A 144,179-nucleotide genomic window follows, 5' to 3' on the forward strand; every position below is an offset into this window, starting at 1 on the left:
TCCCGGGACTCAAAAAATCACACAGTTAAATCCTGATAGCAATATCACAATTTGACTCACTGTGGAAATTATCTCCTACTTATCAATTGATGAGCTTAAGGGGCTTTCTAATGAATGGTTCATAAGGCACAACACTTGGTGAAGGTTTTGCAAATGGGGTTGCAAGCTTTGGGTTTAACCATGGAGGAAACTCTGTAGTTAAGCGCACTCAGGTTGGAGTAGTACTGGGATAGGTGACCTCCCGGTGCTTCACCCTTGTGAGCATCACCTAGATCCAATGAGTGCTAAGTGTTCTATTTATTCTCATGAGAGATGGATTCATGTTGAATCACTACTTATGAAACATGGGTCAATGAGTTTGACTCAAAAAATCACACAGTTAAATCCTGATAGCAATATCACCATCAAAAACTCATTTGAGAGCAGTTTCAAAGCCATATTATGTCCCCAGTTTCGATCAATCCAAGCCCATATTTTTGTTACAGCAGACCAAAACCCCAACCATTTCATAAAGAAAGATAAAATTTTAAATCTATTTACTGATTCCTCCCATGCATGATTATTAATAAAAGGTGTAGTGCCTCTTTGAATGTCTCTATGGTTTGACACATTACATACCTTTTCCGCTAAAGCGTTACTCTCGTCTCTATGTGTGAATCTCGCCTGCTTATTCTTTCTCCAGATTTTTGTTCAATATTTTTTAATTTAAAATTATTTGGGCACTGGATAGATGTAACAACTTTGATTCTTGACATACCCACCAAGTTTCTCATCCCTTCCATTCCACCCAAACCATGTACAACCAAAGAATCTATTATTTGGAACATTTTTGCATGCCCTTCCTTGTAATCTAGAGCCAATTTCAAAAGTCCCCACTCTTTTCTTTCTGTAAAATCTTGCATCACTTCCATTAGATTTTTTCTTTGCATCATATTGATCATTTGACTTCTTAAAAAACTTCTTCGAGACTAAAAATAAGGATTCTCCCATGACACTTGAGATCTACTTGGATTTATCCTAAAATTCCCTGAGTTTTTCTCTGTCTCGGTGCTAATCTTTGTAACCATTTCTCCACATGAAATTCTAATTGCCAGGATTGCCATTCCCACCCACCATTTCTCAAGAGTCCATATTCCCTCATTATGTAGATCAATTTTTGATCTTGGAACAATACGATATATTTTTTTTATGATAATAAAAATATTGAAAAAAATATATTTTTGATTTTTGATAAAAAATAATCTTAATTTTAGTATACTAAGTTTTTTTAAAATTAATTAAATAGATGGTAGTTATTTTTTTATAAGAATAAAAATTTAGAGAAAGTATTTATTTAATTCTTAATAATTTTAAATTTACTGTTTAAAGTTTTGGAGATATTATTAAAATTTATTTTCTTTAAATGTTATCATTGAATTTATATATTTTTATTTTATTCACTCAAGAATATTATTATTTTTAATTGATTAAAAAGAAAATTTGTAATAATTCTAATTAATTAAAACAAATAAATTAATTTTTAATTTTTTTTGCTTAAAGAACAATTAAATTAAAGGGGATATAAACTTATTATACTATAATTAATAAAAACAACATACATGTATACATATATTTTTAAACCTAAAATACATAATTTTTAGGTTTTACACAATTAATTTTATTCAATGTTATTGCTTATTTTAATTTTCAAATTGATTAATAAAAAGATAATTAGTAATATTTATTTTACTCATTAAAAAATAGATAAGAAGATTTTTTTCAAATAAAATTAAAAATATATAATGTTGGACATCGTTTTCTTCACGTGAACAATTTTTTAAGGTTGTTTTGCGGCTTTTAAAGTAGTTTCATGAAGATAACTTTTCTAAGAAAAAAAATACAAGGGCAATCCCACATTAAAAGTCTATTGGGTAATTATTGCATTAATATTTTAAAACTATCATTAGAATGAAAGATATAAATAAAAGTGAGGATACCAAAAAAATAAAAATAAAAAAAATCAAATCTAAATAACTTGAAATAAAAATAGGATTTAAACATCAATGTCAAAGAAATTTTAAAATATAAAATTAAATATATTAAGATTTTAATAAAAAAATAAAATAAATATATTATGATATGATTTTATTTTTTCTTATAATTTCTCTTCATTTGGTGTTGGTTTTTTTTTTTTTTGGGTTCTTGTACTATTTACTCTTTTTCATTCATACATATTTCAATTTGCATTTAGCAAATACAAAAAGTCTTTTATCTATATGCAAGAGCCCACAACATAACGCATTTGGGAAGTCTTGGGTTCGAGCCTACTTCCCTAATTTCTCCATAACTAAAACTTTTATTTCTTTATTATTTATGAAATACATATTGAAATGGATATTCCACTTACTCATCTACTTGATAAAGACCATTTTAGATCATCTATATACACTTATTAAAAATTCTTCTAAGATAGCTAATTAAACAAACCATAGTAATATTTATATTAAATATAAGGAGATTAGAGAAACAACATAAACCACCGAGTATCAGAGTATTAGAGGACAAGCCTCACACAACAAAAAAGCCGAATATTACATATAACCTGAGACAAAAAGATAAGGATGGAAAAGAGAATAACAACTACTGTAACACATCATCAAAGGTGTCCACCCACGCAGTCCAACCCATAACACCTTCAATCTAGACCAAGTTCTTTGGATCCTAGATTTGTTTAAGCATGTGGATCATCTCGCCAGTAGTGTTCCGAGGGTTTGTTTTAATCTCCTTGCTAATGTAGTTGATAGTTTGGTTGAGAGTGTGTATATTATCCAAGTTCAACCTCCAGATATAACCATTCTTCACTTCATTAGTGAAGAACGTGGCATGACCATCTTTAAGCACCCTTTTGAACTTAGATTTGTTGATTTTCATAGTGATTTGGATCTATGAGAAAATTTGGAAATATGTGAGACTTCGTAAAGACTCAGTAAGCAATCTGAGAATATTTTGAAATCTTTCTTCATTTCTGCACTTCCAAATTTGCCACAATGTTAAACGAGAGAATATCCCAAAACATGTTAACATCTTGTTTAACATTAAAAATAAAACCAGTAATAACTTCAAAAATATTGCAAGTAGCAGGGATGGATATGCCAAACATCAACCAAACCTCTTTCTAGCAAAACTGCACTCAAAGAAAATATGTCTTCCCATTTCCAAGGTTCTGCAAATGCTGCAATAGTTAGTATCAGAGAAAGTGTTCCTAATAGGAAGCTTGTTGAGAATAAGTAACCATTTAAAACATTTAATTTTAGGATCAATAGAACTTTTCCAAAGATTATCAAAAAGTTTATTCCAGGAAGGAACATCTAAATTAGTATACCAAGTATTATTAATATGACTAATAATTTCATCATTGCAATTTATAATAGTGTAAATGTTCTTAGCTTTAAGATTGGAAATGATAATGCCACCAGGCCATTTAATTTTCAGATAACTATTAGAATCAACATGGCATAAAGTAGGAATATTTTTACTAGCCTCGACAATCATATTATAAGTCTTCTTATGAGAATCAGGAAGGTTAAATTTCCTCTTTAAATCATCCCATTGGATAATTCTGTCATTTTCAAAGATGTCAATAAGTTGCTTGATCCGATGATTGGTCGAATTCTTGGCGGAGCACCCTTATGTAAGAGCAAGGGGCTTATTACCAAGCTTAAGGTTCCACCAAATGGACCTCTCACCATGGAGGGTCTTATCATCATAGAAGTCTTTGTTCTTGATATATTGCCTAACATGGTTCCAGGCTTTCTAGATGGATTTAAAAACTGTTGAGCCCTGAACAATGATAGGAAAATCACCACAAATAAGATCAGTGAGAGGAAGATTTTTCCATAATTTGGCATTTTTAAGATATCCTCTTTCAATATTGTTACGAATAAGAACTTTCCATGGATCATCTCCCTCCAAGGCATGAAAGATCCATTTGAAGACTAAAGCAAGACCACTAAGTTTTAGATCTTTAAGCCCCAAGCCCCCAAAGAGCTTATCAACATGACACCAGCTCCATTTGAGAGAGTGAGTCTTGTAATATTTAAGAGCTTATCAACATGACACCAGCTCCATTTGAGAGAGTGAGTCTTGTAATATTTAAGATTAATAGGAGCTTGAAATGAAACAAATTAGGAGATATTCTACACTTTAGATAACCATTACACCTGCTAGTTTAATAATTACATTAGCCGTTGCCCGGTGCCCTCCACGACAGATTCAATACTAGAGATTCGAGAAATATGATACCATGAACTCATTTCAGTAATTTCATCGGTTAACCCAAACTGTTACTGTGGATTCTGGTTTGGAATCTGTCCTGAGCAGAAAGATTTTAGAATGGTAATGTTGCCGACTGGCAGAAACAACGCTTGCAATGCAACGGTATGCCCATCTTCACAAAAACATTAGTTTTGTACTAAGGAGGGTATTGTGTGTTACTCTGCATTCTATGGCTGCTCCCGTCGACTTTACTCCTACCGTCCCCAAATACACCAAGCTCTTCATCAATGGAGACTTTGTGGATTCAGTTTCAGGTGTCTTAAATTTCCTTGTGTCTCTATCTATCTATATATTATAAGAATTTTTTTTTCTAACGTGTATAAATTACAGGAAAAACGTTTGAAACGTTGGATCCTCGAACAGGGGAGGCGATAACAAGTGTAGCAGAGGCCACTAAAGAAGATGTTGACAAGGCTGTTAAAGCTGCTCGCAAGGCCTTTGATCATGGGCCCTGGCCTCGCTTGCCTGGCACTGTAATCCCCCATCCTTAGCTTTTTTTTTTTACGTTAATGGTGGACTGAGGGAATTCGCCAGAATAATTCTTTTCTTTTCCTACACTAATGGAAAAGATATAGGGAATTTACTAGAAGAACCCTTCTCTTTTTTTTACACCAATGGCGAAGATCTGAGGAATTTACCAGAATAAGCTTGCGCAGGAGAGGGCATGTATTCTGAACAAGTATGCAGACCTTGTGGAGCAGCATTTAGAGGAGCTCGCACGCTTGGAGACCCTGGACAATGGAAAACCATTGGAAGCATGTCGTGCAGGGGATATTCCGAGTTGTGTCAAGGCGCTGCGCTATTATGCGGGTAAAATCGCAGTACCCTCAAAAGAAGTTTTGTGTTTGTGTTACTGACCATCTGGTTGTAATTGCAGGATACGCGGATAAGATTCATGGATTAACATTAAAGATGAGCGGAGAATATCAGGGATATACTTTGCACGAGCCTATTGGTGTTGTAGGTCAGATAATACCATGGAATTATCCCCTGTCCATGTTTTTCTACAAAATTAGTCCTGCTTTGGCCTGTGGATGCACAGTCGTTATCAAGCCAGCAGAACAGACACCCTTAACAGCGCTTTACGCCGCACAATTAGGGAAGGAGGTGTTAATATCAATCTCTTCTGTGTATATAAATCAATTGATAAAGAAAATGAATATCCTTGGCTCAGTCTAACGGGTGCAAATGCTTGCTTAACAGGCGGGAATACCGGCGGGGGTTCCGAATGTGCTTTCTGGATTTGGAGAAACAGCTGGAGCTGCCATTAGCAGTCATATGGAAGTTGATAAGGTAAGTTACTAATCGATACACAATTTACAGTATTTCCCTCTTAAAATAGGGCATATGTTCAACGACTACACTCAATAACTATAAATATGAACATGGTGTATTAGTTTATGTTTTTATCCTTGTTGTTTCTGCATGGCTAGTCTTTGTACCCTTTTACATCGACAAAGTTACTATGTTGTCTCTTGATTTTGCGCTTGATTAATGTGGTTTGCTTCAAGGATTAAGATGCTACTTTTTCTAACAATGCACCTGATTATGCTGATTCCGTTTGTAGGGCTTAATTCCTCCTACTCTTTTATATAATTTAAGATACTATTTGTCTCATGACTTTGCACTTGATTATGCTGTATCAGTTTGTGCGGTTTAATCCTCCCAACTGTCTTTCTGTAATGGCGTTTCTCTAACTTAAAAATTGAAAAACAGTAATATGTTGTATTTGTATGATAGATTGCATTTACAGGGTCTACAGAGGTGGGGCGGTGTATAATGGAGGCAGCTGCAAAGAGCAACTTGAAGCCTGTGATGTTGGAAATGGGTGGAAAATCACCCCTCATTGTAATGGATGATGCTGATGTTGATGAGGCTGTCAATCTTGTTCACCGTGCTGTCTACTCTAACATGGTTGGGCATCCTTGTTCCCTGTTCTTAGGATATGAATTCTGTCACTGAAAATGCAAGTGAAAGAGTTATATGATTTATTTGGCAGGGACAAATTTGCTGTGCCGGAACGAGGATCTTCATTCAGGAGGGCATTCATGATGAATTTGTAAAGAAGGCAGTGGAAAGAGCAAGGAAGCAGGTATTAGGTGACCCCTTTATGCCAGGAGTTCAACAAGGCCCTCAGGTAGGCACATCTTTATCTTTTTCAATTGCTTTTTCTTTTACCTGTCTGGTGCAACATGCCCTCTTAGATACTCATATAACATGCGGGTCATACACTGATTTTATTTCTAATAATGAATAAAGCTTTTTGCTCCATGGAATGTTTTATGATGTTATATTATTGTAATAATTAAACTTATAATAATTTAAATTATATGCTCAAAGTGCTCATCTAATTGTAGGTTATGTTTGGCCTTGTGGACATTTAAAATCATCTATCTATCTATCTATGCTCAAAGTGCTCATCCTCCCTATTATTTAGACATTTTTATTGTACTTAAAGTCTTATTTTAACATATAACAGATAGTGTTGAGATGGTAATTATATGTGTATATTATAGGCTTCTCTTACCGTATTATGCTTCATCTTAATGCTTCTAATAAATAGGAGATTGAGTGGTATAAAGTACTAGCCAGCCTTTGCCTTTGAAAATAGTGGTCTCAGCTCCAGGAAAATACATCGGATAAAAATTTAAATCTATCATTTTTCGGTCATGCCTGCTTTCTCTTAGGGTGAAGCTCAATAATTACCAAATATCTATGTGCCAAATGATCAAATTCCACATTCCATAATTCTTGGATATATTTTAACATAGTGCTGCTCAATATAGCAATGAATTTCGTGGTATTGGCTGTATTAGAAGTCTTAAACAATATATACTTTTCAATGCTCCACCCATATTTAAGAATTTATAACATGGGAGCAACATGCACAATAATGGACCTATAAAGAATGCCATGTTGAGGGCTTCTCCCTACTAGACTTAGTATATATTAACACGAGCATGCTTTTGTCATGAATTTTCTGGACAGATGTCCTAGCTCTTTGTGAGAGATGAACAAGGGCACTCTTGAGGCAAGATATATAAATCATGTCTATGTTCTATGTGTCTAGAATATAGAGTCTCTCCTCTCAAAACCACAACATTATAATTGTTTTTACCTTCATTGTGAGGACAAAGTCATTTGACCTCTAGAGTATCCTAGATCCCAAGTATTGTTATGTTGTAAATACACACACCTCATTGCGAGTGGAGACCCCCTTTTTTCCCTTGGCTTTCTAGCTTAGTTTGGCAACATTTTTGTAGTCTCCTAGCTTCTAGCAAGTAGGTGAGTTGAGTCAGGAATTCCAAGGCTGAAATTTGGAATGAAGAAATTTTCCAAGGATTGAGATTCAATTCCAAAATCCAAGTTTGAGGAGGAGGTCAATGCTTTCCTTTAGTCCTTGAATAAGATGAGATGGTGATTATCTTGGAAATTCATGTTTGGAACGTGAAGTCTAGAATTGGAATGTGGAAGTTCTTTTAAGATCACGGAATTTTCCTGATAAGTATGGAGCTGAAATAGTTGTGAAAGAATCGCTAAAGTTGGAAATTGAAGGCTAAATTATAAAGGACTTGACAGAATTTATGAATTGCCAAAAGGATGACAAAATGCTGTCCAAGTTGAAGATCAAGGTGTTGAATGTAAACTTTGGAAAATGTGAAGTGAGAATGATAAGGGGGATTGAAAAAACAATACTTGTAAAAATGAAGGATAAGAAATAATGAAAAGAATTCCAAAACAAGAAAAGGAAAGTCCTTAATGAAAGAAGGGAATTCTAAATTTTAAACAAAGAAATCCAAAGTTTAAAATGAAAAATCTGGCTTAAGTGATGATTTCCCCTCAAAAGATCAGGTTAAGAAATGAATTTCCGCCCAAAACCCTTGCATCCCATTCAAATAAATCCAGGTCTTTAGCAAATGTCTGCCCAACGAACATATGAGAAGGTGAAATTTCCACTAAAGAAGTTGCATAGGCAAGAAAAAAATGAGAAAATGAACAAGTCTGTGTTGAAGAAGAGGAATTTCAAGTCTAAAAGGGTGAAAAGACGCAAGAGGATTTCAAAAAAGGGAAATCCTTGTCAAAATATGAAATTCAAGTTTGAAAGTGAAAGTCCTTAGAAAAAAAATAGAGAATTCCAAAAAAAAGTGAAAATTCTTAAACTAAGTTAGGAATTTTTGAGTTGAAAAGTGTAAATCCCTAACGGAAAAGCATAAATCAAGGAAATTCCTACTCAAACATGCATTTGCACCCACCTTGCCTAGAAAATTCGAGCTCAAACATGCAATTGTGCCACCTTGCAAGAGAATTCCAGCTGAAATGTGAATTTGCGCCCACCTTGATTGGGATTAGTCCAGCTGAAGCGTGGACTTGCACCCTAAGACTCTAGCTGGAGTGCGAAATTGTGCCCAAAATGGAGTAAAAATGCAAAGGAAAAAAATGCAATAAGGGAGACAACTAAGAAAGTTGCAAATTTGAAAGGTGATATGGGTTAGCCTTCTACCCTAATGGATGTGAGTTCAATGGTTGAGTGCCATTAAGGGATTGAAATGCCTTTCTAACATATTCGAATATAAATCCAATGCAAACTAAATGCAAATCAAGAGCAAGTCCAGGCAGATAAGTTCAAAAGTCAGAGGTAGAGGCGATTTGTGTAAGCATTAGAAGGCGAAATTAGATGAATTCAAAGACAAACTACATTAGATGAAGAGGAATCAGACATATATTGGAGTGAAAATAATCTGATTTCCAGCGAGTGTGACTCTCCTTTTTAGGGGAGATTTTCAAGAGGGAAGATAAGATTTAAGGTGGATTTAGGCAGATCTGAAAATGAAATTTTCCAAATAAAATGTAATTTTAAGGCAGACAAGGCAAAATTTAAATCAGATCAAGGCAATCAAAATCAGAAATATGAGATTCAGACTAGAATAAAAAGTACATTTCCAGATTGCAAGAAGATTTCAAATTAACTTCAAGATTGTTAATGACAAAAATCAGATTATTCTAAGAATTCCAAAATCTAAAATCATAGAAAAATTCTCTTGAGTTCTTCATGAATCTCTTGCATTTCATTTCTTGGATTTAAGGTGTTCTCTTTCTTTTCAGGATTGATGCAAGGAAGGCGAAGGAAGAATGTGGAATGGTTCTGAATGAAAAACTGGATGAAAAAACTTAACAATGCAAGACAATCGAGGCCAAGCATGTCCAAGGAAGGAGAATGGTGAGACCACATCAAGATTCACACTTTTAAGCGGTATATTCAAGGCTCTACAACTACTAGAAGGAGATCAATCTATTATGAAAAGGGAATGGAAATGCAAAATGAAGTCAAGGACTAGATCACTATACAAGTGAAGAATGCCATGCCAACTTTGGATTTCCCTTGGAATTCCAAGATTGAAATGCAGGACCCAAATTACTACAACAATGAAGAAGAACATTTAAGATGAAGCAATTTGGGAATATGAACCATCAAAAACAATTAAAAGTTGAGTATCAAGAGATATTGTTAGATATGAAGAGACTTCTTTATGATGATGAAGAAGTGGAGTTGAAACAAAGATGAAGAAAATAAAAACTTTGAGAACCATGCAAGCGGAGGTGTCATCCACTCATCTTCAACATATCAAGTAATTCCACAACTTGATTCGTTCAATAAAGTACTACAATAAATTTTCTCATTGGTTCATACATGAAAGGATATGTAGTTTAAGAAATTTCATTTTCTTGTTGGACGGCATTGAATTTATGGAAGCGGTAGGTAGTCTCAAATTTCTTGAAATATCTTGGCCGTTAATTTACAATCAATTTGGTCCTTTGATTTGTATTTCAGAGGTCTATATAAAGCGGGGACTTTGCATCCGTAAAGTCATTAATATTAGTAGCAATGTTGATGGGTGTTTTATGACCACACCAACATAGAATAAAGTGCCAAAGGATATTCTATCCTTTCTTGAACAAAGACCCCTCGAATGCTAAGATTGCAAAGGTCATGGAGGTGTCTCCAAGGTTCCTACTGTGAACATGCGACTTTAGGATGGATATGAGCTCATTTGGCTTGATGTATGCTGATAATCAAGGGGACTTATGTGATTCTTCACCAGAATTTAGACAATTTTAACCTTGAAAAGTATACAAATAAGGGTTGAGAGGTTCTATTCTGAACCTAAGAGCTTGAAAGACAATGACTGTTCAGGTGAGATCTACCACATAATGCTTCGCCAAATTAACTACACGAAGGAGGTGCAATCTACAATGGTTGTGTTAAGAATTTTCACACCATCAATGAACACAATCAAGAAGAACAATGCACATTCAATGATGAAGTTAAGCATCTGCGTAATAGGCTTAGACCAACCTTACATTGCACATTGAAATCATCTATTTGCAAAAGGTACGAGCAAATGGTTTCACCGTTAAACAATATTATCAATCTTGTTCATCTAATAACTTAAAAGCAAATCTAATCTACTTGAGGAGCAAGAAACCATGCAAACTCCCAAACAACACAAGTAATCACCAAAACTTTAATGACCTACGTTTGTTTTTTGGTAGTTTCCACAAAGTTCTCACTTGTTACAAATGAGAGGGGTGAGCCCCTTTTATAGGCCCTAAAAATTACAATGAGTGGCCAAGATCAATACAAAATCAATGGCTGAGATTTCACCATACAAGCCCTAATCAGGATTTGACCATTATTAGATTCTGTGATGTTCCCTTTTTGATATAGGATTTGATAATAAACAATAATATAGTTAAAATATAAAAGAGCAATAATGAAAATATAGTATAATATATTTTGAACTATAATTTTGATTATTTAATGAATGGTCAAAGGGCCTGTAATAAAGAGTTATAACTATTGGAGAATCAAAGGTATGAAAGGGGTGAGTTAGTTATCAACTTAGGGGAATGAGGGGAGATATAAGTGAATTGAGGAAATATAACAAAATAATCATCTCTAAAAGACAACAATGAGCGATAAATAGTTGTGACACTTTCAAAGGGCAAAATAATTAAAAGGCATGACAGCTGCCTCATATGGGAGGATATAAAAGGAATAAGGATTCATTTGAAAAGTGGATCCAAAAAGGATGAAGGGAAAAGTGTTTGTTCCACAATAGAAATAGGAAGAATCGAAAGTACAGATCTGATTTAGATAAGAAATGCAAATCTGGTTGTGAAAGGTTGCTTCCCTTTCAAAAGGCAGAAATAGAAGTGCAAATCTGATTGTGAAATGTTGTGTCCCTTTCAAAAGGTAGAAATAATAAAGAGTTGCAATCTTTTAATGGTGCTAATTGTGAAAGGTTGTGTCTCTTGCGAAATGGTAAAATGGTGCGTCTTCTCCCCTCACATTGAGAGGTATAAATGGGAAATGGATCTCTTCTTTAATCCATAGGGATCTATATTTAAGAAGAGAGAAGAAGACATTCAATCAGATCAGAATAAGAGTTAGAGATCTAAATATAAGCAGCAAATCAGACTGCTAAGGGAAAACATCTCACTTAATACACTGATATAATGATTTGGCTGACTATGATTGTTCTCTCATTTGTTAGGAAGTGGAATATTACACATTGCTACTGTTAAATATATCATAGTTCAAAATCTCGTCCTTTGCCACTTACAGGGGGACAAAAAAAAATTTCTTGCCAAATATTGGAGATAAATCAATAATTTCTTGGGAATTTTAAAAATGACTTAAGTTTAATTAGAAACACTATTTTTTTGCAAAATTCAATAAAGAGATGCATCTAATGAGTTAGTACATGAATAAACAAACCAAACAAGCTGATCTAGAAATATATAAATGCAATATGTAACAAAATTGCATCCTCATGTGGAATGCTGATGGTTGACAACCATAGTCAAAGTCTCTGAACTCTGAAGCAAACTAAAAATAGCAAATTGTCTTTGTAATAAGATAAGCAAATACAAATGTCAAGTACAATTTGAAAGTAGTATACATCTTCCTCTTCCCCTTCCAAGTAGCTCTAGTAAAAACTATGTGAGTGGGAGGGGGTTTAGCCCTAGCAGTCCTCTGTGATATAGTTGATGTTGGCGCTGGCAATGACTCCTCATAATCTAAATCCTTACTGTTAGTGTCGTCACTCTCATTGCTCTCCTCCTAAATGTCATCCAATCTCGGTGCAGAACCACCCTCCTTCATAGCCTACCTCTCCAAATCATATATGTCATCCTCTGTGAACAATGGAGATTGCTCCTGTGTTATCCAATCACAAAAGGATGTATGTCATCTAGATCAAGTGGTTTAACTGGTGTCGACTTTGCCTTTCTTATTTGCAACTTAAAAGTTATATTGCACAAAGACAAGTTCATTTAGGTGTTTTTGTGCCGACTTTTCGTCTTCTTTGTGTGGATGACTTCGGATAAGCTCTAATTATGCTTACAAGTGGATGAGCTACATGGTTGACATAAGATGCGGTGGGCAAATTTTTGTAGATTTGGGACATTTCCACTCCGATTTTTCCACCAAGCATTTGCAAGATAAATATTTACGAGTTAGAAAGCAAGGTGAGAACATGTTTTTGTAACTTAGTTTTTATCTACTTATCATGCATGTGGAAGACTCCAAATTCCAAATATTTTACCTAGGGTTTGAGTGTTTCTGCCTCTCCTTGCCAAGTCTGAGGATAATAGCTTGCTTGTTGCATTTTGATACACTTCCATCTCAACTGCAATGCGGTCTCTCACCTTAACGCCAAGTACCATCCTCTGCATGCATTCATTGAAGCCTTTCATGACCTCTCCATTGGGATCCACGTACGATGGAGAGAAGCGAAAATGAGGGTTGAGGAAATACCTCGCCACATGAATGGGTTGGTAGAGCCGATTGCTCCACCTCCTATCAATAATTGACCATATGGGCTCACATTTTAGGTTGTTCTCCTGTATTGATTTCTTACAGCCTCTTTTGCCCTATCCATGGCCTCATAAAGAGAGCCCATTGGGGTTTGTTCCCCATCTACCAAGTGGAGAACTTTAACCAAGGGCTTCGCCACCTACGATTCAAACATAGAAAACAATTATATGATTAATCAGAGTGTAGGGTTATAAACTAGTAATGGAAGACTTTTTTCTTTTTTTTTATTAGACTGCAGGAATCGGGTGCAGTACGACCCCCCTATAAACTGCAGTGCGCTGGGTAAACTTTTTAATGTGACCGGTAGCGCTGGCGCAACACACCCATCGGTACCACGGGGATGGGGGAGACTAGAACCCGTGACCAACCCCCTGCAATAGGGAAGATTTAGCCAACCGAGCTAGGGCCCCCGCCCTAGTAATGGAAGACTTGATTATTGAATACAGAAAATATTAATATTCAACTTTTGAAGTTTTGAAGTTATCTCCACAATTTTTTTAGCTAGATCAAAAAAGTGGTTGTCAAAGACAATGCCTGCAACACTCTGTCCATCGAGCTTTTTTGAATAACTTGAGTGTAGCCATGGTTGACTCAAACAATTGCCTCAAAGGATTCAAAGAACCAATAAGACTTTGAATGTTAAGAAAATCGTTGCAGACCTTGTGACCGCACGTCTAATCAACTCCACCCCTTCCCATGGGTGAATTCTCTCGTCAAGCAAAGCATTTAGGGGTGATTGTAGATATATTTTGTTACCTTCCTTGCATCCTCTACAACTGGTCTCACCCAATCCAATTTCCCTATATCCTCCAAAAGAAGGTCAATAACACGCGTTGCACAAGGAGACCAGAATAATGTGCTCTGCTTATCTTGTAAGATCCTACCCGTTGCCACATATGTTGCTACATTGTCGGTTATTATTATTTGAATCACATTATCAGCCCCAACCTCCATCACAACATGCTTTAGCATTAGAGCCAAAGTTTCAGCCATCTTTACCTTGTCTGAGACATCTAAGGATTTAAGGAAGACTACTTGATCCTTGCAAGAAACCAAAAAATTGATGATGGTACGGTTTCTTCCATCCGCCCATCCATCTGAAAGTATGGTGCAACCATACTATTTCCATTGTAATTTTTGTTCTTCAACACTTCTTTAGCCCTAGAAACAACATCTTGGAGCAATGTACAAGCGCAAAATAAAAATGACAATAAATACACATCTTTGATAAAAAAAAATTACATTCACCAAAAACAAGTAATTTGTAAAAGTATTAAAGTTTAAAACAATACCCCACTCAAGTCTGCAGGAGTAGGTGCCTTGTAGCCCTTTTTCGCCACATACAACCAATAAATTCAAAAATAGGGACTTGCTGCAACATTGAAGGGGATGTTAAAAAAACAAAAATCGGCACATTGAATGTCAACTTGCCGATGCACATCACTGTTCCATCTAGTACCCTCTAGTGATGGTTGTTCTCTCCCTTATCAACTCTTTCTCGTTTTGGGCATCGAGCAAGGCAATTATCTCTCTTTTTATTTCCTCCATGGTTGCATCACAAACCCTTGTGTCATGCTTTTTTATACCTGTAAAGTGATACTTCAAATGATATATGCCTCCACGAAATTGTTTTTCCCATTTTATGCATATCATGGTATTATACTCGGTTCTTTCAAAGGCATATTTCCATGCCCCGTCTCTAGCCCCTTTAGGGCACGTGCCTACAAATCTAAATGGACATGTGTCTAGAGGGCCACTGGCAGATGCTGCAACTGACCCAATTGTAGAGGAATCTATATTTTCCATTTACTATAAATTCAACTTACACATACAAAATACAAATTAAAGCCACAAATTTAGTAAGTTAATAAACATATTTAGGAACAGACTAAATTAGATCAAAACTTTAAATAAGCTTAAACACAAGCTGGAACTTGAAAGGAAAAAACCAAAAACGTTTTATGCTATGAAATTATTGAGAATTTTTATTTATTTATTTTGGAAAAATTGTAAAAAGATGGTGTTAGATCTTATTCATTATGCTCTAAAATGTGTTAGAGAGCATTGCAAATAGTATTCTAGAGTTTAATAAAGTTACATGCAACTAAGGCAAGAAAAAATGATTTTTAACTAAAAAGAAAAAGAATTTAAAAAACTTACTTGTGATTCTGGATTTGCTTGAAAAGAGCTTCGAATCTGCTTTGAATCCACTTCAAATCTACTGTAATCGATCTCCAAGGTTGCCAAACACTATTTCTCTCCTCCAAAACCTTTCTCCTCTCCTCCAAATGTTAAAAATTGCAAAATGAAAATAAAATAAGCAACTTGGTGAGCGTCACAGTTTTATTGCTGCCGCTTGTGAGAAGTATGTCAGTTATCACAAGAAGTTGGCAAGAAGTGGCCAATTTCTCATCGAGAAGTTCAAGACTTCTTGGTAGGAATTCTCGACTAGAAAACTATTTTATTTCTCATTTTGAGAAACTTCTCACAAGAAGCAAACTACCACTCCTTAGCTAGAATTTGAACTATGATATATATATATATATATATGTATATATATAGGTTTTGTGCAAGGAGAAGTGGAGTAAATCCTCACACGGTAGGTGAATCCCAAGATGGGATAGAGACAGGGTCTTACTTGTAGATTGGAGTCTCTATGAACACTGAAAAGTAAATCCCCATGATCCTTTGGATTGAGTTTGGGAGAGAAGAATTATAGCTCAATTATGTTTCCAAATGTATTATGAGTCAATTGTTTTTGCATTGTGATGACTATTAATAATTGGAAAACTAGTAGTCTCCTAAAAAGGAACACTACAAAGGCTAAAATGTTTGAAATACTAGGATTGAGCAAAATTGGGGTATAAATGAAGACCTCTTCAACATCAATTGGTCAAGTCTTTTTAAAAGACAAATCATAAATTGATACCCTTAGAGTTGGATTAGATTAAATACAACTTTAGTGTCTACTCTAAAGGAAACCTGTGGACCTTTGTTGTTGGAGGTGGGGCGTTATCAAAGATTGGAGAGGTTATCTTATTGATAGATACAAGAAGAACTTATGGGTGGGATGAAACGATAAACCTAAAGCTATTACTGCTTGGCAAGGTATCAAACACCTAAAGGATTTGAAGTATCAAAATATCATCCTTCAAGCAAGACTCTAAACAAATAGTGGATCATCCGAAGGCAAATGCTAGTTACCCTTGGGATTTAGTTAGTATAATGGAGTATTGTTAAAATATGCTAACTAGCTTCCGGCAGTACAAATTCCAGCACACCTTCCGTGAAGGGAACGAAGTGCCTCATCATGTGGCTAATGTGGGGATTAATACCATTGATTGGAGTTAGAGGCTAAATGATATTCTTGATAATGAAAGGAAACATGTGGAGACTCAGGGGATACTGTATCATTCTCTCCATCCTCTTCGAGAGCTGTATTGGTGAGGTTGGAGGTTTGCTGAGGAGTTTTTTGGGACTCTAATGAATTCCCTTATGATTGACAAGGTAGGAGGTTTTTTTATCAGATTTAAAAGTAGGTGCCAAAGAAAAAAGAAGGAAAACATCAATAACAAAAGGCCTAACACGTAGATTTTGTATGGCTCGATGGAAAATAATAATCCTTATTTGATACCTAATCGAAGGATTGACACAAGATTGAAAAAGGAATTAAGGGTGATAAAGATCTTAATAATTTCCATAACAAGTAGGATGATATAAATTAAATAGGAGATTTGCTTATCCATATTTATTGATTTTTTGATGAAGTGAAATGACACATGTTTTTTAAAAAGGAACTATGTTTTATTGCTGAAAGGTCTAGACACAAGTATAGATGAGGCATTGAGGCCATTGAGGGTACAATTTTTCTAGCAAGGCCACTTTCTTGATGGTGATTTAAAGTAATTAAGGTGTGTTACTTTTTGAGAAGTGACATTTATTGAGAAGCTCTATCGTAAACCCAATGAGGAAGCCTCTAGATTGTTGATGCAGGAGCATCCAAGGATCAAAGTTGTTGACTCAGATCTGGGTTTTGGTCGAGATTTACTTTCGTGGGTCATAACTTTTGACTTGGATGTGGTTTTTGGCTGAAATTTTATAGGCAGTTGCATGAAGAGGAGTTATTTGGATTGCTGATGGAGCTTAGCTCGATTAGTGGCCATTTCTACTTTTTTGCGGGACCCTGAAATATCATCTTGGCCGCCAAATTTGGTTTTTGTGTTTTCTCTAGTTTTTTTAGAAAATTGTTTTTTGTAATAAATCCAAAATCTTATTCTTGATTTCGTAGATTAGTTTTCAATTCATCTTGCCTTAGTTGGGGGCTTTTCTTGGGAAAAATCGGGATTCATAGGATGGGTTTTCAAAATTACCAAAAATGGAAAAATCTATTTTCCCCCAAAATCTGCCAAATATGGTAATTTTCAAAATTGTAATAAGTAGTCGTTTTTCTTTCATTGTAAGGTAGAGTAGAGTTGGAAAAGTTTAACGAAGAATTTGGCATTCTGAAACTCTGTGTTGTGTAATTTTTCTGAGTTATTGTTTGAAGGGTTTCGGCTACATCATTTGGTATCAGAGCGGGAAGATGGCTGGGAGAGGAAGAAGAGGAAGATGTGTCACTCTAATGCAAAGATTTATGTTGGATATGCAGAGGTAGATTGAACGGCTGAATGAGCGAATGGATAATCAAGGAATACCAGTGGTACAATAAGAGAACGCATCAGATGAAGAGGGAAATCGAAGAGGTGCTAATCAAAAAGAAGAAAATGAAGAACACTTGGAAGAGTTGAGCTATGAAGATAGAGTGCTTCGGGCTTTAGAAGGTAAAAATGAAGGGATCAAGATCGAAGTTTCAAACTATGGTCGTAGTCTTAAGCTAGAAGAGTTGATAGACTGGCTAAATGAGATGGGTAATTTTTTTGAATGGAAGCCTATGGCAGAGGAAAAGAAGATGAAGTTCGCATGCACAAAATTAAAAGGACATGCAATGATATGGTGGGATCACCTCCAAAAGGAACGAACTAGAAAACAAAAGGAAAAGATCAAAACGTGGAGCAAGATGGAGAAAAAGCTTGGGAAAAATTCTTACCCTTGGATTACTCACAAACCCTCTTTCGTAAGTTCTAGAGTTTGACGCAAAATTTGTCTCCTGTACAAGAGTACATAAATGAGTTCTATAAGTTATCCATGAGAACAGAGCATCAAGAAAATGATGAGCAGATGGTTGCTAGATGCATAAATGGCCTAAAAGTTTCTATCCAAGATGAACTAAGCATGCATCGTGTTAACAGTATGGAGGAAGCCTATCAATTAGCTCTAAAGGCCGAAGAAAAGAAAAATAGGCAATATATCCAGAGGAATAGAGGTGGTCGAAGGGGTACCTCAACTCCATTTCGGGGAGGTTCTAATGGTCGGGGAGAGTATTTTCAAGGATTTGAAAAAAATATAGACACTAGGCAAGATCCTCCAAATCAAGAAAGAGGAAGGGCGTTTCAGAGAGGTCGAGGCTATGGAAGCAAAAGAGGCTGAGAAAACTAGAGAAGGCCTCTCACTTGTTTTTAAGTGTGGAGAAGGACATAGAGCCTTCGAGTGTTCCAATTTTAACACACAACAGAGAAATCAAGGAGGGCCATCTAGAGTGAACCTAGCCCAGGCTGACAATGATGGATCTGAACAAGAAATGTCTCCGGATATCGGAGAAAGTCTCATGATGAAGAGGACAATGATTATTCCAGCCAAGGAGGATGTAGAGGAGAAAGGCATTGAGGATTCATGGCTCAGAACCAGCATATTTCAGACAAGATGTACCTCAGGAGGAAAGGTATGTCAAGTAATTGTTGATGGAGGCAGTTGTGAGAATATGGTTTTTAAAGAAATGGTGGAGAAACTAAATCTCCAGTGTGAAAAGCACCCTCGTCCATATCGGATTGCATGGTTTAAAAAGGGAAGTGAAGTCACAATAGATAAGAGATGCCTTGTTAAATTTTCCATAGGAAACGTCTATAAGGATGAGCTATGGTGTGATGTGATTCCGCTGGACGCATGTCATGTCCTCTTGGGTCATCCCTGGTAGTATGACAGAAAGGTTATTCATAATGGGGAAAAGAATACTCACATCTTCTGGAAGGATGGGTCTAAGGTAATCTTATTACCTCTTAGGGGTGATGGAAAAACTGAAAGTATGCTATCTAAAAAAGAACTTGTCAAGGAGATGAAAGTAATAGGGTGTTGTTATGCATTGGTAGTACAAAAGGGGAAAGAGGAAGACTTGACTATACCACCAGAAGCAGCTATGGTGTTGGAAGAATATTCTGATGTTATTCTAGAGGAGCTACTTGATGGACTTCCCCCAAAACGAGATATCCAACATCATATTGATCTTATTCCAGGAGCAAGTCTTCCCAATCAAGCGGCATATAGAATGAGTCCGACACAACATGCAAAACTCGACAAACAGGTGACTGAGCTCATACAAAAAGGTTTAGTACAGGAAGGCATGAGCCCCTGTGCTCTCCCAACGTTATTCTCCAAAGAAAGATGGAACGTGGAGGATGTGGACAGACAATCGAGCCATCAATAGGATAACCATCAGGTATCGTTTTCCTATCCCACGTTTGGATGACATGATGGATGTTCTTGCTAGAGCAACGTATTTCTCTAAGATTGATTTGCAAAGTGGGTACCACTAGATCCGCATCCGAGAGGGGGATGAGTGGAAAACTGCTTTCAAAACTAGGGATGGTTTGTATGAATGGAAGGTTATGCCTTTTGGTTTATCCAATACACCTAGTATTTTTATGAGACTGATGAACACTGTGTTGCATTCCTACATTGGTAAGTTTGTAGTTGTTTATTCTGATGATATACTGATTTTTAGTAAGGGAAGGGAAGAACATTTGTAACACCTGAGGATCATATTAGGGGTATTTAGAAGAGAGGAACTCTATACTAATTTGAAGAAGTGTAGGTTCATGCAAGCAAGTTTGGTTTTTCTGGGGTTTGTCATTTCTGCAAATGTTGTCAAGATGGATCCAAAGAAAGTTTGAGCCATTCTTGAATGGCGTAGTCCACATAGTATCATCGAGGTGAGAAGTTTTCATGGCTTGGCTACTTTCTATAGAAAGCTCATTCGCAATTTCAACAACATTGTAGCACCTATGACAGACTGCACTAAGGGTCGGGAGTTTTCATGGATCAGAGAGGCTGAAGAGAGTTTCCAATATTTAAAGAAGGTCATTGAAGCTCTAATACTAGCCCTACCAGATTTTGATAAAGTGTTTGAAGTGGACTGTGATGCCTCACATGTGGGCATTGGTGCTGTACTTAGTCAAGAAGCTAGGCCCATTGTGTTTTTTAGTGAAAAATTGAATGACGTGCGAAAGAAATATTCACATATGATATAGAATTCCATGCAACTGTGCAAGCTTTGAGACACTAGAAGCATTATCTAGTAGCCAAAGAATTTGTGTTGTTTACAGGCCATATTGCTTTGAAATACTTGAACATACAAAAGAAATTGAACACTAGACATGCAAAGTGGGTTTCTTTCCTACAGGGGTTTACTTTTGTTCTGAAGCATAAATCAAGGAAATAAAATCAAGTTGCAGATGCCTTGAGCAGGTGAGTTGTTCTTTTGACCATCATGGAAACAAAAGTGGTTGGCTTTGATGCAATCAAAGACTTGTATGAATTTGATAGTGACTTTTGGGAAGTTGTTGATCAATTGAAGAATCCAGTACCCGGGCACGCAAACACTATTCAAGGGGAGTATCTTATGCAAGATGGTTATTTATTCAAGGGGAAGTAGTTGTGTGTTCCTATAGGTTCAATGTGGGAAAATGTTATTAGAGAATTTCATAGCAGTGGTATGGTTGGGCATTTTGGGAAGGATAAAACAATAGCTTTGGTAGTAGATAAGTACTACTGGCTAAAGATGAAGCGAGATATCACCAGGTTTGTGGAAAGGTGTCGAATTTGTCAAGAAGCCAAGGGGCACTCCTAGAACATCGGATTGTACATGCCATTACTAGTACCAGTAGGACCGTGGATAGACTTGAGTATGGATTTTGTATTGGGGCTGCCACATACACAGCGAGGTAATGACTCTATCTTTGTAGTTGTGGATAGATTCTCAAAAATGGCTCATTTCATTGCTTGTAAGAAAACTAGTGATGCCACTAGGGTGGGCGAGTTATTCTTTTCTGAAATAGTCAGATTGCATGGGGTTCCAAAAACGATCACCTTTGATCAAGATACTAAGTTCTTGAGTCATTTATGGAGGACCTTATGGAAGAAGATGGGGACAAAGTTACAGTTTAGTAGTGCGTATCATACACAAATTGATGGACAAACAGAAGTTGTCAATCGTAGTTTGGGTGATTTGTTGCGATGTATTGTTGGAGAGAAGCCCAAACAATGAGATTTGGCATTGCGCCAGGCAAAATTTGCTTATAACAGCTCAATGAATAGGTCAACTGGTAAGTCACCATTTTAAGTTGTTTATGGTCCTAATCCTCAAGGTGTTCTTGATTTGGTGCAACTTCCCTTGGGTGACAGAGTCAGTGATGATGGAGAAGCCTTTGCAGAGCAGCTCTACTAGTTGCAGGAAGATGCGAGACAAAAGTTATAGGACAACAATGAGCGATACAAAGCTTCCATAGATGCTACTAGAAGGTATCGGGTTTTTAGTGCAGGTGATCTAGTGATGGTTTATCTCAGAAAGGAGAGGTTTCCTACCGGGACTTATCATAAATTGAAATATAAGAAAATTGGTCCCTGCAAGATTTTGAAGAAGATTAATGATAATGCTTATGAGGTAGAGCTCCCTAGTGATCCTGTGTTTAATATTTCTGATTTTATATACTTTCCATGGTGATGATGCCTCTGTTGAAAATGAGGATGCGGTAGAATGGACACGCACTATCCCCATCAAGAAAAGGGAAAAGGTTGCACAAATTCTAGACAAGAAGACTGTTTAGACTTGCCAGGGTGACTACAATAGATATCTCGTGTAGTGGGAAGGGTCAACACCGATTGATAGCACCTAGATTACAGAATGGGATTTGCAGAAGCTAGATGAGCCTAAATGGAAGCAGTTTGAGAACCGGAACTTGCAGGAGCTGTGTTCTTTTCAAGCAAGGGAGAATGTTGTAAGGGCATCCAAGGATCAAGGCTGTTGACTTAGATGTGGGTTTTGGACGAGATTTACTTCTGGGGTTCATAAATTTTGACTCGGATGTGGGTTTTGGCTGAAATTTTATAGGCAGTTGCATGAAGAGGAGTTATTTGGATTGCCAATGGAGCTCAGCTCGATAGGTGGCTGTTTTGACTCTTTTTTTCGAGAGCTTGAAATATCATCTTGGCCTCCAAATTTGGATTTTTGTGTTCTTCCAGTTTTTTTAGAAAGTTGTTTTTTTGTAATAAATCCAAAATCTTATTCTTGATTTCGTAGATTAGTTGGCAATTCATCTTGCCTTGGGGGATTTTCTTGGGAAAAATCGGGATTCTTAGGATGGGTTTTGAAAATTACCAAAAATGGAAAAATCTGTTTTTCCTCAAAATCTGCCAAATATGGTAATTTTTGAAATTGTAATAAATAGTCGTTTTTCTTTCATTGTAAGATAGAGTAGAGTTGGAAAAGTTTAATGAAGAGTCTGGCATTCTGAAACTCCGTGTTGTGTAATTTTTCTAAGTTATTGTTTTGAAGGGTTTGGGCTACATTAATTGTTGTATCCAAACTAAAAGAAAAAAAGTTGGTTTTTGTTTCTATCAGAGAATTGTTTTGTGGGCTTGGCCAATGAAAAGCTGCCATGCTTTGTCTGGTTTTGCAAATCTAAAAGTGACGGGGGGAGCCCTCAAACTATTGAAGCCAAAAGATTTTAAAGAACTCATGTTTAACAAGGAGATCTAGGACGTGTTCACTAAGGCAAAAATTATGCTATACTTACTGGCTATACATGGTTATAATAGGACCCTCTTCACCAAATGCTACAATTCTTGGTAGAGGAGTAGAGTTTCAATTGGGAGCGCATAAAATTCATGGTGATTGAATTGATTGTGAATGCCACTAGTGAAATATGTGAGGGCGACAAAGTTGAAAAGAAGAGTCTTTGACGCCTATAAAGCCTATATTAAGAAATTCCTCAAGAAGGGAGAAAGCTGATTCAATGAGTAAAATAAGTTATCATGTGATGAAATATTTTACAGTGGAAGGTAGATATACTCTGATTCATGGGTATTACTTCACCATCTTGAACCGTATTAGGTATGTTAAGAGAATTTATATGCCTTTTTTGTTGTTTACTCATCTTTGCAAAAGTATTTTGAAAGGAGCTTTACACCCTATGCACCAAGGTTAGATGTTTGTTCTCTACCAAGTTGAGTTTGATAGGACCCCTTTCAAAAATAGGTTTATCTCTTACCTCGAGTCTAAGCCTTCCAATAACAAGAAAAATCTTGTAGCTCTATTCGAATTGAATTGATGGAGAGTAACCCTCTTTCTAAAAATTCTAACGCTACTCCAAAGGAAAAAGCCAAGGCGGCTAAAAGTAACCCTATGAAAAAGACTTTGGAAGTTGAGCTTTTGGAAGTAACCTCAAGAAGCGTAAAGTGGCTACCTGCAAGCCTAGCCCCTTTAAGGCTTAGAAGACAGAGTAAGGATCCAAAAGGAAAATCCAAACAATGGAGATTGAAGACCGAGAGGAGGGTATAGAAGATCAAAAGAAACATGAGGGACCCCAATCCTGATATGAGCTCTGGTGAGAGGTGCTCTGCTCACCTTCTCATTAAGGAATTTAAAGAAACAAAGATTAAGGAAGAAAATGTACTCGAGACAAATGTTGGATATAACTTGGAACATGACGAGTCTAGAGATAGCTTAGATGATAAAGATTATGAGGCAATTGAAGACGATTCTATTGAAGAGGGCGCCTATTGATCTCACTATGCACCTCAAAGACTATGACAAGCTTATGGACAATGTCTGCTCTTCCCCTTGATGGAGCCCAAATTTCAGAGCCTCCATTTTTGCACCTTATGTACTCACTATAGGCAAGAGGAAGCTTAAGCACCGAGGAAAACTTAGAGCTTCAATAACAGATCACAGGTGAAGAAGAAATTATTCAGTTACCATCTCTAAAAAATCAGTCCTCACTTCATCAGTATAAATAAATCAGTTTTCTTTTGGAAGGATCTGCTTATTGAATACAAAAGTCTGAATTGAAGCATGTGCTGGAGCTTTCAGTTCTAGGCATAACTGGGGCTGAATAAAAATGATATAGATTGTAACACTGTTTTTAAATGGACGGATCATTGCTGTTGTACAGACTAATGCACGCTTAACTATTCTTTAATGACCTGCATCGCATATTGCACCAGGAGATATTACAAACAGCATACACGCTGCTATTGTTAAACAAAAGTGTTAAAACTATATGTATGTTGACTCAATATATATTATTCAGTAAGACTGTATATACAATGAAATGCAAAGTTCAGCATGATAGATTATACAAGTCATTTGAGATAAGGAGATTTACACAAGCAGTGATTTTTAAGGAATTCAATAGAGGACATGATTCTATGTAGGAATTTGAAGTTTGTGATACAAGATGTCTGATGGCTAAGTCTCTTCAAGATTACCCACTTCTGGACTTTGTGAGGAGCATATTAGGCCTATTGTGACATGGAGGTGGAACATGATGAATACCCCGCTTCATATGCAGCCTTTTCTCTAAATCCCAAATGGTATACACAGTTGGGTGGAAGGGACCTCCCATGTGATGATCCCTAGGTATCGGATGGCTTCACAAGAGCCATTGATAAGATGTATTCAGCTCAAGAGGCCTTTACTCTTCATGCACAATTCCTTGACTTCACCAACCTTGGAGGCCCAAACTTGGGTAAGCCACAAGAAAGGCTAGATAGAGTTGTTTTGGCACAAAAAGATCCTATTGGATGGTGGACTTGGAATGGGAGAGATACACCTGAGTTAAAAACACTTGCCATTCGCCTCCTTGCACAGGTTGCGAGTTCCTCAGCTGCAGAGAGGAATTGGTCCACATATTCATTTATCTACTCCATCAAGAGGAATAAACCTACCTCTAAAAGAGCGGAGAAGCTAGTGAGAATGCATCATGCTCTTCGACTTGCAGATCATAAGTTTTTTGGGTATAGGTAGACACCAACTTTGCGGTGAGATGTTGAACTTGAGGATGTGGCCTAGATGGATGAGGATGACACAACACTAGGATTGGTTGGGGTTCTATTAGATGAGACTACGCTTCCTGTGGAGGATTATAGTGAGGACTTTGATTTTGATGCCATGGCGGCAAAGACAGAATAGGAGCAACAGTCTGCTTCATTTTTCTATGTTTTGTTTAATGTTGAACTTGAACATTATGATGATACATTGATACGTTATGACAGTCCTCTAGGCATTGGGCATATTTAGATTTTCAGATTTTTATGATATTGTTCACTGTTAAACTTATATTCAAATATTATTTTTCACATATTGATATGCATATTGACAATTGAGTACCTTCCTAGATGGAATACAAATGTTGTATGTTAAGGTTGTATAATGTTTAAATGACATGCTTTGTGCTTAGTTTCATATGAATGACATATATATTTGCAAATTTTTGTGTATATTTTAAAATTTCCCTATATATATAGCCGTCTCCATTTGCCACCCCCCTTGTCCCCAAAATCACCAAGAAAATTTGCCGTCCTGGAAACCTGTCCTGCCATCCCGATCCTAGAAACTCGGGGGGACATAGATATATCTATATACGTGTATTTTTGAGAGTATGCATAACTATCATTATATTCTATCTAAATACGTGCGCACACACACACACACATATATATACATAGTTGCAATTCTTAGATATTATTAGAGTATCATGGGGGCATCACATATATATATATATATATATATATATATATATATATATGTATATACATATATGTAAAATACATAATGTTGATCACTTCCACAGACTCAAATAAGGAGAGGTAATAGTTCTTTTCATGATATTAAGTCTTAGTTACTAGTTCCAAATACAGGTTCGAAGAACTGGTTTGTCGGTACAGAAAATTTTTGGAAAAAGTTTTGGGTTCGTTATTTAAAAATTATAAATTTATATATATACATATTTATGAAGCCTAGAAGCATAGAGTATCATAAAATCATATGATGTAAACTAAGTTAATTATTTAAACAACAAAAACACCATAGGCATAAACTTTAAACATGTAGCAAAGATGTAGCAATGAGACACAAACACTTCAATATAGCTAACAATCCAGTCTTCCAACTCCACCTTGCACAAACTTCTTTTGCTCAATCACTTATTTGCTCACAAAATCACTTATTTGCACACCACAAATGATTTTAGAAGCCAAAATAACCTACTTACATTCACTTTTTAAGGCAACCGGAACTCAAAAAATATAAAATTTGTTATAAAAAGCGACTTGAAAGTCGCCTGTACACGTAAATTCGCACAAATTCGTCTCAAATCTGATTTGGGCAGCCAAAATTCACCTGGGTTCGAATTCTGGACTGCGGGTTCGAACAAGCCTAGCGAAAATTGAACCCTGATCGAACTTGGGTCTAACCGAACCAGTATTTTGAATTGTTTCGAACCCAGGCAGGGTTCTTGGGTTCTTGGGTCGATAAATCCTTCATCAAGGTAGTTTAGAGCCCATACCTGGTGATCTGACGATGGACTAAATTGGTGACCCATTCCTTAAATCTTGTTCAGTAATACTTTACCTCTTTGTTTGCTCTTGCAATCGAGATGCATATTCCACAATAATAACATGTTCCTCCATATACATCAAGATATCAAGAAATAAAATAACTGATAATTGTCACAACGACTAACCATTGTTAACCTTTATCTTAAAATATAAGCATCCATTTTCAGTTGAAATAACAGTCATCTGTTTACAAGTCATTTATACATGAAATAACAATTATTAACTAACAAGTCATTTATACATGAATCAAAACGGTTAATCATAACTTCCTTTTCACAAGATCATGATATCCAAGAGATTCTAACCAACCCTTACAATGACTATAGTATTTTTTTTAAAAGATCAAAAATTTGGGATGTAACAGTATCCGTCCTTTGAAATGATAGTACCATTTCATCACCTTTATGTGTCACCTACTTGACAATCCATTCACTTATCAATGGCAAACTCGTAATTAATATGCTTTTTTAATGTTGATTGTAATCTTTTGAAAAACCTAACAGCTGATTTGTTGTCTTTATGATGAAATTTTAAACGTTGATCTACCTTTCTGTCACATGCCACTTGCCAAGGATGTGACCTCGTCGCTATGTCATAGTACCCACTTGTCTATAGTCTGCAAACCACAATCATTTCGCTATTTTGCATGTATTGAAAAGAGCACCTTCCGAAATGGTGAGGTCACTATTTCAGAATCTTTGGAATATGTTAATAGTGAAATAGTGCCGATCGCTATTTTTGGAATCCTATTGAGGCTACCTCTGTGAAATGGTGGTTACTAATTTTTAATTTTTCATGGTAGAGTTCCATCATAGTACATGATGAAAAGAAGGAAATATGGAGAATACCATCTTATCGTTACATAATAAGGTACACATGACATATATCACTTTAATAGGCTAGACAAACATGTGAGTTAAATAAAACACATTCAATAATTATTAATCACTATATATGATTAATCATTTCATGCTTAAATCATCATGTCAAGAAAATGTACACGTCTCCAATACAAACAAAGTTAAACTCAATACTCGGAGTAAATTTAGTTTTCATGAATAGGTAGATTCGATACATATCTTTGCGAAACTTTTTAGTATGTATACTCCTTAGTTCATTATAAAGATGAAGGAATTCTTAGTTATGAGCATTGGGTTTCATGGTAAGCATTGAGTAGCACTCCACAGAGGATTACTAATTTAGACTAGGGATAGCCCTATTTGCCTCAGAGCAAATAGGTAGATAGCCTTCGTAGGGGAGATAAAGGAGGAAAAACTAAGGAAAATTCTAAAGTTTCCCCATAGTTTGATTATTAGGGTCATCTAGAGAGTCATAGGAGGTGAATTCATTTATACTGACCATCAGTATAAAGTGAATATTGATATCCCCTCCATGCTTATGACTTCTTCATTGCATGTGGAAAATGATAAAAATGCCTTAGTTCTTTGTTAGTACATCTTTGAAAAAGGGATTTTGGGAGATCTTGATATTGTTATGAACAATATTAGTGAGGAATTAACTTTCTTAAAGCCAAGGAATTACAACATCTTGATTATAAGAGGAAGGCTAGTCCCGAGGATGCCTATTCTGGTTATAGAAGACTGAATTATTGATTTCTTGGAAATCCATTATTCATAGAGACTTCTTACTAAAACTCATGAGAATTAGGAAGATAGAAGGGGGAATTGGTTGGAATGCTATGTGAGGGAGGATGGGGTTGATACAAGCGACAATGAAGAATGGCCAAGGCATGTGGGAGATGGACCTAGTCCTATGGAAGACAACAAATTTGTCTGACCCAACTCATCAAGTCGTGGTGGTTGACTGCCAGTAGCTCATCACCATAAACGCAAGGCGATTAAAAAAGTAGGCACTACATGCAAAAAATGACTAAGTTTTGATTCTAGGCATTGAAGTGGTCCTTATATGTTGTTGTAGATATAGTTGTAGCCAATCTTGTTATTAGGGTAGGGTAATAGATATTGTGACAAGTAGGGCTTATAAGGCCCTATATTGTAGTAACGATATTGACAGAGACATTATAGTAGTTGGGCCATTCTGGGAAAAGCCTAGAACCTAGTAATAGTGGTGACAACATAAGTGGTATAGCACTTGTGTTCTTGGTCAAAAGAGGTTATTTGATAATCCAATTTTTGAAATGTTTGGTAGTTCCAAAACAATTTGGTTTTGAAGAGAAGAAATAGAAATAACACTGATGAATTCTAAAGGCTTATCTAGCACAAATTGTAATCATCACTTACTATAATAAATTAAAACTTCTATTTGTTATTCATTTTTTCAAATACATTAGATGGTTGTAAAAACATGGTAAGGTGGGGAGAAGTAATGATCAAGAATGGTAAAATCAGTAGAAGATTAAGTCTATGATATTAAGATATGGATAAAGTAGACTTTAATTTAAATTTCAATTAGTGCGTATCTACATATGAAGGATAAATGAATCTAATCAAAGCAGAGTTGGAAGTATTATTTTTGGAATCATATGAGTTAAGGTTCATATACTTATAGACATGGCTTATATCATTTTTATTATGATTTGACTCTCAAATAACATATCTTACGTATTATTTGAAAGAAAATATAGTTAATGAGTACTCCACGTAAACAAGCAAATAGGTCATTACCTAATTGTGTGAGAGAGCCAAGGCAATTAAGATTGACTATGAAATTATGAAGACTATACTTGTAAAACATTATGTTGTCAAAGCAAGGGCTACTTAGAATAATGTAACTAGCTTGGCATGATACATGCATTTGGTAATCATTAGAATAGGCTGACATTGGTATATAAAAATTCTATAGTGCTCAAATTCTTCAGTACCCATAAACAAAATAATGTGTAAAGCATTAGTTAAACCAGAGTTCTCCTGGGTCATTGGTCCCTATCACTCAACAATAGTGTGAAAAATTGGTAATGATTATGAGAGAACATTTTTTTTATTGGTGTAAGATTATTTTATTAATACTAATAGAGTAAGATGAAACATTACAATTTGAGATATGACATTCCCACCCAAAATCTACACTCCCTACTTGATAGTGCCAAAAATTCTACCACTTGTTCACCTACACAATACTCATATACAATTGATGGGCAGGTAACTATACAAGTTCACCTATTTATACATCGAAATAAATATCCATTTGATATATCACTCCAAAATGTGTTGTTCTCCATATCCCCCACACTTAAATATAGACTAAATTCCATAGCCACATGAACATTATTAGAGAAATAGCGGGGCGATAACAATAAGGATGATAAACCACCCGTCTCACCCCTTTCATCACTCGACGACTCAGTAACCTAAACGATAGCACAACCTAGTTCCACACAGAGAAGAGAAACCCCAACAACCTTGTCCACCTTAGAATGGTCACCACCAATGCTAGCATGAGAGCCCTGCCCTTGAGCATGATTTCTGTGAGGTGCATATCCAAACCTCCAAGCTTTTCCTCGCCCTCCAAGCCCAGGATGTCTACCTCTTTCTCCATTGCCTTCTCCTCAATCACGACCTTGCCCAACTCTTTGCCTCTCTCATCTTTGCCTTTTCATTTTTTCCAAGCACTTGTAAAATGACGTTGAAATAATTCAGGGTTTATCTAGCTCTGATTTATTCGTGTCATCATCTCGAGCTCCCAATCGTAGACAAAGTCCACCAATAGAGCGCCCACCTTCCTTGCATCTTGTCTCCTTGTTGAAATGTTCCCCAAGCTTTGGTGAAAAATGAATTTTTCCACATGCAATTGAACATTGGAAACCCTAACAAATCTTCTTGAGATGCTACAAACCGTCTACCAAGCATGGAATCCAAAATTTGATCAAGCCCCACTCTCCATTCAGATCGCACACACTTCTCAACAGTACGCTTCATCTCTTTTTTTGAGCTGAAGTGCAGGGCCCACACAGAAAAGAGTAAAGCAATATATGAATTGATCCTCTACTTGAAGTTCGAAAGTGCACACAACGATGATGAGAAAAGAATGGGTTTAGAAAAATATGTTCCTCAACCATTCCTCTGTAAGAGGTTCCTGAAGGCCATCTGCTACCATGTGGCTTTGAAAGCAAAATTTATGTACCTTTGTTTATGGGCTAATTTGCTCCCAAAATCAATACACAGTGTTTTAAAATAAAACAGTTTTACGATTTGAATGATAGAATGCAGGTACTATAAAGGAGATAGAAAATGGATAAAACACAACTATCCTCTACAAAACTCTTATTTCCCATTTTTTTCAGCTTTGGCTCATTACCAATGAAAAACAATGATGCATATACTAATTATACTTTTTTTTGGTCGGTAATAATATTTTATTTTATTAATTTATCAGAAGAGTACATAATCATTCTAAGTGAGAGAGTTATTCTATGTCTTTACTATTATGGTAAAATAATGAATGTGTTGTTAAACAAAGATTATGGATGATCTATATATACAAGATACAAGAGAATGTTTCTATAACGAACAAGAGAGAGGAATTAGAAACATTCTTGTAGAGTGAAAAATAAAGTTTCCATAACGAACATAAGGAGTTCATGGAGACATTACAAAAGAGTGACCATTAGAAAAAGACGGAAGAGAGAATAAAGAGAAACTATCTAATATCGTAATATTTACAAACCCACAATAACACTAACCCTTCACCCATAATTATAGCAACTCATAATTAACCCCCAAGAGTTCACAATTTTTATACACATTTTTCACAATGAAATCAAGCTATACAAATGGAACAAAAAATGACTTTGATAGCTTAACCTATCTCCAAACCAAGCAATGAAAAAGCCACGTAACTGTCTATATGGTTCAAAATTTCAAAAAACACTTCAACAAAATTGAAGTCACCTGCACCCACTCCATGGTTGTTACAAAGTTGTAAGTGATCATTCAACTACCTCCTTTGCATCCAAATCTAAGCTGCTTGAGCCATCCATGCCACTCTTAGCGTCCTCTAGGAATATCTCCTCCTAGATACTTGCAGTTCCACAAGCCTTACCCTAGCTTTTGCTTCCAGTAGTTGAGCTTCCACCTCCATCAAATCAACAAACAATTGCAAGGCCACCCACCCATGCCTTGTCTCCTTTGTTCTCTGCTCCTTAAATCTGCCTTTCAAACCCCAACAAATGGAATGTGACCGCTTGCAGCCTCATCATCCGAGTCTTCCATGACTTCACTTACATCTGTCCCCTTTCCTAGTACAACCCATTCAAGGATGGAATCCAAGAAATCTCAGGCACAATTGCTTCTATAATTCGCATTGCAGTTGTTGTTGGCTCTCCAATTTGCCAACCGTAACTCACAATCATAGACATTTGCATCGGTGCGATGCCTATTCAAAGCTGCCCCCAGAATCATTTGAACACACTTCACCAACCTTGTATCCTTGTAAATAAATATTCCCTCTAATTGATAACATGGCCAAAAAAGGGGTGTGCCGCTTTGTTGCCCTTATTGGTAAAAGAGGTCTCCATGTGCTTCTCTGTAATGCCCACTTAACCCCTCTCTGACAATCACTTCTCATACTTTCTTGCGATGAGATGTAACCCAACTGTGGCAAATCAATAGCCATCGTTAATCATCCACTATAAATCCACCATCAATTCATCCCTTTCCCCAACTCAATCGTCACCTTTGGTTTTTGAAAGGGGTCATACACTGCTACTTCATCCAAGTTTCGAATAATAAATGCTCATTCAGGCTTACACATCAACCAAATCTTCCTTGGGATTTGTTGAAAGTCACCTCTAATTTTTTCAATCTTTTCAAAGGATAAAGCCTAGTTTCACAATCTATCAGCTTCTTTGTTTCCTACTTGTCTAACATGGGTGATGTTAAAATCTGCTAATGTGGCTAACTCCTCATTTATAAGATCTATTTATTTTTGCTGGTGCCATGCCTCCAATTTCCATTTTATTATTGCATGGATAATAAATAACAAGTCCTTTTCAATACGTGACTTTGTTGCTCCCATCTTCTTTGCCACTCTAATTATTTTTAAGTCTGTTGAAGCTTCTGCCACATTATTAGTGCTATCATCAAGTTTCTTCCCCTTGATTGCTAATGTGCTACTATCCCGGCCTCGGATTATGAATCCTACTCTAGCTGGTCCAGGGTTACCAATTGATGCTCCATCAAATTTTTCTTTCCACTATCTTTCTTTAGGACTCGTACATTCAGTCTCTACAAGATCTTTTGAAAGTGGATTAATTCAGCTAAGAATATTAATGGGCCTAATTATACTATTTTTTAATAATCAATATAACAAGTTTCTTTTCCCTATTGCTTTAAAGATATTATTTTATGGAGTATTAATATTATATTTAAATAGTGTTTAACTTTTAAAAAAAATATTTTTATGAAATTTTTTATTAGTCAAATGTAAATATAATTATTATATGCATCTATAATAAATATTATATTAAAAAAGTTAATATTAGTTAAAATTGTAAAATTATTCTTGTTCACCATTCGTCTACACAAAGGAGCCAGATTTGAGTTTGAGAACCATTCCCTCTACCTCCCATTATTTTTCTAAAGTTAGGGAAGAGGCAGATGTAAAAATATTTCATGACTAAGTTGTGTAGATATGAAATTTATGATGTTGATTTCAAATGTAATCATAAGAAATTTGAACATAGTTATTTTAGTAAATAGTTATTGTATTCATTTCCACTATTCGTCCTTGTATGATGATGTCGTGTTGTAATCCATGTGTATTGAATAATCAAATCTAAAAAAAAACTCTTTGTCCTGATTTTTTAGTCTTATTGAATACATTTTGTAAAAAAAAGTCAAGTTTTTGTCAAGTCAAGATATTTGGGCTTGTTGAGTAGAATCCAATTCCGAGTCTCCCTCCTATGCCCTTAACCATTTCGGAGTGGTTGATTGCTGATCATGCTTTTGTAATTGTTCCCCCTCCTACATTATGTCCTTGTGGAATTCTTTGCTAGGAATGGGAATTTTTGAATCTCCCAAGTCTTAGACTAACATTGTGTTGAGGCATTCTTGGATATGAAGATCCGTTTCAAAAGGTGGCTTTGTTCTTCATTTCTTCGCTGGGCACATTCTCTGGAAGCATTAACAATTTGCTTATCTTGCTTCTAAAGTTGTTTGATCCTCTTCCCACAACTCTCTTCTTGCGTTAGATCAAATCCCGTCCCCCGTAAAGAGATCAATTTATTGTACACTAAGGAATTGCTAGGCGACGATCATGTTACCTTCTGGTCTTTTATCTTTTTTGTGGAGGCCTTTCACTTGGGACATCTTGCCTATTCTTTGGTTGCATATCCTAGACAATATTCTCCCCTTTTCCATGCTCTACCCTTTCTTGTGGATTCTTTCCTTCTTGGGCTTTAACTTTTGACGATCCCTCAATTATAGCATGGTGGGGCTTTCAATCACTTGTCACTTGTCATAAGTCAAGCGAACATTCCTTGTTTTCTATTTTCTAATGTGATGTTTGTGAGTAGCCTGGATAATGTATCGAGATCCATCCATTATTTCAGGTCTGGATCAATTGGGTGGTTGAATGGACTTATTCTTCTCCTCAAAACCAAGCTAAACTATATTTGAATCTTCTTCTACTTGCCCTAGCACTGGATGGATTCTACATAATATGATCATCTTGAGTGGTATTCAAGAGTACATTTTTCTTCCCGATTTCATAATCATCTACAACATTGGCACATTAGTCTTCAAGTTGCATCCTATGCCTATATTTTTTGCTGGCCACCATTCTTATTTTATCATAGGGGTTGAAATCTAACCTTGTTGTATGAAAGGAGAGATGATAACATTGTAATTCTTATGCTGATCTTTTTGTTGTTGATAGTGACTGACCCACTTCACATCAAAAATTCCCACGATGATTGGTAATTCAAGTCCACCCTTCCTCTTCTTCTAGATTTTATCAGAAGTTGTCAATTGCCTTGTCACCTCTAGTACGGCCATCTTATCAATTGGAATCTTAGAAGCTTGAAGGTATGGGATGAGAATCGTTGAAATTGAATATAAGTGAACATTGGGAACTAGATGAGTCATGAGCCATTCTTTTCTATCAGTTTTCTTGTTTTTATGACAGTCTCATGTGAATGCTGCTCTGAAGAGATCTAGGAATATGCATGGCAAAGGCATCGTCAACTCTCAAGAAATTAGCGACATTATATAGTGCAGCTAAGGGTAGAATTACTACACCTTAAGTTGCCCTAGACCACACCTTATGGGTTCCCTGCTTCTCAGACCTTCATATCTAGTCAATCTTGCTAACTTGTATACAATATAAGAGCTCATATAAAGAGACATGGAATCTTCCAAATTCCTCAATTGCCCATCTAGGTTGCCATTGATTAATCTTGACCAATCAATAGGTCACTTCTTCAATGAAATAGAACGTCCATGGCTCGAAGATGAATGACTATGTGTAACATCCTGATTTCCTGGGTCTATATTAATAAATACCGTACTCAAGAAATACAGTTACTACTTCGTTTCATAGGAAGACAGTTATATCATTCAGGTTGATGTGAATAAGATTTACTGTTAAAAATCAGTTAGGCAAAATGTCTTAATGAAAAAACTTAAAAACACCATCAAATGAAATTACTACAGAAATTAAAACCACATACCTCGGAAAACTGTGATTGAAATCTACTAGGGATACTTCTGCAACTACCTGGGTTAGTCCACAAATACCTCTATAACAATACCACAAAAACAACTTCTATCCAATATTGTTAAACCAAAATCAAATGACGATCATCATTAAATACCATTATATAAAATTAGGGCATCACATACCACTGTATCAATTAGGGCATTGTTTCTGATACTACTAACTCACTTAGGGCTTCCGCAACCATAGATTCAATTAGGGCTTCCGATACCACTTATTTAAAATAGGGCTTCCAATACCATGGATTCAAATAGAGCTTTCAATACCACGGATTCAATTAGGGCTTCCAATACCATTGATTCAATTAGGGCTTCCGCTACCATGGATTCAATTAGGGCTTCTGAGCCCACTGTATCACTTAGGGTTCCAGTCATCACTCCATCAATTTTGTGCTTCAGGATTCCTTTCCTTTCGATTACTTAAGTGGCTCTCCAAATAATGAGATGGGCCTATGCTTGAAGTAACCCACTAGTCTTGCTCTGCAATCCGCAGTGAATGATATGGATTCGAATTGGAATTTAGAATATAATCAGGACGAGGTTCAGACAATACAGTGATGGTTCAGAAAAAACTCGATTTCCCAAAAGTTGTAGAAGCCAAAAGAGAGAAGAAAAAATAAAGAAAGGACTGCCGATAGATGACTAAAAAGATTCATAATATAGAAGGAGCTTGTCTCTATGGCTACCTACAGTTATGAGATTCAATTCAAATACCCTCAAATTGACTTAAGAGAAAATAAAGAAAGAAAGGAGGGAAAAGAAAGAAAGAAAGAAGATGAAAGGTTTCCAAAAGTTATTATAATTATTAAAATCTAATATGAACAAGCAACATCACTTAATTAATTATTAAATTATAATGGTGCTAAATCATTTTATATTTAAATGTACGTTTATAAATAATTATTAAAAACAATATAACGAAAGATAAATTAAAATCCTTTAAGATACGTTTTATATTTTAACTCAATTATTTTAATTAAATTATTTATTTGAATAACTCATGCAGTTCCACAAATGTAATCTGTTTCAAATCGCTAGATCCTTTACTCATCTGCCTAGTGATGGTGATGCCCTGCCTAATTCTTTTCCGACAATGCTTCCACCCCTTCGACATGCTCCCTGCAAGGAATTTCTCCATAATTAAATTATAAATTATATAATCATAAATAATCATAACAATTATCCTTTCATCTTAATTCCATGAATTCACGATTAATGATCAACTAACATGTCATCTTCACTTGAAATCATAACGACCAACTATCTTACCATTTCGCTAGATTATATCAAATTAAATTGCCAATTGACTTCATGCGAACCTCAACGGCTACATTTCAAGCTAGGTCAAAAATTGGGATGTAACATACCATTCCCCTTGTGGTTCATTGTCCTCTATGAACTTGAAATTGTAACGAATATTATAAAGGAGTATTTAAAAAAAAATAAAAATTGGAATGTAATGTACCATTCCCTTTGTGTTTCATTGTCCTTGATGACCTCTGCAATTTAGACACACAAAGAATATTCCAAATGCAAGATATATATATATATATATAACATTGTAATACCATTTCTTTTCTCAATTGGGTTAGAATCAAAATCATAATCGAAACTCAAGATCCATTTTTACTTTAAGGTTTCCAGAAAGATACTTGCACGGTTATATAAAATTAAACATGTACTCACCTGAGTTCTTTTTTACCTTGTGGTTTTCATAGAATCATTTGAGTTGATTCTTTTTCATGTTCTTGTCATACTCATGTAGGTACTCACCATATCATTAGTTCAAAGCATTGAAATTCTTCAGCTAGCAAGTTCTAGATCATAACTTAAATCACTTATACATACCATTTGGCATAAGGCACTAATTAATGGGTAGATCGTCCTGGTAAACTTACAGATCACATGAAAAAAAGAAGAAGTTATTAGATCTATGTTTTTCCATTTATGTAACCTCGACCTCTTTGCCCATCTTATCACAATATCATTTCATGATAGAATATACACTTCATCTCCAAAGCAATATACAACAGCTCAATATATAAAGTCAACATTGCATGTGTATCGTACATGTATAGCAGTGTGTCAAAGGGTAAAAACATGATATACTGCGCAAGATATACATCAGATCAAGATCATAAACATCTGAAACAATTCATAAGATTCTTATCGAGTGGCTCATCATTCATAAGCTAGTATTCAGAAGCTCATCTTTTCTGTTTCTGTGATTTAGGCTTCCATGCCCATTTCATTCAAGTAAACAAGCATTGATAGTTCCAATTATGCAAGTGTGTTTACTCCTTACTGGAGCACATAATGATCTTGTCATTTAACCAACATTAGAAAGGATCATGGTTCACAGTTTTGTTTTCATTCAGTTCAAGTTCAAATAGGTAACAATTTATTTCTGTCATTAATTTGGGTCAACAAACCCGATCATGATGGATTTAGATAACATTTTATCAAAATTATATAAATTGTGTTTGGATTGCGCAAGCCTTGGCATCTAGACCCATTTTAACCTTCTCATTCTTGACAAAGAATGGCCCTCCCTCCGGGGATAAGGCATATGTATCATTCTGGTCCTGCCATCTGAGTATTCAGGTGGGTTGAAGTCCCAACAGTTATTCGACAAAATAACTGAAGCGTCTGGACAATCAACAAAGATCAATTGTTCCAGCAAATCAGCCTAATTGAAGTTTTAACAGTTATTTGACAAAATAATTGAAGCGTCTGGACAACAAAGATCACTTGTTTGGAAAATCAGCCTAATTCCACCTTGGCCAAGGATTTCAAAATGTGGGTTGTCAAACCCAATCTCCACCACTCAACTTGCCAATCCTTTTTATCTTTTTAATAGTTTATACATTTGTCCACTTTATATCATTTCAGCCTTCTTGGCTATTCTGAATGATTTTCCAGTGTGATTTTTTCAGTTATGCAAATTGTATTTTCAGTTTTTCAAAAACAGTGTTGGACCCAAGGTTTCAGTGTTGAACCTAGCGCTCTGATACCATATGTAACATCCTGATTTCTCGGGTTTACATTAATAAATACCATACTCAAGAAATATAGTTACTACTTCGTTTCATAGGAAGATAGTTATATCATTCAGGTTCATGTGAATAAGATTTACTGTTAAAAATCAGTTAGACAAAATTTCTTAATTAAAAACTAAAAAACACCATCAAATGAAATTAGTACAAAAATTAAAACCACATACCTCGGAAAACTGTGATTGAAATCTACTAGGGATACTTTTGCAACCATTCGGGTTACTCCACAAATACGTCTATAGCAATACCACAAAAACGACTTCTATCCAATATTGTTAACCCAAAATCAAATGACGATTATCATTAAATACCTTTATATAAAATTAGGGCATCACATATCACTATATCAATTAGGGCATTGTTTACCTTCGGTTCATTTAGGGCTTCTGATACCACTAACTCACTTAGGGCTTCTGCAACCACGGATTCAATTAGGGCTTCTGATACCACTTATTTAAAATAGGGCTTCCAATATGACAGATTCAAATAGGGCTTTCAATACCACGGATTCAATTAGGGCTTCCAATACCACTGATTTAGTTAGGGCTTCCGCTACCACAGATTCAATTAGGGCTTCTGAGCCCACTGTATCACTTAGGGTTCCAGTCATCACTCCATCAATTTTGTGCTTCAGGATTCCTTTCCTTTTGATTACTTAAGTGGCTCTCCAAATAATGGGATGGGCCTGTGCTAGAAGTAACCCATTGGTCTTGCTTTGCAATCTGCGGTGAATGATATGGATTCAAATTGGAATTCAGAATATAATCAAGACTAGGTTCAAACAATACAATGATGGTTTAGAAAGAACTTGATTTCCCAAAAGTTGTAGAAGCCAAAAGAGAGAAGAAGAAAAAAGTAAAGAAAGGACTGCTGATAGATGACTAAAGAGTTTCATAATTTAGAAGGAGCTTGTCTCTATGGCTACCTACAGTTACAAGATTCAATTCAAATACCCTCAAATCGACTTAAGAGAAAATAAAGAAAGAAAGGAGGGAAAAGAAAGAAAGAAGAAGATGAAAGGTTTTCAAAAGTTATTATAATTATTAAAATCTAATTTGAACAAGCAACATCACTTAATTAATTATTAAATTATAATGGTGCTAAATCATTTTATATTTAAATGTACGTTTATAAATAATTATTAAAAACAATACAATGAAAGATAAATTAAAATCCTTTAAGATACGTTTTATATTTTAACTCAATTATTTTAATTAAATTATTTATTTAAATAACTCATGCAATTCCACAAATGTAATCTGTTTCAAATCGCTAGATCCTTTACCTGTCTACCCAGTGATGGTGATGCCTTGCCTAACTCTTTTCTGACAATGCTTCCACCCCTTCGACATGCTCCCTGCAAGGAATTTCTCCATAATTAAATTATAAATTATATAATCATAAATAATCATAACAGTTATCCTTTCATCTTAATTGCATGAATTCGCAATTAACGATCAACTAACATGTCATCTTCACTTGAAATCATAACGACCAACTATCTTACCATTTCGCCAGATTATATCAAATTAAACTGCCAATTGACTTCATGCGAACCTCAACGGCTATATTTCAAGCTAGGTCAAAAATTGGGATGTAACACTATGAGCATTCCATGATTCGACTCAACATCAATAGGTCACGATATTCTCGATTGAAATCCCCGAAACACTACTTGGACTCTAGGACTAATGAGGCTTAGACTTTTGCATCCATTCGCAGTTGACGATTTCTGCACATCTATCTACTCCAGAATCATAGAGCCTAGACATAGCCAAAGATTCCTCTTTTAAATTCATCCAAATTGAGAAATCCTAGATTGGCATCATTGACTTCTTTCCACTTTGACACAAGCCACGACTTTGGAGGAATCCTTTGACCTCACTCTTGATTTGTGCCTATCTTGATGTGCTTGCTACCCTTGATTCTGCTATCTGATTTCCTGGAAAACAAAAATATGGAACTGTAGAAATGTTAAAAGAGATTTTACATCTATCATAAAATAATTCCATATTTCTCATCCAAACTCGAATTGATCTTGAACTTAGATGAAAAGAACTTCTTGACTTTTAAACTCACTCGAAATGACTTCTCTTCTCAAACTATGTGTAAATTCCCCATATTTCTCAACCTGCAATATGAGAAATAAAATTCTACACTCCCTTATATAGAGAATTCGCCCTCTTTGCGACTAAGTTAGCACTGGGGTAATATTAGCAATTTTCATTTGATACTTCCAATATTCCCTTGATTTCTTTTTTGGGGGAGAAATTGACTTCTCTTATCGGTGCGCCTCACATGTTTCTAAAAAAATCATACTCTTTGATTTCATGTGTCACGCCCCTTCTGTTACCATTTTGGGCATTTAATTTCATTTCTTTGCTATTCATTGTTGGGCACATATTGGACATGGAGAAGGATTATTTGAATGTTTCATGCAATCTCAACCTTGGCAATGTTTTAGATTGGGAGGGATTTTTTTTGTTTGAAGAGGAAAGTCCTTAGACAAGGTGGATTAGTGCCTATGAGTGTGCTTTAGACACGGAGGAGGATTTCTCGCTTGAGAGAATTCCTTGCAGAAGGTGAATTAGCACCCGTGAGCACATTTGGACTTGGGAGAAGGATTTTTCCCATACTGATTCATATTTTTGTCCATGATATTTCCATCTTGGGCACATATTAGAGGAGATCAAGGATTTTTCTCACTTAATCAACTTTTATACATCTTGCCATCTTGAGTGCATTTGGGACATGAAAGAGGAATTTGGAACACAATATAATTTTGGGGAATTTGTGCCCATGAGCGCACTTGAACCCTAGATAAGGAATTTTTGAAGTTTGGAAGAATCCTTTGTCATGGTGGATTTCCTCTCTAATTTTGTCCATGATATTTCCATCTTGGGCGCATATTAGACGAGATCAAGGATTTTTCTCACACTTAGTCAACTTTTATACATCTTGCCATCTTGAGTGCATTTGGGACATTAAAGAGGAATTTGGAACACAAAAGAATTTCCTTGCATATGGGGAATTTGTGCCCATGAGCAGACTTCAACCCTAGATAAGGAATTTTGGAAGTTTGGAAGAATCCTTTGTCATGGTGGATTTCCTCTCCTAGGCACACTTTTAGGATGGAGGATTTTGTGACTTGAGGAGGAATCCTTCGTCATTGTGAATTTCCTCTCCTAGGCACATCTAGTAGATAGTGAAGGATATTTCCCATACTTAGCTATTTTCCTTGTTTTATCCTTTTACTTCAACTGACACGAATCTAGATATTTGCTATTTCCTTCAGTCTATTTTCCTTGTTTTTTCCCCTTACTTTAACTGACCTGAATCTAGATATTCTCTATTTCCTTCATAGTCAATGTTCACTTGTTGGCATAAAAGGCTCACTAAAAATAGAAACTATTAAAAATAGTAAGTTTGTCCAATTCAAAATGAGGCTAAATGAGGACATAGTGAAACTTACTAAAATAGACACTACTAAAAGTAGTAAGTTCTTCCAAATTCAAAATTAGGCTGAATGGGGACAAAGTGAAACTTGCTAAAATGGGCACTATAAAAAACTAGTTCTTCCAAACTCAAAATTAGGCCAAATAGACACATTTAAAATTACTATAAATAGACTTATAAAAATAGTAAGTTCATCCAAAACACTTAAAATTTTACTGGTAGGCCTTCTGAAATATCTATCTCCTTTTCTACAATCAGCCAAATTCCATTATCGCCTAAGAGACTGCTAAAAATAGTAGCACTTCCAAAGCATTTAAAATTTCACTAGTAGGCCTTTTGAAAGAACTATCTTCTTTTCCTCACTTAGCCAAATTCCATTATCACCTCAATCACAAACCTTCTTTTCTTAGATTTAAAGGCAAATGCCACTTGATTCTAAACTCAACACAAATCATCAACGCCCAATCAAAACAATTGGAACCTTAGGAAATTACTCCAAAATTGACCAAGTGGGCAAAAATGTAAGGGGTGTCCAACAGGGTGATGTGTGAAAAGGTCATAGCAAGTAGTAGTAGAAGATCATATATTGTTGCTAAGATTATGTTGAAGTTAATGTACAATCTTCATTGAAGATATGGTGGATCTTTGTGTGTTGTGTTAGCATTTCGCATAGTTTCCACTTCTCAAAGTTTAGCTAAAGTTCATTGATTTTAATAGTAGAGTGTGGAATCATGCGATGAATTCCTTGGTTCATACCATTTGTAGGTTATTGATTGCAAATTTCGGTGAGCACTAGTTCGATTGTAGATGTTTATTTTGTTAGCATGAATGTTGAAGGTATTTGAAAGGGGAAATTTGTAAGCATGCTTGGAGAGATGATTGAGTGGTTGACACTTGGATCGATCGCTTATGTGTTGCATTCATGACTTGGTTTGTCATTGTTATCAACATATATGTATTTTGGTTATGACAATCAAAGTTGCAGAGGCAAATTTGTTCAATGAGGTCAGAGCATGATGAAGTTAGTTTTGCAAGCAGAGATTCATGTTCGTGGATTTGTCTTGATGCTATATCTATGAGCGCGGAAAGTTATTTGAAGGATTGCGTGAGTTTCAGTTGAATATGTAAGACTGGTCACAAGGAAGATTGCAGGAAAACAATTTACTGGTAAATCAATTGTATTTGTTAAGTGATATAGGATTCAATTGAGTGAGTTTGGATTATAGTTGAAGACATGTTTGTGATGATAAATTCGAGGTAGTGAATACTAGAGTTCACTTAGTAAAAGCCGTTGAAGGATAACGTGTGATTTATTCAATGTCAGCCGACTTTTTGGTTATCTTATTTTGGGATGTGTAAATGTAATATAACGTGTAATGTAATATCTTAATGAGGTCCTATATTATTCATTGTACATTGGGGAAGCCTCAAGGCCGACTCAATTAGTTATTAGGACAAGGTATAAAGGAGTATTTTGCTTGGTTGTATAAATGTAAGTAGTCATGTGTGTGATTTATGATTGTATTGATGCTAAGGATGTGAACTTGATGAGATTAGAATAGAAGATGATGTTAAGGTTGTGTTGAAAACTTCAAAGGAACTATATGGAAAAGAAGTTGTTGAATTGGTTAGTTCACGCTTGGATATGTTATCCTAGAGATGTATTTTGTGGACTAGTTCTGAAGCAATTTAGATAGTGGGTTTAGTTGACTTCCTATTAGCTCCGAACAAGGTTGGAAACTTCTAGCAAGGATTCAAAGTCTCCTAATAGGGACTTTTATGTACTAATTGTATGTAATTAGCTCCTAACAGGGTCACACCCTTTCAAAAGGAATTTTTATATTAGTACATCATCTTGTGGGCATCATTTCCACCAAGGTTTTCCCTCTAATCAAGGGTTTCCCTAGTTAACAAATCCTTTGTTATTGTGCATGATTCTCATCTTGTGTTTGTTGCATATATTGGTTATAAGATTTGGATTTGATAAGATTAAATTAAGTTGTTTAAGCACACAACTAATTCACACCCCCACTCACTCCACCTTTTAGTTGTGTTGGTGGACTTTACTTTCTAACACATTTGGATTGCACCAATATTGAGCATTTGGATGGACATTTATAATTTGAAAAATCCTTCATTACCATTGGAGATTGCACCAAGTTTTGTGTAGTTGTTTCCTTATGGCAAAGCAACACTAGGTTTAAGGAGTTCTAATATCCAACCATTATCCATTGTTATTGTTGTCCTTAGAGTTGGCTTAGATTCCCTAAACCCTTACCTTTTTTGTCTTTATTTGAAATTTGAGTGAGTTTGGAATTCAAGCTCCAACTGGTTTGAGAGAAAAGAGTCGATAATCTAGGAACAATTGTGTAAGTCCCTTTGTGTGTTACCAGCAAGATCACATCGTATTTGTTGAGTTATATCCAACACAAAGTCACGAGTTCACAATGTAAACTTTGGGGTTGCCTAATTTGATCACATAGTTTCATAGTGTTTAGCATTTGAGGTTTACTTGTTCAAGAGAGGATAAAATACTTGGTATTTTGTGTCAGCAAGTGTCACAAAACACACATCAACAAGTATATTGCATCTCGAGGGATATTGTAGTATTGTTTAGGTTTTGTTCATTAGCTTGACTTTAAACAAATCATTTCATTCCATGAGAAATTTGCCTTTTTCAATTTGTTACTTTGCTCTAGAGATCATGGATCACACTGTACAAAGTACAAGCTTTCTTTAAGTTGAGGTATTCGAGTGGCTTCTTTTGCCTCCTTATAGGCTTACAACCTCCTTTACTTTATGACACAAGACCCAATATGCTTTTTTTTTTCAAGAGATGTTTAAATAACACCATCATTAGATAGAAAGAAAGGTTCTAGTGTCATTAACATCAAGATAATTAGTTATTTCTTTGGTTTTATTCTAAGTCCAAGTAGAACAAAACCTTTTTATTAACACAATGACTCTTAGGAGAGATTTGAGAGACGTTGCAAAATGCAATTTCATTTTGTTTCTTGTTTAGTGTTCAGTATCCATGGTGTCTAGGTTTTATTTCTTATTGTAAGGATCACCACCTATCATCTTCCATTTCACATTTGAATATTTAGTAGTCCCACTAATTAACTTTTACCTTTTCGCAATTTTTTCGATTGGGCGAGGTTTTTGGTGGGGTCTTCACTTGTAATCGATAAAATCATTTTACACACAATCATATAACTTAGAAACCAAAAGTAATCCTAAATGGCTATGGGCTAACTAAAAATATTTCTATACCAACAGGATAGGGATAATCCACCCAAGATCCAACCTTTCTTAAAAAAAACTACTTTTCCATGATAGCTACCCACCTTGGGAAACCCATGCACACAAATATGTTAAACTTTGGTTTCATAACAAAACTACTTATTAAAATCAAAAGGCCACGAATCCACATCAGCATCAGATCAATCCTACAACCTATATCTTATTTTGCACTACAATTAGCCCTACACATATTACCATCTAGACAATTGGCACCGAAAATCTTCACTTCTTGACTCACATAACCTTATGTTTAGAAAAAATAGGCAACTTGGTAAGGCCCCTCCTTGACATATCCAAGCAACTACCCCTTAGGATAACCCTCAATTAACCAATGTATAAAGGAAAGTCATCGGAAAACGAAGCAAGGTCGTCTTTGTGGGAGTATACAACTATATCTTCCTGTATGTAGCTACACCCATTTTGTTAATCCTCTAATTGGGGCATCTTTAATGTTTACAATTCCTTTCTTAGAGCTGTGCATAGTAGCACAACCACTGCTTCAAAAATACCCTTTCTAGAATCCATTACATCACCTTTGCATCAAGACCACCCATGTTTCTGAGTTTGCCAATGTTGCCTTGCCCATTTTTTCTGTGAATAAGCTTGGTAGAGTTGATGGTGCCAACACCAAAGATACAAAATCACTTCCCAAACTTCGATTTGATAAGATCCCTCCATATTGTCAGTCTTAAGATGGATATCCATATTGTGTTTGATAGGATAAGTCTAAAAACCAACAATATAATTTTTTTTAGCAAAGCTATACTTGCATTACAAACACTTCGAAGAAAGAAGTGGACAATTTTTAATCATAAGGTCTTAAAAAGATAATGGCAGAAAAGTTCTAGAAAATCAAGAAAATCTAGGTGGATTGAAAATAGAGAATAATTAGGAGAAGATGAACCCTACGAACCTCATGGACAATGCTTATTAAGCATTTGTTACCTTGAAGATTGGGCATGTTCAAGTGTTTGTGGTAATGTTGTCTTTTATATTAAAAAGATTGGACCATTAGGAAAACCACTTAAAACAAATAACAATAACCATGATAACTATAGGCAAAAACCAACATACCGGAAATAAGCACACAAACAAGAATCTAAAGATACACTGTATTCAGCATCCACAAGAACACATAAGTCTTTTCTCGAGTCCTAAGTAGGGCAATAATAATTATTTCCAATTTCAACCTTGGTATCATCATAGTTATAAGCTGATCTAGCCTAGAAATCAACAAGTTGACTTTGTTCCCATTTATCATGGTAACATTGAAACCTTTTGAAGTGATATATCAAGATTGTAGAGTAAAATTCTAAATTTTATTAGTAAAATGCTTGGAGAATGACCATAGCCTCAATAAAATTATTGGAAACAACACTAAGCCTACTAGCAAACTATAACTTAATCTTCTCATTATGGTCACAAGTGTTATGAAAGTGGAAGCATTGACCGGAAACAATGAACTTACAACACAAATTAGATGCAAAGAAGAAGTAAGAGCAATAATGAACAATAAGAACACAACCAACAATATACAGATATACGTGGTAAAACCTTGACAATATGTCAAGGAAACATCCATGGGGCAAGTAAAGGTAATCTTATTGCTTAGAGGAAAAACCAATTACATCTCTAACTTCACAGTTGCTGCTGCAATATTTCTCTTGAAAACAGTATGATATGCCTTCATAGAGAAGAAAATATATATAACCTCTTGAATATTATGATAATAGATAAGCTTCTATTACTAGTTAATGATTATCTATTTGTAATCTATTGTACATATTAGAATGTTTCTAATATTAGTTAGTCTGTAGTTATCTGTTAGCTTTCTTTAAGCTTTTTTAAAGTTAGAATAGAATGTTTCTATTCTTTACGATTGTTTCCTAAGGAAACACCATTCAATTCTTTGATATTTTTCGAAAAATATTGTAGTTTCTTGTTTGAAATTATTAGAGCAATATTTTTCGAAATTATTTTCGGTAATATTTGCTAAGACCATTTTTTTGCAACTGTCATTTGTTTTTTCTGCAAATTTCTGCCATTTTTGTGTTTTTTTTTTTGCAGCAGGTCTGTTTCTGTTCAAAACCCTAATTTTCAGTACCGGATCAAATTAATTTTTTTATAGATTCTTGGTGGGTTTTTCAAAGATCTCAACTAGGTTGTCTGTTTTTTCTGGGTGCCTCAATTTTTGAAACACCGGATCTAGAAATTGACAACATTTTCTTTCTAGGTTTTTCAAGCTCTCTTTTGGGTACCCCTTCAAATTTCCCAAGTCTTCTATTTTTTTGCCTCGAAGTATGTGCCTTAACAAACTTTCACGCTTTTTATTGGAAAACGTGCTATGACATCTTTGACTACTATTCTGCTCAAGAGCAATTCAAAATTCAATGGTTAGAATTATGACACTTGGAAGTAGTGGATAATAGCAATTTTTGAATATCAGAGTATTGATTAGATTGTTCTGGGTGTTACACAATGTCCGACTGCCCCTGGTACTCATCAGGATACATGGGATCTAAATAATTGGGAGGTGTGATGCTTCTCAAATTATCCATAGCTGATGATCAACTCTCTTAGATTCCATCTGGCAAGACTATTGCCGAGAAACGGGCACATCTCATAAAGCTTCATGAGACTTCTAACAAAAGCAGAGCTTTCTTCTTGAAGAACACTCGGTTTTCTATTATCATGGATAAGCGTGATGGATCCCTAAATCTTAGGTCTCCATTTGTGCACTATAAATAGATTTTTTACTCTCTTTCAAGGGACATTTCATAAAGATGATGAAGTACACCAAGCACTTAAGGATTGTGCATTTGGAAAGTAATAGTGTGCAGATGGAAATAATTTAATGATCAGCCAGGTTTAAGCAATTACATTCTTAATGATGAGTTTGAAAGTTTGTTCAATGATGTTGGTAGTACCATACCTAAGTATACATTATCCAATGAACCTTCATTCTGGTCATGTTTAACAGATGAGAAGAGAGCTATAGGTTTCAATATTGTGCAGTCCAAATTCCAAGAAATGTTCAGATGAAATTCGTGGCAGCATTCAATATAAGACAGTGATACCAGCAAGGCTTGGGTGTGCAAATGAGTCTTAGAGATATCCCAAATTGGATTGATGCTAGTCTAATACATATTTAGGGACAATAGACTTGTAGTATGTTCCTACTACAGATCAGACTGCAGGCATTCTCACCAAGCCTCTTGGTCCTGATAAGTTTGTTAAATTCAAAGGACAACTTGTTGTTATGGATAGATTAACCATTAAGAGAGGGTATTATGATAATAGATAAACTTCTATTATTAGTTAATGGTTATCTATTTGTAATCTATTGTAAATATTAGAATGTTTATAATATTAGTTAGTTTGTAGTTATCTGCTAGCTTTCTTTATGTCTTTTAGCTAGAATAGAATATTCTATTCTTTACGATCGTTCCCTAAGGAAACATTGTTCAATTCTTTTGTATATTGACCTCTCGGTCTTTGTTAATATCACACAAGTATTTTACCAACTACTTCATAATATTGAACATAAGAGAAAATTCTCAACATAGAATAAAACCAGATATATTCCTTTGAAAAACTCAAAAGTTTCCTTTTGAAGATAAAAACTATTTTCTTTTTTCTAAAACAAAGAAAAATTGTTTCATAGTGTTGTTTTTTCCGCTTTGCCTGATTGTTGTCATTATCTAACAATCTCCACCTTGATTACAATTCAACTAATACTTGTTCAAGCCCATGTATCACCCTTTTTGCAAACCAAGAGAAGCCATACTCCACTTCAGCTTCTCTACCAGCACTGGTTTAGTAAACATATCTGCATAAATTTTAGGTGTATGGGCTTTTTCAAGAGACACTCCACCTTCTTCAATAACTTGTCTTACAAAATGGTACTTAATCTTAATATGCTTAGTTCTACCGTGATAAGCTGGATTTTTAGCCAAATGGATAACACTTTGACTATCATGGAATACAATCACATTATCCTGCACTTTTCCAAATTCAACCAAAAAACCGTTTAACCAAATTGCCTCTTTATATGCATGTGAGACAGCCACATATTCAGTCTCAGTTATAGATTGAGCAACTGTCGCTTGGAGTTTTGACATCCAACTAATCGCACCACCTGCAAGAGTAAAGACATAACTAGATGTAGATCTCCTTTAGTCCAAATCACCTGCAAAATCATAATCAACATAACCACACACTGAATCGCTACAACCATTATAGGTGATACAATAATTACTTGTGCCTCTAAGATACCGAAGCACCCATTTCACTGCAGCCTAATGCTCTTTACTTGGATTTGCATGTATCTACTGACAACACTTACTGCATGTAAAATATTTGGTCTTGTCCATAGCATCACATACATTAAACTTCTTACTACATTTGTATATGGTACACGTGACATATAATCATTTTTGTCCTTAGTACTAGGACATAAACTTGAAGAAAGCTTAAAATGGGAAGCCAAAGGGATATTAATAGGTTTCACATTTTGCATACCAAATCTGATGAGAATCTTCTCCACATATTTCTTTTGTGATAACCAAAGCTTACCATGCTCCCTATCTCTATGTATCTTTGTACCCAAAATTTGTTTTGCTGCTTCTAGGTCCTTCATATCAAAAGTCCTAGCCAATTGAGCCTTCAACTTATATTATCTGCCATTTTTTTACTTGCTACAAGCATATCATCAACATATAAAAAGCATATCATCAACATATAATACCAAGATAAAGAATAAGCCATTTTCTGAACTTTTAAAGTAAACACAATGATCATACTTCTTACAAAGTTTTGGCTCACCATGAAGGAATCAAACTTCTTGTACCATTGTGTGGATGATTGCTTCAGGCCATACAATGATTTCTTGAGTTTGCAAACAAATTTCCTATTGCGATCTTGAACAAACCCTTCTGGTTGTTCCATATATATATATCCTCATCTAGATCTCCATGTAGAAATGTTGTTTTTAACATCTAGTTGCTCTGACTCGAGATTAAGCAATGCAACTAATGCTTATAGAATCGGAATAGAATCAAGTTTAACAACTAGTGAAAAAACATCATGAAAATCAATACCTTCTTTTTGAGAATATCCTTTTGCTACCAGCCTTGCCTTGTACCTTTCAATTTTATCAACACCCTTCTTCAGTTTGTACACCCACTTGCAGCCAACAACCTTTCTACCCTTTTGAAGTTCTACGAAGTCCATGTCTTATTCTTCTCTACAGCATCCATTTCTTTTTTCATTGTTATTTTCCATTTAGCATCACTTATTGCTTACTAATAACAACTTGGTTCCGCATCGTTAGAAATCAAAGCAAGTGATGAAATGAAATTGTCATACCTTTTAGTAGGATTCCTGACTCGTGTAGATCTCCTAAGAGATGAATGTGGTATTTCCACAATTTCCCATATATTTTTTAAATCTGCACCTTCTTCAGAGAGATCTTGCTCTTTTTCTTCTGTAGAAGGATGAGTTTCCAACTGAACTTTTCGATATTGTGATACGTGTTCCCGTTCCAAATTATCTAAGTTGCCGATTCGGGTTCGGGGACGGGTTCGGGTTTGGGGTTCGGTTCATGGGTTCGGGCAATTTTTTTTCCCCATTTGGGTTCGTGGGTGGGTTCGTGAGTGTATATATATATATATATAATATGCAAAAAAAAAAAAAACTCACATAGTTGTAAAAGTAAATTAAGTCATTCCATAGTATGAATATATCAATGTTACTTGATTATTGATCAATGCCAAATGTCAAAGATAAACATTAAATACTCACTCATTAATCTATGCTAATGTTGTAAATAAAATCATACATTGAATTACTAAAATGCAAAATGGAATTTCAAAACATAAACTACTTCATCAGATTGATAGATAATAAATTATGACTTAATAAAGTTTGAAACTATGAAACATAGTGATAAATCATAAATGACTCAATGAGTCAATGACAAATGTTTAAATATAGTTTATCAAAGATGCAAATGCCCTTCAAGAGTCAAATGGGTCATCAAAATATGAGGGATCAATGGCTTCATCCTCATCTATATCATTGACATTTTCCACATCATTGGAATCCAAACCAGTTCCACTAGCCCCAGATGCAGCCACATCCTCCTCCTCATCCTCCTCAACATCTAGCAAAGCAATTCTAGATATATCTTGGACAGTCATAGCCAAGTCAAAAGTCTCAGGTAGTACATCCCACAACTTCTCTTGTCCCTTCTTATATCCTGGATCCTTGCGTGATAGGAGTATTACAATAATAGATAAGACGTCTATTATTAGTTAATGGTTATCTTGTAAATATCTTTAGCTTTAGTTTGCTTTCGTTTTTTGCTTTCTCTGGAATAGAATGTTTCTATTCTTTACGATCATTTCCTAAGTAAACATCGTCTCTTCCTTTTGTATAAATTGACCTTTCGGTCTCTGTTATTAATAAGCAAGTATTTACCAATTACCTTGTAATATGGTATCAGAGCTAAATACTTAAATTTTTTCGGAAAAATTTATAATTTCTTCTTGAAATTATTTGTTTAAATTTTTCCAAAATTATTTCAGCTAATTTCTCCAAAACCCACCTAGGGTTTTTCTGCTTGGAGAAATTCCTAAATTACGGGTCTGCAAATCGCGTGGAAATCGTGGCCATTTTTTGAAGACTCGCGTTTTTGGGGTGAAAATCTGCATGTTTCTATATCAAATCTTCATGCTCTTAGCCGTCTCAGTCTGTCATCATGCTCTGGGAAGCAGATTCGACCATTTTTCATCAAGAAATCTGAAGTTTTTTCAAGCTTTTTTCAGCTAGGGCCGTTTTTTTTTCGAAACCCTAATTTTTGGGGTCGAAATTTTTTTTTGTTTGCAGATTCTTGGTGGGTTTTTCGAGAACTCAACTGGGTTGTCGTCCGTTTTTTCTGGGTGCCTCGATTTTCGAGCCAGCGGATTCAAAAAACGACAGCAGATTCCTTTTGGGTTTTTCGAGCTCTCTTTTGGGTCATTCTCTGATTCTTTTGGGTCTTCCGTATTTTTGCCTCAAAGGACGTGCCTTCACAGATTTTCACAATTTTTCATTGAAAAACGTGCCATGGCATCTCTGACAAATATTCTGCTCGAGCATAATTCCAAATTCAATGGTCGCAATTATGGAACCTGGAAGTAGCGCATCATCGCAATCTTCGAATATCGAAACACCGATTAACTTGTTCTGGGTGTTAAGCAGCGTCCGACTTCTCCGGGTCCTGATCAAGATACATGGGATCTGAACAATCGAGAGGCAGTAATGCTTCTCAAACTCTCCGTAGCTGATGACCAGCTTTCTCAGATTCCATCCGGCAAGACAGCGGCCGAAATCTGGACACATCTAAAAGGTCTTTGTGAGACTTCCGACAAGAGTAGAGCCTTCTTTCTGAAAAACACTCTGTTTTCTATTGTCATGGATGAGCGCACCTCGCTCCAGGCACACCTGAATCGGATTCAGGAAATCCATGATCAGTTACTTGCCATCGGTCGCAAGATGGAGGAAGAGGATATTGTGGTAATCACTCTTCGGAGTTTACCAAATTCCTATGAGTATTTTATCGAGACTCTCAACATCACATCTACTGGTGTTGATCTAAAGTTCACTGATCTCTGCACCCTGCTACTTTAGCAAGATCGGTGGAAACAACAGTTCGGTAGCAGCGCCAGTTCCACCTCCACTGAGCAAGCCTTTGCTGCGAAATCCTTTCAGAAGGATAAGGGCAAGTTTCAACAACCATCTCAGCAGAAGTCTTCTGCTCCAGCATCCGATGGTACCAAAAAGAAGAACATTCAATGCAACTATTGCCACAAGTATGGTCACATGAAGGTTGCATGTTGGAAACGCTTAGCTGCCCAGTCTAAGCAATCAGGTTCGCAACCCAAAGCGAACAGTGCAGAGCACACTGAGCAGGTGGAATTTGCTTTTACGCCTTCATGGCTAAAAGACCCGCAGATCATGTACAGTCATCTGCCTGGTACATTGATTCAGGTGCCTCTCGACATTTCACTCACCGCAGAGACTGGTTTACTGACTACCAGCCTTATTCAGATTCTGTTATCTTTGGTGGTGGAGAAGAGTACACGGTTGTTGGTAAAGGCAACATTCAAATTCAGTGTGTTGGGAGGAAGCTCATATTCCTTGATGTGTACTACGTTCCAGGGATGGAACTAAATCTACTCTCGATCAGTCAGTTGCTGCGACATTCTCCACACTTGGCAGTCACCTTCAGTTCACATCAGTGCACCATCACTGATCGGGCGACTAAGTCTACTATTGTAGTTGGTCTTGAGGATCATGGTCTTTTCAGACTTACTGATTCTGGTGATTCTCAGGACTTAGCTATGGCTGCTCGGCGATCTTCCATCAACACACTTTGGCATCAGCGATATGGGCACTTAAATGTGCATTATCTCTCACAACTTGCTCGGGATGAGCTTGTTCTTGGTTTGCCAGAGATTCAAACCCAACACCTTGGAGTTTGTGACGCATGTCAGGCTGGGAAGCAACATCGCACACCTTTCCCCAGTGGCGATTCTTGGCGAGCTTCTCAAGTACTTCAGCTTGTTCATGCTGATATCTGCGGTCCTATGGCCACTCCTTCTGTTCTTGGGTACAAGTATTTTCTGTTGTTTGTAGATGATTTCAGTAGAAAAATGTGGGTGTATTTCCTTAAAAAGAAATCCGATGCATTTATTGTATTTCAGAAGTTTAAACCCTTAGTTGAAAAAGAGTCTGGGAAATCTATTATTACTCTTAGATCAGACAATGGGGGGGAATTTTGTTCTAATGTTTTCTCCAGCTTCTTGGATACACATGGCATCCAACGCTAGTTCACCACACCCCACACGCCACAACAGAACAGTGTAGTTGAACGTCGGAATAGGACAATCACCGAGATGGCTCGTTCCATGCTCGAACACAGACATGTTCCGAAGCGTTTTTGGGCAGAAGCAGTTAACACTGCAGTTTATCTGTTGAACCGGTCACCCACAGTGGCGGTCAAAGGTAAAACTCCGGAAGAGGCCTGGTCAAGTCGCAAGCCCAGAATCAGTCACCTGAAGGTTTTTGGCTCTCTTGCTTTTGTTTGGATCCCTGATGCTTCACGCACCAAGTTGGATGCCAAGAGTCAGAAACTGATGCTTGCTGGATATAGCAGTCTTCACAAAGCCTACCGCCTTATTGATGTTGAGACATCTCGTCTCATATACAGCCGCGATGTAGTCTTTGATGAGCAACGAGGACCATTCATGCCTGTTTCTCCTGTTCCTGATCCAGCAGACCAGCCTATGCAGGTTCATGATTTGGGAGTTCGGCTTCCATTAGGTCCACCTGATGGGAGGGCTCCAGTAGCTCCTACAGCTCCAGTCCTGCCAGTGATACCTGTACAGCCACCTCCAGCTTCTCCTGCAGGATCACCTCGTTTTGAAGATGCTTCACCTGAGTTTGATCCAGATTCTTTTGATCAGGATCCTGCTGATCAAGCATCTCCTAGTACTACTGTTGGTCATTCTCCTCTCCGGCCTAAGTGGTGGGCTAAGACACTTGCTGATCTTCATGATGATGAGCTCATTGATGGGAGAACTACTCGGAAAAAGAGCAAAATTATAGATTCTGTTAACTTTGCTCTTATGGCCAACATTCACAGTGTGTTTGAACCTCAAACATATTCCGAGGCTAAAGGAATTCCAGAGTGGGAACAGGCCATGCAATCTGAACACCAGAGCCTGCTGAAGAACAACACTTGGGTCCTTTCTGATCTTCCCCCAGGGAAGAAACCCATTAGCTGCAAATGGGTCTACAAAATCAAATACAAATCAGATGGTACTTTGGATAAGTACAAAGCTCGTTTAGTGGCAAAGGGCTTTTCTCAGCGTCAGGGCATTGATTATGAGGAGACCTTTGCTCCTACTGCAAAGATGAGCACCATCAGATTAGTCTTAGCCATGGCAGCACAGTTTGGCTGGAAGGTCCATCAGATGGACGTAAAGAGTGCTTTCCTAAATGGTGATCTCCATGAAGAGGTCTACATGACGCAGCCTTCTGGTTTCAAGGTTGCTGGTAAAGACCATCAGGTTCTCAGATTGGTAGAAGCTCTCTATGGTTTGAAGCAGGCCCCTCGGGCATGGTACATGAAGATTGATACGTACCTCAGTGATCAAGGCTTCAAGAGGAGTTCTTCAGACTCAAATCTGTACATCAAGACTACTGACAGTGACATCATCCTTCTGGTTATCTATGTGGATGATCTGATCATCACTGCCAGTTCGGCATCTTTGATTCAGGGAATCAAACAACACTAATGCCAGTCTTTTGATATGACTGACCTTGGGCTCATGCATTATTGCTTAGGTGTTGAAGTTTGGCAACAGTCTTCTGGTATATTCATCTCTCAGTCCAAATATGCCAGAGCCTTGTTAGACAAATTCCGAATGCAGGATTGCAAACCTGCATCTACACCTATGGAGAAAGGTCTCAAGTTATCAGCCAAGTCTGATTCTCCTTCCGTTGATGATACTACGTATAGGCAACTAGTAGGCAGCCTCATCTACCTATCTGCTACTAGGCCTGATATCAGCTTCGCAGTCAGCTATATTTCACGCTTTATGACAGCTCCTAAGGCTGATCATTGGATGGCAGCAAAGCGTGTGCTTCGTTATGTGAAGGGCACTTTTGATTATGGACTTCTGTATTCTCGGAGTTCTAATCCTAAACTCAGTGGGTTCACAGATTCAGATTGGGCAGGCTTTGTTGATGATAAAAAGTCAACATCTGGATATGTGTTCAGTTTGGGATCCGGTGCAGTCACATGGACCAGCAAGAAGCATCAGGCAGTTTCTCTCTCTTCTACAGAGGCTGAATATAGAGGGACTGTTAAGGCAGGATGTGAAGCTGTCTGGCTTCGTCGGATGCTTGGGGATATGTAGATGTCACCAGCAGGACCGACTACTCTGTTTGTTGATAACGAAGGCGTTATCAAGTTAGCACGGAATCCAGTCTTCCATGAACGAACCAAGCATGTGGATGTTCATTGTCATTACATACGACAGCTGGTTGAAGACGGGACTATAGATCTGCAGTATGTTCCTACCTCAGATCAGACTGCAGACATTCTCACCAAGCCTCTTGGTCCTGATAAGTTTGTCAAATTTAGAGGACAGCTTGGTGTGTTAGATAGATTAACCATTAAGGGAGGGTATTACAATAATAGATAAGACGTCTATTATTAGTTAATGGTTATCTTGTAAATATCTTTAACTTTAGTTTGCTTTCGTTTTTTGCTTTCTCTGGAATAGAATGTTTCTATTCTTTACGATCGTTTCCTAAGGAAACATCGTCTCTTCCTTTTGTATAAATTGACCTTTCAGTCTCTGTTATTAATAAGCAAGTATTTACCAATTACCTTGTAATAAGGAGGCGCCAGTTGTTGTGAATAAATACCAAGTCCTCTGCTTTCTTCGAACCCAACCGGTTACGCTTCACTGAGTGGATAAAGGAGTATGTACTCCAATTCCGCTCAGCAGTAGAAGAGCTCACAACCTAGATAGACAACCAACAAATTTTAAAAAATTAGCTAAGTAATTTTACAATACAATAGGAATTTAAGAGTGCTAATTCGACAAGCTAAGTGGCCATAAGAAAAGGAAAAAAACTTAAATACATACTTGTGACAAGATCTTAATGGCAAGAGGTTGGAGGTACATGTAACTTTCCCCATGTAAGTACCACCATCCAATGGCATCCAATCTACTTTGGTCATTGATTGCATCAGGCTCTGCATTTTTGCTTGAGACAAAATCAACAAACTCTCTCCTAACATTTGATGCCACATCAGGATCACTAAAGAGCTTGTTAAGTGCCCTCTTATACCTAGCAACAACTTCAGGATCTCTATATGGTGCCACTCTACCAGGAATAGCAAGTATCTCACTGCTATAATATCTAGGAGAAAGTGCATATGCTAGGAGGTGTAAAGTTGTAGTCATCTTGTTCCAACGATGTAGAACAATTTTCTCCACCTTAGTGTACAAGGTATCAGGATCCTGCTCTCTCCTCTGAATGACCTGGGATGTCAAATGATGTACATGTAAGTTATCTTGATGTAGTGTTAATAACTTAATTAAAATAAAAAAATAAAAATCTCTCAATAAACAAGGATAAAGTATTGTATAAAAATTTAAACTTACTGATTTCATTCTTTCTAGAATGGAGTCCATGGCATCATATATGTTCCCCAAACAAGGCTTATCCGTGTCGGCATACCGAAGCATAGACATGATGGGCTCGGCGAGTTCTAATGCATATTCCACCCTATTCCAAAAATTATCACTCATGATCAAATCCTTTACAGTTTTGGCCTTTTCTGTATCAGCTTGCTTCCATCCACCCCATTTGTTGCTAATAACCATTTGACCCAATGCCTCTTTCACCCTCACAAGTCGTCTAAGGACGATTGTGTGTGAAGAAAACCTTGTTTCAGCAATCTATTACCATGTTAATTCAAATTGTAAGTTAATATGATAAGTTGATAACACAAAAATTTAAGAATATGTATTAAATTTTGTAAAGTATGACACAGAAATTAAAATGATAAATGAAGCTAAATAAAGTTTAAAATTTACCTTCAATAATTCCAAGCGGAAGAAAGTTTTGAAAATTGCTTGTGACATATGGTGGTTTGTCACAAACATTTGGATCTGCTCACCCTCCTCATACACATTTTTCATCCATTCAATTTGGCTGCCCATTGTTTTCATCACCAAGTTCAAGGTGTGGACAGTGCATGGTGTCCAAAAGATATGCTCATATCGTGCTTCTACCAAAGCACCTGCAACCTTACAAACTTTAGCATTGTCCGTTATTACTTGGACAACATTGTCAACTCCCACAGACTCTATGGATTCAATGAGAAGTTGGGCAATACAATTTGCATCCTTTACTTGCCCTTCACAATCAACCACCTTCAAAAACATTGCCCTCTTGGGGCAAACAGCAATCACATTTATTAATGGACGGTTTTTGCAATCTTTCCATCCATCAGAGACAATGCTCACCCCCGTTTGGATCCAAGAATCTCTTATTGGTTTGAGGAGGTTATCTACATTCTTTCTCTCCTTATGCAATATGGTGGTTCTCAACTTTTCATATTCAGGGGTTTGGTAACTATGAGGTGCATCATTTATTGCTTTCACCATCTCTCTCCAATAAGGGGATCTCACTAGATTGAATGAAACACCATTTGTAATGAGGCAACGCCCAACCTTTATGTCAGCAATTTCTCTCTTGTCATTTTCAAATGCCGTATCTAATGGGCCTCTCTTGCGGGATGCAGGTGTTTCTATTTCATCTTCATCCATAGATGGGGTAGGTAGGAAAGGATTTGGTTTACTAATTGTTTGAGAGGGTGGTGTTGGTGGTTTTTGCGTTGACTTATCTTTTTTTGCCTTTGACACTAACCTATCAGCCTCTTCTTGTTCTTTTAACATGCTTGCTATTTGAGGAGCCGGCAACCCTTTTTTACCTCCCTCTGGGGCCCTCTCACACATGGAAATCCCTTGACCTGGTGGACCTATCAAATGATGTTTAATCCAGAAATAGGAGCTTCTATATTGGTTTTGGCAAAAATTGCATTTCCATATATACCCTCCCCCACCAGCACATTGCTCAATTCTTGTTGTATACTTTCACAAAGGAGAGCCTTTATCAATTTTAAATCTTTGGGATCCCACCCCACCCATTGAACCCTGACTACTCATTCTTGGATTCTTGCAATCTATAAAAAAAAATTTAAAAAAATATTTCAAAACTTATACAAAACTTGATAAAAATTTAGAACAATAAATATAAAAAATTTAAAAAACTAAAAACAAACTATGAAAGAAGCAAAAGGAAGGATCAAATGCATATTTGGAACACTCAGCACTGATTATTTGAAGGATTTGAGACTCCACAAACAATCTCTACAACCTTCTCGTCAAACTTGCAAAATGGTCACACCAAAATGAGAGAGCAAAATGACAAAGCAAATGAGAGATTAGATGAATGAAATGCATCTAATAGGCCTTACTTTAGGGTTTGGCAAAAAAAATAATTAAAAAAAATAATTTTAATGCTTTTTTGGGCCACTTTTTGGCCCCACCTGCCGCGGGTCCGCCCGGATTCATCCTAGTTTGCGACGGGTCTGGGTAGGGTCCACGTTTTGGCCTGCAGCACGGACTCGAGAGGACTTGCAGGCCAAAACGCGGACCCTGCTCGGACTCATCGTGGACCCGGGCTCAAATCCGGACTTGGACCCGAGCTCCAGGGTGCGAATCCGACAACATAGCAAATTATTTTCTACAAAATCTGATTTTGTTAGAGTGGATTCATCAAATACTGCATCTCTGCTAATGGACCCAAACATCTAAATGGATATAGTCTAGAATACCTTTGCTTGTATGATTGCCAAATTTAAACTTTTGTCTACATTGCTTAAAAAAGATACAATGCTTGCAAAAATTCAAATTCAAAGATTTTAATTTTGGAAGCAACTTACAATTTACCAGTATCTTTAGCCCTTTCTTGCTCATGTGACCTAATCGTTGATGCCATAAATGAGTAGATTCATCGCTTTCCTTCGATACCGTTGTCGCATGACTTACATCTGTACTTCCTTGCAACCTATAAATGTTTCCAACTTTTGCAGCCTTCATCACCACTAAAATCCTCTTGGACACTTTTAAGAACTCCACCTTGACAAGAGAATTTATAACCACCAGAAAGTTAAATTCTTGTTCAGTTCTGGTACATGTCTTACCCTTTTTAATGTCTTTACAACACCATCAAACATCTTGGTTCTAATACTCTCAATCCCAACAGTCTTACAAGAAGCATTATTTACCATAAAAAAAACACCTCCATCAATAGGTTGGTAAGAAGAAAACCATCTCTTACGTGGACAAATGTGATTAGAAGCACCAAAATTTAAAATCCATTCATCTTGACGTTGTAAGATATTACAAACAGATAACACTTCACCAATCGTACTTGAATTTGCCTCAGTTGGACTTGCTTCCTTTTTGGATTCATCATCCTCTTCCTTTCTTTTCCAACAATCTTTCTTGAAATGACTTGCTTTATTGCAATACCAACATTTTTCCTTACTCTTTTTGCCTCTTGACTTGGATCTCGATCTATCTCTTGAACCTTCCCCTTTTTCAGTGGAATGACCTCCAGCCACCATTGCTTCTAGTGTGGAGGTTTCTATATTGGACTTCGTTCGCACCTCTTTAGACAACAAAGCTCCCACAACATAATCAAATTCAAGGGAATCAGTTGTACTTAAACTAATAGAAGTATCTAAGTGATTCCAAGATTCTGGTAAAGAACATAGCAGTGTAACTGCATTGTCTTCATCTTTGATTTTTACATCCATACTACCCAATTGACAAATTAGAGTATTGGAAACATTTAAATGATCAACAATTTTATAGCTTTGTTCATTCATAGGCTATATAGTTGCCTCTTCAAGTAGATTCGGTTTGTCAAGGATTTTGTCATATAAAGACTCTTCATTCTACCCCCTAAACCTGCAGTTGTATCTTCTTCAACAATATTAAAGAGAACCTCATCCGCCAAACACAACTGGATTGTTCTTAGGGCTCTCATATCCCAATCATCATCAGTCATATTTGTCGGTTTCTTTGACTTTACAGCCAATGCCTTATGCAATTCCTGTTGCACTAACAAATCAATTGTCTTGAGCTTCCATAGCTCAAAGTTATTTTTTCCATTAAATTTCTCCACCTCAAACCTTGCATTCGAAACCTTTGCTTTTTGATGCTGCAAAAAGAAATTGCTCTGATACCACTTGTTATGAAAGTGGAAGCATTAACCAGAAAGAATAAACTTACAACACAAATTAGATGCAAAGAAATAGTAAGAGAAATAATGAAGAATATCAACACAGTCAACAATATACAAATATACATGGTAAAACCTTGACAATATGGCAAGTAAACATCCACGGGCAAGTATTGGTAATCTTATTGCTCGGAGGAAAAATCAATTACATCTCCAACTTCACAATTGGTGCTGCAATATTTCTCTTGAAAACATTATGATATGTCTTCATAGAGAAGAAAATATATACAACCTCTTGAACATAAGAGAAAACTCTCCAAAAAACTTAAGTTTCCTTTTGAAGATAAAAACTGTATTTTTTTCTAAAATAAGCAAAGATTGTTTTCACAATCTTGTTTTTTCCATTTTTCCCCATTGTTGTCATTAACTAACAACGAGAAACACCTCCCATTTCAACATTTAGAAAATTATTTTCTAAAGCTCCATTAGCATTGATTTTAACCAAGCTTGAAGGAGGGTGTTCCCATATAGTAAGTTGATCTCCTTGGGGGTTATTATTGTAATATACAGAAGAGGGAAAAACTGAAGGAATACCAAATACCAAATCTTTTTAGAACTCTGAAGTGCTACCGATAACTCGGCTGATAATGCCGGACCCAAAGTTGACAAGTTTCTTTCAAATTGGCCATAATTCTACCCCAATCCTAATTGATATGCCCAGTGAAACTATTGAAAGTCTTTTGATTGCGTTCCTAATTGATATGCCCAATTCTAGCAGTTTAGACCAGGACCAATATCATGTAACAATTGGCTTCAAAGAGGGTTGCGGCTGATTCACAAGAGAGTCTTGGATAGAATCATATCTATTCCATGAAGTTCCCATCATATCACCATGAGTGGTGAAAGGAAGTGGCAAAGGGGCAAATTATAAGGAATATTTTTTCATTATATTCATCTTTTAGGCAGAGGATACATCTATTCAAACCAGCAACACTATGTGTTTGAAAATTGTCATGACAAAGAAATCTATATTAAGCTGCTAGCCACATGAATGCATAAACCTTTGGCCAAATGTTTGGATGTCCACTTTTCCAAAGATTATAGTTCTTAACATGAAGTTTTCTGCCAAAAGAGTTTACTACTAGTTTGTACCCTAAATCCCAGAAACTCTCAATCCCCATCCAAGGATGTTAGAATGCCTGTTAAAGAGATCTTATAGGATACTAAAATATGAGCTAATCAGTCATTAAGAAGATGGAGTTATTGACCTAGCCAAAGGTATTTAGATTTCTATTTCCAAATCTTCCCATTATCTTACATGCCTTCATAGTAATAACACAACCTGGTAAAGTATGGATGAAGAATTAACTATATAGTATGGACAACCCACTCTGCTTTGTCAGAGAACTATGGATCAATGAATTGACAAGCTTTGAAAAAGCAGAATGGAGAAATGAAATTCTCAATACCACTAGCCAATTGCTAGTAAAGTATGCATTTCTTATGAGAAGAGGTAAGAAGTGTAATTGCCGTCTTCAGGACATAACCAGCAGCAATCAGGGCAAAGACTATCAGTTATAGAATTGATAGACCACTTTCCCAACTGTTTACAGTAACTGGATAATGCAATTATGTCATTCCTTTTCTCTTGGAGAGAAAAGATAAAAATTTCCTCAGCTTAAAAGTACAAATACACATAATATGATTTGAATGAAAATGTAAAGAAATGGACATTTGGAAACTAAATCCAGAAACTGTTCTATACAGACCTTTTCAGTTGAGAAGAGGATGGTATGCATAATCTTTCCTCGTCTCAAATCCAGTGACAATGGCCAAGCACCCTCCATCTGGAGTTTTGAGATGTGAAGACTATTAAGAACAGTTTCAAGTAGCTGACATACAGAAAACCTTCAAAATATCTATAGAAAGGTATTAAAGTTGTAAAAAATGCACTAAGTTGACCTTTACAGAAGTAACAATGATAGGCAAAAAAAACACACAGGAAAATGCAAACATGTCACAGAAGCAAAACAGCTGATATTGATACAAAGATCAAAAATAAATTAAATTGAGCAGAAATACCAGCTTGCAAAACTGATTGACCACATGAGATAGTCTACTTTATTGATGTGTGCTGCAATATAGTGTGCTGCTGAAAAGAATGTGACCTTTGTCTTGCTTTGCCAATAGCCTTTTCCCCATTTCCCTCTCATAAATAGAAACCTTAAATAGTACCATATCTCATTTCATATTCAATATACTGGGAATTCAAACATTGGGAGAGCTACAAAATATATAGAGTGGAAACATTGCAATTTTACATTAAATGAAATAATAACCCTGCAAGCCCCAAAACGTAGCTGGCTAAGTGCTCAACTCTCTATGTTAAGTTCCAACAATCTTTGTCATATCTAAATTGCTCCTCTCATCTTCAGCCATGCAGTTTTACCAAACAATGGATAGTTGTGTCATATGTTGTATTAGAATGAAATCATTTTTTTATCAATCTTTGGTATCTGATTAATTTTTTATATATTGTATACTATATTAATTTGATTTTTGGAAAATATATCCAGGGATTTATTATGGTACTCCAGCCCTTATGCTTAGAACAACAGAGGAATGAAATTACAAGATCAACAACCGCGTGTTGTCATTCTTTAATATCTGAATAGATTTTATTATATTCTAGGGAAACATTCCAAGGAATTATTATGGCACCTTAGAACGAAATACAAGAATAAGAATCTTCATGAACATATCTGAAAGAAGTGGAGCTGTCATCAAATGGTATAAAAACAGAGTAAACTGTTGGAATCACTGCTGCCGTTACACCGAAAACTCGACCTATCAATGAATGTCACAACAGCCAGAGACAAGGATCCATGGGAGGTGGTTAATTACATGTCACAAATCAATTGGTCTATGCTGAACGGTACCTTCACCTAGAGGGGACAGATGCACCAACCTCCCAACAATCCCCCCCTCAACATGACCCTAGGGATTTGAACCCGTAACCCAACGCTTTGATACCACTTGTTGGAATCATCGATGCCGTTACACCAAAAGCTTGAGCTATCAATGAACGTCACAACAGCCGGAGAAAAGGATTCATAGGAGGCGGTTAAGCACATTTCACAAATCCATCTGTCTATGCTGAATGGTACCTTCACCTAGAGGGGACAAAGGCACCAACCTCCCAACATGAACTACATCCAACTAGATAGAATCAAACAAATATCAACAGTTTCCATACTTCTATACTTAAGTCACAAGGTTCAAATTCGAATTTGAGTTCATCAATCATAAAATTCAGATGAAATCTGGCAAGGGTAAAAATCCAGGAAAAGATGGACATTTAAATTTGACTTGTATAAATTTATTAAGTTTTAAATATATCCACAAAATTGTCAAAATAGTTTGACGTTGCTAAATAATTAAACTAAATAATTCAATATTATTTAAAAAAAAAAAAAATTATTATAACAATATTATATTAAATATCATAAAATTCGGATGAAGTTCAGAAATGGTAAAAAATTGCTGAAATTTGAACGTCATGGATGAAATTCGACATATCCTGTGACTTAGCTTCTGAATATTCACCCAATAACGAGACAAGAGTATTTGCCCCCAATATCCCATTGTTCTGCAGGAATCGACCCTGCAAAGGGACCTGATGCCTCACAAGACATGCTAGGATTATCAAAACCAAAATTTGTCAAAAATAAGGTCTCAGCAGAGAGAACAACAGGAGCCACAACACGAGGAATTTCCTCACAGTTAACAGATGTTGTGAGGAAGGAAGTGGCTATGCAAGAGAAGAGCAGGCCACATCTGAGAAGAGTGGAGGGGAAGAATTCAACAAAGGAACTACCCTGGCTTCTGAAGGAAAAGGAGCTGAAGCCTCAGTAGAAGAGGGGATGTTAGGATCGTTCCTCACAGCCCCACAAATCTTCAAGTGAGACAACCATGTGCTTTTCCACCATAAATCTTTTCTAGCAACCTCAGGTCTTCCTTAGGTCAGCCCTTCATACGATCAACACCCAAATGACCCACCTCAAAGCGATCACAGAGTTGGAATGCTACTTTTTTTTGTAATTGATTATTTGCTTCCAAATGCAATCCTGAACTTGCATCCTGATTTTTGCTTGTAACCCTTTTCCAAGAGCAATCTCTACTTGGAACCCAAGCATGAGCAGCATGAATCAGAGGATTAGCCTTTGGTGAGATAGTTTAGATGGTACCTAAGGTATAACTCAATGCCATCTTGTAATAACCTCAATAGGTTATAACTTCTTCAAACACCAAAAATCTTTATACTTCAGTTGTTTGACATTTCCTCAAACACTTTGCAAGCAAGCTCTGATACCACTGTAATAACCCTCCAATAATCTGCCCTCAAGAAATGCTGATGAAAGCTCAAGGAATTTCATCAAACAATTCACATGCAAGGGACGTATGACTGATATAGTTTTTCAGCTGGCTTTAAATGACTGTTTCTTCAATTTGCATCAATGAGAATCTTGTGCTAGAAGACTACAAACTACACAATGACCTAACATGAGTGTGCTACTAATTTTGACAATATTCAGTGTATATATAGGATCTAAGCATGAGAAATGAACACCTACAGCCAACTGACATTTTTACAAACAGTTGGTATGCAAACTAACTAGCTGATAAATAATGATATTAAATTGCTTAAATGACACCAGCAACTATTATCTTCTTAATTGCAATGAAAAATACAATGCTCATGAAATATGGCCAAGACTTTGGCATTTACATGGATTACAAAATGATAATGCTGGTATAATGCACACATACAGCTGAAAGCTTATAACACCCTAAAAAACAATATTAATAAAGGAACCTGGTTGTAGATGGCTGTAATAATTTTTCTTCAATGCTGCCCCTTCTGCTTTGCTTTTCCGATTTGCTTTTTCGAACTGCTTTTTTCGGCTTGCTTTTTCGGTTCCGCTTTTTCGTACTGCTTTTTTGGCCTGCTTTTTCGGTTCCGCTTTTTCGGACTGCTTTTTCGTATCTTTTTTTTCAGACTACTACCCTATTGAATCTCAAGACCATATCTTTCAATGGCGTCAAGATTTCCAGCTTGAAGGGATTTCGTCCTTCAAACTATTGAAACATAATCTCCAGAAAATTTTCCAATTTCTTTGATATTTTCCAAGCCTACTAAAAAGAAGCTCTTCCCTTTCTTTTATAGTGTTCTCACAAGAGCTCAATCCTTCGTTTTCTCAATGTGGGATAAAACATAACTCTCTTTATGTAACTTATGTCTCCAATGTGTTATAAAATAAAGGGGACTCTTTTAATTTAAATATTTTCCACAAACTATAGTCTATGCATTAATAAAGTTAAATATTTAAACTTAACTTTATAAAATAGCTTTATCAATGCATAACAAATCTTATCAATGATAAACAACTCTTTTTGTCGATTTTAAACAATTACCATCGACATACCGCTGTCACTGGATGTCCGACCATATCTAAGATGACTTACTATAAATAGTAAGTATGCCCAAAGTTGCCTCAAAACCCCTTAGAAAGACCTGCAACTGAAACTGTCTAGACCAAATGGCCTCTAAGTCCCTTTAATGTCCTGGTTAGCCTACGGGACCGTGGGGAAATAGGCTAACAACAACATCATGCTATGAATGCTAGAAAGGGGACATTACAGTCCGCCCTTCCCAAAATTGCTTGGCCCTAAGCAATGGTCGAACAACAACCCAATCAATCCACCTGGATCCCAAATGTAGTCATGAACTATACTGCTGTCAGTCAATACAGGCTCCTGCAACAACCTCTGAAAATTAACCAAGAGGAATCCATAATCAAATTGGCGAATACAACTCACCCAAACTCCAAAGTCAGGAACCCATGAGAAACAAGCTCTTGAAATATCAGAACCCAAGTAGAGTAGATAACCCAAACTGCCAACGTAGTAAATACCATCAACACATCCCACTAGCCTATGTGGAATGTACAATACAATTCTGCAACAACGATGAATACTCCCGCATGAAACTGCACCAAGTACAAAGAATCCACACATTGCACACCTACTGCAATTAACACAACTCTGCAGATCACCGGTCACTGTCTCATAACCATAACACCCATGCACTGCTGATGGTGAATAGTCATTACACAGTAGATAGCAAAAATGAGAGCCCGGACCAAACCTGTCTGCCATCAACTCCTCAACACATGGATCAAAAGCAAACCGATGAACATATCCTACAGTATAATGCCAGTAAAAAGAACCAATCCCAGTCAAAGACTCATCCTACAGACGTGATACAACCAACTGTGACTGATCATCAGCTAAGTCAGAGGATGATAAAGCCAAGAGTGCAGAATCAACAACAACATCACTAGTCTTTGTGCCCTCCAAGTCAAACATACCACAATGCTCAGCTGCAGCGCCCAACTTAGCTGAACCTGTCTCCAGTGGAAACGGACCAAATATGCCAATACTAGTGTCATGTATAGATATATCCTCATCTCCACTGCCTCTATCAACCTCGACCATGGACATCCTCGGATCACGAGACACCACGGTCAGTGGCTGTACAGAATCTGGTAAAGACTGAAGTCGTTCCAACTCCACGGTCACCTCAGCTAAATGAAACTGTGACTCCTCAAAAGCCAACTGTGTACTCTCAAGAAACTCAGAAGTCACCTCAAGCTGCTGAGTAAGCTTACTCACCTCATCTTCCTTGACCAATAATGCGTCATATGCTGTACTGCCCCACTCCATAAGATAATCTCTGTCGGCTGCCAACTGCATATAATTCTGTCTCAAAATCCGGATAGCCTCCCATAAAGAGTGGATCTCTGTCAAGGAAAGATAATTGCCTCCCTGCTCATCACTAGTAGGAGAACCCCATCCATAAATTGCTAACAATTGACAAGCAGCATCGAAATGTTCGCAAGCAATAGAAATGTCTTGCTCGCCAACTCTCAGCTGACTAGACACATGATTGTGCCGACTGGTCGAAATTCTATACTCTATCCCGGGTACATTGTCCAAAGGAGTAACCTCAGAATAACTATCATCTGTAATACTCAGATCCTGGGACTCTTCTGTAAACTCTATCATATTTGAGAGATCATCAACCCATTCCAACAAGAATGGTCGACTGGATATATGAACAATAACCAACACAGGTGTGTAAAAACTAATTCCAACATCAAACAAGCTGCTGGCATGGATGAGAACTACACCTGACAAACTACTAATCAAGTCCATGATGGTGCAACAGGTACTACTACCAAGGAATGATAGATATCTCCGGTCAAAATGATCCCAAGTACTAAGATAAGGATCCCAACATCTAATCCATGAACGGAAACCAGCTGGCAATTCAAGTAAACTTCTCACCTGAGCAATGTGAACAATACCAACTGACTTCACACACCTGTCTACAGTCTCTGAATCCGGAGTGTGAATGCTAGACGTACTCATATCATCATCAATATGTGACCCGACTGTAAAAGGAAACTGAGTCCCTGCTATATGCGCTAACTCTCAAACTGAACTCACCTCAAGACAATGCTCGTCCACATGTCTCTCAGAATCCTGGAGAGCCAACTTCATTGCCTCCATGCCTTTCTTGATTTGCTGTAAGTTGTCACAAGAAGAACCTGTTGTGACTCCTTTCTGTCTCTCCTGCAGTTGAATCATCCAAATGTGATTCTCAATCAATCCATGTATCCTATCATGATGAGATAAAGCCGTGACAATATTCTTGTCCCTTGTCTTCAGCTGGCGTGCCAAACCAACTAAAGAGCTACTAGCCTCTATCTCATGTGAAGAAGCATCCAACTGTGCTTGATACTCATTTTCTGCAAAGTCCTGAATGCTCACTTTCTGATCAATTGTACTATCCTCAAACATGACGGTATCCTCAACTGCTATAACTTCATCCAGCCCAACTGTACTGGAATCACTATCTGTGTCAATCGCACAATCCGGTGTGCCTGTGATATCACCTTCTAGCTCAACTTGCACAACGTCTGTAACCCCTTCTACCTGTGAAGATGATGCAGATAAACCATTACCTGAAGATGTGCTAATGTCTCCTTGTATTGAATCAGCATGTCTGTTAAACTCCTCATACAAGTTTCTGCCTATCATAGGGAAGGTACGATCCTTAGGCCTATCAAAACGTTCAATCAGTCTCTCCTTAATCTCCACATAGGAGGTAATGTGTGCATGACCCATAGTGACCATACCATGATGCCACCACTCATGTGCTAACCCATCTAGGTGAATTGCTGCATACTTAATAGCTTCTTCCTCAGGCATAGGGTTCATTTGAAAATATGTGTCAAGCTTTTGAACCCAAGCTCTTGCTGTAGACTTCCCCGAGCCATCATAATATGGTAACTGAAGTTTCCCTACTTTCTTCCGTAGCTCATAGCTCTGGTTCCTGTCATGTCCACGTGGCATATGCTTCATCTGCACATCTATATACTCCCTAAAGGTAATTGCAGCTATAAAATCTGGACCTCCGGCTTCCCAATCTCTCCTCAACTGGTCCTGTATATCAGTGATCTGGGGCTTTGGTACGGGCTGCTCTGGAGCTCTAGGAGGAAATGTGGAACCATGGGCCTCGAACTCACTGTCCTAGTTTGCTGGGGTGCATGACCGAAATTGTTCTCAACTTGTTCACCTCCATTATGTGCCCCATCCTGATTATTACCATTCTGATTATTTCCTCCAACCGCATTAGCATTCAACCCCATTTGACGAGCCATCATCTGCATCATAAGCTCAAATCTTTGACTCTGTTCCTGTGCTCTTTGCTTTGCTGATCGCTGTCCCTGTGCTAAGGTGTCTAATAATTGTAAGAATCTTTCCTTTCCTTGATCTGGATCGGCATTCACTTTGTCAAACATTTTTCTCTCTATCTGGCTATTCCAAATTCCTAATAAGACCTTCACAGGATGGCAGGACTTATAGCTCTGATACCACTGTAATAACCTCAATAGGTTATAACTTCTTCAAACACCAAAAATCTTTATACTTCAGTTGTTTGACATTTCGTCAAACACTTTGCAAGCAAGCTTTGATACCACTGTAATAACCCTTCAATAATCTGCCCTCAAAAAATGCTGATGAAAGCTCAAGGAATTTCATCAAACAATTCACATGCAAGGGACGTATGACTGATATAGTTTTTCAGCTGGCTTTAAATGACTGTTTCTTCAATTTGCATCAATGAGAATCTTGTGCTAGAAGACTACAATGGACTACACAATGACCTAACATGAGTGTGCTACTAATTTTGACAATATTCAGTGTATATATAGGATCTAAGCATGAGAAATGAACACCTACAGCCAACTGACATTTTTACAAACAATTGGTATGCAAACTAACTAGCTGATAAATAATGATATTAAATTGCTTAAATGACACCAGCAACTATTATCTTCTTAATTGCAATGAAAAATACAATGCTCATGAAATATGGCCAAGACTTTGGCATTTACATGGATTACAAAATGATAATGCTGGTATAATGCACACTTACAGCTGAAAGCTTATAACACCCTAAAAAACAATATTAATAAAGGAACCTGGTTGTAGATGGCTGTAATAATTTTCTTCAATGCTGCCCCTTCTGCTTTGCTTTTCCGATTTGCTTTTTTCGGCCTGCTTTTTCGGTTCCGCTTTTTCGTACTGCTTTTTTGGCCTGCTTTGTCGGTTCCGCTTTTTCGGATTGCTTTTTTGGACTGCTTTTTTCGGACTGCTTTTTCGGTTCCGCTTTTTCCGTTCTGCTTTTTCGGCCTGCTTTTTCGGTTCCGCTTTTTCGGACTACTTTTTCGTATCTATTTTTTCAGACTGCTACCCTATTGAATCTCAAGACCATATCTTTCAATGGCGTCAAGATTTCCAGCTTGAAGGGATTTCGTCCTTCAAACTATTGAGACATAATCTCCAGAAAATTTCTCAATTTCTTTGATATTTTCCAAGCCTACTAAAAAGAAGCTCTTCCCTTTCTTTTATAGTGTTCTCACAAGAGCTCAATCCTTCGTTTTCTCAATGTGGGATAAAACATAACTCCCTTTATGTAACTTATGTCTCCAATGTGTTATAAAATAAAGGGGACTCTTTTAATTTAAATATTTCCCACAAACTATAGTCTATGCATTAATAAAGTTAAATATTTAAACTTAACTTTATAAAATAGCTTTATCAATGCATAACAAATCTTATCAATGATAAACAACTCTTTTTGTCGATTTTAAACAATTACCATCGACATACCGTTGCCACTGGATGTCCGACCATATCCAAGATGACTTACTATAAATAGTAAGTATGCCCAAAGTTGCCTCAAAACCCCTCAGAAAGACCTGCAATTGAAACTGTCTAGACCAAATGGCCTCTAAGTCCCTTTAATGTCCTGATTAGCCTACGGGACTGTGGGGAAATAGGCTAATAACAACATCATGCTATGAATGCTAGAAAGGGGACATTACACATCTAAGCATGAAGCAACACATCTTTGAAGGAGATAAGACAACCTTACCTACACTAGAAGCACCAAGAAGGGTTTAGAGAGAAGATTAAATGCCAAGTAGTAAAGTACCAAGGGCTTGAGAAGCATAATACATTTCCTCAAAACTATTGGCCTTGCGACAAAATAGAATCTATGCTCCACCAAGTTTTCCAGATAGGGGGACGAGAGACAAATTTTGCGGACAGTAGGGGATGGTAAAGGGGATGACTATATAAAAAGCTATGTTGCAGGGTAATCTTGACCACTGCACCTGGTTCTGAGTTCTCCTGGGCATGCTTTGAATTAATAGGGTTCCATATGAATATGTCGGTGCATACCCCCATAGGGAACCGAGACCATCTGAGGCGCCCCTTGGACGCATCTGGGGCAAACCTGTGGGTCTTAGGGCCAACCTAAAACAAAACAATATATTTTTTTGGCATTGAAGCCATGAAACTGTTTAAGTTTGATCAGATTTATATGCCAATGGATTTTTTTATTTTAATCACTGTTTTGCAGGTATATATGCAGAGCAAACAATCCTTTTAATGTCCTCTGTTGATGACAATATCACAACAATAACAATATCAAATCAACGTGATATAAGTTGATATTGATCTGCTTTGATCTCAATATTGATATCAATCCAATGTATGCAATGATAATACTAATCAATATGAAGGCATGATGTCAGTGCGATATGCTTATGAGTTAATAATAAACTAAGACAATGTATTGCTGTTGAGATAAGTATCGCTGCTATATCTTGACTTTGCACTAATTAATTTTTGTACTTTTTGAAGACATGAATATCGTTTTTCATATATATGTTTTGGTTAGAGACATGTCACACATAATTAATTAATAAAAGGTTTTGGCTTAGGCCTTTTACTGATAAAAAAAAATAAAAAATAAAATATATATATAAGCCGTACAGATACAACTCATCCGAGTTCGTGCGGCATTGCCGACCGGCCTCGGTGGCCTTGCATGTGCTTGCTGGGCTTTGTCCTTTTAGTTTCTGCATTTTGTGTCATTGTGAATCCTATGGGTGTGTTTTTAAGTTTGTCTATTGTTCTGTCTGCCCTTGCCAAAAGTTTTCTTGTCTTTCTTTTGTGCCAGTTTGGTTAGGACTGTTTGGACCCTTCGTTGGCTTGCGCATGTGAGACTGAGTGGGTGTACGAAAACAATAATGCTTCAAGTGATCCTTTGGGTGAGGTTGCAATGCATTTAAATGATGAGAAAGAGTCACATGCAAACATTTTGGGTAATGATAAACTAGAGGATTCTATTAATGATGGAAAGAAAAGCCTTGAGGAGGATATCATTGGCAATATAGGCCTTGAGAAGAAGAATGAGAAACCTTCTTATAAAGCAGTTCTTGTTGATATATCAGTTCCAGTTTGCCCCGCTTCTGCTTGTTCTGAGGGTAAATTTGAAAAGAAAACGATTTTAGAGTGTTCTAATGGAGTGGGAAGAACCCCAATCCATGGAGATAGATGGGATCCCAGAGATGGTGGGGGAGCCGATCTTGGAGAAAGAGATGGTAGGAATCCTTCTGACGATTTGAAAACCCTAACCTTGTCTCCCAATGAGGATATGGTTAAATCAGTTAGAGAAGAACAGAGTCGGTTAAAAAATATTGCTATATTCTTTGTTTGTCTAGATATTAATGCTTTACCATTGTGCAAATTTCTTGATGAATGGTTGAATGTAGTATGGGGAAAGAAATTTAGCTTTCATGTTAGTTTCTGCAGAATGCTTCAAAAAGGTCTTTTTGTTATTTTTAAAAACAATCATAATATGCAAGAAAGAATCCTAAAAAATGGATTTTGGAACATTGGTCATTCCTTATTTAGAGCATATGCCTAGTCACCAAATGGTAAATTTGAAAAAGTTATAAAAAGATCCACGCCGAATTGGGTGGAGATTAAGAATCTTCAAGCAGAGTGTTGGCCTTTTATTTCTAATATCTTGAGTCCTCTAGGTTCTATTTTGCAGATTGAAGAATCTAGGGTTACTCTCCCCCATTTGAATGCTCGTATTCTTATTGCCCTTGCTGCTGATGTTGTTTTCCTTGATATTATTTCTCTAGACTTAGAAGGGGAAAACTTCTCATGGGAAGTCTCTTTGTTAGGTAATCTTCATGCTTGTTTTCATTGTAAGCTTAGTGGGCATATCAAGAAAAATTGTCCAGCTTTTAAAGTGCATTTTGATAAAGCTAAAGTTAATGTTAATAGTGTTAAAGAACCAGTTCTAGAGTTGGTTAACAAAGATGAGGCCACGGTCAAGGAGGGCTTACCACCTACCTTTGTTGATTATTTTGATAGCTGTAACTCTAATCATTCTCTTCCCTCAAAGATTTCTTTTGAGGCTGATACAGTAGATTGTGGTGGGTTTGTTTCTTTGGATAATCGTCTCTATGATAGAGATTTTGAGGTGATCCTAGCTAATCATGTCGGACATATTTCTGGTGAGGTTCATACCATGGCCCTTGTTATGGCCACTCTAGTAGATTCTAATGAGCTTAGCCTTAGTGAGATCCCTATTCGATTGAATGCTCAACAACTTGCCATCAGGTCCATTAATGAGAAGGCTCGGGTTATTAGAAGTGCTATTGTCAATCCCAAGGAGGTTAGTACTCCCTCACTTGTGACTCAGAGGACTTTGAATTCAGACCTAGGGGGCAATTCACTGATGTTGTTAGAAAGAAAAGGAATACTCATTAGAAGAGGTCTGTTTCTGCTAGTGATGGTAGCAAGAATGCTATCCCAAATTATTTCAATAGGCTCTATAAGGCTCAAAAGCCTCCCTCTAAATAATCCCCCTCATGACGATTAATCTCCACATTTGGAATGTTAGAGGATTAGAAATGGAAGACATAAAATATATTGTTAGAAAATGGTGCAATAAGTTTCAGGACAAAGACATCATATGTCTGCAAGAAATTAAAGTAGTCGGTTTTCAAGCATCTTGTATGATCAAATTTCTATGGGACAAAGCCATAGGTTTTCACTCCAAGCATGAAAAAGGAAAAGGGGGTACTGCCATTTTGATAAGCCCCAAGTGGGCTGATTCCATCTTTCTGCATGGTTGCTCACCATGTCAAAGAGCACTTTGGGTGACATTCAAACATGATGAAGAGTTAATTGGGGTATGCAATATAAATGCACCAAATGATTACAAAGAGAGAGAGAGCGAGAGAGAGCTAAGCTATGGGATTGGTGCTCCTCAAGGTTGCCTAAAGCATACTGGATTTTTACAGGAGACTTTAATATGGTGGAATTCAGTTGTGATAAACAAGGTGGATTGAAACACTCATGGAAAGGTAATGACCATTGCTTTTGGTTAAAATTCAAAAGGTGTTCTAATTTGATGGATCCTACGGAAAACAATAGGGATAACTTCAAAGATATTTGGTTCACATGGTGCAATAATCAAGGAGGTCACAATAGAGTTTTTTGCAGATTGGACAGGGTATATAGTGAATCTTCCTTTTTCTCCTTTCAAGCTGAGGAGGTCCACTCTTCAATAATTGTTTCACCTGCTGCTATGTCAGATCACTCTCCTATTTTTGTGAGGATCCCGATAAATAAGGATGGAAATGTAAGTAGTGCTAGCACTAGAAACAAAGTATTTAAGTTAAATACTTCACTGCTCAAGGATCCTGACAATAAGGAGGCTATTAGAATGGTGACATTCTTGTCAAATGTGTGTAATCAGTCTCAAAGGCCAGTTAAACAATGGAGCTAGTTAGTGGAAACCTGGAGGAAAATGTATCAAATTATTGGAAAAAAAGTGGCTAAGGACAGAATTGAGGAGGATGATCTTCAAATTAAACTAAATGAAGTAGAATATGCACTTCAGAATAAACAGGATGACCCTTAGCTTCTACATGAAGCGGTCTCTATTAAACACCAATTAAGATTTCTACAAAGATATAAGATTCAAGGGCAGAGGATTAGGGCAAAAATGAACAGGCTAAGAGAGGGAGATATAGGATCTAGATTTTTTTTTAACATCATTAGGGCTAAGCAAAAGGCAAAAATGATGGAAGATATTTAGGTGGAGGGTGGTAGAACGAATGACTTGAATGTAATTAGGGATGCTTTTTTTAGTTTTTATTCTGAATTGTTTTCATCGGAGTTTGGTCAAAATCAGCAAAAGGCTTTGTAAGATTGCTTGAAGATGATTCCTAAGAAGATTTCTGAAGTGGAAAGTGAGAAGCTTAGTAGAAACATCTCATTAGAGGAGATTCAAGAAGCCATCAAAGCTATGGCTAATGACAAGTCCCCAGGACTTGATGAGCTACCTGTTGAATTTTATAAAGAAAATCTGGAGTGGATTGGGGAAGAACTTCTGTTGTTTTAAAATGATGCCTTTGATTATGGCTCTCTTGGCAACATTGTGAATAGAGGGGTCATTAAATTGCTTCCTAAATTTGGGGATAGATCCCTAGTTAAGAATTGGAGGCCTATCACCTTACTTAATTTATCTTATAAATTATAGCTAAAGTTTTGGCCAAAAGAATTGCAAATACTACAAAAATATTGTCTCAGTCACTCAAATTGGATTCATAAAGGGGAGATATATTTTGGAGAACCTCATCACTAGTTGGGAAGCTATGAATTGGGCAAAGGCTGAAGGACAAAATGTGGCTATGATTCTTCTAGGTTTTGAGAAAGCATATGATAGAGTTGAGTGGCCCTTTGTTATTGGAATGTTAAAAGCTTTTGGGTTTCCTCCTTACTTCTGCAAGTGGATTGAAATACTGTTCCAAGATTCTTCTACTATTATTGATGTGAATGGGGAGTTATCAAACCCTATAGTTCTTCAGAGATCTATCAGACAAGGTTTCCCTATTGCACCCTCCTTCTTCGTGATTGCTGTTGATGATCTCTTTTACATCCTAAGGGACTCCTCTTTGGGACCTCCTATCAAGGGCATTACTCTCCCCAACTTAGAGGAATTGATTAATGCTCAGTTTGTGGATATTATTGCTCTCTATTTAGAATTGTCTGAGGGCAACTTCTCTTTGGCTCTCAACAGACTTAATTTCTATTGCTTAGTGTCTGGAGCCAAAGTGGCCCCTCACAAGTCTTTTGTTCTTGGATGAATGGAGTTGCCTTCTAGTTGGTTACTCAAGATGGGTTGGAATTGGACTGGGCCTAAAATCATTACTAGATACTTGGGTATTCCATTTTCTCTGGAGCCTTCTTTTTCTGATATGTGGGAGTGGATTTTCAGCAAGATTAATAGAAAACATATTAGGTGGCAAACTCACTCCCTTTCTTTGGCTGGGAGAATACAAGTTGTGTAGAAAGTCCTTTCTTCTCATCATCTGTACTTTGCTTTGATCTGGCTGTTTACTAAGTCTCAAAATTTGGTATGCTTGAAAAAATTCTTAGAGACTTCCTAGGGTCGGATGGTATGGGATCCAAAAGAAGACATTGTGTCAAATGGGAGTGGTGCTGCCTTCCTAAACAGTTTGGGGGCTTGGAGCTAAAAGATATTAGAGTCTAGGCGATTGCTCTTGCAGGTAAATGGATATATAAAGCTTTTTGGGGGAATGAGCCATGGAAGATTCTTGTGAGAAACAATATTAAACAGTCAGTAATTAAAAAAGGTAATCAGTGGGCTAACATTCCGTTTTGGGATATTATTATGGGGGACTTTATGATGAAGATTTTCGGGTCTAAAGTGTTCAATTCTATTTGGTCTGCCTGGTCACAAGTGAGGGAGTTCATTTCCTGCAGGAATGCCACAGGTGGTCCTCCCAAATATATTGTTTCTGACAGATCAATTTGGTGGGGACTATATTTGAATAATAAACCTCTTGCTTTTACATGGAATGATAAAGGCATTTCTTTGATTAGTGATTTACTGGTTAATAATAAGCTAGGGTCATGGGATGAGATCTCCAACAAGTAAGGTATCCCCAAATCTCAAAAGAAGAGATATACTCTTCTGTCCAAGGTGATCAGTAAGGAGAAAGTTGGGAAAATCATGAATGGTGATACTTTTATCAGAAATACAAAATGGAAGGATGGTACTGTTATTGATAATAATTCTCCCAAGCAGATTTATGGAATGTTTAAAAGTGATCACTTTGTATTCCTGCATATAACTAAATGTTGGGGTCTTGAGTGTCCTTTCTCAAATTGAAATTTTTTCTTTGATTATTTTTGGAAAGGTCCTTGCGAGCCTAAAGTTATTCATTTTAGATGGTTGTTATTGATTAAAAAGCTTGCCGTCGGGTCAGTTTTGTCTTCCATTAATGTTGAGCCTGTGATTTGCAGGTTGTGTAATAACTAATAAGCTTGAGAGTTTTGAGCATGTTTTCTTTGAGTGTATATATGCCAAGAAAATTTGGGCCATTTTCTTTGGGTCTCCAATTGATTGGAAGAGTAGTATTGGCTTTTCATGGTGTGAAATCTTGGCTGGTTATGCTAAATCTTTTGACATTTTTTTAACAGAATTTGTTTTGCTCTTACTGGTGACATACTGTGGTTTCTTTGGAAGGAAAGGAACAAGGATATATTTCAAAATGTCAGAAGGTGCCCTAATGAATTTAATCTTAAACTCATACATTTCTACAGAATGTCTCAGGTATCCTTTTGCTTGGAGATCCCAAAGTCCAAATTCATGAAGCTGATGCACGATGGAGTTCTGCAAAAATATAAAGATGAAGTTAAGGCAGCGCAGTATATTGAGAAGTTTCAAAGTTTTCTTACACAATTAGAGGTTGATGAGCTTAGCAGTCTCATGGAAAATTGTCTTTTGGCTTCTGATGGAAAAAGTACTGAATACAGACATCATTACACAGAGAGCATGAGTGAAAGAGGGGCAAACACATTTTTTGCCTCAGCAATAGCACCTGTTGATAATCCTTTTCAGCTGGGTCATGGTTATCAGAGATCTTAGGCACTTTTTTTTTTTTGATTAAGATGGTCTTTTGAATGTAAAGCTGTATGAAGTACTCGTGTAAAAATTGTGCAGTACTTTATGGGCTAAGCCTCTAGATGTTTAAGGCACCTCTCTCCTTTTTTTAAAAATCTTGGTGAGGTCTAGTCTTATATTCTGCAGTTGTTTTGTACTGAAATATCTCTCGTTGATGGTTATACTTTTTCAACATAAAAAAAGTTTATATATATATATATATATATATATATATATATATATATATGTAGAATACGTTAAACATATAAATAGGTATATAGGAAGCTGTATGTATATTAAGTATATTTATAACACATAATATAAATATAACTTAAAATATTAAATAAATAAATAAAACTAAAATAAATTTTAAATATATAATTTACTATACATATGCCATATTTATTATACATCACAATATGAAATTTAGTAATATCTCTTCTATTTTTGTGCTTGGGGTTTGAAATTTGATTCTATCGTCGAAAGGAAAAGGGTGTCAAGAGCATTGTGTTTATGCAAAATAGAGGGTTGGACTTGATGAAATATTGGCATTAGCAAAACTTGGCCACAGTTTGGTTGCAGATAAAGGGAATTGGATTAGAATGCTCAACTTTCCTTGTCTCTACGCGAGACATGTTACATTAAACGTGCCTGATAACAGTCTTCCAACTATCATATTTGATCGATAAGTATGTTGTGATAATCACAATTAACATTGATACAAATTATCAATGCAAAGCATGATATATGATTATTATATTAAACCTGGTCATACATTTATATGCTTAATTTTATATATATATATATATATATATATATATATATATATATATATATATATATATATATATATCTATGTATATCTATGTATATTATTAAATTTATAGATGCATGATTATTAATTATAGACTGTGCATTATGATAATCAAATACTCAGATCAGAGTACAGAATGGATAGAGATTAAATACTCAAGGTCAACATATCATTTATGCATTTGATTTCATTGGTTAGAGTAATCCGACCGAAGCTACACTTCTCTAACACATCCTCTTAGCTAGGGAGAGAACTTCTACCCATAATGTAAGCACAATAAATCCATTTATTGTGAGAGATAAAGATATCAATTTATTATGCTATTAGAAGTTATGACATGTCCAGGAATATCAAGTTACATGATATTCACCATACTCACAATGTCCATTATGGTATATGCATAGGCATCACATCACACGATGCCTACCATAGGGATATGTATTCATGACATATCCACGGATACTGTGTCACATGATATCCACCATTCAATTGATATTACTTAAGAGACATCAATTATCATGAGATGTCCACAGATATCAAGTCACATGACATCCATCATGGTAGTATGTTTAACTATTGTAAAGTCGTCACCTTACAATCACAACTAGAAGTACAAGTGTTCATCATTGAAAGATCGTCATCTCTCGGTGATGATTGTTAAAACTAGAGCCCAGAAAACTATGAAGATAACCGACAATAAGAAAAAGTGAAAGCTGAAACAAAGAACACTAGAATTATCCTGAGAAAACCCTTAAAGAATGAAGGGAAAAACCCAACCACACAACACAAAAATATCTTTATTGATAATGAAATGTTCAAGTGTACAATATCCTTTGCATGATGCAACATATATAACAATAGGAGAGACTCTTCACATGATAACCGAAAGGTCTCTTGAGATTCCTATAACTCCTATAATTAATAATAACTCTTCGAATATTCATGCCACAATGCATGTGAATGACACATGTCATTACATTCAATATTACAATTTAAACATAAGTGTCCTTTTCAGTTGAACGTAACAATAACGGTAATAATGTTCATATTTCCAGAGATAAAGATCTCTATCGCAGCTACCATCTTCAACACTCCCTCTTAGCCAGAGAGAGATCTTTAGGTGAACAATCACACAAGACTGCAACCAAAATGTTAATGATAAAATCTCATCTCATATATCCTATGAAAATATGAAACAATCAATCATATTCATGGCATCACTCAACATGAAAATCTATAACAATCAATCATATTCATGGAATCACTCAACATGAAAAGATTTAGTAAGACTCACAGCTAAACCTTTATTCACGGACTCTCTCAACGTGAACTGATATGGAATCTCTCAACATGACATCCAACTCTCATCACGGAATCTCTCAATGTGATGACATCATGGACTCTCTCAACATGATGTTCACTATCGCATAGTGAAAGAGTTATCATAGCTGATCTTACAATCTCATTTATTCACACACGAATAAAATAGACAATAATCAAACTAAGACTTGATTCCATTTAAGTCTCAAATTTTATAAATACCACAAGCATCACAAGCATATGAGAGAATTAAGAGATTTCCATAAGCACTCCCTCTTAATTATGAAGCCTCCCTTTGAAGCTAAAATCTCCCTCTCAAGCTCAACATCTCCCTCTGGAGCTACAATCCTTATGTTGTTGCATTTTGCAACCAAGAAAGATTATTAAAATCAAATATCAATGCTAAACATAATCACTTTTTAAGTAATATAACCATAAATACTCGTCTCTTTGTGGTCTAATCTCAATAAACACACATACACAAAGAGGTTCAGAATGATGCCTTAATAGCTACTATAAATTTCATGGCATCACTACAATTATAAGAATATAATATAAACATCACAATAATACTTATCTCTTCAACTCCATGCAATACTATTTAACAACAAAGTCTCACTTTGTAGCTAAAGAATGCAATCAAAGTGTCGACTTGACACAATCTTGCATGAGATAATGACCAATGTGCACCCATGGTGGCCATGAATAAGATCAAGCTTTCCTAAACCATCCAACAAATTGTTGATCCTCCTCCAAAAAAAAAACAGAGTGAAATTTATCTACAATCTTCAGATAAAAGAGCTTTACACAAAGATACTCATAAACTATTCCTCAATATTTTATCAAAATCTGAAGACTGTAAGCAAATATCACCAAAAAAAAAAAAAAAACAAAAAAAAAAATGCCAAAGACTTCCCTCTAAATGTGACTGTGAATAAACATTCTCAAAGATTCTATAGCATCCATTTGCAACCAAGAGAGATTAGTAAAATAATCTTGTCATAAACTTTCCAAATCTAACCATTTCATATATGACAATATAGTAGATGACTTTAGATAGGAAGATAATATAGAAAATACTTAGCTTCCTTTTTTTTTCGTTGAAAGTTACGTAAATCTCTCCATATGTAGCATTGCGTACAAGAAATCATCACCATCGACAGTTACTGAAAGTAACAGATCGTTAACGCATGAAAACAAGAATATGAGGAGAGGCTAATAGTTTTCTAAACGCAGGTGCACATCTTGTATTTCCAACATCCTTAATAATTTGTCACCTCTCATGGGAGATCAAAATTCTTCCGGTACACAAATCCGTTCACTTCCTATAGGGCCAAACATTACTTCATCAAGTATGATTGATGCTTTAATCCTCGATAGCAGATTCTTCGACTTTTCTTCAGAAAGAACCAAAACGCTGCATGAGATCCCCATGTCGATTATGCTAAAATTGATGGACTTAAATCTGTCCAATAGTTGCCTCAAGAAAATGGACAAAATTCCCATTACCATAACTTGTTTCATATTGAGCGCAAATAGAAGAACGATGATTAACAGGAGGAACTCTCTGTATTCTGCAACTCAAAATACGTGAACATACACAGACATTTCTCCCAATAATCCTGATGATGCTCTTCCAGCGACCAAATCTATGATGCGGAGAAGGAAGAACCCCAACTCAAGAACCTTTGTTCGGTATTCCCACCATTGATTTTTGTTGGATTTGGTGACTTCACCTAAAATTAAAATAGCCACTTACTTTCCTCTGCTTTGATGTTACATGCTTCTCTTTGCATAAAAGATCAAGTCTTGCAACATAAAAGACAGAGAAGTAAATGAGAGAACCATCGTGGATTATAAAGGACAGTGACAACAAATACACCACAATGCATTGCATATTTGACAATGGTTAATTGATGTGTTGATACATAATGATTTGACCTTTTGAAAAGATGAACACACAAACTCGTCAGAATCATGCATCGATGTCTAACATCATACGTTCCATGCAAAACCTCTTTCGAATATTAGCGGCCACGAAAAGCATCAGGCGTATCCATGTCCCCCTTGACCAATTAAAATGTTATTATTTGCAGATCACAGATATTCCTTCAATTGAAATATACAAATACTCCAATAGATAAAATTAGGAACCGACTAACATACTCTGAATCATTTAATATATATTCAGTAATAAGTTAAAACAAAACTTATCTTTATATTTAAGCATCGATGGTTACAAGGACTACAGGCTATGGTACTTTCACCGTTACTTTGAACTCTGTATCCAGACTTTAGATACTCTGACTGAATAAATATTCATCCACCTTTAAACTTCGCCATGCAAGACTTGGTCCTGTAACTCCATTCTCGAGTATATAGATGCATAGATATGCAAATCATTAGAGTCTTCCCCCGAGTGCTATCCTCCAATGTTTTGTGAATGATTTACTTTTACTAACACATGTGAACACTTTCCAATTGGCTCTGATACCATGTTAAAACTAGAGCCTAGAAAACTATGAAGATAATCAGCAATAAGAAAGAGGGAAAGCTGAAACAAAGAACACCAGAATTATCTTGGGAAAACCCTTCGAGAATGAAGGGAAAAACCCAATCACACAACACAAAAATATCTTTATTGATAATGAAATGTTCAAGTGTACAATATCCTTTGCATGATGCAAAATATATAACAATAGGAGAGACTCTTCACATGATAACCGAAAGGTCTCTTGAGATTCCTATAACTCCTATAATTAATAATAACTTTTCGAATATTCATGCCACAATGCATGTGAATGACACATGTCATTACATTCAATATTACAATTTAAACATAAGTGTCCTTTTCAGCTGAACGTAACAATAAGGGTAATAACGTTCATATTTCCAGAGATAAAGATCTCTATCGCAGCTACCATCTTCAACAATGATCACAGGGGCCCATGAAGTCATGGAGTCACACACATGACAATAAAAGAGTTTACACATTAGACATCTTTAGAATATATTAGTACAACAATTACATTGCTAAACCTCAATCTCAGAGAAGAGTTTCACAATACCAAGCTTACCTCTAAAGTATTCAACCTTTGTCTTGGAGAGAGGCTTGGTGAGAATGTCTATTGTTTGTTCATTTGTACTAATATATCTTAACTGAAAAACATTTCTTTCCACCTTGTCTTTACTATAATGGTAGGAAATTCTTATATTCTTTGATTTGTCATGGAACACAGGATTCACTGAAAGCTTTATACAACTCTGGTTGTCATAGTGAATGATAGTAGGGTCCATGGATTGTCCAAACAATCCTAAAAGAAGTTTCCTCAGCCATAACAACTTCTCGAACTCCCATGGATGCTGCAATATACTCAGCTTCTGTAGAACTTTGTACACCAAAGATTGCTTACTACTAAACTAGGAGATCATAGCTGATCCTAAGCTAAAACAACACCTTGAAGTGCTTTTCTGATCATCTATACTTCCATCCCAATTTGAACTAGGAGATCATGTAATGCCCCGCCCGGGAATCCTTGGAACATAAGGATAAAAATGCACCAATTTATTTTTTAAAAATAAAAGTTACCTACTACAATGCAGATTAACCAAGTGCAATCTTTAAGCATCAACAAAAGATAAGAACATGGCATAACATGTTTGGAAACACAAGTGAAAGTCTTTCTAACAATTCCAAAGATTCCCAAGCCGCTAACCAAGTACACAGAATGGAGGACACACATTCCCAAGAACTATACAAGAGATCTAGAGAATCATCCACAAATCCCAAGAGGGAGATTCTGCATTATCTAACTCAAGCAAGATGTTCCTTGTAAGCCCAAAGTAAATGTTCCTAGCATGGTTAAACATACTAGTTCATTTCCATCTAACCATAACACAATCAATACCAATAGCAATGACCCTCACGATAATGCAAAAACCAAGGGAACAAAGTCAAGCCCAAAGGAAACCACGTTGAACATCAAAAGTTGAATCCTGAAATTTGGTTATGTCTGAAATCTTGTCAAACTTAGAAATTTGGAATGTATATCTTAACTCCTAGAGGGTTGGAACCCCTCTCAAATGAATCATCGTATATATAAACAATATCATCAGTATATATTTAATACGTATGCAAGGCACTAAGAGCACCCTAGGAACCAACTCAAATAGCTCAAAACATCATCAAACATCCAAATGATAGAGACGACAGAAGGTAGGTAGAGACAACAAACTAGGAGACGCCCAAGCACAAATGCTAAACTTCGGAGACGCCAAACACAAAAATGACACAATCAAGTGAGGTCAAAGACGACAAATGACAAGCGCAGACGCCAATTTGTGTAGATGACAAAACACAAATGACGAACTACACAGATGACAATTCATTGAAATGCGTTTGATTTCTCAAATTAGAAATGGCGTAGACAACATTCTCGAAGCAAAGACAACAAAACAACAACTTCAGGAAAAAATGCATGAAGTAAAAGCTAAAACTAAGATGGAACCAAGGCATAACTGATAGATAACAACCTCCACACTCAGGAGTACCAGGAAAACAAAAATCGAGGCAATATTCACTCGATGACATCAAAGCATAAATTGTTACAAGATAAATCTAAGCATCAATATCTACTACATCAAATATACATATGTACCATCACGTAACTTTGTAATGAAAGTATGAGCATGCAATATCCAAGTCCTGTAGCTAGAGGAAGTCTATCCTTGTTCACCAGTCCCCAACAATGGTATAGTTAGTAACGCCTCCGAACCATATGGAACCCAAATGCCCAAGCCCCATGCTCATGGAGATAGTAACCCGACTACAAGCATAAGGAAAACACTCAAGCAAGGGTGATAACACACACACCAAGCTAATGCATAAACTCAAGGGAGGGTACCATGACCCAATGCAATGTACATAAATGAAAATATAGTAAAACATGGAGAATAGTCAACATGAGGACCAACATCCAAAGTGCATACCAAGTTCACTCAAGCACATCAAGGTCACTCCTCAGTACTAACAAAGGTTGGGTGAAAAGACTCGAGAGTGGCTATGTCATCACATGGCTCATGATGACCCACGTGGCTACGAGTAATCCTTCTCTCATCAAGAAAACTCTACTAAACCATATCAACATTTGTTGATGGCAAGGCAAGGACTCACCACATCAACATCCTCAAACGATGGCAAGGTAGTCTCATACATGTTTTCACCATGTTTTAATCTCATTCCTTAGTTTGCACTTACTAATAACTCTACCAAGGGTTACCCTAGGACCCCTTTGTGTCATAGCCTACCTTGGAGAGCCACTCCACTCCACTACTCAACACTAACTAGGTTCATCTCATTACAATGAGGCATAACCCAAAATAATGCAGCAAGGCATAAATCAAGAAAGACTCAAAAGTCACAAAAACCATAAAAGACATCGTGACTCAATTGGTCTCAATACCGAGAGCATAGGTCACTTAGACCTCGACATAGGAGCATAGCTCAACTATATACTTGGATGTAGTCTCAACACCCTACATCCACACATCACATGCAAGATCATCCTCAAACATGGAGTGTACCAACACAAGGTAGAAGAAAGAAGTACTAACTAAGCAAACATAGAAGGCTCAAATAAGATCCTTAAAAACAATACAAGAAGACACTCAATCAGTTGCAAGTTGAGAGTACGGGTCTCCCAAGATCCCATCGAGTAGGAGTAACTTAACTAATCTATGAGGATGCAGTCTCAACCCACGCATCTAAAATCCAAAGTAAAACCAAAGTGTCCATAAAATAGACAAGAACCCAAGGAAAGAGCATAAATCACAATCAAGCTCTATTGGTCTCATCACCAAGAGCACGGATCCCAAGATGGTCCGACATAAAAAATAGGACACCAACATCCCTAAAGGAACCAAGACAACATCCACATCCCCAAAATCCAACAAGGAGCTCAAGATCATAAAACATCAATATTTGGCCAAACCTGACAAGGGTTCAAAATCAGCATTTTAACATTAAAGGACAATTTTGACCGAAGATATAAAACACTAAGAATATCCTATGACCATTCTGATTTGGTCAACATACTTTTTGAAGCAAAGACTATCAACCTCAAAATCTAAATCATGCCAAAAATGGCAAGTGACAAGTCCAGGAGGACACACAAAACGAGGCTATGAAAAAGGGTAAAAAATCTAACTTAGAATTTTGCTATGAAAATAAAACCCATTTTTTCTGAATGTCCCCAACAACACACTTTTAAAATAAAATTCCACTTTCGGACAGTTCACGGAATTCCTGCAGCATAACGACATAGAAACATGCATTTCAAAACCTACAATGCAAATAAACCCAATTGGGCATGGAAAAAGCTCAAATAAGTGGGGCAAAAGCATATATACATCCCACATAGCAATAACAATAAACAAATTGCAATTACGCAAAGAAACAAGAGAGTAATGAAGAGACCTACCTCTCAAATGGAGAAAAACATAAAATGAATAGGAATAAATAAAAACACCACCAAATGGATTGACACATTCGGCAAAGGCGAGCAATCCTGACATGAATCCGACGAGCCACTCCACGCTAGAATCCAACAAGTGGATCAAAACTCAACAAGCAAATCTTCAGATTGCTCACAAGAGGATTCCAGCAATTCTTGCTATCCAAAAAAAGTGAGAAATGAATTCTGATTTCTCATCATAAGTCACTTTTTCCTCCAAAACCAAAAAGGATAAAATAAAACCACTTGAGGTAATTAAATTAAAACCCCAAAAATCTGCACAAACTCAACTTGGGTTAATTTAATCAATTCGAGTTAAATGGAATAACTCTATAACAAAATTGTCAAGAATATAAAATAATTAAATTCAACATTATAAATAAAATTCTCTTCTATGACAACTGCGGGAACTCTAATGCACAAACACACCATTTGTCTTTCACAAATGCATAATGAATCCGGATTTACAAAGCATGTAACAAAGGGATAATATAATAATCAGTTACGGATACATCGTCCATATGAGGATGATATTGGCTCAAAATGAAAGGTCAGATCTACTATGTTGTGTGCCCATTGTCGGGGATATAGGTACACACTCAATTCTAAAACTTGGGATGAATATACCCAGTACCTGTTCAGTAAACATACAAACATCAAGAGAAGACACTCTTAATATATAATAGCCGAAGCACATATAACATAGATAATCACAATGAAGGAGAACGAAACACTGTGTAGACCTTGCAAGTGACTACGACTCCGTCTCACTTCATACTAGCACCCACGGGCAATCTATGCACAACAGGGGTGCAATACAACATAACCTATAATCACCTTAATATTGCATTTAAATTAAAGGCATTTAAATCCCTAGCAATATGAGCATATGTCAATTTAAATCCCTATAGAATTTCATCAGCATATATAAAGCACAATGTCTAGGAATTATTGACAATCATCCTAACAAATTAACCCAATCTTCTTGAATGCAAAACATCTCATATTTTATCATAAGGAATCATCATGAGAATATGCTCTAACTAGTGCATAACCACATAATTAAACATCATAGTGTTTCGCTTAATGAAACCTATCTTTCTAGCTACTTCAATAATTATTTAATCATCAAGTATACTTCGTTGCGCTTACAATCCAAGGCTTGAGGCTCTATTACCTCTTGGTAAGGACTAGGTTGGAAAGGCACTACATATCATAGTTGATCCTAAGTTGAAACAACTCTCTGGAATGCTTGTATGATCAATTATACTTCCAGCCCAATCTGAATTGGTATATCCTTGCAGATTTAGATCTTCATTATTATATTTTAGACCATAGCCAATTGTGCCTCATAGGTATCTCAGAATGTATTTTACTGCAACTAGATGTAACTGTCTTGGGTCACACCTGAACTGATTAAATGCATTCACTACAAAGCAAATGTTTGGTGTAGTGTTGACCATGTACATCAAGGATCCAATCATTTGCTAATAAAGAGTAGCGTCTGTCAATTTTGAATTTGTTGCTGCTTCTTTAACTTATGCAAGTTTGTTTCCATAGGAGTGGCTATTGCTTTATAATCCATCATCTCGAACCTTATCAGAATGTCAATAGTGTATTTTCCTTTAGAATGATACCATTAGTTTGTTGCTATACCTCTAAACCAAGAAAATCTTCTATGGGGCCCAAATCTTTCATGTCAAACTCATATGCTAAGTTTTGTTTACATTCGGCAACGAGATGGTCTTCTCCTATAATTAATAAGTTGTCAACACAAAGAATGAGAATCAACATTTCACCATTAATTGCCTTGAAGTAGAATCATATCTGCTTCATTCTTGGAGAAGCCTAGACTTAAAATGATAGTGATCTATCCTCTCATACCAAGCTCAAGATGCTTGTTTAAGACCATATAGAGAATTCTTTGATTTGCAAACATGAGAACCATTACCATGTATTAGAAATCCTTAAGGTTGCTCTATGTATATTTCTTCTTCTATTATGCCATTAAGAAAAGAAGTCTTCTCATCCATTTGGTGAATTTTGCATCCTTTTGAAGCAGCAATAGAAATCACAACATTAACAGAGTTTTTTTTTAAATATTGTAACAATGCGAGTTTTGAACTTAAGACCTCCAAGAAGGAGGCTTCCCCAATTCACCGCTAGATTGCAGGTGGGACTCCTTAGCTGAGTTGTATTGAGTAACTGGAGCAAATGTCTCTTCATAATCAATTCCCTCCTTTTGAGAAAAGCCTTTGGCAACAATTCTTGCTTTATAATTTTCAATATTGTTGTCTACAACATGTTTGATTTTGAAGAGCCATTTAGATGAAACCATTGATTTGTCTTTTGGTCTAGGTATAATGTCCCAAACATCGTTCTTAAAAATAGATTGATATTCTTTTGTCATAACATTTTTCCAAACTTGATGTTTAAAAGCTTCCTCTACATTAGAAGGTTCTGGTTTGATAATTTTACTCATAAAGGAAACATAGATGGAGTATCTATTCGGTCTTTTTCTTTCCCTAAAAGTTGATTTTGGAGATGCATATTTTCAGCCTCTAGAATCATCTTTCTTTCCCATAGAGGTGTTTTCCAATTTGCAATAGTGTTTGTAGGCTCATCAGCAAAATCCATTGATTCATCTTGATTATCATCTTGCATATGCTCACGAGTCTTTCTCTGAGTCTGAGAAACATGATCCTCTTCCATATCTCTGCCTTGCTCAATTATTTTTTTGTCCAGGGATGTAAATCATATAGGCTTTAAATGTTTCATTGTAGCCAACAAATATTCCCTTTTTTCCCTGAGGGTTCTAGTTTGCATCTCTTTTCTTTGGGTATGAATGCAAATGGGACAGCCAAAGATTCTCAAGTGGCTTGTATCAGGTTTTATCTTTGTAAATGCCTCTTCGGGGATTTTGTTATCCAAATGAGAACGGGGACATCTATTTTGAATATAGATAACAGTACTAGGGCTTCAACCCAAAAGGAGGTATGAAGGTTTTGTCATGCATCATGACTCTAGTTGCTTATACTATTGTCCTATTTCTCCTTCCCACCATCCATTTTGTTGAGGTTTGTAAGGAACATCAAACTCCCTCTTAATCCCAACATTATTACAAAAGGTTTTGAAGTTATCAGATGTGTATTCCCCTCCATTATCTGATCTTAGGTTTTGATCCTTTTACTTGACATATTTTCTATTAGAGCCTTGAATTCCTTAAACCTCATAAGGACTTTATCAAATTCTTTACATTTCAAAAAATATATCCATGTTTTCATTGAATCGTCATCCTTAGAAATAACATAATACAAAAATCCTCTTAAAGAGGTTACTGTCGTAGTTACTCATAAATTTGAATGAATAAGTTCTAATATATCTTTAGATCTACTTTCGCTACTATGAAAGTTTCCTTTGGTGTTCTTTCCCAAAGCATCCTGTCCAATTTCCTTCATGTTCTTGTTTAAGGTTAGGTAAACCTGTTACCATTTTCTCTATTGAAGGTAGAGCACGGAAGTGCAGATGCCCTAATCTTCTATGCCAAATATCACAAGTATTAGAGAATTCATCAATTAAGGCTTGAGAAGGAGAAGTGCAAAGTTTGTATAGGCATTTGTGTCGAATTCCTCTAGTGTGAGCTTTCTTGATGTTTGAATTCTTGGGTCAAGCTAGAACTTTACCATCCATGAAGGTAATTCAATATCCTTTGTCTTCAAGGGCTGAAATTGAAACCACATTACGGTTGATACTTGACACAAATATTACACCTGTCAATTGGAGATAGATGCTTTCAAACAAGTGTCTCACGTCTTTACACAAAAATTCTACTCATAACATTAACGATTATATGCTAAATAGGTTTTTTAAAAGAGATTGTATATGACTTAAAACTAACACGGTTACATTGCAAATTTGATAAAAAAACTTAAAAATAAAGAAAGGATAAATTGATTATACTTGTATAGTTCAAGTCTTGATTCCTTTCATAGGGTAGTTGAAGTCATCTCCAATGGTAACTTCTCATTTGAATTTTCCACCAAGCTATCAAGGTGTTCTCTAAATCCTGTAATATGACGAGATGCTCCACTATTAAGCACCCAAGTGTTAAGACTGGTAGACAAGTGACTCGACATGGCTGAATAAAATACAAATCTTTCAGAGTCCTTTTCCGAGCTCGTCTTACTAACTTCAGCAATAAAGGCTTGAGGTTTAGGCCTTCCAGGACACTTCAACGCATAGTGACCATATTTGTCACATCTGAAAAATTTACTTTAGACATGTCCCTCCTCTTAGATGAGAGTTTCCACTTGAGTCTTTGTCTTTCTTCTTTTGAAGTTTCCTTTCTTACCCTTGTGAGAATGAGAATTGAGTACTTGAATATATAATCCCCCTTGTGATCAATCTTGACTCTTCTTGAATACAATCAGTTTTTAAATGATCAAACTTACAAAGTTTAGATCGAGCACTTATTCCTTGAATGAATGATTCCCAAAATGTTGGGGTCCATTTAGAGCCAACATGGTTAACTCCTTGCTATCAATTGTGTGGCCAATGGTGGATAGTTGGTCTCTTAAGTCTGTTATCCTTATGAAGTATGATGTGATGCATTCACCCTTGTTCATTTTCACATGGTGAATTTGTTGTTTTAGAGCAAGAGCCCTACTTGTATTATTTATCTCATACATGTTCTCTAAGGTTGTGAACGTGTCATATGCAGTATCTAATTTTGATATGATTGGAACTATATGATCCTTTACAGCATTCAAAAATATCTTCGTGGCTTTGTTGTTGTTTTTCATCCATTGATGTTTCTCACTGCCTTCACAAGGTGTAGATGTTTCCTTTCCACAAATGTCTCTTAACTCATGTTCTTTTAGGGCAAGCATTATTCTAAATTTCCAAGATACAAAGTTTGATGCTCCTTCAAGTTGATCCTCGAATCTGGAGTTGTTCACCTTTTTGTAGAGTATATAAAGAACTCTAAAGGCAGTTTAGACGATCTCTTATAAATCTGATATGGATCTTCCTTATGCTGCCTCTGATACCATGATAAAGTTTGATCAGATTTATATGCTAATAGATTTTTTAATTTAATCACTGTTTTGCAGGTATATATGCAGATCAAACAATCCTTTTAATATCCTCTGTTGATGAAAATATCACAACAATAACAATATCAAATTAATGTGATATAAGTTAATATGAATCTGCTATGATCTCAGGATTGATATCAATCCAATGTATTGCAGTTAAGTATCACTGCTATATCTTGACTTTGCACTGATTAATTTTTGTACTTGTTCAAGACATTGATATCGGTCTTCGTATATATATTTTGGTAAGAGACATGTCTCCCGTAGAGACATGATACATTAAACCTGTCCGATAACAGTCTTCCAACAGCTTAGTTTGATCAATAAGTATGTTGTGATAATCACAATTAACATTGATACAAATTATTGATGCAAAGCATGATCTATGATTATTATATTAAACCCAATTGTACATTCATATGTTTAATAATATATGTGTGTGTGTGTGTGTGTGTATTGTTATATGTATAGATGCATGATTTTTAATTATAGATCATGCATTATGATAATCAAATACTCAGATCAGAATACAGAATGGATAGAGATTAAAAGCTCAACACCAGTAGATCATTTATGCATTTGATTCCATCGGTTAGAGTAATCCGATGGAAGCTACACTTCTCTAACAAAAACACCCTGAAAACCATCATGCCACTTTGTGGGAGTGGTACTACTTCCAGTCTAAGTGATATTGTGATTTTGAACTTGAAGCAAACAATGATGATCTTGATTTAGATTCTTGTGATGATCAATGAAGTTTGAAGACAATTATTATTTTTGATTGTCAATTTTGTAATTGTAATGATTTTCATTTGTGATATATATTATATGGCATATGATATAATGATGATATTCAAATTTTGAACTATAAATTGGCATTTAATATTTATCTTTATCGCTATCATTTGGCAATTCGCATTGATCAATGATGAAGTATCATACTATCGAATATATTAAATTTTTAAAATTCTGTATATTTCGTTACCTAGTTCTTGTAGTTGTACCTATAGCTGTTCTTGTGCCTGTAATAGCAACTTAGTAAAAATATATAGGATAATTTATTTATATAATAAAATTGGTAACAATGTTAAGGCAATCATTTTATGCATAAAAGAAAATTGTAAATAAACATTTATTCGAAAAATGATGCCTTCATTGCCATATTTAGTTGTCAGCTGGTTCACAGGTTAAGACTAAATTCTTTTAATAAGTTTAGAAATATTTTATTAAAAGGAATATTAACAAATCTACTCAAGACAGAACTAAAAAGGAGCTAGGCGTAAGGATATTACCTAGATGTTTGGTGCAATGTGAAAAAGATGTAAAATATAGCATAATAATTTGTCCTAGATTTGTAATTGTTTTTGTGTAGAAAGATTATATTTGGCATTGTTTTGAAGAGAGTTTAAATAGTACCTAGAGTGAAACAAAGATAGCAATTTAGAAAAAGATATGGTATGACCAGAAAACATCAATATATATTAAATAAATTATAATACTAATCTAACAAAGACAAGAGGTACTTGGAGATACTGCAAGATCCAATAATAGTTTCTTTCCTTATATATTCATTCAGTGAAAGACAAGAAATTATAGCTATAGATGATGGATTCAATGCAGGGCATTGGCACAGCTTTAACAGTGTCATTATACATTTTCAGTGCTGCCTTAGTGACCGAAATGTAAATATTTCTGAGATAGCATTGCTATTGTAATGTTATCGTCCACTGATGAGCTGTATAACTTGGTATTACTCTCATGCTTAAGTATCCTCAATAAATTGACCTCAAAATAGAGACATTCCATGATGAAGGGCTACTCCACCCTATAGCAACAAAACAAAAACACAAGAAATGCAAGAAAATTACAAGATTCAAAAAATCTCAAAATGTTAGCCAAAATGGGCTTTACAAATCTGCAAGCATTGCTATGTAAGCTCTATATTGAAGAACTCAATCATGAATGCATAAATCTCTATCCCAAGCCCCTTTTTATAGTGCTTTTGTGCCTCTTACAACTTGCACCCCTCTAAAAGATCAGCACATTTGCAATCAAGAAATGCAACACATAACCAATAGATCACTTTAGCTTTTCCCTAGGAGGGCTTCTAAGGTGGCGTGGCGTCTCTTTAATTTTTCTAAATGGGTGCCCAAAGAGGTGTCTTTTGAATTTTCTACATAACCACCCATCACTTGTGGCTACATGTTTCTTCCCCCTTTCCATTTCGCACTTGCACCGGCTCCAAATTTATCAGTCGCAATGTCACACAATCATAAAGAATATCTTTATGGATTGTGGAACCTAGTTCTTGAACTTTTATTTTTCTTTGTGAGTTCTCTTTTGTCCTGATGATGGTTTCTAGAGTGTGACCCAAAAGTTGACTCAAAAAATTGTACACAATCAAAATTCACAAGGATAAAGAATATTGTTAGGAATTGTGGAGACCTTTTAGCTCTTAAACTTGTTAGTTGCTTGCTTTTAAATAATAATCTCTTTCTTTTAATGATCACTGCTCCTCATTAATTATTCACCAATCTTCATAATATAATGTATCCAATAGCAATCTTGGATGATTTAATCTTTATCTATATACATCTTAGACATATGCCAAGGTGTTGTCGTCCAGTATAGAGTATATTAAGTTTAGTCAAAGATAGGTATCAAGTTAATTTTGTGTATAGAATAGGAGTCAGCCAGCAACTATCTATATATATAATTGTTGCCTATGTCCTGTCAGGGCATGACAATCTTGTGTGTTTCTTCTGTTCAAGAGATGGATTACACATGTTCTGAATAAGAAATGGGCAAATATGTATTATATTGAATGATCAATAAGTAGACTTGCAAGTAAATGCCTTGTTGGACATATTTTTGTAACGCAGAATCATTATCAGTCCTCTCAGTAGCAAGTTTCATTATCAGGAAAAGTCAGTTGCATGTAAAATTTGACTCTATTACCCTGGATAGTTACCTATCTGAGAGTATCCTGGCCAAGACCAAAAACCTAGATGCTCAGACTGTAAAATCAAAACAATAATTTTTATTTTTTGTTTATCTGTTCAAGTTGTATCATGTTCTCAAAGTGCCGAATAAGATAAAATATTAAGGATTTAGCTAGTCTGAGGCAGGATCATTTCAGACCTTAATACAGGTGTGAGAACCTACTCCTTTATGCCAATATCTCAGAGCATAAGGGTTAGAATTTCTGATATTGAAGATAGAGTTTCCCTACCAGGTCTAGCAGAGCCTAAAGTGCAGAGAACAAGAAGCCATTCTCTCTTGTTTGTTGGCCACTGATTTCAGAATTTCGAGCATTAAAGATAGCTATTTTATAGAGACAATCATGCAATCAGTTGGGCACAGTGACACTCTGGTAAAGTTATGCCCAAAATAATCCAACAAGTCCAAAGGAACATAGCTAACAATTAACTAACCTGTGATTTATTTATAAATTATCATCTGTCTGTCAAATTTATTTTATTATTTAATCTAACCTATACTTTGTAGTAATAAGAAAACATTGGCCTTATAGGTCAGGTTTTGATTCCTCTTCCACAATTCGTTAAAGAGGTATGGATTCAAACTCCATGACAATTGTTATGGCTGCCCCTTCGCAGTAATTTTCTTGTTTTTTTTGAGGAAACAGTTGAGTATTGTAGTTGCGAGAGAGATCGTTTTTATCTCAGATGATTGCTGAGAGTTCTCTGAGATTCATCTGCTGTTTGATGCTTGAGTATATTTGGTTATGCCCCTATCAGTTTTGATCTTCAGAATATTTTGTGTTTCTGCTGTGTTATACCAAGCTGCTCCTGTAATGTTCGAGCTTTGACTTCGCTTGCAACTGTCCCTCTATGTATTGATATTCAGTGGCTAATGACTCAGCTGCCGAATCAGCCTCACTTGCACGTGTTGTTTAATGGCATCAATGTGGAGCTTTCAACTGTTGGGGAAATTATTTGGACATTTCTTTGTCTGTGCTGGCTTTGATATGAAGTGTCGATTCTCCTCATGGTTCCATCGGTTCCTTTGGTGTCAACTCACATCACTCTTTATGTGTGTGCCATTCCACATTTTCTTGCCATGGTGGATGGTTGTAACGGCAGATGCCTCATCATTTTCCAAGCAGTCATACTTGAATTGCTGCGAGTGTTGGTTTTTCTGTAGTATTCATTCACTTGCAGAGGTGTATTTTATTTTGGGGCTTCATCTGAGATTACCATCAAGAGGAGTTGTGTTATTTTCTGGAATTATTATCAGTATTTATACAATCTATGTCTACATCAGTTCGAAATTTTGTTGGATGAATGATTGTGTGTAAGGATGATCATTTTGATGTTGAGTTCCTAAGCTACAGGATTGCAGCGTGATTATTGTTCTTGATATCAGTATATTTCTGATGACTATTGAGAGTCAAAAATCTTTGAGAAAGACTATTATCCTGCATAAGCTTGAAAGCCTTGTAATTAATTTTTGAGATCATAATAAAGGAGGAAGTTTTTTGGTGTGGCTGGGTTTTTTCTTTGAGTAGGAGGGTTTTTTTCAGGATAATAAGTGTGTCATCTGTTATTGTATTTCTGATTGTTGCATTCTTATATTCTGGTTCAAAACATTAACATAAACTCCATGATAATTGTTATGGCTGCCCTTTTGTAGTTGTTGTGTTTTTTTTTTGAGGATCTTTTTGGTTTTAAGGTCCGTTTCTTGGTTCACGAGCCATGTTGCTGTTACCTTTTCTTAATGTAGAAAGGTCCTTTCAAATCCCTCCTTGGTTCATAGCTCCAGTCAAAATCATTTATCGGATAAAACACTATCAAAGACAACAGTAATATTTAGAATATAGTTTAGAACCTTTTAGTTTATTCTAATGTAACATACATATTTTGAAGATATGCTTATTAAATTTAAAAAAAAAAATAATGATGTTATTTTGGTACATAAAATTTTGAGCAATCATCAATAATTTAGAAAAAAATCTGAATGACACATTAATGAATATTATTAATTTTTCTGAACAATTTTCCCTCTACTATAAATCATCATCAAAATTCCTGTGAATTGACTTTTTGAAAGATATAAATCATAAAAGCTTAGGGTACTGTCAAACTTTTTGAATATAAACAAAACTTACGAAGACAGAAAGATACAATACAATCAAATATTTAATCTAGTTTGTTTGATAAATAAATATTGATTGAGCAGCAATAGGAAAATTGCAGCTTTTGAATCGTGAGAGTTTTATCTACAAACTCTTTTGCCTTTCAAAATTTTTGATGGCAAAGTTAAGAGAAGCTCTGTTGAAAACTTCATAACCTTGAGTTTGAGAATCTCCATATTTTCTGGGATCTAATGTCAGCTGAAAACTGAATTCCTCAGTTCTCTCATATCTACTAGAGAAGAGAGACTCTGTGAGGTGACTATCATCTCTAAAAATTGTTGAACAGCAAATAAAAAAGAGAAAAGCATTTACGCTGCAAATATTATTAAATATGGATTTCTCAAATAATTTGGTTACATTATTATGCATTGATTTTATAAAGCCATTATTTTATCTTTTGAGAATAACTTTCCACCCAACTACTAACCTAACAACTAAATTTTTAACGTCAATCTTAATATTTTAACAAAAAGTACCCCTAACCTTAAACCAATACACCTTTTACTTGTGTTTCTTGAATAGTTTTTTCTTTTATATCTCTTAAATTCTATATATATTTATTTTTTTCTTATCCTATCAACATCTTTTATGTAAATAGTAAATACACTAACTCTTCTTAAAATGAAAATAAAATACATTTGATAATGATAATTTTTCCTCAAAAAAGATACATCCATACTTGTATTAACAACAATGCTCCACAAGCTACATTATATTTTGCTTTATTGTATTCGTTTCCTTTTATATTCAGACTTCATTTCATGTCACTTTATAGGTGGACAAGGCACAGTTTGATAAAATATTGAAGTATATTGAGCTTGGGAAGAAAGAGCAAGCAAATTTGTTGATTGGAGGTAAATGTTGGGGTGACAAAGGATTCTATGTTGAACCTACCATATTCTCTGATGTTCAGGTATTTGTAGAAGTTTGTGGCACTTCATCGCAAGCTTTTTATTTTATGAAGTATTCTGATTACATTTATCTATTTGTCATGCTTATGCCGTGATTTACAGGATGGTATGAAGATTGCCCAAGATGAAATATTTGGACCAGTCATGTCTATTTTGAAATTTAGGTGAGTTACTTCGAAGTTGGTACTTACTAACAATATTTATTTTAGAATTTTATGCAAGATTAGATATTTTTCATATTTTGATGATTTTCTTACAAGGTTGATGCTAAAATAACCTTTTTAACTGTAGGACGGTGGAGGAAGTGATAGAAAGAGGAAACAAAACAATATATGGTCTTGCAGCCGGTATAGTAACCAAAAATATAAATGTTGCAAATAGACTTTCTAGATCCCTTCGTGCAGGAGTGATTTGGATCAATTGTTACCTAGTAACTGACATGGATGCCCCTTTTGGTGGTTACAAGATGAGTGGCATTGGGAGAGAAAAGTGTATATATGGTCTTGAAAGTTACATGCAGGTTAAAAGTGTTATTTGCCCTGTTTACGAATCCCCATGGTTGTAATAGATCACTTATTTATTGATCTCTGTTACTTATATCAATTAGAATAGTTATATGTAATATTAACAAGTATTTTGGTGATACATCATTTGAAGGTTTATGAGAGCCTTTTCAGAACCTATTGTGAAGGTTATGGGAGTCTTTCAAAACATATTGTGATTTGTTTGGAGGTCCATCCTTTTAATGTAACAGTGGGGGCTCTCATGTTCAGTTTTTTCTGATTCAAACTGTGTATCTGTGTGCTTTCTGTTAGCAGCATTCAACAAGAGAGTTTCAGATCCCAGCAAAATCCATTTGTATAGGGTTTAGATCTGTTTTATCTCCCTAATAAAAAAATGTATTATGTAGAATTTGTGCAAGCACTATTATTTACAAATATCAGTGCAATAAGATGTATGAAAGATGAAATAGAACTGAACTCCGAAATTGCTACCAATTTCATTTGAACATTTCGGGGTTGTGCAATTTTTTACATATTCCTTATTGCTGTTGCTCGTAAAGTTTAAACATGTCAACATAAACCAGAAGAGAACAATTGTAATTTTTTTCATATACCCGATCTCTAGTTCATTTGGATTTTGATCGAGGTAGCGATGGGCACCTATCTTTACTGGAACAAAGGGGGCATTATAGCATCCAGACTAATAGCTTTACAATATGATGTCTATGAGATGTGCAGATCCAAGCTCCAAAAGCTACCATTTTTCCCGTACTTTTTGGGTTGTGCAATTTCTATTTGTTGATTATGACTTGCTTTTAAACATGTTACAATGGAATGATTGAGATGTTGCTGCTAGATTAAGATCCCGCACTAGATACAGAACAACATACAACTCACAATTTGGTAGGTAACTTGAAAACATCATTTAGAGCATTTCCCCTATCACTGTAACATAAGCTTTAGAAAACGGTAAAGCAAATTAGTTCTTAGTGTTTCCGCCAACCCAAAAGTATGCAAGATCACCTTTTGTGAAGCACAACCATCCCAAGAGTTTACAATTTTGGTTTTGGTGAAGTGAAAATAATAGTGTTGGGAATCGTACAGGTTCGGTGATGAACACTCTATAACTGTAATGAAGGTAGGCCAAAGCCTTGCATTCCACTTTGGTGGAAATTGGATGCATATCTTGACATTTTGCCGAAGTTGAAGATTGTTTAACCTCCAAACCCTGCAAAAAGTTTTTCGTCTCTAAATCCAAACTCTAGATCTCAGCAAAGTCATACCGGCTGTTGTAACAGATTCAGCACATTGTAAAATTTTGTGAAAAATGAAAGTCTCTTGAGAACTAGAGCATGGTCCTCTTCTGTGTTGAAAACTTGAAAGCATTTGATAAAAAAACTGTGCAAAATCAAAAGATTTAGATAGCTTAGCTTTGGCTTTTTCTTCCAAAGGACCCTTCTTGATCTACTAAACTGGGTGTTGAACTCCCTGGCTCAAATATCTGTGTTTTCAGCTTTTATTATCTAATGAATACCAGCAAATTCTGAATTCAGTAGGGAACTTCAGAAAACATTTCGACAACAGTAATTTAAAAAAGGTTGAATGCATGGTACAGCCAAGGATCTGTTACGTTTTTCTTCAAAACTATTAATGAACAAGGGGAGATGTGCATGTGCACTTGCGTTGCTCGCCTATCTAATCAGTTAATGGTGATTAAATCTAACCCTTCCATCAACATCATCCTGCTATCCACTCTTCTCTGTTTGACCCTATTCAAGTTGCAGCAAAAGGATTGTAAACAAATAACATTATATGTGAATGAAAACAAAGCGTGACCCTATGTTTAAAGCAAGTCAACCATTTGAAAATTCTTTAAATCCCTAATCTTAAACTCTCTCAAGCTGCGCCAAAATTTAGTGAGTTGCTTATAATCTGTCAACCAAAAGCGTTAAATCTTTTAAAGTTTCCCATGCATTGTTGAGATGTTGACATTGTTGTCATCGATGTCAAATTCCTGTACTGGTTGGTCGTGCTCTGGTGAAGTACAAATCAAATATTTTTCCATTCAGTATATTATAGTAATAATTTATGTGGTTGGATGTCTTTGCTCCGGTAACAGTGAAATATCATTTTGGTTAATCCATGATATTAGGTGGATGCAAAATTGTGTGATTTTGGATGGATTTTGTTAGCTATTGTATTTCAAAGTTACCTGGATATTCATGCAATTTATCGGGGGATCTTGGTAATGACAGTTGTATTTAATTTCAGACAGGTTCCTATCTTGTACAATCCTTCGATTGGTACAAAAAAATTGTAGATCAAGATATCTTGGTTGTGGCATTCTCATCAGTCCATAATATTTTTATATTTTAGTGATTGTGATGTGTAACACGTTTATCTTATACATGACCTAGTTTTGGGTCCTGTGGTAGCATGGTAGGAAGTTCTTATATGTATGACTTATCTTTTAGGTCTGGTGTGTTGAAAATAGATATTTTATAATCCAAGATGACATATTTTGTGCTAGGCGAACATATGTTTGTTATTCTAATATATATAATGAACATCTATTCGATTCGAGGAGAGGGAGTGATTATGTACGCTGAAGATGATGTGATGCAAACACGATTATGTGAATGAATACTCTGGTGAAGTGAGTAGAATAGGAAGAATGAAGAGTATCAGAGAAGGTAGAAGGCTTGTAACAGATGAGAGTATTCAGTTTTGCAAAAGGTTGGTGAAGGCTGGTAAAATATTGCCAGTCGGATCTGTTGCTGTCAGTTGTTGTTTGTACTTTCAACTGGAACTGTTTCATGCATGTACAAATGCAACAATGTCAATTCACATAATCTTTAAGACTTTTTGTAATTAAATATTTTGTATCAGGGTAGTTAGCCCAACCGACATGAGGCTTACCTCTAGTGAGCCCTTGTAGAAATCATTTTAACCAGTGTCACTTTAACCGATGTTTACATTCATGAGAAAATAGCTTCTCTGTGGTTGTTTTGCATCTTGGGTTTTAATGTTAACTCTAGTGTTGTGATGTTCACCGCTTTTTCACTTTCAAGTTATTATCAGTTTTACTTATCTAAATGATTGGTTTTATATCAGATTAATTTAATTTGAGAAAAGTGTTTTGGAATAATTGATTCACCCGTCTTTTAGGTTTGATGCTTGTGTGTTGAAAATATCTTCTTATAATCCAAGCTGACATATTTTGTGCTAGGCGAACATATGTTCATTATTGTAATATATATAATAAACATCTATTTGATGGGAGTGATTAAGTGTGCTGAAGATGATGTGATAAGCATGATTATGTGAATGAATACTTATGGCGAAGGGAGTAGAATAAAAAAGTGTGTAGAGTAGTAGAGAAGGCAAAAGGCTTGTAACAAACAAGAGTATTCAGTTTTGCAGAAGGCTGGTGAAGGTTGACAAAAGGTTGTCAATCAGATTTGTTGCTTTTAGTTGTTGTGTGTACCTTCAACTAGAATTGTTTCATGCACGCACAGATGCAGGGTCGTTAGCTGTACCAACAGTATGCCTTGCTTGTAGCAAGCCCATGTAAAAATCACGTTAACTGGGGTCAGTTTAACTGAAATTTACATTCATGAGAAATAGTTTCTTTGTGTTTGTTATCCTTCTTGTGTTTCCATGTTAATTCTAGTGTTGTATTTATTGCCTTTTCATTTTCAAGTTATTATCATTTTTAATTATCTGAGTGATTGATTTTGTATCAAATTGATTAAGTTTGAGAAAAGTTAATTATCTGAATGATTGATTTTGTATCAAATTAATTAAGTTTGAGAAAAGTGTTTTGGAATAACTGATTCAACCCTCTCCCCGGCTCAATTATTCAACTCATTTAGCATTGGTATCGAAGTTTGGTCTCTTACAAATAGAGCTTATTCACATTAGGGAGATCTTGACAGTTTGAACAAATGGCAGGAGAGTGCTACTATGATGAGAATCTGCATTTTATATTGGATGGTATGAAAATCACTAAATCAAAAAATAGGTATTGAAAGAAAACATTAAGGAAACAATTTCTTGCATCTCCAAGCTAAGGAAGCATATTTGGAATTAAAAGAAAAACACAAGAAGTGATCCAGGAGTTGAATGAATCAAAGTAGAATGCCACGGATCTGAAACAATAACATGATGATTGCAAAAACATTGAAGAATTTCTCAAGGAGCATCAAGCAGAATATGGAAGATTAGAAGAGGATCGAAGGTGATATATAAGATACTATCAAGTAAAAGATGGATGAGTGGAAAAGAATCGAAGAATATCTCAAAAGCATTATCAGGCAGAAATATGATTAAAATGAGAAGGTAAAAGATGGATGAATGGAAAAGAATTGAAGAAAATCTCAAAAGCATTATCAAGCAGAAATATGATTAAAATGAGAAGGTGGATCGGGAAATAAGGAAGTTGAAATGTAAAGCTAAAGTTTGTGAAGCATCACTATTTTGGATCAACTTTGGGTACTGCAAAAGTCTTACAAAGATAAGAAAGGATTACATTTTATCGATGAATGTTCATATCAGAAGGTCAAAGGAAAAGATAAGGAAGTTGAAGTTGAAGCAAAGTTTGAGGTCAAGGAAGAATTCAAGATTATCCACAAGAAGCCAATTGAATGCTCCAAGGTACCCATTATGTAATAGTCATTGCTTTATATGCAAGAGTTTTTCTAAGTTACCATATTCGCTTCTCCCTACTAGAATTCAAGATTTAATTTGTAAAATTTGGTTCGGTTCAAATTCACTCAAAATTCTACCACAATTAGGTAAACTCTCTCAAAAGAACTTGATAAGAATTGTGGACGAATTTGAAAGTCTTTTAATTTGGACAATGGAACTTTTAATGAATTTGGGGTGAACATAATTGAAAACCCAAATGATTTTTCAATGAATTTTAAACCTACATCCATACCAGATTTCGAATTGACAACTTTTTTTGTTCATAAGACTATAATACAAGCACAGGAAGGAAGAAAATGTAAATACTTTAGTTGTCACAAGTTTGGTCATAACGTAAATCATTGCAGCAGTCAGGTATCTAATCCGGTTAAGAGAAATGGGATGAAGCGTATCTTTCATGGAGTTTGTTATGTATGTCCCAAGGCTAATCAATGCAATTTTAGGGTTCACTTAGTGAGATCATAACAAAAGATTGTCAAATGTTTTAAATGTGGTTAAACTAGGGGAGAGGACCCAATAGTTGAGCGGGGTCCAATAGTCGATCACCCTATTGTGAACATAGAGTCCAATCTTCCAACATATTTTTACTATATATTGTAATTAATTGATCTATTTGTAAATATAAAAAATTCTAAATGTTGATAAAAAATATACCAATATTTGAACACATGAAAACTTATAAATGTTATAGAAAAAATAAATAAATGAATTCATTAATGAGTGAAATAAATAACTTTTTGTTTCAAACAAAATATCATAGCTATCTAATATGTGTGTGTCACTTAAAACATAATATGTTCACTTAAATAAACATTGATATCTTAGTGTAGACATACTATTCTTATGTGTACAACTATTGGGGTAGCAATGTATATGCATAAAGTAAACCATATCAATAATATGTATCATCACAAATATAAAAGGTGAATACCAATAAATGCCTTGTATTTTCTTATGAAATGTGTGAGATTGTGAGAAAAAATTAGTGTTCAACCAATGGTCCCTTTGTGTTGGATATATGTTGTATTTTATATAATAATGTGTTATTTTTGTAACAACAAATAATTTTTTTGTGTTAAAGTATGTGTCTTTTTGTGTTATTTATAAAAGTTATATATAACAAATATTTATGATTAATAATAACTATTTGGTCCATTTAAGTTGCATATATGTTATATTTCATATAGTTATACAATATTCTATTAACAACAAGTGATGATTTTAAATTCAATTAGTAGAGATTTTTAGATTAAGCTGTGGTCGGATGTTCAAAAAGTCATTTTTTAGACACATTTCACTACGTGCACTGTTTTAACGAGTTGCGTGATGAGTCACACCTTCAAACCTTAGTTGTAGGTGGTTCAATGTCCATTTTACATTTAAAAAAAAAAACGTAGGTCTTACGAGAACCCATGTAGCGGCTACATGTTGACGAAGTTAGGTATCACGACTACTAGTTCCTCTCCCCTAGTCATTATGCGAACACATGCAAACTACTTGTTTTAAAAGTTTTTGAATATGACAAGTTTATTACATAATCGAGTGAATCTCATAAGATAGTCTTAGTGAGGAACAAAAAGGAAAATGGGATAGATATTTTTGTGGTACTTGATCTCGGTTTAGCTTTTACAGTTATCGCTTTGGCTCAAGGGAAGAATCGTAATGTTAAATTTGTTGTTTTGCCCTTTCAGAAGTGACATCGATTGCAAATTTTGCATCTTTGGTAAGTTATGTCTTAAGTTTTAATTGCATTTGTTTTGGGTTGATTGATGTGCAAAGTATGCTTGATTGTGTTAGCAATATAAGTTCTCAAGGAGAACAATAATTATGAGAAGTTAATGTTAATAAGGTAGAATTTTAAATTATTTGTCATTTTTTGTGAAGAAGAAAATGAATAATAAAATCAAGAGTGAAAATAAATTCAAGATTGGTTTGTAACGCTTTGCTAGGAAACCCAAAAGAAATTAACGTAAAGTTTCACTAAGTTTGCCAAACATTTTTTTAAAGATAATAAACAACAAGAGATAAAATAGCAGAAGAAATAACTCACATACATACAACCATCATAGACATATTACATCTCGCAAGGGTTCCATGACGTTGAATCACATGTAAAAGTTTATTAATATTAAATCTAACACAAGCAAAATCCACATCACAAAATAATCACAAGTACGAACTCAATAAATAATATACAATTACAAAGGATGCCACTTGGCATAACCAGAATGCATAATCATCCACTGTACAAGTCACAGTGTATAAAAGCTCAAAGAATATATATCATCAATAAAATACATCATTTCATAAGATCTCTGATAAATCAAGTACAATACAACATAATAATACTATCCAATAGAAATACAAAATCAGAAGGAAAGGAACAATTGTACAGGTACATCCAGCAATGACATCCAGTTGTCAGATCTTAATGGTATAAGAAACAATACCACTTGACCTCATGGAACTTGAATGACCCACACTCACCGTGCTGAGGAGATAGTCTCAAGTCCCAAATGGGTATCAATCCATGAGTCATAACCAACATCTAGGTCAAGGAAATCCTAATAGAAAACTAGCTCAAAGGGTACCAAGACACAAGTATCATCTAATCCCAGAGGCAACAAAGACACGTAGGAAATCTACTATGCAAGTGGGCAAGTGTCATTGCATGAGCCAATTCTAAGGTTACCCCGACAACCCCTCTGGACTCTGACCCCCTAATGCCTCTATGCGAACTAGTATCCTTTCGTGCAGACAAGGCATACTAACCTAAAGTTTCACCAAGTTTGCCAAACGTTTTTTTTAAAGATAATAAATAACAAGAGATAAAATAGTGGAAGAAATAACTCACATACATACAACTATCATAAACATATTAAATCTCCTAAGGGTTCCATGACGTTGAATCACATGTAAAAGTTTATTAATATTAAATCTAACACATAACCAAGATCCACATCATAGAATAATCACAAGTACGAATCCAATAAATAATATACAATTACAAAGGATGCCACTTGGCATAACCAGAATGCATAATCATCCACTGCACAAGTCACAAGGTATGAAAAGCTCAAAGAATATACATCATCAATAAAATACATCATTTCATAAGATCTTTGATGAATCAAGTACAATACAACAGAATAATACTATCCAACAGAAATACAAGATCAGAAAGAAAGGAACAACTGCATAGGTACATTCAGCAACAACATCCAGCTGTCGAATCTCAATGGTATAAGAAACACTACCACTTGACCTCATGGAACTTGAATGACCCACTCCCACCGTGCTGACGAGATAGTCTCAAGTCCCAAACGGGTATCAATCCACAAGTCATAACCAACATCTAGGTCAATGAAATCCTGATAGAAAACTAGCTCAAAGGGTAGACACAAGTATCATCTAATCCCAGAGGCAACAAAGACACGTAGAAAATCTACTATGAAAGTGGGCAAGTGTCAACGCATGAGCCAACTCTAAGGTTACCTCGACAACCCCTCTAGACTCTGGGCCCATAGTGTCTCTATGCGGCACCAGTATCCTTTCATACAGACAAGACATACTAACGAAGCAAGGTCGCAACCAAATATCCTCTCTACTCCCATCCTGGCTTGTACTAGCACTCGAGGTATGGACGAGGACAAACACTGACTCTTATTAGTTCATTTTAAACCCATTTAATGAAATGTTATCACTTATTAAAACTACTTTCAATGGGTTACCCAGGCAACCACTTAGGGTTGTGGCCTCCATTGCAAGCCACTTCCCAACATACACACATATTACCTACCCCAAGCTCATAAAAAGTACAACTCATAAAAACACAATTTTCACCCCAATCCTTTACAAGCAACTGGAAAGCACCTATAGAGAAAACATAGTATTCACCTCAGTCCTTTACAAGCAATTGGAAAGCACCTAAAAATCAATCACAATAATCACCTTAGTCCTATGCAAGCAAATGGGAAGCACCAAAAGATAACCAATCAAAACTCAAAGGTTACAACAAGAAAATCACAATAATCACCTCAGTTCTATACAAGCAACTGAAAAGCATCAAAATATAATTGATCGAAGACTCAAAGGTTATTTGAGGAAAATCATACCATTCATCCCAATTCTATACAAGCAACTGGAAAGCATTAACAAACAACTAATCAAACTCATCATAGAAAATATGTGACACATCACCATGGTCAGGTATAGAAGATCATATACATAACATCATCATAGAACAAAAACCCCCAAGCCTTTGGTAAACATCCTGATTGGTCGAAGTACTAAGTCAAACCCAAACCCCAAATCATACAATACAACATACATCTCATCAAGTATTTAAACAAGTGTTTTCATAGTTCATTTTATTTCTAAAACACAAAGCTTTGATAGAAAATCAGGGTTTCGGTTTTCATTTTCATAGTATCAAAGTTACTATGGTTTTCGAATTATCAAAAGATGTAATAAATTTCCCTTAATAATAGAAATTATTTCATATAAAATTAAACCATCAAGTAAAACCGAGTTTACTAAAATAATCATTTTCCCAATTGCAATTCTCAAATTTACTTTCCAAATATATTTCATTAATTAGCAATCTTCCATTTAAATATTATTAAAATTTAACAATAATTATAAATCTATTAATAAAATACTAATTATTATTATTTATAATATATAATATATAATATTTAGTAATTATTAATATTTTATATATATATATATATATATAAATAATTTTAAAATTTACGTATATTAAAAATATTAATAAAAAATAAAAATAAAAAATAAAAATACTACTTACCCAACCCCAAAGTGGGGTAGCTGCCATGTGGCCCTAGGCATGTGTGTAGTTGATTCCTTTGGCAGCCTTGGTTGCCGCGACAGTCAAGGACTGAACGACAACCTTTGCCAAAGCAGTCACATGATGGAGAATGGAGGAGAAGTGGGAGGGGATTGGGGGATGGTGGCCCCTGCCCACCCAAATACATTTAATTTTTATTTGAAAATTCTTTCAAACACCATTAAAATCAACACAAAAGCCCCACATAAATATTATTATTTAATAATGTAATTATTGTTGTATGTATATATATATATATATAGGGTAACAAAATTTAAACAATCAAATTTAGTAATTAAAACTGGATTCTCTTTTCAGAACCCCTATCTTGAATTTTTGAACAATCTAAATACAAATTCTCAAATTCATCAAACAAGGTTTCCAATCTCAAATTGTTTACAGACATTTTCGAAATGAAAAAAACAATAATTACACAAACAAGGGTTTCAATCTAATTGAAATTCTGAATACAGATCCAACAAACACGAAGAAGACAGAGAATCCAAAAGAGGAATCATTGTGCAAAACTCAACAAGATCTTACTTGGATTTGATGCTGATGTTTGAATGCACAGAACTCACAAGCAATTCCATTTCTTTTGAAACCCTATTCTCAGAATTTGTCTCCTCCAAACCTGTGTGTAGAAATGAGCTCTAATTTCTTATTAAAGGGCTTTCTCCAATTAGGGTTTCGATTTTACAATCACACGAAATATTTTTCTTTATTATTTTATTTTATTTTAATTTCATGTGCAACCTTTTTGCAATTTAATTAAAATAACTTTATTAAATCAATTAATTTCTCTCTTTTATTAAATTACAAGACATCTTTAATATAATATATATTAATTTAACTAATAATGTTATTTGGAGTTTATAATAAAAATAAAACTCTTAAATAAATTATTATTAAATTAAATAAATATAATTACGCCAAAATTAGAACTTTAATTAAATGTTTAAATTTAATTCTTTTATTTAATTAATTTCTCAATTAATTAAATATAATTAAATATTGTTTTTTCTTTATAATTTTTTCATTGTATTAAAATATTAAATTATCTTTTAATTTGATTTAATTATAATTAAAAATCACCACAGACCCACAAGACTAAATACGAAAATCCAATATACAAAACAAAGTACTAAATTAAATTCAAGGGTCAAAATAGTGAATTCACGTCACTTGAGGAATTCAAAATGGTAAAACTTAGATACTTGTCCTACTTTCTAGGACAATTGGCTTAAGGTTAGGATTTGGACTCGAGAATTATCTCCCATCTTTTACCATTGAGATACTGTGATAGGGCACACTCATCTTGGCAATTCAGGGAAGTCGATGCCCAGTACCTGCATTCTGCATAAAATTCAAGCATGTGTATACACATATAATCTAAACTAAACAAACAATGACAGGGAGTGGTACATTGTGTAGACCCTGACTAGCAGATGACTACGACTCCCTCCCTCAACCACATCGAAAATGTCATAGATAAAGTAAAACATACATGTACACCATACACATGCAAGTATCATCATCAAACTAACATCATGAAATAATTGAAATCACTATTTGAACATACATGTATCATCATCGAAAGTATAGTTATGAACACATGAAATAACTGAGTATCAAATAACTCATCAAATATATCAACTGAATATGAAATAACATCTAATCCAATCCGGTAACCAAGTACCTATAATCATAAAATTTAATCATAAAATTAGCTTAAAATAATTCAGCAATACGAAATGAAAAGTCAACTAGGGGTAGGCATTACATAGTTTGTGAATTTGACATCATGTCACATATGCTGAAAAGAGTTGAATCAAAAGAATTTGATCATTGAAAGATTAAACGATTGGAAGTAGGGTTAGAGGCTAAAAATATGGGGAAATTTTCCTTGATTTGCAAATGAGATGTTAGTTTTAATCTTACTAAGTCTATTTAAGGATGAAAATTTAATGTTTGGAAAACTCTATGCCATGATAACTGAATCAATTGAAGGAATTACTAGGTTGTGCAGTCTTGTAGATATTTTAGAGAAGAGAACAATGAAGTATAAGGTGGTGCAATAGTTGACTAGCATCGACAAAGACCCTTGTCGATTTGGTTGCGAGGTATGTTACAAATAAAATTTATTTCCAAAATCAAGAAGGTGCTATGTTTGTTTTAGTTGTCTTTTTGGTGCATAAAATTGTTAAGGACACACACACACACACACACACACACACACACACACACACACACACACACACACACACACACACACACACACACACACACACACACACACACACACACACACACACACACACACACACACACACACACACACACACACACACACACACTACAATTCTCATGGGCATTTTTGTTAGTTGGGCCTGATGCCGAGTCACCATGATACCTTTGGTGGTGCTTCAACTGCCTCTATCTCCACTATTGGTGCTTTAACGCCCATAAAATTTTAGCGCGCACACACACACACACAGACGCAGGTACACACTCACACACACGTGAATGGACCCAAAATTAATCCAAACCCAATGCAATTTATTTTTTGATGAATTTCAAACCTGCATCCATACCATATTTTGAATTGACAACTTAGATTTTTTTCATAAGACTATAAAATGCAAGCATAATAAAGAACAAAATGTAAATACTTTAACTATCACAAGTTTGGTCATTAGGCAATTCAATCGAGAAGTTTAAGTATCTAATCTAGTTAAGAGAAATGAGATGAAGCATATCTTTCATGGGAATTTCTATGTATGTCACAAGGCTAATCAATGTAGATCTAGGGTTCAATTAGTGAGATTAGAACAATAGATTGGCAAATGTTTTCAATGTGGTGAAACCAGTCATTATGCTAACACATGCAAACCTGTCATTCTAGAAAATTTTGAATATGACAATTTCATTACAAAAAGTCTTAGTGAGGATCAAAAAGGGAATTGGGGAAGACATTTTTGTGGTATTGGATGTCAGTTTAGCTTTTCCAGTCATTGCTTTGGCTCAGGGGAGAATTGTAATGTTAAATCTATTGTTTTACCCTCTCAGAAGTGATATTGGTTGCAATTTTTGCATCTCTGGTAAGTTATGTGTTAAAATTTAATTTCATTTGTTTTGGGTTGATTGATGTGCAAAGTACAAATGATTGTCTTAGCAATATAAGTTCTCAATGGGAACAATAATAATGAGAAGTTAATGTAAATAAGGTAAAATTTTAAATTATTTGTCATTTTTTGTGAAGAAGAAATTGAATAATTTGCAAAGCTTATGAGGCTTTGATAAGTTTGGTCAAGAGTGAAAATGAAATTAAGGCTGGTTGTTCATGAATTTGACACTGTGTCACAAATACTGAAAAAAGTTGAATTTGATCACAGAAAGATTAAACAAATGGAAGTAGGATTAGTTATGGACATATGGGGAGATTTTCCTTGGTTTGCAAGCAAGATGTTAGTTTTAATCTTACTAAGTCTATTTAAGGATGTAAATGTAATGTTTGGCGAACTCTGTGCCATGATAAATGAATCAATTGAAGACATTACTTGGTTGTGTAGTCTTGTAGATATTTCAGAGAAGAGAACAATGAAGTATAAGGTGGTGTAGTAGCTAACTAGCATTGACAAAGACCCTTGTCAATGTGGTTGCAAGGTATGTTACATATAAAATTTATTTCCAAAATTGAGAAGGTGCTATGTTTGTTGTTGTCATCTTTTTGGTGCATAAAATGGTTAAGGATGCACACACGCAGATGCACACATAGACACGCGTGCACACTTACACGTGAATAAACCCAAAATGAATCCAAACCCAATGCAAATCATTTTTGGATGAATTTCAAACCTGCATCCATATCATATTTTGAATTGACAAATTAGATTTTTTTCATAAGACTATAAAATGCAAGCATAATAAAGAACAAAATGTAAATACTTTAATTGTCACAAGTTTGGTCTTTAGGCAATTCAATCCAAAAGTTTAAGTATCTAATCTAGTTAAGAGAAATGAGATAAAACATATCTTTCGTGGGAATTGCTATGTATGTCACAAGCCTAATCAGTGCAGATCTAGGGTTCAATTAGTGAGATCATAAGAATAGACTGGCAAATGTTTTAAATGTGGTTAGACTGGTCATTATGCTAACACATGCAACCCTGTTGTTCTAGAAAAGTTTGAATATGACAATTTTATTACAAAAAGTCTTAATGAGGATCAAAAAGGAAATTGGGGAAGATATTTTTGTGGTACTTGATCTCACTTTATCTTTTCCAGTTACTGCTTTGGCTTAGGGGAGAGTTGTAATGTTAAATATATTATTTTTCCCTCTCAGGAGTGATATCGGTTGCAATTTTTGCATCTTTGGTAAGTAATGTGTTAAAATTTAATTTAATTTGTTTTGGGTTGATTGATGTGAAAAGTACAAATAATTGTGTTAGCAATATAAGTTCTCAGTAGGAATAATAATTATGAGAATTTATTGTAAATAAGGTAAAAACTTAAATTATTTGTCATTTTTTGTGAAGAAGAAACTGAATAATTTGCAGAGCTTATGAGGGTTTGATAATTTTGGTCAAGAGTGAAAATGAAATCAAGGTTGGTTGTTCACGAATTTGACACTATGTCATGGATATTGAAAAAAGTTGAATTAGAAGAATTTGATCATGGAAAGATTAAACAAATGGAAGTAGGTTTAGAGGCTGAAAATTGCAGAGGTTTCATACATTGGTTATGGACATATGGGGAGATTTTCCATGGTTTGCAAACAGGATGTTAGTTTTATTCTTACTAAGTCTATTTAAGGATGGAAAATTATTGTTTCGAAAACCTTATGCCATGACAAATGAATCAATTGAAGACACTACTTGGTTGTGTAGTCTTGCAGATATTTTAGAGAAGAGAACAATGAAGTATAAGGTGGTGCAGTAGCTAACTTGCATCAACAAAGACCCTTTTCGATTTGGTTGTGAGGTATGTTACATATGAAATTTATTTCCAAAATTGAGAAGGTGCTATGTCTTTTGTAGCTATCTTTTTGGTGCATTAATTGGTTAGGGAGAGTCCAAATTGACTTTTGCAATTTACTATTAGAATATTTACTTGAGAGTGTCAGAATACCATTGGAAGAAGGTTATGCCTTACATTGTGGATATTTGGTCTTGTCTGGTATTCAATTTTATGAGATGATTATCAAGAAGAGAAAACATGGAATGGAGGTCCGACATCCATGTCAGAAAGAAGATTTATAGATACTTGAAATTTCTAGAAAATAAGATAGATATTTGCAAAGCCTATTTTATATTGTTACAAATGAACATTTGGTCTAGAATGGTTTTTTGTAGTATTTTACCAATTGGCTATTCTATGCAGGGTTCCTCCTCTAGTAAAAGGGGGTTAGATATTGTTATTAACGATTTTCTTTGGAACATAAGAGAAGGAAAACTACTCTGAAATGAAAAGAGACCATCACCATTTTAGAAGAAGGAAAAAATGAAGAAAAGGAAGTAGAAGAGAAAGATGAGGATATGGACAAGGATGATATATCCACAACTTAGGTAGGCTATGTTGATTTATATGTGGATCAAACAATGTTGGGAGGTGAGCTTGATAGAATTTGTGAGATGTGGAATGCTTTCTCTTCATACAATATGTTTGGGATTAAAATTAATTGAATGGAACATTTGATTAGTGATGGTATTGTTGTCTCTACTAATTTAATTGTGTTATTGGATGATTTAGTAAAGGATTATTACAAAAAAAAATATTATAGGAATATTTTGAAGGGTGTTTATTGAAAGATGTTATTGAGAAGAAATGTACTAACACAAAACAAAAATTATCTAAATATATTTGTGAGATAGAAAAATGCATAAAGGAAATGTCTAATATCGATATTATCTCTAATGGCTTGCTGCTATTAACAATTTTAAAAGTAATGTTGAGAGCATTAAGACCGACTTGAATGATATTGGTTAGAACTGTGATTTGTATCAACATTGGTGAGTTGCAGGATGAGTTGTTTCATGTTTAGAGAGAAAGGGAAGATTTAGTGAAGAATTGTTGCTTGGTAAACAACATGGTTGAAATTTGATTAGACCATCTTTCTTGAATTATTTTTTAAGGTAGAGGATTGTGAACCTCAATTCTAATCTCCAAATTGCTCATCATCATTTGATCTGCTAGTGCAACATAATAATTTGTGTTCTTTTATGCGTTATGTCATGGATGGTTGGAAGAGGAATCTTCCAATTACAAAAGAAGAAAGGTACAAGAAAACATTTCTTGTGAAAACTATAATTTTAATGTGAATTGTTGAATTATGTTAATGGTCAATTTTCTATTGTTGGAAAAAAGGGGAGAGAAATGGAGAGAGAAATCAAGCTATAAACCATTATTTAGGGGAGTTTTTAGCTTTTGGGAGTTTTTGTATATTTTGGTTGTTTTCAGTTTTTCTTTTTCTTTTTGTTGTTTTTCCATCAATATGAAAGAGAAGATTGTTGATATACTGACATTGTTGTCAAAACCTTGTACCATTTGGTCACGCTTTGGTAATATTTGTGCCAAAATAAAATCTATACAATATCTTAAAGTAATAAATTATGTGGTTGGATGTCCTTACTCCAGTAATGATAAAGTATATTTTTGGCACATCCATGATATTTAATAGATGCAAAATTTTGTGGCCTTCGATGGATATTATTTTTTGTCATATTTTAGAGTTCTTTTGGATATCTAAGCTAGCTACACATTCATGCAGTTTATCAGAAGATCTTGGTATGATAGTTGTATTCAGTTTTGGACATATCCCATTGTGTGTAATGTCTTGATTTGTATAGAAACTTTGTAGATCAAGATATGGTCTTGGTTGTGTTCCCATCTTCCCCCAATTATATTTATCTTTTGGTGATTATGATATGAAGAATGTTAATCTTATGTGTGATCTATCTTTGGGTTTTGTAGTAGTGTAGTATGAAGTTCTCATATGTATGACCTATGTTCTAGGTCTAGTACTAGTGTGTCACCATATTAAAATATTTTCCTATAATCTAAACCAACATGTTTTGTGCTATATATATATATATATATATATATAATGCACATCTATTTGATACAAATGAGTGATTAAGTATGGTGAAGAAGATATGATGCAAGCATGGTTATGTAAATAAATAATCAATGGAAAAGTAAGCGAGAATAGTAAGAAGTGTGAAGAGTATCAGAGAAGGTTGAAGGCTTGTAACAAAGAAGAGTGTTTAGTTTTGCAAAAGGTTGGAAAAATATATCTAACTAAATCTATTCCTTTTAGTTTTTATTTGTACTTTCCAGTAGAAATATTTTGTGCATGTGTGGATGCAACACTATCAGTTCACATTTTGTCTATAAGACATTTTTTTGGTAACTAAATACTTTGTATCAGGGAAGTAAGCCTAATTGATAGTGATCCTTACTTGGAGTGAGAAAACTAATATTGAGACCTTGTAAATAATCACTTTAATTGATGTCACCTTAACCGAGGTTTATATTTATGAGAATTTGTTTTTCCATAGTTTTTTCCCATCTTGGATTTCTACATTAATTTTGGTGTTATCGTGTTTACTATGTTTTTATTTTCAAGTTATTATCACTTTTAATTATCTGAATGATTAAGTTTGCTCCAAATTAATTAAGTTTGAGAAAATATTATCAAATAACTAATTCACCCTCTCTCTCAATTATCTATATCTTTAGAGAAATTAAAACCATCTATCATCAATTGATAAGTAGGAGATATTTTCCACAACAAGCCAAATTGTGATATTGCTATCAAGATTCAATTGTATAGTTTTTGAGTCAAACTCATTGACCCATATTTCATGAGTACGATTCACACGAACCCATCTCTCATGAGAATGAATGGAACACTTATCAACAGTCATTGGATCATCAATTTATAGAACACTAAATGGTTTTGACCTATGAAATCTCTTGTCTCATTTCAAACAATTGGTCAAGTCAAAGGGCCCTTGGTCTATTGGTGAAGTTGAAAGGCTCACAAAGAGCCCACTAGGGATCAAGTCTTGCCGAGTGCAAGGCCCCCGACATCTAAAAGGGATGGGATTGGGATCGTGCCCTGGGAAAATTTGGTAGAATGGATACCCCTCAGTCCTTGGTTCTTAACCAAAGAGGCTAGTTGAAAAAGTTGACCTCCATAAAAAAAATAAAAATTGGTCAAGTTTTCTTCCACTAGTTAGTTTTCTATTTTTTGCACTTGATGTTCTATTCAGTGTATGAAATGTGATTTAAAAAATATCATGTAGTTTTCATTAGATAATTGAGGTTTTGAAAGGGTCTAAAATCTTATATAAAAAGAAGGATAGAGCATGAATCACAACCAAGCACCAAAGAAAACTAAGAAGAAAAAACAAAAGACTATAGCAATCAAAGAATTGAAAAACAACCAACCCACCCAAAATCAAGATGGTCTAAAATTTGTTTTAGAGATTTTTGCTTTAACTATGTAATGATTTTTCTCTCTCCATATTTTTTTCTTTAAAAAAAGAAGAAATCATACCACCATTATCAAATGCTTAATTCAAAATTAAAGCTTTAAAAGAGGTTGTCCATCTTCGAACAATTTATAAGGGATTTCCCTTATTCTGTTCTTTTTGTACCTCCACAAAGGGGTACTACACTATTCTATCGAAGTTGACTTTTTCTCTTTTTCGTTCCAAACAAATTTGTTCTTCATATTTTTTAACTAGTAGTGGATGCATGTACACTTTATGATAAGAATGACAAATATTGAAGAGTCTTCATTTTCAAATTGTTTTTTTCTAAACTTCAAAATTTTAAAGATTGTAATTTGAGTAGTGAGCACTTGGTTGTTATTCAAAATCTTGAAACTAGAAAATAACAAATGTGTCATAAATTTGGTGATCTTTATTAGTAGTTCAATATTGCTTAAAAGAGTTGGCCTTAATTATAAAAACCATTTGATTCCAATACTCTTAGGGTATCCCTTGCAATTGGAAACTTGAATAATGTTTAATTGGGTTAAAACTAGGAGTTCAATTTTGAAGCAAAGGCTATTTATGACCAAAAACCAAGGTTCATCTATTAGGATCCTAGAAAAGTCTTCCATTTGGCCTAGAAGTTTCAAGTATCGAACCCATATTTTCACAACATCTTTATTGATATGATGACATAGAATCTCCCAACATGAGAGATCTACCAACTCAATATGAAGATTGGGGTTATCAATGTTTATTATATTTTTGTTGAATATATTATTTTCTTAGTTCAAGTTGCAAATGAAAGTTGATTTTTTTGTAGGTGTGAAGAGATGCTTGACAATGTAGTGGGCATTCAATTTCTTTCTATGAAACCTTGAGTACTTTGTTTTCTTTTTGCCAAGGTTAGGAATCAATCATTCTTTGGATGCACGCTCTTGTACATCATTTAAGAATAGACAAAATGGAATGCATCATTAATGAGGTATTTTTATTGTATATTAAATTATCATATTATAATGTAGGATATCAATTTGGTGTTGCACATTCTCCTTAAAATCAGTAGAGTTATTGTCATCAAAACTCCTAGAGTATGTGTTATCTTATAAAAATAATAAAAATAAGAGGTGAACAAACAATTACAAGAGTACTCAAACTTGCAACAATCACATCATAGCCCAATGAAGAAATAATATTCACATGATCCAACTCACAAAATTATTTTAGAAGCCTAGGGGATGGAATAGGAATATCATCGAGAGATGAAGAAAATTATCATCTCAACAAAATCAAGCTAAATAATATCAACAACAAAAAATTAATTTGTTTAAATCCTTTCTCTTTAGAGATGATGACTTGGTCAGAAATATATCCACTTTACAATGGATTAACATGGAGGGATAACTATTTACATATACTCAAGAATAGTTTTTCATCAATAATATAGGCTTCCCAATAATTTCTTTAGCCTTTAGTTGCATGTCAGAAGTCCATATCCATGAGAAATTCATCATCCCCATTAATTGGGCCATCCATTGAAGAGAAACCCTCAAACCAACCCCATTAAGGGGAGAAAGATCATTGAAAATGGATATTTTTCTTCCTCCACCTACTTTGAAGCTCAAGTTTCAATGTCTTCTTCAAAATCATCTTATACATTAGTGCCTTCATCAACATTATCAACCATAACTTGAGCTATCTAAATATTTCCTTTTAGGTTTCATTTCTATAAATGTTCCATATAAGCATACATTTAAATACATATAAAAATAAATTTACAATATAAAAATTATACTACAATCAAATCTCTTAAGTTATTATACGAGATGTTGTAAACCACCTTTCTAAATAACAATAATTTATTAGAATGGCACATTTAAATTTTGTAGGAGAGATTTTCAAAACTAAGTTGATAATTTAAAGTATTTCTATTAGTCATCAAAGTTCAAAAAATTGAAATAAAATTCTAACATAAAAGGAGATTTTTGGTAAGCATGTGTAAGTATACATAAGCTAATGAGCTACACTCTATTTGCTATATGTTGCATTAGAAGGAATGTGACCCACTTAGGCTCAAAAGGGAAATCAAGTACCAAGTGGATACAATGGTTCCTACATTGTTATGCAAGTAAGAAGTTAGAATATGAATGTAAAATGATGAGTAGAAGAAATATTTAGGGTAAAATGAAGGAAAAAGTTGACTTTCAACATACACTAGAATTGATAGTGATATGAGAAACACATTCTATTATTAAAAATAAAGCCAAAAAACTCTAATTGGCCTATATATTCAATTTGGAATTGATCTAAGGGGACAGAGTCAACTGTGTTTGCCTATTCTTGAGACTAGGTCAACTTCAAGTAAACCTATTCCCTAGACCTTTATATTTTTTCAATTGTAAGAAAGTGTTGGGCGGACAGGGGTTTTCTTTAGTCAACCTTAGTTCCCAAATCAACCTTGAGATTGAAATGAAATAAGCATGGCAGCATAAAGAAGAGGCTAGATTGGATAATATAATGTTTTTAAGTTAACAAATGGACTTGAGTCATACAATGTCTATGAAGATGCTTCAAGAAGTAGTTGTATATTTTTGTAGTGTATTGAGTCATTGAGAAAAATGAAAGATATCTTTTTAAAATGTCTCAATTTTCAAATACTCCTCAAATCTCCAATGTTGTTATGTTTGATGTCACTTTTATTGAGAAGGAATTAATTCACATTGATGTTTGTGTACTTAAAAGAAGGTTTTTCTTGCATGATTGAGATCTCCTCTTCTTACTCTTCAATTAGGAAGAGAAGCTAAGATTTCCTTTGAAAATGGCTTGGATTCTTGAATTTTTCTGTATGATCCTTGAGATGCCAAAGAGATTGAAATTGCACTTGAAATAAGGATCTTGTATCACATTTCTTATTTGAATGAAAATAGGTATGTTATTTATATAACTAGAAGAAATTATACAAGAGACTAGTTTCATAATCTTCTAGCAAGACTATTACATGGTTTAGGTTTTAGAGAAAACATGGGATAATAGGTCAACCAAGTTGGCCTATTCCCTCCTACGAACATATGAATTTGGATCATGGGTCCTAGTTGCAAGAGGGATGCTAGAAGGGAAAGTATAATCAAAACCTAATCAAGCATTTAAAAAATAGCAGTCCAAGGACACTAAAAGACGACTAAGCATCTAATTACATGTGAATACCATTTATGATGGTATATTTAGTCCCCATTTTAGCAATATTACAGAGACCAAAAAGAATAAGATGATTTCTACCATTTTGCAAGACAAAACACTAAAGTAGATGACTAAAAAAACATGTATAACACATATAAAAGAATTCAAATATAAATAGAATAATGTTACAATAGAGTTGATCCCTTCGCACCAATAAATAAACAAGCCATTTAAAATAAATCTATTTGTGATATATATAAGAAAAACATCACAAAGGAAGTCTTATCAACATCATCTATCTTGATTTTCACATATATTACCAAGATAAACTATTTCTATTTTAAGGACTACCCAAGTCGGTAGAATTTTTCCTAATTTTGATCTCACCGCTATCAAAAGATTCCCTTTCTTTAGGCTTTATAGCGGTTTCCATTTTTTACTCATTTCCTATCCTTATTATCAATAGAAATTACTTATTATATACTTCCGTAGTCCAAGATTTGGGCCAGTTTATTAATTTTATTCAATATTCCCTGGAATTCTCAGAATCCATATGGAGAAGGTTGTCAAAAGATCGTTCAACCTCTATTTAAAAGCGTTGAGATAGAATGATGGTCACCATCAAAAGGGGAATGGTTTCTAGAGATATGGTGTGTTTGAAAGGAATACTCTCAAATATAACTACGTCCCCACAAACATATTCCTCTTGGCTTATCTTCCATATAACTCTATGTGTTCTCTTGGAAGGATTATAATGGTATGCTTACAAGCTCTGCTTCTTTTATAGTCTTGTAATAAATCTGGACTTTGTATTAAGATTCAGGACGAGGCTAGTTAGTTGATAAATCTGGAGTAAATTTTAAGGCAGTACTCGTATCTTGGATTGTATCAAACCTGGCCACGCAAATCATTGCTACTATACAATAGTAATGACAAAAATGATCTGCTATGCCCTTCTAAGATCTTTTTTAGGAAACTTTCCTCTTTTATTGGTGTATCCAGAGAATAAATACTCTTAGTATACACCATAAAGGGAAAGCCTCCTTACAATATTTAGTTTCTCCAACTTTGTTTATTCTAGTTTGTGTATGTGCATAAATGTATTAGATTTCAAATCCTTTAAAGAGACTACGGTGTATTTTTAGCTCTAGGTAACGCTTCGGCTCACTTCATTATGATCAATTCAAGAAAGATAAGTATTCCCTTATAGTTATCCTTTTTATTTAATCAAACTGTTTCATCTTCTTCTTAAAGCTTTCGTTCGGTCCTTATGTAGAGTGCTCATAGCATTAGCTAAGTGCAGGTTCATTTCATCATGGAAATGATAATTAAGCTTTATGGACCTGTGATTCAATCAACATTCGATGGGCGTATTAGTAGAACAATTACCAAAGATATGTTGATGTTGACGCATTTTCTGCTCACTAGAATAGTATACATGATATTGGGAAAGGAGTATATTTTCAATCAAGATCCATATAGGGTACCATTGGATATTGCATCAATGTTTGTTGCAATGGTCCATATGGTTGAGGCATAAAAGTATGGTATTTGACTTCTTTGTAAGAGACTTTTCAAAAACATGTTTCTTGGAGATCTAGAGATGGTATTGATAAAAATCATTGAGAATCGAATGATTCATAGACCTTACGATTATGATCTCAATATGATGGGGAGAAATAATGTTCCTCTTTTTCTCATTGTGTTTGTGAAAGATTCTAAAATATTTAGAAAATGGAAACCTGTTATAAGAAGAAATGCGGACTTCCTTATGTACTTCCTCCATGTTAGATACCCTCTTGGTTTTAATTGGATTTATCATTTAATGAATGAAGACCGCGTTGGATTATGGGAGGATATTGACAACATTAGTCTTGAGTTTATCGAATCTAATGATCCTTACGATGTGTTGTCTAATTTTGAAGTTATTCATTCTCGGTAGTAAGGTTTTTAAGCCTCTATTCATGTAAGTGGAAAAGGGTGATTTTCATTATAATTCATTCTTTTACATTATAAAGGGGAATCTGGTTGTCTCAAAGGATTCTTTTGTTTAATGAAATATGTTATCATTTATATTATGGATTTTTCAAAGAAATATCTTCTTGGCAACACTATAATAAATTTTTTCATGGATTATTTTGTAACTATGAATCTTGATTAATAATCGTTAAATGTCAAGATAATAATTCTATTTTAAAATATAAGTAATGTTGCATAAAACACTCTAATCACTTGATCTTAGCCAGATTCTAATTTTTCAGGTTTGATATAAATAGGTGTCTTAAGGAAGATAGACACATATGATGGAATAAAAAGCAGGTTTTTTATGATTGGTAAAACTAAAGAAGGAAAATTTGAAAGGACTAAAATAAGGGTACCTGCCCATCTCTTATCCTTGGTGTTCTATTGAGATGGGTATTTCAAGAACCTTTCAAGTTTTAGCCTTTAGGCCTATTACCTATCAAATAAAAACATCACAAGGGAAGTACATTATGGACAAGCAAACACATAAAATGATCCACTACACAAGAGGATCTAGTGAAGCGTATATGCCCCTCCCCCCTCTCGATCATTAGTGTTCAGGGAAGTTGGACAACATACAAGAGGCACAACACTGAGCATGAAAGGTGGAGCTACTGCAAATTGAAAACAATGACCATGCTCTAATGATTTATCACTTTATTTGTCACAAAACTTCGTGATAACCTTCATGAAAATGTTGTAGATAAATCATTATTGGTTTTAATAGCCTCATATGTATCATTAGAATGATTAGGATCAGCATGATTATGTGCATAATTTACATTATTATAATCATCAAGAGTATCTTATTCATATAAACTAATCACCATTGGATCTTTAATACAAAAAGAACAATCATCACTTTTACTCAATTTGATTTCTTTAGATTAACCTCCTCTCTTGGTTTAGCCATGCTTTTGTCAAAGAATTATAAGGTGTCTTAGGGGAGGATAAGGTTTGGAAAGAAAGTTCATCGGCCCTATCATGATATCTACAATGATAGTCACAAGCACAATAATCACATTTTCTTTTGTTTGAAACTTGGGATGGATTAGTATCAATCAATATCGACTCCTTTTCTCCATTAAGAAGAAGGAAAGGAACCTCACTAGGTTGAAAGATAGGGGATGTGTGATGCTTGTACGATATAGGAGGTGGTATTGAAGCATAAATAGGAGAAATAAATTGTATGGGAATGTCTTTAGGTCTAGGAAAAGGAGATGAATATCCTTAGGGTTTCTTAATTCATAAATATTTTAGACTTTGAGTTTTTGGTAGGATAAGAAGAGATGGTCTTGGCAAGGTTGTAATGGTTGACACATCTTAGGCCAAAAAATGTCAAGGTTAAAGCTACAACCATGATTTTCTAAAGGTTGATAGAGATTATGATTAGTTTGATGATTTTTCCACTATTAAAAAATTTCAAGCACTTACAGAAAGGAGAAATAATACTTTTCTTGGATGTGAGCCAAGGATATTGATCTACAGTATATGTAACTAATGTAAGGACAATCCTACAAGTACTAAACCATGGTTCTTGAGGCTACCATCATGGATGCATAAATAGAAGCATGAAAAGGAAGATGACATAGGGATGAACCATAAGATACATGATCTGGAAGTATATTTTTGTTCTTTATTTTCATGTGCTATATCATCATTGATGTTATTTTGGGAAAAAATGAATAACTCATGGATAGTGGAAAGACTCAAATGAATCAATAATTCCAATTGTGTGGAGGAAGACACACCCAAAGTAGATGAAATGCCCCAATTCAGATATTAGTGATACATCCTTCGTGCCACTTAAAGAGGTGAAAAAAATTTATATCATGTTAACTATTATATTGAACATACAAACTTCCAACTTGTACATGCACTTGTCTAAAAGGCTATAACATATAAATGTTTTTACTTTATAAATTTATGAAGAGAATAAAACCCAATCTAGAAATATAATTTTTCAAGCATATTACAATACTTGAAAGGGAGACACATTAATTCAATGAAAGATTACATAGTTTTTGTTTTCAAGAGATTTTAGTTATTAAAGTCCTTATACATTGGTTAAAAGATAAGGAGAATTCTCATGACTTCAAATAATCAATGTACTTTTTCATCACCCTAATTATTCATAATCAACAATCTTGACTAGTTTGATGCTATTGGTAACCAAATTCATTGAAAGACTATTTTTATATATTTTCTTACTTATTCTATGTAATTTTGTGTACAAGACAATGATATGGATTGCACCCATCAGATGCTTGATTATGAGACAAATTAGATATATGATTACAATATTCAATTGCAATTCGAAAGAAGTTCAAATTCTTAATAAAATGAATGCAAAGTTTACTAAGGATGGTTAGGAAAATTCAGGGTGATAAGAATTTGAGAATTCTTCTGAAAGCTATAAATCCATTCAATGATTAATACTTATGGCAACTATTTTATTATCTTGAGAGGCCTATACAATGGCATCAACGATTCCCAACATAGGAATATGCCAAGGAATATTTTATGTTAAGAAAAAAGAATGGAAAGCAGTTACAAATGAAATGCCTTTTCCATTTCAAAATAATGGGTCCAACATTATAGGCCCCTAAGAAAAGAAGATAAATAAAAGACCCAAAAAATAGGAGAAAATTAAAATTCCCAAAAAAATAGGAGAGAAATGAAAGACCACAAAAAATAGAGCCAAAATATTAGGTACAAGAAGTAATTTCAAATTTAAAAAGAAAAGAAAATAAGATATAATTTTTTTAAAAAAAAGTTAATAAAATAATTTAAAATAATTTAAAATAGCAAGTGTCATTTGACATTCACAAAGATTTTAAAAGTCAAATTAAAATACATAATGTCATTTGACATTCACAATTATTAACAAATAGAAATAGAAAATATATTGACAAATGACATTCTCAAATTTTTTTTTTTTTTGAAAAATGTGGCATTTTACTTTTTCGAATTTGCTTCTTAAATTCATTTTAGAATTTATTTTTTTCCAATTTACATTTTTTAGATGTTAAGAAGTGTACAAACACTCACAAAAGCATATATAAGTAGATTTAATAATATATAATTTTAAGATTTAATTATTGCAAGATATTATGATCATAATGATCATATGCAATAAATGTTAATTAGAAATATGTGAGTTTAAAAATAATAATAGAAAGAGAAAAAACCCTCTTTCTTTTCTAATTTATAATTAAGATGTTTCTATTTCTCTTTATATTTTTGTATTAGAAATATCATTATTCTTAGTTAGAAAAGTATAATATTAGAAAATTAAAAATAATAATATAGAAACATCCTACTTTTCTAATTAGTCAATAGGCTTTTAATGTGGGATTGCCCTTGTACTTTTTGTGAGAAAAAATTATCTCACATATTGAAACTACTTTAAAGCCACAAAACAACATTTAGAAATGAGTAAAACCATTTTGTGGTGTGGGAAAAATTTGTTAAGAAAATGATGTCCAACATTATATATTTTTAACTTTATTTCAAAACACTTTTCTTATCTATTTTTTCATGAGTAGAATAATGATTACTAATTAATTTTTTTTATTAATCAATTTTGAAATTAAAATGAACAATGTCATATAAACTAATAGGAGAATGGATAAAATTAATTGTATTAAACCTAAAAATTATGTTTTTTAGTTAAAAAAGATATATGTATTTTTTTGATAAATTATAGTATAACAAGTTTATTTCTTCTATAATTTAATTATTTTTAGCACTAAAACAAAAGACAAAATTAATTTTTTAATTTATTAAAATAATTATTATAAATTTTATTTTGTATCAAGTAAAAATAATAATATTCTTGAGTGAATAAAATAAAAAATTATAAATGCAATAATAACATTTAAAGAAAAAAATTAATAATACCTTCAAGACTTTAAATAGTAAATTTAAGATTGCTTTTTATATAAAGAATTCAATAAATAATTTCTCTAAATTTTTATTGTTATAAAAAAATTACCATCATCTATTTAATTAATTTAAACAAAATTACTATATGAAAGTTAAGATTATTTTTTAATAAAAAATTAAATATATTTTTTTCAATATTTTTATTATCACAAAAATTAAATACCCATGTAATTAATAAATTAAAAAAAAATTCATAAAAATTTCATGAATAGAAAATGTTGTTGTTTTTAACTTTATCTTTTTTATTAATCATTTTGAAAATTAAAATAAATAATACTATTGTATAAAATAATAAGAAAATAGCTAAAATTAATTAGATAAAACTTAAAACTTATAATTTTGGGATTAAAAAAATGTAATAATCAAATAAAGTATTAAAATTGCAAAAATAATAATATTATTTTAATTAATATAATATCTTGAATGAATAAAATACAAAAAATATAAATGCAATGATAACTTCACATTTATAAAAATAATTTATAGTAATATTTGAAAAATTGTATGTACTAAATTTAAGATTACTTTTTTCCAAGAACATCTATATGAATAGTTTTTCAATATTTTATTTTCATGAAAAAAACTATAATTTATTTGATTAATTTAAAGGAACTTAAATTTAAGATTGTTTTAATATTAGAATTAAATAAATATTTTTTCAATATTTTTTTAATATACATTTTTTTTCTCTATTTGTTAATACATAAAATAATTTTATAAAATCAAAATCAAAATAAACAATAATAACATATCTAAATCTCTAGAAAACTAAATAAAATAGATTTGTTTGAAATAAAACAAATTTGTAATAATTGATAAAATACATTTTTTAATTTTAATTTTGCTAATAAAGCTAAAATATTATCATTTTTTAATAATTAAAATAATCAATATCAATTGTCTATTTTGTTAGATAAAAACACAAATATTAGATTAAATAATATAAGGCTCGTAAATTTCTAAATAATAAATAAAAAAAGTTAAAAAATTGTTATTTTAATTTTTTCTTAAAAAAGTAATAAATTTTGTCATGTGTTGAACTTCTATCTATAAATATAGGGTTAGAGTATTTCAAATAACCATAAATGTGTGATGACTCACATACTGAAAGGTATGTGACATATTTGTATGGATGAAGTTCGAATTGAATTTTTAATTGTCAATATTTTAGTAGTTGTCTATTTTGTATAGTGTTAAGCATCAATTGTCCATTGAATGTACCAATTACTGCTAAAATGTAACAACTATTGCAAGCATTGATATTCAAGATTTGTGAGTTTTTGTTTCAAGATCCTTTGAATAGACCCACGATATTTTGTTAGATTAAACTTGTCACCTGGTAATAACTACCTATGTTTTAGATTGTAATAAGTTTTTGGTTTACCATGTGGTATGATTTTAGGTTCAAACTAGTCCTTTGAGAAATCTTGCAGTTATTTTGAATTCAGTTTTAGTAAGTAATTATAACATGGATGGTTGGTTTTTTTGGAGTGTACTAACATTTACTTTTGTTGCTTTTCAAACATTTTGATTAGGATTTAATGACCTTGTATGTAGAATATTTCATTAGCATCTCTACATGATTGATATCAAAAGTAGATTGCAATACACCATTGGTTTATTTGAGCTAACTTTGATAATAATTATTTTCTTGCAAATGGGAGTCCTTAATAAGTGTTACTCTGATTATATCTTATTACATTTGTAGGTTTGCAATTATGTGGAGAGATCACAATAGTTGGTCATCAAAATATTTGCATATCTCCTTTAGGATGAAGGGGAGTATTATGTCCAAGATTGGATAGCAACATGTGGGAAGAGTTTACTTGATAGTTCTCAAAATACTAAACTATTAAGCGGGCAACTACAAAACATGAAATGACACTTGGGATTATGTTCTAAATTAGTTTTTTGGAGCCTAATAGTTTGTCACTTCCAATCATTTTAGTTCCTATGAAAAAAGTAAAGAGTGTTGAAGCTTTAAAAGGAAAATCACTCTTGTCTCAATACAACCATGACAAATGACAAGGGAGACAAGAAGGTTTTGTCTTAGAGGCATCCTTCAATGTCACAATGAAGGAGAATGGACTTGATGCTCCCTATAAATTTGAGAAGCAAGATAGTGAATGGTGGTTTTCCTTGGAATTTTTACCAGTCAAGCAAGTTGAGATACCTTTCATTTTCTTGTTTCTTGAGTTCTTGTGTCCATCTACCTTGACAAGAATTTGTAGAAGAGTAACCTATCTATTGAGAAACTATTTTTTCATGCCATGACTACAGGAGCCAAGAAAGCTCTTTGATTAAGACAAATGATGCACACAGTAAGAATTACTTGGATATTATGTTCCATTTTACATAGTTGGGCATATAGGTAGTTAAGTTAAAACATGTACACAATTGTTTATCAGCTATTCCCTTGCACCTCCTAACATAGAAAATATACTATTAGAAAAGTAAGAATAATAATATAGAAACATCTAAATTTTCTAATAATAATTATTTATTACTTTTATTGAGATTATAAATTCATTTAGATTGAAATCATCATATTATTAATATAGTTATATATATGCAATTAAGAAATAGTAACACACACACACACACACACACACACACACACATATGTATGTATGTATGTATATATATAGATACATATATATATGTATGTATGTATATATATATATACATATATATATATACATATATATATACATATATATATATACATATATATATACATATATATATATACATATATATATATACATATATATATACATATATATATATACATATATATATATACATATATATATACATATATATATATACATATATATATATACATATATATATACACATATATATATACATATATATATACACATATATATATACATATATATATACATATATATATACATATATATATATACATATATATATATATATATATATATATATATATATATATATATATATATATATATAGATAGATAGATAGATAGATAGATAGATAGATAGATAGATGTATCTTCTCTCTTTTTTTTAGAAAGTATGTGAATATTTTTGTTTGGAACTATATTTTAGCAAGAGGTGTGTATGTCCTTACCAAATTTTATTTTACTAACTACTTAGTTTAACAAGAGAGTTTGATAATTTAGTTCATCAACAATGCAAAATTTATTTGTATTATCTCCCAATATTCATGAATCAAATAGAAAATTTTGACACAACATAATTTCTTCCTTAGCAATTTGGACTTGAAAATTGCATAATTGAAACATCACCATTTTACCTATTCTTCATTTCACGTATGCATGATTGAAATAACATAAGATTTTAAAACAAGAGTGTTACTAAATCTTTTCTCTTCTATTAATCAACTTGGTTCAAGGCTCTGTCGAGAAAGAACTAGTAAGAAAACCCGACATCCTTGCCATTACATCAAAATTTTAAATACATTTTTTTACATAATGTTATAATTCAAATGAATTCTCTTCTAGGTCCTTCACAAGAGATCCTTTCCAATATCTTCAATGCGTCAAGAGAATCATGGAGAAGACGAGAACTGACTTGTAGGTAAAACAACAAAATATGAAGAACAATTCAAGCATGCATCCCCATCCCAGTTTTGCACAATAGGTTCAAACATTAATCTAGACTAGGGAGAAGGTGGATTTTCCAAATAGGAGATGTTGATCACCATACCATAACATAGCCCTTTCGAGGCTAAAAAGTCAAGAACTTCCATTCTTCCACAAATGCCCTTTTGAGGCCAAATTTACAAAGATTTCCATACCTTCACTTTTTTCAAATTTCAAGATTTCAAAACCTGGTCTGTGATGACAAGTAGGGGCCCATAGCACCCTACCCTCTTTCACCCTTCTCATCATGAGAAGAGACTCTACACTATTTGGGTCCAACTTAAGCCCTTCCCCCGTACATGGCCACTTCTTCCCTATCCAAGGGTGAGTAATGTCAAAAACAACCCACAAAATCTTTTTGAAAATCAAGTAAAACATGAAAGACAAGCATTCAAGAAAATATGTTTCAATCCCACCCACACATACCCAACATACATACAAGAATACCAATGAAAAATACAATAGCATAAGCATGAACCAAGCATGAACAACATGAACAACATGAACACAAGGGATGAAGAACTCCTACCTGCACAATAAGGTTATGGTAACATGAACAAGTTTGAGATGAGTTCTTTCTTCCTTCCTTCAATCTTCAAAACTTCTCTCTAAAACTAGAGATTGGGTGACAACCCAAAACTTCTCCAAGATGCCTCTAAATATGATCCTAACTCAACTAGACATTAGGTAAACCTCAAGGTGGAGTCAAGGTTACCAACTCAAGAAGGAAGCAATCAATTTTTGCACTAAAGCAAGAATGACTTTTTGAGTGACCATCAAAGTCAACCAAAGGGGCTAAGGGGGTGGAAAATATCCCCAACCCATACCAATACCCCTTAGGTACTTAGATTTAATGATTTAAGGCTTTTATGATTAATTAGAGACCTATCAAAAGCTAGGAATATTTTAGGACTTAATAACAACCTTCAAAATACATGTTACTCACTAATCTTGATTAGGGGTAATTAATCTCAATTACTCACTGATTAGCAAAAAGGTCACTAACCTAGTCTGACTTAGACCTTTAGGTTACACGGTTACCACTAACTATCATGTTGGAATGATATACAAATTAGAAGTGTCAAGCGACACTATATAAAAACACTATTACGAAAAATTAACATTTACTGATTACAGAATGATACATTCATTCAAACCATAAAATACATAAAATACAAACAACGAGGTTTGCATCTTTTATTAGATTTAACCCTAGTTTCCACAATTGGTACATAGGGTTCAATTTCTTTTCTCCGTTAGATTCCCTGATTAATAAATATCCTGCACACTCATTGTACACATCAGTAGCTCAAGAAAATCACATAAATATATTCAAAACTTATCTAAGTGGTTACTTAAATCAAAACATGAATCTTTCATATAATTTACTATTTAATTTATTTCTACTCACATTTAATCACCAGCAACACAAAATCAATATAACATAACTTATTCATTAATTTAGATTAAGTACTAGTACAATCATCATTAAGAAAGCATACACCTAATCATCGCAACAACACCAATTAAAGAATACTGAACTATCTGAAGCATATCACTCAATCAGCAGAATACCAAAGTCAACACCCTTATCATCAGGTGAAAATGTCTCATATCATCGTTAGTGAACTTTCAATATTTAAACAATTTAGATAATGTAGTAGTTCTCGAAACATTGAGTATTACACATGGATGTATCAACTATTCTCAATTCCATTAAGATATTCACAACATAAAACATAACTTCATATCCTTTCAATTCTCCTATAACAGATTTAACAGGGAAATTCATATTTAATAAGTACGTGCAAGGAGGAACCTTACATCTTCATTAACCTATTTAAACTAACTACTAAATTAATACTAACATTATTAATTAAATCCTAAACATCACATCCATCCCTTACTTTATTAATACTAATAACCTTACTTTACCTAAACTAATCTTAACTAACTAAGCCTAACTAACAACTAAACATCATTACCAACTACTAACCTAACCCCTAACCTCTAACCTTACCCCTTACTCCTCCCATTACCCAAGGCATTTGGCAGTTTTTTAAGATTTCCCCATGTTGCCCAAGGCTTGTTTCATTGCCCAAGGTAGTAGTCTTGTCCCCCCAACTTGTTTGAACACATGATCCCATAAGAGAGACATGTGGGTGTATAAAATAAGTAGAATAAAGGTTAGCCAAATTTATTTTAAAACTTTATCTCCTGCCAAGATAATGCCAAGTCAATAGACCAGTACACTAGGGAAGATGAACTAGTGACATCATCAATATTTGAGCATCTATTTTGACTATGGGAGCAACATGTTTTATTTTGTGCTTGGAGGTTTAAGATGGTAAGGCCAAACATTAATTATTTCTTCCTTATCTGTTATGTGCCCACAACCTCACGTCAACCAGGGATGGTGATGTGGACATATGGCAGGGGGTTGAAGGAATTTTACAATGCATGGAAAGTAGAAGGGAACATTGGAAGGGGGGGCAGACAATGGGACAAGCTAATCTCCATCCAAAATGCACTAAAGACAAAACAAAGTCAAACTAATTTTTTTTCTAGATTCATGAAAATGTAGTGATTTTTTTCTAATTTTTTTGTTGTTTTTTACTACAAACCATGTAGATCATGAAGATCAAATGCTGAAATTTTCAGAAAAATCCATGATGTTTTCAATCTTTGAAAATTGGTCAACTGTACAGTTTGGATGGAGGATAGCCGTGTCCGTAGACAAGTGGGATAAGTTAGGTGGGGGTTGTGAGAAAGATAAGTGTAGGATAAATTAGATTTTTATCTTTACATTTATCTTTTTAAAAAAAAAAAATTTACTTTAAATTGAATTTTAAATTTTTTAAGGGAGTATCTTTAAAGAATATTCTCTATTACCTTTTTTTGAAAAATATTTTCTCATACAATTTCTAGAGAGCATTTTGGCTCTCCCAAATAGATGGAAATGCTATTTTTTTCTTTCTTCCTTAAAGTATTAGATTTTCTCTTAGAAATTTTATAGTGTCATAGGGTATTAAGGTTTTGTTCATTCTATTGAGTGGATTGTAGGTACAACTTTTTATGTTTAATTTTATATCCAAGTGAATAGGGTTAAAATGGAACTCTCTAACAATGCATAAGACATTTAACACTATTCATATATTTTGTTTTTCTTTAGAGTTGATATAGAATAAGTAATGGAAATGATTGAAATTAGACAAGATAAGATACATACCTTGAAGTAGCAACAATATGGAAATACCTATTTTTTTATGTATGTGCTCAGTTTCTAGAAAATTTGCAATATGTTCCAAACTAGAAATGTCAGAGATAGAGAAAACCCTAAAAAAAATTATCCTTTTAAGAGTAGGTCAACCTTGACCTAGTTGGCAGTGTAAAAATCTTACCTTAGGGCACAATTGTGCCCTGAAGATTTAACCTTGACTTGTACTGTTCTAATGAAAATTTTGTTCACAGATCTTGGAAGTTTTTTGAAAAGGGTATCCACATTTTTACTTCAATCTTTGAAATAACACTTGCATATATCTAAAAATGGGGTTTTGGGGTGGCTATATAGGGTTTTGCCTTAGTCAAACCCCTGTTTTGGTGATTCCCACTTCCACAAAGAGTCAGATATGATATAATGTGTGTGTATATTGAATGTGTTATGCCAAGATCTAGTCTACTAGATTAAAACCCTTGCATGAATATATATGTATGAGAAAGCAATACATATACTTGAATAAGATAAGAAAGCATACCAAGCCCCCAGGCTAATGTACTCCTACCAAACTCATAATCTGTAATTGCTACCCCATGTTTGTATCTTTGAATGCTTGAATATCGATAATGGCAGATCAAGAAAGATTGGATCTCTCTTGCTCCAAATAAATGTTCACAATGGTATAAAAATGTTTGATATCTACGATAGCTTTATCTTCTATATCATTCTCTTGCAATCTTTCATCTTCATAGAATCATCTCTTGATTCTAGTTGTCCTTCTAGTTATCACGTTCATGTTCTTGTCATAGTAAGATAAAAATGAGAGTCTTTATATAGAGGCTTCAACATGAGGCTTCTAGAATAATGTGTTCAAAATTCACCTTGAATTATGGTCTAATCAAAATAACCAATTAAGGAGGGAAAATAATTAAATGAATCTTGAATTAAAACCTTTCCACATTTGAATCTGAAAGCCCGACATTGATTTTGGGACCCTCTAGGACCAAAATTTGAAAAGGGGGGATCAAATCCTGAAGAGGGTCAAGTTTGACCTCAACCCTAACCTAGGTCAGGGATGACCTTGATCTTGCCCTAGGTTGGGATTAACCTGATCGACCTTGCCCTAGGTTAGGGTCAACCTAGGTGTCAAAACCTAATGAGACTAGAAAGCAAAAAGTCCCAAGGATACCTGGAAACCTAGAAGTGATGTTAGGATAGAATTGAATGCCAAGAATAGGTACAAAATCCTATAATGAATATTATGAAGGCTAGGACCTATTAAAAAATCCTACCCAGAAAATAGAGTCATAGAAAAGGGAAGCGAGATCCTAACCCTAATTTCACCTAAAATAAAAGAATCAAGTGCAGAATGCATCCTAAATGTAAATATTTCATAATAAATGTATTGAAAGAGGGTTCTAAACCTACCAAGATGGAAGTTCTTCCATTTTAAGATGATACATTTAGCCCCTACTTTAGCTCAAATATGACACTACATGAATATGCAAGCTAAAGTAAGAAAAAATCATAGTAAATAAAAAGGATATAGCCAAATCCTTAATGTAGAGATCCTAAAAAAAAAATTTATAATCTACAACACACAAGGTTAATGAAAATCCATAAACCACCAAAAGCTTACTAAATGACAATTGAGAAGTTCATAAAGCCCCTTATGTCCCCCTATTTTGGCTTTCTACTTTCGAAGGGTGAAACAAGGTGATAAGGATAACTCTAGACACTGAATATGCAATTTTTTGGAAAGATCTTCCTTCAACCAATTAAAAGAATTCAAAATCTTTCTAATTTTATTCAAGGAGTTAGGTAACTAAATCACATTTCCAACACCATTGATGGCACTGAAAATAGAGTTGTCGAGCTCAAGTTATGATAAAAAAGAGAGTAAATATCTATCTAAATGGATAAGACAAGAGGAATCCAAGTTTACCATGAGTAAACCCTAATGGAAACCCTAATTTCACCTATAAATAATGAAAAGGAAGTCATACTTATTCTTACATTATATAAATTCAAAAAGAGAAAGCAAGATGTCAAGGACAAAAGAACTTCGAACGATACACATGGAGCTGTTGAGATAGTGCCTAGCTACTAGAAAACCAATTCTCGAGGTTAGTTTATTGTTTTTTTGATTATGTACTTTCCAAATATGTGATTTATTTGGGCAAGGTTGACCCTATCCTAGAAATGTCAACATAGACTATTAGATTTCCATCATTTTGGGATGAGGTTGTCCTTGACCCAATAAGGTTGACCTGACCCAAAAGGGTCAACCTTGACCTAGTAAGGTTGACCTTGACCTAAGAAGGTCAACCTTGACCTAGTTAAGTTTAGTTTGTAAATTTGATGATATAGAAAACTGATATGTTGTTTATCTATGCTTACAAGACATGATTCATCTTTGAGAGCATCCCTTTACAGAGTTGCTTATTACCATTAGAGAGAGATTTTATAAGCTACATGAGGAGGATATCAAAATTCTAAGAGATGTAGGGCTATAATTGGTAGCATTCCTACCAAAGATCAGACTACATTGAGCCATGCTATCAACTCTTATAGAGAGGTGGGATGAGGATACATGCTCCTTTCATTTTCCCACAGTAGAGATCACAATTACATTATAGGATGTCTATAGGATCCTACGACTTCCTGTTCAAGGTTAGACCATTAGACCTAGAGCTTAGTGAGTCTGTGAGGATATCCTTGTAGACAAGGAGTATTGCTTGGGACATGTTCCCAAATGTAGACCCGATCAGATCATGTCCTTCTATCATCCATACTATCTGGCCCTACCCCTCTAGTACAAAGAGTGATGCTTGGTTTAGATGTTGGAAATATAAGAGAAGTAATTGAGAGGGGAGGGGTAAATCAATTATGACTAAAATAAATCCCAAATGCCTTAGATGTCACCACAGAAGATAAACTTCACTAAAAATATTGATGCTTGGTAAACACATGAGCACTCAGTTTACACTAGAAAATGTTGTAACTCGGTAAATGCTTAACATGAATATCTTATGATATTTTTTTTATTAACCTTACTTAATTTAGTTTCATACACATAAAATAAATAACATGAACACACATGACACTAAGATTTAACATGGAAATCTAATTTAGGAAAAGCCACCAATTCGAACCAGTTACTGATTTTCACTCTTCTGAAGTGAGCCCTATTAGGAGCCAAACCTATTAAAAGTTAAAAAATACACTATTAGGTGTGACCTTATTAGAGGATTTAATCACCCTTTTAGGAGTGGCCTTGTTAGAGATCTTTAGACACTTCAATCTAGAAATGCCACCTTGTTAGAGGATTTACAAATAGTTGTTAAACCAACTCTGTTAAGAGATTTAGATCATTGCTACAATGGTTAGAGAGTAATAATGAGATGACCTGATTTATGATGCAATTGAATTGTTGATTACAGATCTCAATTCTGGCTTGTATACTTTATCTTTTCTGATCAAATGTATCTTTTCAGCTCCATAAGGATATTCTGTTTATCCTTCTAATTCGCTTCCTCTTATCATCTTCTATATTTCCATTTTACTTACACACATTCAATCCTCAACTTGAACTTATATTTATATCTTACACATTGTTAAGTTGGCTTGAATAAAACTTAGAATAATTAATATTCATCTCCTCAGTCAGCTAGAACCAACAAACAAAACTATTGAACTCAATATGCCAAAACAAGAAAATCCTTTGTTAGTTGACCCTGCTCGGTAGACACTAACTCAATAATGATTTTTTTGTGTTAACCAAGTGAACTTTCTTAACACTACATCTTTATAAAGTTCCTTTGGTAATCAAGTAAACTTGGTTAACACTGGTTCCATCCATCTTTTTCTTTATTAACCGAGTGAGCTTGGTTAACACTCAATCTTCTGCGAACTTCTTTTTGTCTTCCAAGTGAAATTGGTTGACATCGTCTTCTAAACTTGGAAAAATCTAGAATGCTTGGTAGATACTAGAAATTTTCTTCAATGCCCGAGTGAGCTTGACATACACTAATGGATAAAGATATGACATTTTGTGTAATATCAAAGACCATACACAATAAACTAATTATTTTCAACAATCTCCCTCTTTAGCATTGATGGAAACACAACATGTCATAATATAATGAAATTTTCAGAGAAAAATATATTAAGGAAAATATCTTAGTTTCATTCTAATTCTCATCGTTGAGAACTCCCTCTATCAGTGTGAACTCCTTCTGCCTTCAGTTTCTTCCTCTGTCAACAAGCTTTGTCTCTTTGATATCAAACCAAGTTCATTCTCTCTTTGACATCTCTGCAAATAATTCTCCCTCATTACAAAACTCTCCATTTGTAAAATTTTTGTGAATATGAAAACAAACTCCCCTCTTTGACATCTCATGTCAAAGACAATATTTAGTGAATATTAATGTACCTAATGTATTGATTCATATGCACTATCCCCTTTCTAATACTACATCAACTGACTAATCTTCAATATGCTTTGGTTGATGCATCGCTAAACTTCATTTAGTGAGATTTAGATAGTGAAATAACCCCTAACTTACCTCTTAGATACAAGAATACATCCTTAGGTAATGGCTTAATGAATATGTCTGCAATTTGTTCTTTAATATTCACATATTCCGATCTTGCCTCTTTATCTTGCACCAATTCTCTCAGAAAATGATATTTTATAGCAATGTTCTTGGTTTTGGTATGCATCACATGATTCTTTGATATATTAATTACACTAGTATTATCATAGAAGACAACCACTACATCCTTGATCTCTACCTTCATACCTACGAATAGTTTCTTGAACCAAACAACATTGGAGAAATTAACTATTGCTGCCACATATTTTGCTTCCATTGTAGACTGAGAAATACAATTCCACTTCTTACTTGTCCAAGACATTATTCTTTTACCAAGAAAGAATGTTCCACCACTGGTGCTCTTCTTGCCATCAACACTTCCTGCCCAATCAACATCTATGAAGGCTTTCAAATCTAGATTTCCTCCTTTCTTGTACCATAATCCATAATCTTTGGCACCCTTTAGATACCTTATGATTCTCTTGATTGCCATCATGTGATTTACTTTAGGACTTGTTGAGAATCTTTCCACCATACCAACTACTAAGGCAATATCGAGCCTTGTGTGTACTACATATTGCAATTTTCTAATCATTGATCTATATGTGGTTTTATCCACTTCCTTGGAATCATCATTCTTGGAAAGCTTATGTCTAGTAGACATAGGTGTTTCAACTAGTCTTGAATCTTCCATTCCAAATTTATTTAGTATCTCCTTGATATATTTGGATTGAGTAATGTAGATACCATCCTTCTTCTATTGAATCTGCAATCCAGAAAAGAATTTTATCTCTCCAAACATGGACATCTCAAATTATTTACACTTCTCTTTTGACAAAGCTTTTCATAAGTCATAATTTCTAGTAAACAATGTGTCATCCACAAATATTTATATCAACACAATTCTCTTGTTTGGTCCTTCTTTAATATACAGGCTACTCTTATCATTTTTTCTTTGAAAACCAATCTTTATCAAGTAGTTATGAATTCTTTCATACCAAGCTTTGGGAGCTTACATGAGTCCATACAATGCCTTGTGTAGTTTACAAACCATATCCTTTTTTCTAGGATCTACAAAACCTTTTGGTTGTTCTATGTAAACTTCCTCTTTAGGAATTCCATTCAAGAATATATATTTCACATCCATTTGATAAAATTTAAATCCTTTATGTGCAACACAAGAAAGTAAAGTTCTAATACCTTCTAATCTTGCAATAGGAGAAAAAGTTTCACCATAATCAATACCTTCTTCTTGAGAATAGCCTTTGCCTACTAACCTTGCTTTGTTTCTTGAGACTTCTCCATCTTCATCCAGGTTATTTCTAAAAACCCACTTTGTGCCAATTACATTTTTATCCTTGGGCCTAGGAACAAAAGTCCAGGTCTTATTCTTCTCTATTTTATCTATCTCTTCATTCTTAGTTTCTATCCAACTTTCTTTATATAAATCATCTTTAACTGATCTAGGTTGAAAATCAATAAGAAAACATGTACCTTTCAATTTTTTCTTGTCATTGTTCCATCTGACTTGTCTACAATGATCTAATTAGGTACATGGTGCCTTCTAACATATCTTGTTAACATAGGTACTTTGGATTTAGAACTTGTTCCACTAGCCTCATCATGATATTTTCTATCAAGCTTGGGTCCCACTGTCTATGACTCAGGTCCTTCAGATTGTGACTCAGGTTGCACTTTTTGCAACTCAGTAGTCTCTAGATATTTTGGGGACTCGAGAATTAAAATCTGCTAACTTCCAATTGGATTTGGCAATGTATTAGGTTCATAGTAGATAAATTTTCTATAATCCTTAGGTTATTTTTTGCTCTCTTTTTCACTCTTTTTTGAAAACTCATAAATTGTTACATGTGCACTTTCTATGATCTTGTGAGTTGATGAATTCAAACATTTATATGCTTTACTTCTATAGGAATATCCTAGGAATATGTCTTCATCACCTTTGACATTAAAATTACATTTTTTGGATTCTATCAAGATATAACATTTGCTACCAAATAATTTCAAGTAACTTACATTAGGTTTGTAGCCATACCATAGATCATAATATGTTTGATTTGATTCTTTCTTCAGTTGTACTTTGTTCAAGGTATGCATTGTAGTATTGATTGTTTCCTTCCAGTACTTGATTGCAATGTTCTTTTCTATCATCCAAGTTCTTGCACAATCCATGATGGATATGTTCCTACTTTTAGCTAGACAATTCTATTGTAGTGTACCAGGGGATGATACTTGTCTTTTAATTCCTCTTTCAATGCAAAATTTATTGAATTCATTGGAAATAAATTCATCACCTCTTTCTAACCTCAAACACTTTAGCTTCTTTCTAGTTTCTTTCCCTACTCTTGTGAGATACCACTTAAACTTTTGAAATGCTCTAGACTTATCTTTCAAATACATTGCAATCATCATTCTAGAATAATAATAAAAAGAATAAAATACTTATCTCCACTGTAACTTTGTATTCCAATATGTCCACATAAGTCTATGTGAACTAGCTCCAAGACTTCTTCAGGATGATAGTTCTTTCTTTTGAAACTTGCCTTGACCATCTTACCAATTTAACAATTTTTGCATAGGCCCATATTAGGTTTCCTTGAACTAGGAATACCTCTCACTCTTTTTTTTTTCTTATCTTGATTAGATGATCAAAGTTCACATGACATAGCCTTTTATGTCATAACCAACTTTCTTCTACTTAAGCAATGGACCGTGAACTTTCATTGAGATCTAGCTAGAATAGATTACCTTTGGTTTGATTACTAGACCCAACTAGATTTCCTTTTTCATCCAACATCTTGGCCTTTCCATTCATGAATTCTACCTTGAATCCAATGTTATTCAACTCTGCCACACTTAATAGATTATTCTTTATTCCTTCAACCCAATAAGCATTATCACATCTAAGTTCATTGGTTACTGAGATACAATAGTTCATTGTTTCCAAATCTCACACTTCCACCATAACAATGCTCCATATGTTCAAACTTTATTTTGTCATGAGTCATATGATGTGAGAAACCACTATCAATAATCCATGTATCATTTTTCTAAGATGGGAGATAAGTGTCATTTTATCTCCTTCATCATTAGATTCATCTATTACAATAATATAGACCATTTCATCATCTTCACTACTATCTGAATCTTTAGCCATAAAACAAGATTTCTTACCTTTGTCCTTGTAGTCCTTGAAGTTCTTGAAATCCTTCTCACCTTTGTATTTGTATTTGATGTGCTTCTTTTCATCTTTGTCTTCTCTATTTGGACATCTTGCAACAATGTGTTCAACTTCTTCCCAAGAGAAATAGATCAAAAGAATTTTACCTTTTTACTTTCCTTTTGGGATACCTTCTTGCAAGTAATGCCTCAATAGTTTCAATATTACTATTAGAACTATCTTCCTCTTCACTTTCAAATTGTTTTATTTTTGAATTTTTAGCTTTCTTCTTGAGTTACAACTTGGATTCAAATGCAAACTCAAGTTTACTAGAGCTAGGAACATAATTATCATGGTTATCTAGCTCAAATGTTGTCAATCTTCTAACTACTGTATCCAATCTTATATCATTCTTTGGATTGCATCTCATTTCTTGAATTTCTAATACTATGATTGCATATATAAGAAGAAATATTTTGAGAAACTTACTTACCACTTTCTTATCTTCAATCTTTCCTCCTGAAGCTTTGATTGCACAAACATTGGCTTTGATTCTGTCACTATACTTTGCAATGTTCTCATCTTCGCTCATCTTTATTTGATCAAATTATCCTCTGAGACTTTCAACTTTAGCTCTTCTTACATTATCATCTCCTTCATATATGAATTTTAGCTTGATCCACATTTCATAAGCAGTTCCACAATCTTTGACTTCAAAAAATTTGACATAGTTGAGAGATGGAGCAATATCAATCATCATAATGTTATGAATCTTCTTTTCTACAATTTCTTCAATGGTCATAGTTCTAGTAGGTGTCATGTATTTGGTGTCTAGGTACTTTATCCCTAAATCTCCAATGGTTTCCAAGTGTAGCCTCATCTATTTTTGTCCATGCCTTGAAGTTATCTTTGTTTAGCTTAGGGATCTCCCTTTTGTAAGACATCCTGATCTTTAGCTTAGGTCCTTGAAACCTTCTCTACAAGCACCAAGAAGCTCTAATACCAATTGTTGGAAATATAAGATAAGTAACTGAGAGGGGAGGGGTGAATCAATTACCACTAAAATAAATCCTAGATCCCTTAGAAGTCAACATAGAACATAAACTTCATTGAAAATACTGATGCTCAGTAAACATACAGGTACTCAGTTTACCCTAGAAAATGTTTTAACTTAGTAAATGTTTAACATAAAAATCTTATGATATTTTCTATTATTAACCTTACTTAACTTAGTTTCATACACATAAAAGAAATAGAATGAACATAAGTGACACCAAGATTTAACATTGAAACCCAATTTAGGGAAAAACACCAATTGCAACTAGTTACTGATTTTCACTGTTCTGAAGTGAGCCTTGTTAGGAGCCAACCCTAATAAATGTTACAAAACACACTGTTAGGTGTGACCCTATTAGAGGATTTAATCACCCTATTAGGAGTGACCTTGTTAGAGGTTTTTAGACAATTCAATCTAGAAATTCCACCTTGTTAGAGGATTTACAAATATTTGTTAAGCCAACTTTGTTAAGAGGTTTAAATCACTACTACAATGGTTAGAAAGTAACAATGAGATGACCTAATTTTTGATGCGACTGAATTTTTGATTATAGATCTCAATTTTGGCTTATATACTTGATCCTTTCTGATCAAATGTATCTTTGTGGCTCCATAAGGATATTTTTCTTATCCTTCTAATTCACTTCCTCTTAGCATTTTCTATATTTCCATTTTACTTACACACATTCAATCCTCAAATTGACCTTATATTTATATCTTACACATTGTCAAGTTGGCTTGAATACAACTTAGAATAATTAATATTCATCTCCTTAGTCAGCTAAAACTAACAAACAAATCTATTGAATTCAATATTCCAAAACAAGAAAATCCTTTGTTTGTTGACCCTTCTCGGTAGACAGTAACTCAAAAATGATTTTCTTGTGTTAATCAAGTAAACTTGATTAACATTGCATCTTTATAAATTTCCTTTGCTAACCAATCTGCTATGAACTTCCCTTTGTCTCCCGAGTGAACTTGGTTGACATTGACTTCTAAACTTGGAAAAATCTAGAATGCTTGGCAGACATAGGAAATTATCTTCAATGCCCAATTGAGCTCAACATACAATGACAAGTAAAGATATGACATTTTGTGTAACCTGAAAGAAAATACACAATTAACCAATTATTTTCAACAATGGTATCCTCGGTTGTGTTTCCCAACTCAAAGGGTACCATATTTTTAACACCACTTACCCATGTTATATAGAGGATGGAGAGAGAGAGGACTATATCCTCATAGGGTCACAACATCAACTATACCATGACCTATGTTAGTTGGTTAGATACCAGAGACAGAGCCTGTTGATATGTACTCTCCTACAGATTTGGTTGTTTGAGCACTTTACATGTACATGTCCATTGGGTATCCCAATATGGTAGATGTGAGCATAGTGAGAGTCTTTTCCTATCCATTGAAGAATTCCTGGCAATTTGGAGATATCTTGTATTGGAGAGTATCTGTAGATCGCATACCAAGTGTAGTTGTGATATGGAGACCCTAGTGTTAGATGATAGAGTGGCTTGATACTCAATTCCAGATGAGATACTCATAGTGGTGAAAGCTACTAAAGAGCTATCTAAATCACATACTGGTGCCATACTACTATGATTGGGTGATGAGATAGTTTGGGATATTATAGGGAGTCCCTAGAGTAGTACCTCGATATGTGCATCTGATAATATATTATCAAAGAAATGTCACCATACATCGACCATTAGCAACAGATATAGGGGATATTGATGTTGATGATATAGAGGATATAGAGGTACCATTAGATGTGACCTACTTAGGCATGAGTTAAGATTACATTAGCTATTGGTGTTTGTAGGGATCTTGTCCCATCTTCACTGAGGATTATCCTATAGATGATCCAATGCTTCAAAGAGAACACATTAGGATGATTTTACAACAAAGGATGATGATGATATTAGAGATGAGGAGGAGCACATGTCCAAGGGGGACCCCATGGAGGAGGGGAGAGAAGAGAGAGTAGAGGATAGAGAAAAGGAAATAGTAGAGGAGATATCATATGAGATGCCCCCAACTAGTGATATTGGTGCAGATGTACACATTTATCACATATCACCACTAAGATCATGACAAACCCTACGCATGCACACAAAGACAC

At 34.6% G+C, this 144,179-nt stretch overlaps 1 protein-coding gene across 1 annotated transcript; it reads left to right on the plus strand.

Annotated features, from left to right (window-relative positions):
- The first annotated feature begins 4,106 nt into the window (after nucleotides 1–4,106).
- LOC149535395 (aldehyde dehydrogenase 1-like) lies at nucleotides 4,107–99,650 on the plus strand. The gene is made up of 10 exons (XM_089807783.1): nucleotides 4,107–4,568; nucleotides 4,645–4,787; nucleotides 4,971–5,124; nucleotides 5,192–5,421; nucleotides 5,518–5,607; nucleotides 6,055–6,228; nucleotides 6,314–6,451; nucleotides 98,504–98,641; nucleotides 98,742–98,803; nucleotides 98,931–99,650. The coding sequence occupies exons 1-10, from the start codon at nucleotides 4,409–4,411 to the stop codon at nucleotides 99,202–99,204; spliced, it is 1,563 nt and encodes a 520-aa protein (XP_089663909.1). The 5' UTR covers nucleotides 4,107–4,408; the 3' UTR covers nucleotides 99,205–99,650.
- Nucleotides 99,651–144,179: the final 44,529 nt, after the last annotated feature.

This window comes from Cupressus sempervirens, chromosome 10 (genome assembly GCF_028749045.1).
Source record: "Cupressus sempervirens isolate cs-2001-9-10 chromosome 10, ASM2874904v1, whole genome shotgun sequence".
NCBI classification, from domain to species: Eukaryota; Viridiplantae; Streptophyta; class Pinopsida; order Cupressales; family Cupressaceae; genus Cupressus; species Cupressus sempervirens.

Coding starts and splice junctions, on each gene's coding strand:
- LOC149535395 (XM_089807783.1), top strand. CDS start 4,409: ATGCAACGGTATGCCCATCTTCACAAAAACATTAGTTTTGTACTAAGG. Junction 4,569..4,644: donor CTTTGTGGATTCAGTTTCAG/GTGTCTTAAATT, acceptor TATAAATTACAG/GAAAAACGTTTGAAACGTTG. Junction 5,608..6,054: donor GTCATATGGAAGTTGATAAG/GTAAGTTACTAA, acceptor TTTGTATGATAG/ATTGCATTTACAGGGTCTAC.